Here is a 144,179-nt window from a genome sequence, read left to right as displayed (position 1 = left end):
AGGATACGAAAGACCTGTATGCAGAAAATTATAAGACACTGATGAAAGAAATTAAAGATGATACAAATAGATGGAGAGATATACCATGTTCTTGGATGGGAAGAATCAACATTGTGAAAATGACTCTACTACCCAAAGCAATCTACAGATTCAATGCAATCCCTATTAAACTACCACTGGCATTTTTCACAGAACTAGAACAAAAAATTTCGCAATTTGTATGGAAACACAAAAGACCCCGAATAGCCAAAGCAATTTTGAGAACGAAAAAAGGAGCTGGAGGAATCAGGCTCCCTGACTTCAGACTATACTACAAAGCAACAGTAATCAAGACAGTATGGTACTGGCACAAAAACAGAAAGATAGATCAGTGGAACAGGATAGAAAGCCCAGAGATAAACCCATGCACATATGGACACCTTATCTTTGATAAAGGAGGCAGGAATGTACAGTGGAGAAAGGACAGCCTCTTCAATAAATGGTGCTGGGAAAACTGGACAGGTACATGTAAAAGTATGAGATTAGATCACTCCCTAACACCATACACAAAAATAAGCTCAAAATGGATTAAAGACCTAAATGTAAGGCCAGAAACTTTCAAACTCTTAGAGGAAAACATAGGAAGAACACTCTATGACATAAATCACAGCAAGATCCTTTCTGACCCACCTCCTAGAGTAATGGAAATAAAAACAAAAATAAACAAATGGGACCTAATGAAACTTCAAAGCTTTTGCACAGCAAAGGAAACCATAATCAAGACCAAAAGACAACCCTCAGAATGGGAGAAAACATTTGCAAATGAAGCAACTGACAAAGGATTAATCTCCAAAATTTACAAGCAGCTCATGCAGCTCAATAACAAAAAAACAAACAACCCCATCCAAAAATGGGCAGAAGACCTAAACAGACATTTCTCCAAAGAAGATATACAGAATGCCAACAAACACATGAAAGAATGCTCAACCTCATTAATCATTAGAGAAATGCAAATCAAAACTACAATGAGATATCATCTCACACCAGTCAGAATGGCCATCATCAAAAAATCTAGAAACAATAAATGCTGGAGAGGGTGTGGAGAAAAGGGGACACTCTTGCACTGCTGGTGGGAATGTGAATTGGTTCAGCCACTATGGAGAACAGTATGGAGGTTCCTTAAAAAACTACAAATAGAATTACCATATGACCCAGCAATCCCACTACTGGGCATATACCCTGAGAAAACCAAAATTCAAAAGGAGTCATGTACCAAAATGTTCATTGCAGCTCTATTTACAATAGCCCGGAGATGGAAAGAACCTAAGCGCCCATCATCGGACGAATGGATAAAGAAGATGTGGCACATATACACAATGGAATATTACTCAGCCTTAAAAAGAAATGAAATTGAGATATTTGTAATGAGATGGATAGACCTAGAGTCTGTCATACAGAGTGAAGTAAGTCAGAAAAACAAAGACAAATACCGTATGCTAACACATATATATGGAATTTGAGGGGAAAAAATGTCATGAAGAACCTAGGGATAAGACAGGAATGGAGGCGCAGACCTACTGGAGAGCGGACTTGGGGATATGGGGAGGGGGAAGGGTGAGTTTTGACAGGGCGAGAGAGAGTCATGGACATATACACACTAACAAACGTGGTGGGGTGGATAGCTGGGGGGGAAGCAGCCGCAAGGCACAGGGATATTAGCTCGGGGCTTTGGGACAGCCTGGAGGGGTGGGAGGGGGAGAGTGGGAGGGAGGGAGATGCAGGAGGGAAGACACATGGGAGCACATGTATATGTATAGCTGATTCACTTTGTTATAAATCAGAAACTAACACACCATTGTAAAGCAATTATACCCCAATAAAGATGTTAAAAAAAAAAAAAAAAAAAAAAAGAGGAAAGGGAAACCCATATATATATATATATATATATATATATATATATTTTTTTTTTTTTTGCAGTACATGGGCCTCTCACTGTTGTGGCCTCTCCCGTTGCGGAGCACAGGCTCCGGACGCGCAAGCTCAGCGGCCATGGTTCACGGGCCCAGCCACTCCACGGCATGTGGGATCTTCCCGGACCGGGGCAAGAACCCGTGTCCCCTGCATCGGCAGGTGGACTCTCAACCACTGCGCCACCAGGGAAGCCCTTATATATATATTATATACCCATAATGAGTTAACTTCTTCCACATACAGGGACTTATTTAAACATCACATCTGGGACAGTGTGTACTATTTACTACACTTTCAAATAAAGAAACTGAGGCTATATTTGTTTAATTAGCTTGCCCTCAGTCACAATAAAAATAAGTAGTAGAGATGGGATTTGAACCTGTGTCTGTTTGGCCCCAGAGCCCTTGTCCCTCCCCTCAATCCTCATTCCACACAATCAACTACATAAACTCACTCTCAAAGGTGCAAGATCTGTGCTCCTCATCACATGTCTAAGGATTGTAGGCATATTTATTTCCTTTGGCATAACCTGCCTTTACTTTTTCATTTTCTGGCATTTTCTTTTTGTCTTTTTTTTTTTTTTTAATACATTTATTTATTTATTTATTTATGGCTGCGTTGGGTCCTCTTTGCTGTGTGCCGGGTTTCTCTAGTTGCAGTAGGCGGAGGCTACTCTTCGTTTCGGTGCGTGGGCTTCTCATTGCAGTGGCTTCTCTTGTTGTGGAGCACGGGCTCTGGCATGGGGGCTTCAGTAGTTGTGGCACGTGGGCCCAGTAGATGTGGCTCATGGGCTCTAGAGTGCAGACTCAGTAGTTGTGGTGCACAGGCTTAGTTGCTCCACGGCATGTGGGAAATTCCTGGACCAGGGATCGAACCCGTGTCCCCTGCATTGGCAGGCAGATTCTTAACCACTGCACCACCAGGGAAGCCCCTAATTCAAATTATTATTAGGAACTAAATTACCAGGATACTTTCGAGTTAACATATTAATTTCTAAATTCTCATTCCTTAGCTTGTGCTTTAGACAAGTGATATTGAGGGAAAAAAAACACTGTAAGTGTTAAATAATTAATTATTTGATTCATAGAATTAGATAATCTTAAATCTCATCTTACTGAATGTCTCAACTGGTAGGAAAGGATGAGGATTTTTCAAAATACACATGCCTCCAGCACAGGAAACCATAAACAAGACGAAAAGACAACCCTCAGAATGGGAGAAAATATTTGCAAACAAAGCAACTGATAAAGGATAAATCTCCAAAATATACAAGCAGCTCATGCAGATCAATATCAAAAAAACAACCCAATCCAAAAATGGGCAGAAGATCTAAACAGACATTTCTCCAAAGAAGATATACAGATTGCCAACAAACACATGAAGGATGCTCAACATCACTAATCATTAGAGAAATACAAATTAAAACTACAATGAGGTATCACCTCACACGGGTCAGAAAGGCCATCATCAAAAAATCTACAAACAGTGAATGCTGACGAGGGTGTGGAGAAAAGGGAACCCTCTTGCACTGTTGGTGGGAATGTAAATTGATACAGCCACTATGGGAACCGTATGGAGGTTCCTTAAAAAACTAAAAACAGAACTACCATATGACCCAGCAATCCCACTACTGGGCATATACCCTGAGAAAACCATAATTCAAAAAGAGTCATGTGCCACAATGTTCATTACAGCTCTATTTACAATAGCCAGGACTTGGAAGCAACCTAAGTGTCCATCAACCGATGAATGGATAAAGAGGATGTGACACATATATACAATGGAATATTACTCAGCCATAAAAAGAAACAAAACTGAGTTATTTGTAGCGAGGTGGATAGACCTAGAGTCTGTCATATGAGTGAAGTAAGTCAGAAGGAGAAAAACAAATACCGTATGCTAACACACATATATGGAATCTAAAAAAAAAAATGGTTCTGATGAACCTAGGGGCAGGACAGGAATAAAGATGCAGACATAGAGAATGGACTTGAGGACACGGGGAGGGGGAAGGGTAAGCTGGGACGAAGTGAGAGAGTAGCATGGACATATATACACTACCAAATGTAAAATAGATAGCTAGTGGGAAGCAGTTGCATCGCACAGGGAGATCAACTTGGTGCTTTGTGACCACCTAGAGGGTTGGGATAGGGAGGTTGGGAAGGAGATGCAAGAGGGAGGGGATATGGGGATATATGTATACATATAGCTGATTCACTTTGTTATATAGCAGCAACTAACACAACATTGTAAAGCAATTATACTCCAATAAAAATGTTAAAAAAAATAAAATACACATGCCTCCACAGATTCAGTTCCTGGAATTTACAACTAAGGCAGAACATTAGAATAATCTGAGGAGCATTACAAAAATAGTGGTGCCTGGAGACCCAACTCTAATTTGGGCCAGAGTGAGTCTTTTTGAGGCTTGCCTACCATAAAACCAAATAGAGCTGTAGTCAGAAAGTTCTGGGAACGGAAAATGATTTATTGACAAGAAACTAGTATAGAAAAAACAGTAGACAATTACCTTCATGGTTATTGAGTGCTAGGAAACCACAGGGTCTGTCATGGTTCATATTAAACTATCATTTTCAATAGGAAACCTCCTTTAATGAGGAAAGATTATCAGGAAGGAAGATGAGAATAATATATACAAGGTAATATTGCAAACATCTGCTCTTAAACTGGAACATCTATTAGCAAAATAAGAAATCTGACTATCTAGCTGAGATCTTGAGGCTGATATAGATTCTAATATCTTGAGTGTAACTAACCCCTTGAAATGTGTCAAGGAATAAATTTAATTATGGGCCTTAGAGAACTGGGCCCAAGTATTTTCACTGAGTCTGTTGAAGCAATGGTTGGTGTCACTCTGGTCTATTCTTTCTTCCTCCAGTGGCCCTTTTAGTTATAAATGGAATGTACTGGCAAGTACTCCTCCACTGGGCCCACAAGGACCCTCCAAAGAGGATTTAACCCTGCTCAACAAATCTAATCTTAACCTGGATCTCAGATGTGGTCTCCCTGACCCTTGAGAGCTAGATTAAACTGACCCAACTCTCCTAATTCCATGACCAGCAAGGGTTCAGAGCCCTTTGTAAGGTTTTTGCATAGTCTAGGAGCTTACATCTTATAGTCTCTTCTCCATCCTGGGCTTCTGCCTCCTTTGTTCCATTTTCTACTCTGAGCAGGTCAAACTATTCACGAAAATCAGTCCTTCCATTGGTTTGCATACAAACCCCCACTCATACCTGTAGATTTTATTTAAGAGTTGGGGTTATGGGGGAGAGATTACATCACATAGCACACATTAAACAACTTTTAGGGCTTCCCTGGTGGCACAGTGGTTGAGAATCTGCCTGCCAATGCAGGGGACACGGGTTCAAGCCCTGGTCTGGGAAGATCCCACATGCCGCGGAGCAACTAGGCCCGTGAGCCACAACCACTGAGCCTGCGCGTCTGGAGCTTGTGCTCTGCAACAAGAGAGGCCGCGACAGTGAGAGGCCCGTGCACTGCGATGAAGAGTGGCCCCTGCTCGCCGCAACTAGAGAAAGCCCACGCACAGAAACAAAGACCCAAAACAGCCATAAATAAATAAATAATTGGGAAAAAAAAAACCCCAACTTTTAGAAGCCAATTTAGATATTCTTGTTTTAAAAAGTCTTTTTGGTGGCCCTCCCCATTTCCTGATTCAGGGTACTCCTCCTCTCCTGGCCATTCTGCCCACGCAGAACCCAGTCTCATATCTTCCCCCACATTCCCTCTTTTTCCTCTCCCATTACAATCAACTGTTTTCTCATGTCCTAGTGCCACTCCATCTTCTCCAGATAAACAAATTCCTCTCTTTGACTGAGGTAGCAAGGCTGGTCCTGTTAGCCTGGCCTTCAACTGACACACATGCTTTTTGCGTCCCATCTTCTACTCCAAGCAGTTTTGAGGCATTTTTCCCTCCTTAAGTTTCCTCTCTTAGAAATTTGGGTGCCAGTTGTTAGTTGAATATTTTCCCCACCTTATTACAAACTTTCCCCAGGATTAGAGGTGGGCCTGGAACAAACAGGATAGACTTGCTTTCCTCATCCATGCCAGCTCAGCTACCAGACTGCTTCTTCAGAACCCTCTGTGCTTGCTCTACTGTGAACTACGGACAAGAGGGAGGAAAGGGAAGGAACAGATGCGGTAGGGCTGTTAAGAAAGGCACTCAGGGGAAGTCAGTGCTTGTGACTTGAGAAAGAAAAAAGTAAAACTACAAAAAAGCATCAGAAAGGATGGTGCTCCCCCTGCTGCATGCGACCCCCTTTCTTTCCCTCTCACTTCTTTCTCAAGCAGGATTTGTGGTCCTGAAATTTGCAATCTGGTGCCCTTGGGTTCGGGTGGGTTCTAGTCTGATCTTTACTTTCATTAAAATGTTGATATTTTGTTCATCATGACTTTTTTCATATTAATTTTTAAAATAACAACTTTATTAAAAAATAATTCACATACCATAAAATTCATCCTTTTAGAGTGTACAATTCAGTGGTTTTTCAGTATATTTACATTTGTGTAACCAACATCACTATCTAATTTTAGAACATGTTCACCACCCAAAGCATTCATTTTAATTTTTAAAATATTACTTCGAATATTATTTATCTTGATTACTGAGGTTTTTGACCCCCTCCTTAAATTCTGCCCAAGGTGACCAAGGAAAGCACTTCATTCATCTGACCCTAGTCTTGGCCCTGCTAGGCTCCACTGATAGATGAAATTTGGGGCATCTCTTATCTTTAGTGACTCTACTGGACAGAGGTACTCGTCAGCGTAGCAGGCAAAGGTAAAAGCATCTGTTGAGGAAGGAAATGGGAGTCATGTTCACGGACTGCTTGCTCTGGACCATGCGTTTAGTATATGCATACTACTTAATTTTTATAACTATACACAGTAGTCATTACCGTACTATTTTACAGATGGGGAAGCTGAGACTCAGAGAGTTTGAGAAACTCGCCCAGGGTCACACAGTTAAAGATGGAGCCAAGATTTTCAGAGAGATCTATTTGATTCTAGATTATGAGTTCTTTCCCGTTGTTCTTCTTTTTGATCAGTAAGCAGAATAAACATGAGATCAAAGAAGGCAGAGAGGAAATAACAGATAAATTCAAGGGGTTCAGAAAATTATTTTCTGTAAGGTCTGTTTTGGGAAGGCAAAAAGGGTGGGATAGTTCCTATTTCTTCTAAGAAATAGGTTTCCTAAGCACACAGCTTCATAATTTGGGAAGACCAATGTTTGTCTTCTTAGGACAAAGGTTGATGCAGAAAAATGCTTTCTACACCACCTGATATTTTTAGTCCATTATCCATTATGAATGTGTATTTCACAATTCTTATAAAGGTCATGATTGTTCATCTTCCAGTTTTCACTGAAACTCATGTAGCATGTTTATTATTTCCCCAAGTCCCACATTATGTTGTAGCAGATCTTCATCTTTTTCTAATTAATTTCATAAAGAATGCTTATTTAGTTCAGATGCTATGTTCATGCTTGTACAGATGGAGCTAAATAAAGATAGACCCACCTACAAAAGGTTAAAGTCTTAAATGGGTGGTTCAGAGAACCTCAAGCTGGCAAAAAATACGATCATAATGCCGTTTCACACTGAGCAGGATTCTAACCCTTTCTGGGTCTTAGATTGCTCTTCTCTAAAATGAGAGGACTACACCAGAGAAGTATTTCTCAATTAGAGGAAAAAACAGTAACATCCAAGTTATCTAAGGAGCACTGAACCACTCTCTCATCTCCACTCTCAATCAAGGTCTAAGATTCTGTTAGTTATCACCCCCTCCCCCATTATCCTAAATGAGAACCACTTGCTAGCATACCTCTGATCTAAACATTCTTCGGGTCTACAAATTTCCAGGACAGAGGTGAATAAAATATTAATACTGTATATAAACAAAGAGGCTGGTATGTAGCCTCAGAGATGTGGCTTAGACCCAGGGATGCTAAGAGGGTGAACACACAAAACCTCAGTGTGGGGAACTTCCTTGGTGGTCCAGTGGTTAAGAATCCGCCTTCCAATGCAGGGGATGCGGGTCTGATCCCTGGTCAGGGAACTAAGATCCCACAGGCCATGGGGCAACTAAACCCGCGTGCCGCAACTACTGAGCCCACAAGCCACAACTAGAGAGAAGCCCGTGTGCTGCAAATAAGAGCCTGCACACCGCAATGAAAGATCCCGCATGCTGCTACTACGACCCGATGCAACCAAATAAATAAATAAATATTAAAAGAAAAACCCTCAAGGTGAACATTCTTGGGTAAACCCTTTTCTCCTGAGTTCCAAGAGAGCACGTTGAAGGCCATGCCCAGGGCATAACTGAGGAAGCACTGTGTTGGAATCTCACTGCCCACTTGTGTCTCAGGCATGACTAACCCAAAGGGCGGGGACTGAAGGTCTTCTTTCATTCACATTCAACCTGCTCTGAGCCAGAACTCAGTGTATCTTCCTGGTACCTGGCGACAATGGAAACAGGATAAGCAGGTCAGACAGAAAAACTGCCTAATGGTGACTTGGCGTTCCTTCTTGTAGGGTCTTACTGTTACATAGGACCTACAGCACACACCTACTAACCATACATACACATGTGTCATAAACATGTGTACACTGGTCTATATGCCAACACAGTAGAGTGCCATCCAGTACATATACTCTGTCCTGATACACACACACACACACAAACACACACACACACGCACCCTTCCCTTACACTTGTCCAAACATAAACATATAACCTGTCCATACACAAATAACTTACAAAAACATATCCTACGCATAAGTAAGCATAAGTGTCCCAAAGGTAGCTTCCTCTTTCTCTCTCCCTCTCTCTTTCTCTCTCTCTCTCTCTCTCTCACACACACACACACACACACACACACACACACTACATCCAATCCCACACCTCTAAATATCCTGTCACGTACATCCACATACTTTGTCCCTACCACTTTACCCCACACCATACATTTGGCTACCACCAACCATTTTTCCGTACACACACAAACATGCTCACAATCAGTCCATTCACACTGACTTTTTCCTCTTTTATGTTATACAGTTAGGGGCCCACACCATACTCACCTCCACCCTCATACAGACCTTAACCACATATACATCTACAACCTTTGCTCTACCATCCTATCCATATCACATACTTGGCTTCCACCTATCATCCTTATTTTTGCATGCACACACACACACACACACACACACACACACACAGAGCCTCTACCCAGCCTTCACATCTGAAACACACATCCCGAGCCATCCCATACTCCCTATCCTGGCCCCAGGGACATCACATAGCTTGCCCCCGCTCTCCTTTAACTCTTTCTCTCCCTCCTCCTGACCCCACTGCCCACCAGCACCAGAGGCACTGCTCAGATATGCACAGTAACTCTATCCCAAATATCCTGTCCTTTCCCTCACACATTACAACATTAAAAGAATTGGGAGATATATAAGGATTCCAGGGTTATTGGGGTGAATGGTTATGCTTACTACACCTACAGTTACTTTTTTCTTTCATGTTGAGGGACTAGTTTGGGATTCCATTAGTGACTGTAATTTTGGGTAACACATAACATTTCCCCAGTGGACATGTAGTCAGTTACCACACATTTTCAATTATTACACTGTGATCTTTTTGAAAAAGGCCAAGGAAAGCCTGGACACATATAGACACAGAAACACATAAATCAAAGATAAACTGAAAAATTAAGGGCTTTTTACTTGCCATTGACAGGAACTGCTTCCTTATCTTTATGCCCTACAAGATCTGAAACCAAAAGTAGTTGGCACATCATTAATATGTGCATGCAACCGTTATGCCTGCTAGGTCTCAGAAGAGGATTCAGGAACATAGGCAACTTTCAAGCTTGAAAAAAAAAGTGTGTGTGGAGAGAGTGCATTAGCATCCTTGAATTAGAAGTAGTTAGAAGTAGTCTAATAATTAATTCTCACTGCAGTCCAGAAATTCTGTCTGTGGCAGCAGCTCCTTACCAGGTGAGAATTCGGCTTCCTCCTGAACAGTTGAGCAGCTCTTGACTTCTCAACACTACCACTTTGACCTCTGATAGTAGGGAATTTGGGGCCGTGTTGAAGTAAAAACGATTTTCCTAAATGTTAACACTGTTGGCCATAGTCCTCCCCTCTGGAGTAAAATAGAACGCTCTGTTCCATCTAATCTAGCAAACAGTCTGTAGGGAATTTATTCTTTAACTCATTCAACAAATATTTATTGAACTCCACTGGGTGCCATGCACTATAGTAGCATGGGGAAATAATGGTGAGAAAATGAGTCACAATCTCTGTTGTAAAATCTAATAAGCATGACTTCTCTGGGAGTACTTGGCAATGAAATTATGAAAAAGAACCGGAATAAACGTAAAGAATTAGTAATGTGACTTGGGAAAGACAGGTGATTGTTCAGTTAAACTCAGGATCCGCTAGTCATTCCTGCCCTCTTGATGAAATGGGAACTAGAGAGAGGAGGTGGAAATCGCAGGAGCCAGAATCTGACATTAGACAAATCCAGGAGACAGTTTTGGTTCCAGAAAATAAAACTGAAGAGATGCCAATGGACTCCAAGGAGGTTAGATGGTAGGCATATCTTGAATGTCTGGGGCAGCCCAGGATCTATGCGTGCCCATGATGCTAGGCTTCCAAGATAAAATACAGGACATTCAAACAAATTTGAATTTCAGCTAGATAACAAATAAAACTTTTAGCATAAGTATCTGTCATGCAATACTTGGAACATATACTAAAAAACGATCCATTGTTTATCTAAAATTCTAATATAACTGGACATCTTGTATTTTTATTTGCCAAATCTGGCAACTTTACATGATGCCACTGATAGGTGAAGAAGACAAGGTTCTCCAGTTTGTGTAACTGGCCTTTCAATGGGCTAGTAAACAGAAAGTAAATGGAGCCAAACTGAAGAAGCCAGGAACCTCATAGATTTCCATTGGGTAGAAAGAGACAGAAGGAGGAGGTCAGAAACAAGGGATTGGCAAGTGATAACAAAGCTACAGCCAATGACCTAGGGCTCATTTCTTGTTGCCAACCAAAATCTACCTCAGGTCATATGCATATCTTAATTTAACATTTGGGGCAGCTAAAAATGAGGTGGAAAGGAGCCAGAAGCTATAGCCCCTCTTAACTGTGCTAATAGCATTTTTTGCCTGAGTTCCAGTTCACTTTAGGATTAATCTGTAATCTGAAAGTTTATTCTTTTCTAGCTATTGGTGTAGCTGACATTGTTTGTTTGCTAGATCATTTTCATAGCAAAACTTCCTTTTGGAAAACTCCAACTGGTCTAAGAAGAAAAGAATGTCTTCTATACCCAACACTGGCTACATAATTTGTGAGGCTCAGTGAAAAATAAAAACGCAGGTGCCCTTGTTCAAAATTGTTGTGAATTTCAAGTGGGAGACATTAAACCAAGCATGGGGTCCTTCTAAGTGTAGATCATACATCCACGAAGGCAACACTTTCCATACCTTAATCGTGATAGAGAAAACCTGTATACTTATAGCTAGGGACAGTTATGGAAGAAATTTGGACTCATTTTAGAACTCACAGGGATAAAATAAACTGGGCAGAGACAGGGGACACAGGTAGGACAGACTGACCTTGGAATGGGTGAACTCATCTAGCAGGTCTCCTCCTCCTTGTTTCCTTCCAAGTTTTTTGGGTTTTTCTTTTTTCAACACTTTCATCTGACATGATTTATTTATAGACCCTCTTAGTTTTATTACCTCTCACTGTCCTTCCCTCTTCATCTACCTCTTTTCTGCCTCCCCATAGAAAATCATGTTTCACATATGGCCAGACAACACACAGTAGAGGAAGACAATTCCTCTCTTTGATCTGGAACCTACTTTCAATCACAGTCTAATAATATGTTAGCCTTTTCAACAGCTGCTTCATGCTTTGGACTTATATTAAGCTAAGATTCAATTAAAACCTTTCAATCTAATCCACATGACCCAATCTAAGTCAGGACCTGAGTTTCTAAAAATTCCCTTTAAATTTAACATGTCAGATTTTATATCTGCCTGATTTAAATTTCAGTTTGTTGGTTTCATATAGCATTTCAGCCAACTGAGATCACTTTGGAAATTGATTCTATCATCTACGGTCTTAGCTGCCCTTCCTGGCTTTGATCCACCTGTAGATTTGGCAATTCTACTATCCATGTCTTCATACACATCTCTGTTTAAAATGCCAGACAGGACAGGGCCAAAGACAGACAGGATCCTCCACAAGAGGCTTGTTCCGGAGTGACACAGAGACAATAATACCATTCCTCTAGGTATGGTTCTGTCAAGCATGGGAGGAAGTATGTGAGGAATCGTAAGAGGAGGTAATTTGACGTTCCTTGAGAAGTGAGCAGTCTGAAGAGTTATTTGAAATATTTTCTAAGGGGAAGTGTTAGAAACCCAAGTATCACCAGCAGAAAAATTTAGATGCACAAAGAGATAGCTGTAGGCATAAGACAAATTAAGAAGGGAAAAAAATAGGGACACAAAAGAAAAACAGATTGGGCAAAAAGGAAGGATGAGGATCAAAAGGAAGGATGCAGAGAGATCAAGAGGGAAAGATGGAGAGAGACCTCAGTGATATCAGTTTTAAAAGTCATGTGACCTTGTTTTAAGATTTATCACTTCCTGCCTCTGCATGCAAAATGAGGCTAATAGCCAGTCCCTAAATAACCTCACCTCTCTGGTGAGTATAATAATTGGACTTATGGACCACATCAGATAAAAGTCAGGATTTCCTGCACCTAATCCAAACTGACGTGGAACTATTTGAGGTTTGGATTCTACTTGATACAAGTGGTCATATTCCTCTCTTAAGAAAAATGGAATTAACAACCTTCTGAGTTGAATGAAATACTGCCAGGAAAATCAGCTGAGAATAATTGAGAAATTATTCCCGTGACTCTACTCCTATTAATAACCACTGCCCTCAGTGAAAGTTAAAGGGATGAAAAATTTCCTTTGACTTTCCTCTCCTGTATTTGGTAGTAAGGCACTTCTGATTAAATGATATAGAATCATATTTTATTCTTGTCAGTTTTTTAAGGATTCTGCCAAGAAGAGGATTAAAATTAAGAGCTAATTTTATTTTTACTGCAACGCCATCATCAGAATAGGTGAGGAGGACTCCACTTTATCCACATTCACATATGCTCAGCCATGCCACCCGTTTCCAACTTCATGTGCTCTCACTCTTCCATGGTGTGGCCCACGATGTCCTCCTGTTTGGAATGCCTTTTCTCCTTTACCTGCTTGGCTAATTGCTTCTCATCTTTTAAAGGATGAGTTCAAGCATCACCTCCCTAGAAATATTTCCTAATCATTCAGTTGAGTTAAGGAATATAGATGTCCTACCTGGGCTCCTGGATGTAGTAACAAAGTCTCTCTTTTCTCTACTAGACAGAGTATTAAGGCAGGAACTGATTATTGTTCAACACTAAATCCTCAATAATTAATATAGGGCGTGGAACATTGTGGGTGCTCAGTAAATGTTTATATAAAAGGAGGAGAGGGAAGAAGAGAAGAGAGGAAGAAGAAAGGGAAGGAGATAGGAATAGATGATAAAATCTCATCCTATGGAATGGCTTTTATAGTACAGTACCTGAAAAGAGTAGGTGACCTTTAAAAGACTCTTCTAGTCTTAGCATTCTAGCCTGTGTTTTCATTGACAGGTTTTCATCTATCTGAATTCTGTGCGATGACCTATGATTCAAAGAGGAGACAGATGACCACTTGGCAGCGCTGCCCTGAAGATAGTCAAGTGCACTGATGAACGTCATCCTCAAGGAAATCTTCAAGTTTCTGATGAATGTTCAAGTGCACTTTGTGATGGTATTGATGATATTGATAACCAGTGTGTTACAGTGTAAAAAGAATATGTTGATTAGTTTCAAGCAATAGAAGATAAATTTTAAATACGTAATGAAGTAGTTGAGGCTGAGAGAACAATTATCCATCAAAGAAATAAAGCACAACTTTATCTGAGTGAATCTGGAATATAATAAACTTCTGAGGAGCAGTTTCAACCAGAGGCCAAAGACATGCTACCCAAGAGCTCATCAGCATTTCTCAGCCTCTGCTTCTTTCTACCCTAAATGTAGCACATACTATGTTAGCAGATGTACTCCAAAGGGGAGGTTGACACATCTGTACATTAGTGCATATTAGTGCATTCTGACTCCCAGAGAAATAGTAAAGTTATTTTTTATCAAGAGTTTTGGGAGCCTTTCTTCTAATAAATATGGCTGCACATTGCCCCTAAGTGATTCCTTAATTATAGAAAAATATAAAATTCCCAACAAGGACCCAGAGTCACACTGTCATTTCCTGCTCTGTCATAAGACTAGGTAATTTTTTTCTGGATTCCATTTCTGGAGATTGAGATGAAATTCAGAGTTGTAACATGTGGGTTTTCAATACCACTGAAATATCTTTAAAATCAATGCATTAATATGCCAAAAACTTAAAAGCCCTTTGGAGGAGAAAACACTATGAAAAGAAATACTCAGGGACCACCCCCTCCGTCCAAGTTCATGCACAGTTACATGCCTTTGATGTATCAGAGTAAGGAAGAAATTTGAATGTCTCGGACTGACCTCTCTCCTAAAGATACTACATGTTTGCATCTCCAAACTTCCTACTTTACATTTATACTGGAATAGCCCATCAAACTGTGAATTTAAAAAACTAAATTCTCAGTTCCTAAAAATATTTCCCCTTTTCTGACTTACTTCTATCAATGGTGTCCCTGAAGAAATGCTCAAAGAGGATGTTTCCCAGGTGAAGCAAAGGCCTAGTGAACAAGGACCTACCTACCTGGTCTAGAAGCTTCTGAGATGCAAGTAGAGAGGGAGACAATAATGACACTGAGAGTTAACTGATGGAGTAAGGCCCATGAGGAGGTGCAGAGGGATAAAATTCACAGCACAGGTAGCTTCAGCTTTAGATTAGCTTTTGATCAGAGGATTAGCTTTAGACCAGGGGAAGGAGGAAAGGATGTGAACAGATGAAGGTAATTTTGCATACTGGAGATGAGGAACAGAACCTTAAGTAATTACTCTTTAATTCTTTTTATTTTCTCTGTAAGGTAGCAAATGAGGCCATCTTGTAAGAGTGAAGAAATAGGGTGGGACACAGAAGCAGTAGAGGTTTGAAAAGAATAGAGAAGTCTGAAATAACTGCTATGTGGAAACAGAAAAGAGAGCTGACCAGTGATGTGTCATGGAAGTCCCAGCTGTTTTTCCAGGTAGGTTAGGTAAAAGGTTAAGGGGACAAAAGAAAAGACACTTCTGTCAACACCGTCATTGATCTGAAGGGCTAAGAATTTAGGTTGGATAGGAAAGAGACAAATAGACTGGAAGAAAATGGAAGAATCAAGTACTGGGAGGTCTTGTTAGGACCAAAGAGGTCTAGAAGGAGCAAGGCATGAGAGAAATGGAAGATTGAAGCCACAGAATAAGATACTAGAGTTCAAGATTCTGGAGGTAGAGTAGTTTGAGGCAATTGATGAGATCCAAGATTTGTTTGTGAATGGGGGTGACTAAAGTTACATGGAGGTAATGGGGTTGAGAAGGTCAAGAAGCTGTTGGATAGGTCATCCATATGGACATTGTGGTCACCCATGGTGATTGTGGGACTGGAGGTGGATCGGGGTCACAGGTAAATGTGGGGAAGGGACACAAGAAATATGGTAGTTTGAGTCACAGAAGGGAGCTGTGATATAGGGAGCCTGAAATTCAACAGAGGAAAATTATTTACTTGAGGTTATAGGAGCAATGGTCCGTAAATGACATTGGGATGTAAGAATGCTGCTCTTTCTTCTGGGTCTTGTGGTAGATGGAGTATGGAAAGGGCAGTAGGGGAAATAGTGTCCTTAGGGGAGAACCTATGTCATTTACAATAGGAGGAGAATGTCAAAGATGTAGAGGACTTTGGTTATTACAGTCCAGGGGTGGGAGTGAGGGGAAAGTGGGAAGCTGATCTTGGAAGTGGGAGTAGAGTATGAAAGACCACATCCTCCAGGGAACTTTTCCCCTTATTCCCCTTATCCCTCATTCTCTGCACTTCTAAAAATGAATGTCTTCAAGTACAGAAACTGAATGGCATTCCTCAGCATTCAGATTGTCTGAGTCATTGTAGAATGCTTCCTTCCAAGTATCCTCCTAGATTCTGATGAGGTTACATACTGCCCTGAGTTCAGACTTCGTGAATATCCAAGCTTTCCTTAGCTGGCCCAGCAAGTTGAGAATGATCAAGGGTAGGTAGTCAGTGCACGCTCTGACTGAAAGAAGCCTTAGTAATCCCAACGTGTCCTGATTCCTGCTTTTTTTTTTTTTAATGGCAGGGTAAATGCCAGAGGAACACTTACCAGCAGATTCTCTGCTGTATCCTTTCTAAGGACTCAGGCCTTCAGCACCAAAAGCAAGCACTCTTAGGATTCAGGCACGAGCTCATAGCCAGGGGTGGCTCTTTTGCCTTTTCTTCTGCAAAATACTCTCCATCAGGTACTCCAAGTCCAGGTGAAGCCATTTGGTCCCTGACACAAGTTGCATATACTGTTCACAGCAGCAGACTGAAGTAAAGGCCATGAGCTAGAAATTCCAGAAGATGGTTGGGCCATGACCATCAAACTAACAATGCCAAGATGGCTGGTGACCAGGAATTCACAGACATTCTGACATTAGTGGGCTTAGATGTCCCAGCTGGCAGAGAGGGGAACTTGAGCTCTCTTATATGATCAGGCAGGAGATCTATAGGCAGAAAACTGCCTTTCACGTTGAATATCTTCTATTTGCTTTTATGGTCTTTCCTACCAGTTACAATGGTCTGTCTCAAGATAAGGTTTCTTATCTTGAGGACCTGAGGCTGGGTGTATCTCAGAACCAGATGGTGCAAGTTCTAGGTACTGGCTCCTCTCCACCTACCCTGTTGTACTGCAGTTAACTGGGCCATTCTCAGCTTTGTTCTAGGATATGACAACCTATCATGTGGAGAAAAGATCATTATTAATAATAATAGACATTTATGAGAACTTATTATGTACCAGACACTTTATGTATATAAATAGACTCATTTAATCACCTCAATAACCTAATCAGGTTGGCCTTATTGGCCCCATTTTTTAGATAAGGAAACAGAATTTAACTATACCCAAGATCACAAAGCCAGTAAGTAAGCAGTTGACTCATTCTTCAAAATCAAACAGTCTGAATATGGAGGCCTTGCTCTTAACCAGTACGTTATACCAACTTGCTTATTTTATAAAGATAGAGAAAACATACAGATGACCAACCGACTCCTGAAAGGATGCTCAACATCCCTAATCATTAGAGAAATGCAAACCAAAACCACAATGAGATATCATCTCACACCTGTCAGAATGGCCATCATCAAAAATACCACAAATAACAAATGTTGGAGAGGGTGTGGAGGAAAGAGAACCCTTGCACACTGTTGGTGGGAATGTAAATTGGTGCAGCCACTGTGGAAAACAGTATGGAGGTTCCTCAAACAACTAAAAAAGAACTGTCATATGGTCCAACAATTCCACTCCTGGGTATATATCTGAAGAAAATAAAAACACTCATTCGAAAAGATATATGCACCCCAGTGTTCATAGCAACGTTATCTACAATAGCCAAGACATGGAAGCAACCTAAGTGTCCATCAACAGATGAATGGATAAAGAAGATGTGGAATACATACATATATATATAAAATGGATACTGCTCAGCCACAAAAAGAATGAAATTTTGCCATTTGTATCAACATGGACAAACCTGGAGGGGATTATGCTTAGTGAAATAAGTCAGACAGCGAAAGACTAATACTGAATGTTATCGCTTATATGTGGAATCTAAAAAATAAAACAAACTAGTGAGTATAACAAAAAAGAAACACACTCACATGTATAGCAAACAAACTAGTGGTTACTGGTGGGGAGAGGGAAGTGGGGAGGGGCAAGACAGGCTTAGGGGATTAAGAGGTACAAAATACTATGTGTAAAATAAAGGGTAGGACTTCCCTGGTGCCCCAATGGTTAAGACTCCACTCTTCCAATGCAGGGGGCACAGGTTCAATCCCTGGTCGGGGAACTAAGATCCCACATGCTATGCGGCGTGGCCAAAAAAAGGGGTATATTTTACAGCACAGAGATTATAGCCAATGCCAATGTTTTATAATAACTATAAATGGAGTACAATCTTTTAAAAATTGTGAATCACTATGTTGTGCACCTGAAATTTATATAATATTGCAAATCAACTATACCTCAAAAAAAGAGGTAGGGACAGTGTGTGGCTGCTGCAGATCGTACATTTCACTAAAAGAGAACTCTCCACAGATGGAATGGGTGCCTAAGTGAGGGGGTAAAATTCCTCAAGCAGTGGCTCGGTATCAGGGACACCACAATAGGGCTTCAAATCATGGATGGATGGTAGGAGACAGTCAATTTAACAGAGTGCTGAGGCTGAAACTTAGGTGAACCTTCCAATGCCATCTGAGTGGACCCATTGGACGCTAAGCTCTTCCATCACACACATGTAGGATTATCACATCCAACAAAACCGGGGACACCCATCACTTCAGAGAGAACAATATGCTCTTTCATTCTAATGAGACATCTCTTCCGATGAAATGCATACTGAAAAAATCGCAGGGGTGAGATTTCGAGCCACGAATAACCCAGTGCATACCTGTTTCATGCCTGAATTTGTGTCATTAGCCAGTCAACCCAGGGTACAAAATTGTTAATTGTCTTTACTGACAAGTGCACCTGGTGGGGGGCAGGGAGGATAGAGGGGAAGGAGAGGAAAGGAAGTGATCATGTATCAGCCAGGTCCAGTGCTACCTGCTTTTTAGACAAAATTTCATTGAATCCTCACAGAAACTCCATTACATAAACATTATTATCTCCACCTTACAGATTAGGACACTGGGAATCAGTCACATAACTAATAAGGGGTGGAACCGGGACTTCAAAGCTGCTGGGTTTTTACTGTAGCATTCTGCATACTCATGTACAGGTGGGAGAGATGGCAACTTCCACAAGGCCTTAATGAACAAAAGGAGAAGCTGAAGCTGAAGTCAGTATAAGTAATGTTTGGTATGCCGAGAGCTATTATATCCCTGATTCACTCGGCTTGAACTGAATACGTAGAGAAGCCAGGGCTCTGTGCCTGTCAACCATATCTTCCCTCTTGTCCTAGATGCAGGCTCCGCAGAGCTTGCTGCCAGTTCACCTTTCTGCTTCCAACCTCTGGAAGCCAAACTGGGTATAACCGCAGCCTGACAGAACTAAATAAAGACCCAATCCTCTTATTGTACAGACCAAGAGACTGAAGCCCAGAGAGAGGTAAGGACTTATTCAAGAGCAGGCAAGAGTTAGCATCAAAGCCACGACTGGAACCTGGACCTTTATTCCGGACAGGTTTTTTAGGTAACAACAAGGCTGGCCCTGGAAAATTAGCGATTCTATGCCACATCTCCTTAAATCCTGTGTTCAAGTCTAATTGTATCTTTCTGGGGATTTACCATATGAAAATGTCAGTGAGGATGAAGAGGATACATTGTATTTACGTTCAGGAGACATATTTATTTGGGAGATAAACATCAATAGGACTAATGTGAAGAGTGACTGGGTAGAAACCAAGGGATCCATTATGAAGTCCAAACCCCAAGTAAGCAATGTATCAGGACCTTCAGAAAAACCCTGGCCCTCGGTTGTTTCAAAGAAGGGGACCAGGTGTGGATGGACAGTGATATTCACTCTGTACCTTGCTCTGTAAAGCCCGTGCTTTTCCACACAGTCTGTGTTCCCATTCTGGTTTATAACTCCCTGACCTTCCCATCCGAAGATTACAATCAGAGTACATGGATCTGCTTCTCTGGGGAGAATGAGAAAAATGTGCCCATCCTCTGGGTCCCTAGCCTCATGTCTCAGTGAGCAGAACACGGGCTAGATTTCTGCCCTGACTTACCTTCTCCAGGCACTCCTCTACATAGCCCAAGTTGCACAATCATACTGGGCAGTGGCTCTTTCTGTCCCTCCCCCAAAGAGCCCATCTGTGTACTTACAATTGCCCACAGAACCTTACCAACCAAGTGTGGGTGTAGGACAGGGTGTTAGGCTGATGCAACTCTGATGGGAATTACTCAGTTTTAACTGAACTCTGTTCTACTTATTGCTGAGTTACGAGTCTGACAAAAACCCACTTCAGCTCCTGATGTTGGGATTTTTTAGACTTTTCCTAAGTTGGAAGTTGGCATATGTTTCTTAGCACCTTCTTATTGAAGTAGTATCTGGCACACATAGCTCATATGATGTCTGGTGAGTGAAGGAAAGAAAATGGGAAGAAGGAAAAGAGGGAGGGAGGGAAGAGCAGGGATGGAGAATCTTCCGTGACAAAGATCATGTCTATGTGATGAAGAATATAGAATTCCCAGATCAACCTTGGGCCATGCTGTATCCAGATGGCTGATGCATGATTAGTTGGGTCGAATGGTATGTCTAGGTGACAATGACCTGCACATGTCTCTCCCCCTACCCCCAGTCTGCAGGTCTGCAATTGCCAGACAAAGCTTAGTGGACGTGTTCGGCTCCAGAGAGAGACAGGAGCACATCACTTAATAATACGCTTTCTGTGCATGATACTTCGTTTGACTAGTTAGCACTTACGGCTTCCTGAAAGGTGGGTTCCTCCCAAACACCGTGGGTTGCTCTCAACCACAGCATCAACTACTGAATGGAGAGAATTTCTAGAGTCAGGGTTACCAGAGCTGATGATGAGATACCTGGAAAAACCCTTTGGGGGGCAGAATGATATGCTGAGAGAGTACAGAGGAGAGACTCTTTATAGCAGGGAGAAGCCATGCCAAGGGGGCTCAGCCCTGAGGGAAATGGGCAGTGGCATTGTTGACATGCCATTCTGGGGAAATCAGGGTGTTCACTCTTCACAAAGAAAGCTCCAGTGCTTTGCCTTATGGAATGATGAAATGAGTTCTTGCTCATCTCATCATTGGCACTATGATGAACATTATTTGCAGTAATAACACCAACGTCAGCACGTAGTTATTGGGTGCCTACTCTATAAAACTGTCAGCAGGATCTCTGGGCTTAGCTTCTGAAAGCCTTGCTCTTCTTTAAAACCCTTATACAGAGAGCCTTAAGATTAGTAATATTGTCAATATTAGATTAGTAATATTGTCAATTTAAGATTTAGAGATTAGGGCTTCCCTGGTGGTGCACTGGTTGAGAGTCCGCCTGCTGATGCAGGGGGCACGGGTTTGTGCCCCGGTCCAGGAAGATCCCACATGCCGCAGAGCGGCTGGGCCCGTGAGCCATGGCCGCTGAGCCTGTGCTCCGCAACGGGAGAGGCCACAACAGTGAGAGGCCCGCGTACCGCAAAAAAAAAAAAAAAAAAAGAATCATCAACATAAATCATCTATACTCTTTATTGGTAATTGTATGGGTAGAGATGTAAATGTCACATTTCAGAAGTTGTTTTTCTTTTGTTTGTTTTAATTTATTTGGCTGTGCCGTGTCTTAGTTGCAGCATGCAGGATCTTCATTTTGGCACGCAGGATCTTGTTTTTTTTTTGTTCTTTTAGTTGCGGTATGAGGAATCTTTAGTTGTGGCATGCAGGATCTAGTTCCCTGACCACGGATTGAACCCAGGCCCCTGGCATTGAGAGCGTGGAGTCTTAGCCACTGGACCACCAGGAAAGTGTCGCATTTCAGAAGTTTTTGACAAAAGGAAACCATGTAAGGGTCAGTCTCTTTCAACAAGTGCCAGTTCACAAGAAATAAATGTTTCTGATGTTGTACAGACATTTAGATACCTCTCCATGAATGTCCATCTAGTTAAATAAAATCTTAACTAGATTTTAACTCAGGATGCTGAAAGGAAATGCAAATTAACTTCATCATCTTCATAATAAATATTAGGTCTTTGCCATTCTTATAATGTCTCCTTTGGCTTCTGTGAATCCTACCGGGCTCTCTGCTTCCAAACTTCTCCATGTTTATAGAACACAGGTCATAAAAACGGGAACTATTTTTCCCAAGCAGAAAGAAGCACACCATCTTCTTAAAGTTAATGGGCACCCATGTGACTGTCCCGTATCATGTGATATCAGAATGGCTAATTACTCACTGGCCTCAGACAATGTTCTCCTAGCACTAATTTGTGTCATCTGAAGGCTCACAGGGTATCCAACACAGGAGGAACATTATGTGCCGGCACCCTGCTGGTGCCTGTGCACCCCTGATCTCACCTATTTCCACAACAACCCTAAGAGTATTTTACACCTGAAGAAACTTAATATTAGAGTTTAAGAACCTTCCTCCTATGACCACATAGCTATAAAGTGACAGAACCAGGACTCAGACTCAGATCTCTATGACACCAAGCCCAGAATTTTCCTGAGATGATATATGAAAAGTATTCAGAACAGTCTCTGATTCACAGCAAGTTCCATTTAATATTGGCAATTCTTTAAGTCATTATGAGCCATTCCAGTGTTTCTCAAAAGAGCACTCCCTCTTTCTTCTGAAAATGATTCCCATTTGCCAATCACGGGGAAATGGTTGAATATGACCTTCTTCCCAGATCTCATTCATACCAAGAACTTGAGAACAGATATTGTCCAATTTATAAGTAAGGACATGCTATTTCCCACTTTAAAAGCCAGTTTTTAGAAGTCGTTTGAGATTATATCTTCCTCCTATATTTTGCCCTCCCTCTGACCTTTCCATCAGATGGGAAATTGCTGACATTTTCTTGAAGTCCCCAGGGGACACTGGGCCGGCTGTCATAGGTTCACCTCTTTCTTTAACTTTATGAAGACATGATCACATCTTGTGACTTGTGTGGTGTGTGCCTCTAAAGCATTTAGCTCAGATACACAAATTTATGAATAAGGCAGACTTGTTCGCTCTTTGCTTGGGGGAGATACGAAAAGCCATGTGAGCGGCACATAGGAAAGACTCAAGTGCTTTCACCACAAAAAAGACACGATAATTATGGGACATGATAGTTGTGTTAGCTACCGCCCCAGTGATAATCACATTGCATTATATAAGTGTATCAATCAACATGCTGTATACCTTAAACATACAAAATGTTAGATGTCAGTTGTACCTCAATTAAAAGAAGAATCAGGAGGACTTTATTGATCTATAAGCTACTCTGCATAAAACTTCAATTTCTAATTAACATTCTAACACTGCTGATTTTTTACACACCAGAAAGGGGGCATAGAGTTCCTCCTCTGAAAGAAAATATGAAATACAGACTTATCTTTTACATAAATGGTGTACCTCTCCAGCAGCCATACTGATAGCCACTCTGGAGTTCCCCCAAAACTACACCTGTTTTGCTGCTAAGTGTAGCTAGCCAATAAAGTTCAAGTATGTGTGAAACTAGTTTAATTTTTATGTTGAATTCCGCTCATATTCTAATGGATAAGAATGAAAAAAAGTAGCTGGGGTTATAGGAGAAGCCATTAGGAAACTCTAAGGAAATGAGGACAGAAAATGAGAAAGCAGATGCAGGGAGAGAAACTCTCCAGAACTCCCTTTTCCTCCACTTGTAAAATCTTGAGTATGTTTACACAAAATGTAGTTTATAATTAGGGTGACAATACTCCCTGGTTTGCCTGGGATAGCCTCCATTTGTTCTTGCTGCCCTGGCATGATTATTAGTTTTCTTCTTTAATTCTTAGAAGTATCAGGTTTAGAGAATAAATTATATGGTCACTTTATTTATAATCTAATCTCCAAAGTTCTGGTTTCATGCCTATATAGTATTTTTCAACTATCAAGGATTAGATTTCAGCAAGTCAAAATTTTTATTTATGTTTAACCCTCCTTACACACAAGTGAGTATAGAAATGTTGGCACCATTCAAAGAAGGTTGACAGACATTCCAGAATTAGCTGAATTAACAGAAGTTAAATAGCTTTAGCAGAACTTTTGAGCTCATGTACTGTCTTTTAATACAAAAGGGTTTGTTTTCTTAGATTGTCATATGAAATCCAAAGTCAGATTCTGTACAGGGTTATTTAGAACTGCCTTTATTTTTTTTGGTCATGCCTTCTGCCTTCACACCTGACTGGTTGAGGTAGGATGGTATAAGAGTGGGGAACAGTTCTATTCTGTAAAATAGATATGTCTGCTGGGATAGAGCAGTATTGGATCAAAGCCCAGCCAGACACCATAGCTCAGAAACAAAAAAAAAGTAAGTAGTAGTAGACAGACCACTTCAACATCCTTATTGTACCAGATCTACCTGCCTGGCATCAGCTCATTATTGTTAGGTAGTCCTCACAAGACAGTTAGTTAAATCTTTCAGCATTCACGCTTTAACTTAAGGTACTTTTACCAAACAGCCAGATCAAATTACTTTTGACTAAGAGGAACCTCTGTACATATCAAAACTCATGGGGTGGGCTTCCCTGGTGGCGCAGTGGTTGAGAGTCTGCCTGCCGATGCAGGGGACACGGGTTCGTGCCCTGGTCGGGGAGGATGCCACATGCCGCGGAGCGGTAAGCCCGTGGGCCATGGCCGCTGAGCCTGCGCGTCCAGAGCCTGTGCTCTGCAATGGGAGAGGCCACAACAGTGAGAGGCCCGCGTACCGCAAAAAAAAAAAAAAGAAAGAAAGGGAGAGAGAGAGAGAGACGAAGAGAGGAAGGAAGGAAGAAAGGGAGGTAAGAAAGGAAAATGACAGTAATTCACAGGAAAGCGGAGCCCTCTGGAGGCTGAAATTTCAGTTTAGCGTTTTATTGGGACTGTAGTCTATAATCACAATTAATAAAGTAAAAACCAACAGGAAGATAATAGAAAAAAATATCTCATTTGTAATAACAACGTATAAAACACAATTAAATTTAGTATGTAACATGAAATGCATATAGTATATAAACACATAAATCATTAGGTAGTACTTATATGGTACCTACTATGTGCTACATACTATTTTAGGTACTTTATGTATATTAACCCATTTCATCTTCACAATAAGTCTAGGAGGCACTATTATTATTGTTCCCATATTACAGGAGGGAAAAATGAGGCACAGAAAGGTGAATGAATAGGTTACAGGATTAGTTAATGGCACAGCTGAGTTTGGAACCCAGGTGGTCTGATTCTTGCATACATGCTCTAAAGCACTATGCTCTACTAAAGGGTTCATGCATATACACACAGCTATGCAAAAATTGTAAAATTACAAAAGTAATGGGAGAAATGAGAGAAGGCTTGAGTAAATGGAAAACCATATCAGGGTTTCTGATTTTGAAGATTCAAAATCAGACGTATTAAATATGTCAATTCTCCAAATTAATCTGTAACGTTTATTCCATCTAAATCAGAATCCCAGTTTTTTTAAAAATGTGGAACCTTGACAAAAACTTTTCATATGCTGATTTTTTTTCATATGCTGATTTTTTTTCATATGCTGATTTTTAAGAGGGTAGCCAGGAATATTTCTTTTAAAGAAGAGTAGTAAATGAGATTGCCAGCCAGAAGTTAAAACTTTAATAATTAAAACAATATAAATAAATAAATAAAAACAGCTGAGGAGTAAACCATCAACAGAAAAAATGACAGATCTAGAAAGTTGATATATTTATACATATATGAGAATTTAGCTTATGGGAGTATGTAATTTAAAGTCAGAAGGGTGAATCAATAAATAACTCACTAAACTACATAAGAAAAATATTAAATTACAAACCTATGTTATGCCATACACACAAACACATAAACACACACACACACACACACGCACACACACACATAATCCCAGAGATTCTAAACATAAAGGATGACATGATTAAAACAGAAGAAAACATACCTGAATCTTTGGAATGGAGGTGGCCTTTCTAACCATGACCCTAAAAGCAGAAACAGTAAGAAAGAGAATGATAAATTTGGCTACATAAAAATGAAAAACAAAAATTGAAAAATTACTCTCCCATTTTCTTCCTACTCACTGATTTTAAATAACATAAAAAAACTCGTTTGTTAAAGGTGTGTGGCACTGGTGTTTTTAACTGGATAATACAGACTTCAACCTAATGTTGCCTAAGATATTTTATCAGAATGGGAGGGTTTGTTTTTCCTTCTGCCTAAATGAACAATAAATACCATGTATGGGGATGAGTCACATCCTGAAGTGCTCTTATTCCTGGTGGCCAATAAATCTCTCATGATTCTCAAACTGAAAGAATATGTTCTTAACAGACATTTACTCATTCATTCAGAACATATTCAATAACTACTCAGACCAAGGTAAAGTGCTAGAATATATGGGGGGGAACCAAACTCAGAAGCTATAGGTAGTGTAGTACAAAGAGCACTTAACTGGAGACATAACTCTTGGGCTAGAGCTTAGAACAATTTTGCTCTTTCGTAGGTCTCTTGATCTCTCTGAGCCTCAGTTCCCTTATCTTTCGTAAAGTATAATCACACCTTGGAGAATTGCTATGAAGATTAGAATCAAACATTTATTGAGCTCTTACTCTTTGCCAGGTTCTTAGCATGTATAAAAGAGTTTTTGTAAAATTCTACACAAAAGTATGTTATTATTACATAACAAGTTCCCTGCTCTAAAGGAGGGCAAAAAGCATACATACGATTAATAATAACAAAGTCTGAAAGTGAGGAAAGCTCCACCAGGGGGATAAAAGGAAAGAAGGAAGGAAGGAAGGGGGAAGGAAGGGGTAAAGGAAGGAAGGAAGGAAGGAGGGAGGGAGGGAAGGAAGGGAAGAAGGAAGAAGAAGGAAGGGAGGGAGGAAGGAAGAGGGGAGGAGGAAGGAGGGAGGAAGAAGGAAGAAGGAAGGAAGGAAGGAAGGAAGGGAGGATCAGACAAGATTAGAGAATTCATCTGGGAAGTTTGAGCTGGGCTTGAAAGGTGGGTGTGTATTTGGACCTTTAGAGTTGTATGAGAAGGATAACATAGACAGAGGGTATGATACAAGTGAGAGCAAATAGAAGAAAAGAAAGCAAAGAGAATATGAAGAAAACAACAGCACTTTAACAAGAGTGTGGGGTAGATGAAGGTCAGCAGTAACTGGAAAAAGTCTGGAGCCAGATCACAAAGAACCCTGAAGGCCCAACTAAGGAGCTTAGACTTTATTCCTTAGGGAATGAAGAGTTCAGTAAAATGTATGACTTTGTTATAAGACTGCCATGGATTTGAAACCTGGCTCTGCACTTCCTAGCCATATAGTTTTGACGCCACCTAACCTCTCTAAGCCTCAGTTTCTCTTCTATATGATGGAGATACTACTAACTTGGGTCAAGTTCCAAGCACAGCACCTTGTAAATAGAAGATGCTTGATATGGCATAGTTATTATGTATAAGCATTGGTTGACTACTGAAGGACTCTGATGAAAATAGTGGACATAATCTAAATTCTACAGCACTATGCAGACTACATTAGCGGCTTAGGAGAACAGTTAGGAGAAAATTATAGCAGTCTAGGAGTCCTAGGGGATACAGAAAAGTTAAAAAGTAGAAGGATCAAAATAAGTTTTAGAGAATATTTTAGGATAGAATATAATTAAGCAGACTTTGGACACAGTGAAAATACAGTACAGCAGAGAGAATGACGATGTACACGAGAAGAAACAAGCTATGAACTAAAGTCTGGAGGAGGTGAGTGGGGATGAGATAAAGAATCCAAGAGAAGGGACTTCCCTGGTGGCACAGTGGTTAAGAATCTGCCTGCCAATGCAGGGGACCCGGGTTCAATCCCTGGTCTGGGAAGATCCCACATTCTGTGGAGCAACTAAGCTGGTGCGCCGCAACTACTGAGCCTGTGCTCTAGAGCCTGTGAACCACAACTACTGAGTCCACATGCCGTAATTACTGAAGCCCACGCACCTAGAGCCCATTCTCCACAATAAGAGAAGCCACCACAATGAGAAGCCTGCGCACTGCAATGAAAAGTAGCCCCTGCTCACCACAAGTAGAGAAAGCCCGCGCAGAGCAACGAAGACCAAACACAGCCAAAAATAAATAAAATTAAAAGAAAAAGACTTGATGCTGAACTGTCTCATTCTAATAAAATATTATTCATCAAAAATCTCAGTAGTTGAGAGTCCGCCTGCGGATGCAGGGGACACGGGTTCGTGCCCCGGTCCGGGAGGATCCCACATGCCATGCAGCGGCTGGGCCCATGAGCCATGGACGCTGAGCCTGCGCGTCCGGAGCCTGTGCTCTGCAACGGGAGAGGCCACAACAGTGAGAGGCCCGCGTACCGCAAAAAAAAAAAAAAAAAAAAAAAAATTTAAATTAAAAAATAATAATATAAATAAATAAGAATCCAAGGGGAATAGTACTCTTTGCCTGATTTCTTATCTGTTTTTATTCTGTGATACAGAATGCATTTTTGTAGGTAGCATAATTTGGGGAATAAGGTAGGGCATAAGTATTGAACGAAAATAGTCTTGAAAAGAAAGAGAAATACTTATCCATAGAAAGAAGACAGTAAGAAAATGCCAAATGAGGATACATAGGCATTTTGAGACAAAAAGAGAAAAGTGAAGGAACACAACTTCTCATTCAAGAAGAATGTGAAGCCATCTGCAAGGAATGCGGTAGGTTTTATATATGAGACTAGAAAACTGTGGAAATAGTTTAGTCTTTAGTTAGTTAATATCAGGATTTCTCAACCATGGCACTATTGATGTTTTGGGCTGGATAATTCAATCTTTTTTAGGGAAGATGTGGGGTTTTCCTCTCCTTTTTAGAATGTTTAGCAGCATCCTGGACTCTACCTATTAGATGGCAGTGGCAGCCTTTCCCCCAGGTGCAACAACCAAAAATGTCTGCAGACATACTTACATGCCCCCTGGGAGACAAAAATACCTCCATTTGAGAACCACTCATCTAGGTGTTGCTGGAATATGATAAGGGGCCTAAAGATACAGACATTGTCTTGTTTGAAGCTATTTCTCACATCTAGGACATTGTTGGCACATACTGACTCTCCAGATAGATAGACAGATAGATAGATCGATAGGTAGATAGATAGGAAGAAAATGAAGGCAAATAATGATTGATAATTGGCATTGAAGGACTAGATGAAGTTGCATAGCATGTATTTGTAGTGGAACCAATGAGACTGATTTTACAGCTAATATTTTCTCCCAAAATTACGGAGGTTCCAGGTCCAGAAGAGGTGAGAGAAACCAGAAAGCTAGAAGTCAAAAGAGGAAAGTATTTAAAGGAGAAGATCAAATAGTGTTAGTTGTTTTTGCTTCCAGCTATTTTTCTTTTTGTTCTTTTTTTTCCTGTAAAAGACAATACAAGTAGTTTAACTTCCTATTAACTTTGTACATACTGAGCACATAGTAGTTGTTAAAAAATTATTTGTTAAATTAATTTATATTCTAAAGTACAAGATTGGGTCTAAATTCAAAATATGAAGTGGTCTGAAAGGGAAGTTGAGAAATAGGATAGAGATAGGTTAAAAAGTAGACCTTAATTACATCCTTTGTTACTAAAAAACAAAACAAAACCTAGTTGGAATAAATAATACAAAAATTGAATATTTGTTAGTTCTGGATGGTGGGAATATCTATGAAATATCAAATAAATAGAAAAATAAGGAAAAATAAAATAGAATAAAATATGAAGTGGTGAGAATTGCTGTTTACAATTCAAATCTTTTAATATATGGGAAAAGCACTCCCTCAGTTTTTCATATAATTATTTTTCCTGCATTTGGAAATGTAGCTATTAACGTAATATCCTCTTCCCAAATTTAGTTTAATCTCCTCCATTTAAAAAATATAAAGCATAAATACAATCAAGGATGCCTCAAACAATATTAAGACTTCTTTTGGAGAGAAAAACAGAAGTAATAGTTTTCCCACCTTTTATAAGTATGATATTGGCTACCTTAGATATTTGTGACATTTGTTATAACTAATTATAGTTTGAATTTGCAAATTTAGACCGTAGGAAGTTATTTATTTTATGTTGGTTCATTTTTCATTAGGTACATAGTAGTACTGTTACTGCTTTTGTGGTTCAAACAGCTAGATTTCCTATAGTTGTGGTTACTCTGGTGAAATATCTAAATGAGTTACCTAATCAATTATTCTTCTGTATCTCTACAACTTATTTGTTAAAATAATACAGCATTTTTTCCTTTTATACTCCCACAACTCTCATGACATTAATTTTCTGAGGGAATAACTAGTTATTTATGTGAATGTCTTCTTTTCCCTGACACAGTGACACAGTAGAATCATCTGCTCTCCCCCAACTAGCATGGTTCCTCCATATAATATATGCTTAAAAATAATTGATGGAGGGTTTCCCTGGTGGCGCAGTGGTTGAGAGTCCGCCTGCCAATGCAGGGGACATGGGTTCGTGCCCCGGTCCGGGAAGATCCCACATGCTGCGGAGCAGCTAGGTCCGTGAGCCACGGCCGCTGAGCCTGCGCGTCCAGAGCCTGTGCTCCGCAACAGGAGAGGCCACAACAGTGAGAGGCCCACGTACTGCAAAAAATAAAATAATAAATAAATAAATAAATAAAAATAATTGATGGATAAATCAGTGACTGAACAATTACACCTCACTGGTTGAAGTCAGAAGACTTGTGTTCTAGACCTACCTATGTAATTTTGGGCAAATCGCTTAACCTCACTGGACCAAGAAGTATTGTAACTGAGCAGGACCTTATGGGGCCTTCCCAGGACAGAATTCTCCCCCATATCCTCTGCTTTAACTCCTCTCTGAAGTACCTACATAACAGTATCTGATGCATATTTCCTGAGTTGTTTTACAGATGGTAAAACCACCACCAAATGGAAGAAATTAACTACTTGATGATCATAAGCACGTAGCCCCCAGACCTACTGGCGCCTAAGGATTGATAATATTGGCACCTGTCACATGCCCTGTTACCTCACTATCAACCAGTCAGAGAATTGTGCATGAGCTGATCACATACCCTGGGATGTCCCTCCCTCACCTTGTCTTTTAAAATGCCTTGCTGAAACCCATTGGGGGAGTTCTGGCTTTTTGGAGCACTAGCTGTCTTGAACTCCTTCCTTGGTGCCCTGCAGTAAATGCTGCACCTTCCTTTACCACAACCTGGTGTCAGAAGATTGGCTTTACTGCATAAGGGTGAGTGGACCCAAGTTTGGTTTGGTAATAATATGAAAGGTGTTAGGGTAAATGTTACCCAGGGAAATGTTAAAGTGTAGAGCTGGCTTTTTCATTTTTCCTAAGGAAATGGACACTCAAGCATAACTGTTTATTTCAGCCTGTGTTTTCTTTGGTGGGTACAGAGTCAAATATAAGCATGGATAAAGTTTTCATCCTGGCCAGAAACTTCACTTATGTGAATTTTCAATGCGTGTGAAAGATTTGATAAACATGTGAGGTGTGAGATGGCTCATAATTAGAAAAATGTTGAGGGGTTGGACATGTGGAACAGAGAAAAGTGATAGTGTTTATAGAGACAAATGTTGCAAAAATAAGCTACAATAACATTTGGCTTCTTTATGTAAAAAAAAAGTAAACTCCATGAATATGAAATGTTAGGTTTCTCTTCTATACTTGAGAAAATTTCTTTACATGCTGATGCTACCACAGCTCTTTTCTAGCACTATTATCTAGGTTAATTAGATTAAATATGTTGTGCTAAAATGTTTGCTCTCAATCTATTTATGTGAAATAGTCCCTTACTGGTCAAAAGACAGTATGTGAGGCTACACCCATAAATTAGCAAACAAGATAATAAGCTACTTATGCAACACATTTGTGCAATATTATTTCATTTTATATATCCAGATTTTCTCCATTATCAGTTTCAGACTAATCTGCAATTCTGTTTCAAGATGATTATCTGCCATATTCATGCCATGTTCCCTTTGGCTGATGTGTGTGTGTGTGTGTGTGTGTGTGTGTGTGTGTGTGTGTGTAATATTTCATACACATTAGTGCTCTTGCAAAAACATCAAAAACCTAAAAATACCAAAAAAAATTTTTTTGATAGCTATTATTTCAAAGTGACCTAGTGCCAGATTTTAAGTAAATTAAATATTCATTTCAGAGCTTATTCTAGATAAAGCATTGTGATAGTTACAAAGTATATAATTAAGACATGGTCCATGGTCTACCATCTCAGGAAGACTGCAGTCTAGTGGGGGAAGCAGACACAAACAAAACAATTATAATGCAAAGCATGAAAATTTCCCAAAGTGGGATGTTGACAAAAACTCTAAGAGTGCTGAAAAGGTAACAACTAATTCTAAAAGTATCAGTGGGAGGAGGAAACATTTGAACTGAACCTTATAGAATAAATAGGGTTTCAACATGTGATCAGAAAACAAAATAAAACAGCAGGAACAAAGACTTGGAAGTGGGAGGGCCTGGGAGATGTTCAGAGAATGGTCAGTGGTTCAGGGTTCCAAAGTAAATGGGGTTGAGTGAGTAGTTGTTCCTTGGTAAGGATTTCGGATTTTATCCTGTATGTGAGAGAAAGATGAAAGAATGTGCAACAGAATGATATTCTCAGTTAGTTGTTTTAGAAATATCATCCTGGCAGCAGTGTATAGAATTGTCTGAAGAGATGAAAAACAACCTCAGACAAGTATTTGTGAGCTTCCTAAAGGTAAAGATTTGTTTTCCTTATTTTTGCATCGTCAGTGCTTCGTATTGTGCCTGGCACAAAGTATGTTCTCAAAAACATTGAACATTATTACTATGGCCTCGACAGCACAGCATGTGAATATAACAATGAAGCTTAACATCATCACGGGAGATTTCCCCAAATGTGTGGAATTAATCTGGATAGAAAGGGAGCTTTCCCCTCTTCTTTTATGACTCCTCAACTTAGTTATATTCAAGTGTATCTAAACATTTATTTCCACCTAGATTCAAAATAATAATGGTGCAAATAATGGTGAATTAAAACTTATGGGGAAAAGTAATTGTCCTAAGATTCTCTTTAAATGCAAAATTTTAGAAATTATGCAGAAACATTACTGAGAAAAAATATAGATGATTTAGATATGATAAAATTCACTGTAGATATATAAAGAAAACTTTTAGAAATTTCCAAAGATAAGCAAGGAGAAAATATTCGCAAAACATATAGCAGACCAAGAACAAATATTCCTTTTAAAGAGTGTATGGCCTAGCTAAAAGCATGGATTCTGAACCAGACTGTCTGGGTTTGCAATTCTGTCTCATACTTTCTAGCTTAACACTACTTAAATTAGATACTTAAATTCTCAATGTCCCAGTTTTCTTATCTGTAAACTGGGGTTTGTAATATGGTATCTAGTTTACAAAGAGTGGCAAAGTGTTTATAATAGTGTTTGTCACATAGTAAATGCTCAATAAAAGTTAGCTGTTTTTAAATTATTATTCTTAATGTGGCAGACACTTACTATGTATGTCCCCCAGGTCTGTTCTCTCCTTACTATTTTAGTAATAGAATCTCCAAGTTGTAACTATGCACATGACTGTCCAGAATAAAACCTGAATCTTCTAATCTTTATTACAGAGAGGACTGACCATGTGACTAGGGCCTGGCCAATGAGCGGTAAGCAGAAGTATCATGTGGAAGCTTACCGGAACCTTCCTTAAGAGACAGCTAGATACTTACCAGATTCTCAAAATTAAATAGAATGAAATTGATCAGGGTCAGTGAGAATGTAGAGCAATAGGAACTCTCAAACGTTGCTGGTGGGAATGTAAACTGGTATAATCATTTTGGAAAACAATTTGGCATTCTTGAATTAAATGTAAAAATATGCACATTTCTCAATAATCAAGAAATTCATTCCGAAATTTATATTCTAGAGAATGGTATATGCGTACTAAGATACATGTACAAGGATATTGACAGCAGCATTATTTGTAATTGCCCAAAACTAATAATCCAAAGATCCATCAATAACAGAATGGATAAACGAGTTGACGTATATTTATACGAAGGGAGTAATTCAACAATGAAATTGAATTAACATATATACGTACAACAACATCCACTGAATGGAAGAAGCAAGAACCAAACTAACACAAACAGTAGGATTCAAAAATATGCAAAACTATATCATTTATAAATGCATACTTGGGTGAAACTTTAAAGAAAAGCAAGGCAATGATTATCATAGAGTCAGGATTACAGTAATCTCTAGATCTAGGAGGAGACTTCCTCTAGGGAGAGTTATGATTAGAAAAGGAAACGGAGAGCTTCTGAAATTCTTGGAATGCTGTTTCTGAGTAGAGTTTGCATGGATGTTTCTTTAAAATAATTTTTAAACTATACGTTGTCTTATGGACTTTTCTACATGCACATTGTATTTCACAATTTTAATTACAGATTATATAAAGGAACATTTTGCTCTTGGTCTCTCCTCTTTTTCATTCCTTCCTCCATCCTGATGCCTGAAATATAGATACTGTCACCTGAGACCATGAATACAAGGATCACAACCTAGAAATATCAGAGTAATGCCTGGAAGGTAAGTCTCTGAGGACTTTGTGAGGACAGCTGCCATATCAGTTTTGAAGCTTTTACCTCTATGCTTCATTTACATGAAAGAGAAATAAATTTTATATTATTTTGGATATTCTGCTTTTTACACAGCCAAACTTGAAATTGACTAATGTACCTATACTCAAGATCTTCAAAAAGACAACCTACTCAATAGAAAAACTGCCTGATCACACACATACACACACGCACACACGCGCACACACACACACACACAAATTCCTGGGCAATTAGTTCCTGGAAGAAGAAATCCAAAGGGCTCATAAACTTCTAAAAAGTGCTTAATCTCAGCAGCAATCAGAGAAATGCAAATTAAAACAAGATAGTATTTTTCATGTATCAGATCAGAAAAAATATTTAAAGAGCAATATATTCATTTCTGTTGAGTCTTCAGGAAAATGGTTCCTCTCAGGCACTGTTAACATAAAATGCATAAATTTGGGGGAGGTAAATTGGTAATATCTATTAAATCTGAAATGCTCTCACTTATGTGAGTCAGCAAAACAACACAAATATATACCATAGAAATAACAGCAATAATATTCAAGACCATATGTCCAAGAATTCTTACTGCAGTATTATTTTCAAGGTAAAAAACTGGAAACAATCTGTTAAAATCCATCAGTAGTAGAAAGTTTGGATAAATTATGGCACATCCTTACTATGAAATATGTGGCTGTTTAAAAATGAGTTAAATCTGTATGTCTTGATCTGGAAGGTTGTTCAGGATGTATTGTTTAGTGAGGGAAATAAGTAACCCATTTTTATATAATTGGCCAAACTATTTTGTGTATGCATACCTGTATAAATTTGTATGAACATGCAGGAAGTGTGAAAAGATACACCCCAGATTGTTAACATCATCTACCTGGGAGTTGGGGTGTAACAGAGATTACTTTTTCTGTATCCATCTTGGGATGGTTTTACTGTTACTTTTGTAATTTTTGCAAAATTAAATTAAAATTGGTTTAAAAAAAGGTACACATCCAAGAACACAGAATAATTAATGTACTTCAATGCCAGATGAACACCTTTACAACTGATTCTTGCTAAACATAAAATCCGTATCGCTGTAACAAACTGCACAAACCTCTACAACGTAGAATGAAGTAGGTAACTTACTGTGGCTTAACCACTGAGTTTCATAATTAGTATTTCGTTAATAATTAACTTGAAAGAAACCCATGTGTTAGTAAAATAAATAAGTCTATGTTACTTCTTGCAATCCTCTGGGAAGGAATCAAAGGCCAAGCTATGTCAGGAAGGCAGGAGTTAGGAAACGGAAAGAAAGGGACAAGTCTCCTTCCTTCTCGGGTGGATCTAGGGACTCCTAAATGAGTCTGCCGGTGAAAGGGCGGCTGTGATCAAGGTATACAATTTGCATTTCCCCAGTCTAACTCGTTCTTTTCCTGCCCCTCCTCGAAGGTTCTTCTGCTAAGGCATGACCATCACCTAGCCAGACATGTCTGGAGTCACGTTTGCCTCCTCCCTTTTGCTTTCCTTTGCCCCTGAATCTGGTTGCTAAATCCTCTCATCTGCCCCCTGGCTCGCCTCTGCCCTTGTTCTCATCTGGTCCCTCCGCGTTCGGCGCAGCCACACCAAAGAATTTCAGACTCCTGTGGCCGTCGCGACTTTTCACACCGGCTCCTCAGAGCTTCCCGCCACCATCCCCACGGTCACTGTCCATCCTGTGCCACGAAGGTTTGCTCACCCGTGAGAACCTCGGCGCTGACCACATCACGTGCTCGGGCCGTCTCCTGCCTGGGCGACCCAGGATGTGGGCCGCCGCAGACGGAAGTGCCCTCATCCCGAGGGGCGGGGCAAGACGGCGTGGTGGGGCGACGCCAGGCCCGGCTGGCCAATGAAAGCACTGAGCTCACGGTCAGAGGTCACGTGTCCAGTGGGCGGGAATTTTCTCCTGGGAAGAGCGGGAGGACGCGATTTCACCTCTGGTAAAGACTCTGAGAGGCTGGAGGGAGGAGGGAGGTAAGGTGTTCTTGAGCTGAGGGGAAGAAAAGGTCGGGCTGGGTCTAGAGTATGGCAGCTCCGAAATCTGTAGAAAACAGATTTGTGAGGCCCGGCTGATGTGGTTCTGTGGGGACAAGACCCCAGAACCAGCGCCCACCTAACCTAATTGGGCAAGAATAGAGGGTGTGAAGGGAAGAGAAAGGCCAATAGGATTTCTAGCCACTAATTAGGTTGCATAGATTAAACAACCTGAGAATATCCGTGAACCTTACCTCCTCTGCGACTTGACAGTGGTCAAAGTGTGGTTTTTGTGCAAGGAAGTGAGGAAGGGAAGAAATCTCCCGATGCCTGGGGTTGGTGGAAGGAGATGGGAAGCCTGCAATCCACACTCACCTCTGTGTGATCTTAAGTAATCTTGGGAATAATATTCCATTTTCTATTTGTACGCTGTAAATAGATACAATCTTTATTGTATCTATTCTGCCTCAGTAAAGCTGGGTGGAAAAAGTCTTGGGAAACCTGACTTCTCTAGCATTGTGCATAAGAGCCTGACCTAATGATTAGTATGCATTTCTTTTTTTTTTTTTTTTTTTTTTTTTTTTTGCGGTACGCGGGCCTCTCACTGTTGTGGCCTCTCCCGTTGTGGAGCCCAGGCTCCGGACGCGCAGCCCCAGTGGCCATGGCTCACGGGCCCAGCCGCTCCACGGCATGTGGGATCTTCCCGGACCGGGGCACGAACCCGCGTCCCCTGCATCGGCAGGCGGACCCCCAACCACTGCGCCACCAGGGAAGCCCTAGTATGCATTTCTGTTCTGACCCAACAGAGTCCTGTCAGGAGGTAGCACAGGAGCAATAAAATTTTTAGGAATATGTAAGGAAAACTATTTCAGGAATTGCTGCAATTCAGAAGTTGATTGTTTTAAGATACCTTCTCTCTAACCATGATTTTGCTTGTTTTCCCCCCTTGTCTTGGATTTTAGAAGTAAGGTCAGTTTCTCTCTCTTCATGTCCACCCACCGCTATGAGATGGATTCAAATATCTGTAATGCAATGAAATACAGCTGACAGATGAAAGAAATTTTATGAATGTATATGATATCCGGTATCTTATTTAAGTACTCCACATTTAGCATGAATTTAAATGATTAACTTCAATACAACAGTAATTATTGTTTAATGTAGTTGATGAGAGTGATGAATCCAAAGCTGATAGAATATTAGGCTTCACAAGAAAGGAAAATTTAAGATAAACGCTGGCAATAAACTGAATGAATATACTAGGTAGAGTTGGTTGATTTTTAACTTTTTCTACTATCGGGCACATTCACATAATTTTTCCTGAAAGTGCAATATCAAGAAGTAGAAATTCTAGAATCAATATTTGCTTCAAAGATCAGTGATACTCTGTATGGAAAAGGTATGGAAGTACAATGATTGGAAATATTTCCAGAGAAGTAGTCACCAGTTAGAAGATGCTTATGTTGGCATTAAGTAAGAGTGAAAGAGGGCACCAACGCTATGTGTTCCCGACATTTGTTGATATCACAGAATCTAACAACATTAAAAAGTTTTCATATAACTTATTGGGTTTGTTTTCATTGGAATGCTGATTATAATATCCAGAATGTCTTCTGATTCATTAGTGAAATAAAATAATTGTGCTCTCTATTAAGAAGTCTGCACTTAGATTTTTAACCCAGTAATTGAGTAGTTAAGAATGTTCACTTGACGATAACTGAAAATAGGAACAGATTCGTAGCCAATTAACGTAAATGAGATCTTCAGTTCTTCTGGAGAGCAGTTTTACTATTTGGAAATAGGTAAACCTCAAACAGATTTTAAATGATAATGAAACTAAGGCAAGCCCATTTGGATTAAAATGTATATTTTATTCACTGAAAGCTTACTGACAAACTACTACTGTATGAAAACTTCTAGTTTATATCTGAATTCCCAAAAACATTTTAAATGATTGATCAAAATGCTAAGAACTTTCTGATAAACTGGACTGTGTCCTAGAGTAAATATTCTAAGCTGTAATTCCTCTGATTCTCACGTAAATGAGAACCATTTTGGACTCATTCAGCATTCAAAATTTATTGAGACAATCTGGGACTAGCAGATGCAAACTATTATATATAGGATGGATAAACAACAAGGTCCTATTGTATTGCACAGGGAGCTATATTCAGTATCCTGTGATAAACCATAATGGAAAAGAAAAAAAAATTTACTTCATTAGGTGAATTTGTTGATTTACTAATAATGACCCAATGACCTAAAAATAATATACTATAGTTGCTTTATTCCAAATGAGCTAGTAGGGAATTCTAACTCAGGCTTTTTATTTTCTAAGAGAGTGGAATTTTCCAAATCCTACTCCACTGAGCACAGTTTTGCCCTTTTTCGAGACCACTTAGGAAATACAGTTATCCTGAGAAAATCACTATCAGTCTTGTGAACCCCAGCCTCTTTTGCAACAAAATGATTACATTAAATATATTGCAATCCACCAGCTAGGAGTTGTATGGATAAAATAGTATGAAAAATATATGAACAATTTTATACCAATATATATTATTTTCATATTAGATTTAAATCACAGTAATAAATGTTATTTTCATAGTTAAATTTTTATCATTCAGAGCCTTTTTTAAAATGAATGAACCAATGGTTTGTGATTAAGAATGGTTTTCTGCTCCTGGCTTTGCTGTTTTACCAACATTTACTTTTAATTTTTATATTTCCGGACGTTGAAATTTGTACTGCTTCCAAAGAAAGAAGACATGTTTCCAGCATTCAAATATTGCTCAATAGACTATTCATATGAGGTAGAGTATTACTGGATCACTACCTGTTTACTAAAAATTATGATATAAAAGTGTTATCTACATTCACTCTATGATTATGATTATTTTTCAGTAGTCCTTAGAGTAATCCTTAGTCTAATTACTTTGAAATTCATTTAAAATTACTTTCCACTTTTAATATACCTTAAAAATGCTACTTTCGGAAGGAAATTATTGACAATTTAACATGAATTTGAAGCTGTCAGCAGGATAAAATATAGAAACTCTTGACAAGTTTGGACTGCTTTTATGAATGATCTTGAGTGATCTTGAGAGGAGTGGGGAAAAAGCAATCCCAGTTATCTTTATGATAAAATGACAGTAACAGTATGTATTGGCCACTTACTATGGGCCAGATACTTCACTCTTTTGATGGATTATATCATTTGATCACTTGCTCTTTTGATGGATTATGTCATTTTGATGATCATAACTACTCCATGAGGAAGATACTATTATCTTATCAGGTTTTACAGTTTTACAGGTTAGAAAAATGGTGTCTAGAGAAGTTAAATAGCTTGTACAAAGCTGAAATTCAAACCAGGCACATCGTTAAGAAACTAATTAAGGACTTCCCTGGCAGTCTAGTGTTTAAGACTCTGCGCACCCAATACAGGGGACATGGGTTCGATCCTAGTGGGGGAACTAAGATATCGCATGTCACGCAGCAAAAAAAAAAAAGAAAGAAAGAAAAAAGAAACTAATTAGAATAGTTGTCACACAACAGTTCATAGTTCTTATGATCTTAATTAACAAGTTAAATTTTGGTTTTCTTTATAACCTTGACTCCCATCTATCAGGAAAAAAATTGCTCCACTATAACTAAAACTGTGTTATATTTTATAGGAAATAAAAAAGGTATATAGGTATCTTCAGGTTTTCTTATTCCCTCATAACCGAGGAAGGCAAATGTATCATTATAACACATATATGGTAGGGAATCAGAGGTCATTGTTACACAAATATTTATGAATGTATTACCCACTTGCAAAATTAGTCTATACTCAAACATCCTCACACTTTTATCCTCACCAATGGTATCTTAGTTTCTTGCTGGTATCTTAGTTTCTTGCCATGATACAATACAAATATACTAATCAATGGCAAATCTTGCAAAAGATACTGCGTTTTGTAAAGTTCGTGAAAACAGTGTTGAAGAACCACTCAAGTAACAGGTAAAGCTATTATCAGACGAAGATTTTACAAAATTAGACCAGATTACAGACAAGAGAAAGAGAATGGTTTGAATATCAAAGGAGTCAGAGATGCCTTGGGAAAATTTGATTAAATCCTCAAATATTTTCTAGAAATATTTATGATCAAAGGTGAAGTAATGACTAGTATCATGCATATCGTCATATAATACGGTTTTGAGGGAAATTATGACAAAAAAATCAGTTTTAAATATAAGCTAACTATGAACAAAATTTCATTAAATATAAATTTTAATTTTTATAACTTTATTTCATTTTTTTAGACAAAGTTCTAATCAAGCTTTTCTTTCCTTTTTACTATGAATCTTTGATCCTCATTTTATATAAATTACTTTAACTGAGCTTTTCTTTGTACCATTTATTCTTAGATAATGAAGACCTCTTATTTAATATGTTATTATACCTTCAGCAAACATAAAACTCTTGGGAAGTAATGCAAGAAACTATTATTTGTCCAAATACATAGAATAATGAATTCTGTGGGAAGTTGAGAGTCACTGAGGGACGGCTTCATAGAGGAAATATTGCTTAAGATGAGCCTTGAAAGATGAATAGAGTTTTGATAGCTAGAGAAGAGTATCAGGGCATTTTTCAGAGGCACAGTGTAGACCACAGTGTTGATGAGGAAGTGACCACTAAATGTTAACGGGGTGGTAATTGATCTTTTTAAAGACTACAGTTAGTATTAAAGAGTAATGGGAAATAAAGCAGGAAACTAAAGGCAGACCCAAGTATAGAGAATTTTGATTTATAAGCTTACTTAACTGATTTAACATCCTTTTAAGGTTTAATTATTAGATTTTTTAAAAAATTAGTAACATATTTGCTGGATGTCACAAGTGAAACTGTGCAAAGATGTAGAAAACAAAAGTTAAGATAGCCATATTATACTGTTAAGTGAAAAACAGCACATTGCTAAATGGTATATAAATGATGTGATCCCATTTTTTTTGTCACACACACACACACACACACACACATTTTAGCCTAATCTAGAAAAGAAAGTATCTAGGAAAATACACCAAACTATTACTGATATGACTAGGGACCTTGACTTTCTCAGTTATGTGGTTCTGTGTTAGATATTTTATAGTAAGCATGTATTACCTTTAAATAAAAATAATATAAATTTGAGAGAATTTTAATATTCTGAAAATTGACAGATAAGTATTTTAAACCCACTATATATTAAAAGATTTTATAATCTTTCTTACATAGAATGTAGTTAGAAAGAAGTTTTGCAGAGATGCTTTATTGCTTCGAATCCCTTCATGTTTCTATCAAGATGAAAATTATCCTGCAGGAATTACTGATAATAAATTTAGGAGGCCATGGACAAGAGGTATGTTTTATTTTTATTTTTAAAAAATCTATTTTTAAAAGTATTTCAGAGTTTAGCATAATAAATTATTAAGAAAATGCAGTGATTTTCTCATTATATAAAAGTGTATTCATATCAGAATTCCAAGAAGTTTACAAATTAATATTTTTATGACAGAATTTAGGTGACAAAGTAAGGAGTTGGAAAGTTTATACTAGATATGAATAGAATAAATAAAAGATATGTAGGTGATGAAGTCTTAAAATATTCTAACATTGTAACATTTGTTGTACTATAATAGGATCTTGTTCAACTGTAGGAAGGCTACTTTAAGTTGTAATAATACACTGAATATAAAACTATTTTTAAATGTATATGTACAAAATACCGTCTTTTGCTTTTATCACGTCATAGACTTAAGAAAGACTAGCCTCCCTGGAGGATACAAGTCAGTTAACGACATTTATTTACGCTGTATTCTGTATAGGCACCGTTACAGGTGCTAAGAACACAGTTACTAATAAGACATAGAAATAGTCCCTGCCTTCAGTGGGTTTTCAGACAGGTAAGGAGGATGCAACAATAAAACCATTAAATATGTAAACTAATATTTGATATTGATAAATGTGTAGAGAAGATACATAGTGTAATGTTACATGAAATTTCAGGAGTAGGGAATGCTATTTCCTAAGATGGTTAGGGTAGGACTACGATGAAGAGGTGGACATTTGAGTTGAGATCTGAGTAATAAGACGGCAGCAGCCATAAAAAGATATAGGGGAGAAGCCTTTCAAGCAAATGCAAAGTTCCTGACTCAGGAATAAACTTGATGTGTGTGAGGACCAGAAAATTAGGCCATCGTGACTACTTAATGAAAAAGGGGAGATCTGATAAGTAGGCAGATTCTGAAAGATATGAGGCTTTGAAGGCCATAAGATGGAGTTTGTTTGTTTGTTTTTTTATATTATGGCTGATATGGTAAGTCATTGGACAGTTTTAAGAAAAAGTGGCATAACCTGATTTTTGCATTAGAAAAACCATTCTGGTAGTTTGGAGGTTGGAAGGGGTAGGGATTGGGAGGCAAGGGTAGAGGCGAGAAAATCAATCAGGAAGCTACTATATGGTTCAGAATCTAGACTACTAGGTGAATCTATACTCTACATAAAAGATGGTACCTTAGACTAGGCTTATAGTAATAAAGATGTGAGAAGTCGTTGAGATTGGGATTATTTTAGAGGTCCAGCCAACAGTGAGAGGGTTAAAAAAAAATAGAAGAATAAAGAGTTTCTTCTAGGTTTTTAACCTGAGCAACTGGTGGATGGCAGTGCTATTTCCTAAGATGGGGAAAGGCTTGTGGGGAAGCCAATTCGTGGCTGGAGTCAATAGCTCTGCTTTGGCCAGGTTAAAATGCCTATTAGGCATCTAAGTGGAGACATCAAGAGGCAATTGGTTATATTAATCTTGAGCACAGCTGGAGTTTCAAATTGGGGTCATTGATACGTAGACTGCACATTAATTTGTAGAACTGTATGAAGTCACTGAGAGCATGAGTATAGATAGAGCAGAGAATCTAGGACAAAGCGGTAGAACACTCCAACCATTAAAAGGCTGATATAGAAGGTGAGACCAGCTAAGAAGACAAGTGAGGTAGAAAAACCAGAAGAGTGTGGTGTTGTAGAAGTCTAAAGGAGAAAGTGTTTCAAGAAGGAAGAAGTGGTCAAAAGCATTGGTCCCTGTTAAAGTGTCAAGTAAGATGAGAATTGTGTGTTGACCATTAGCTTAACTAAATGTAGATCATTGATGACCTTGGTAAGAGCAGTTCCACTGGAATATTGTGTATGAAAGCCTGATCAGAGTATGTTGAGAAGAGAATGGGAAGTGGGATGTGAGATGGTAGTTATAAACAGCTCTTTTGAAGAATTTTGCTGTGATGGTAAATAGAAAAATAGAGGTGCATTAGCTGAAGGGAGAAATGGGGTAAAGAGTTTATTTTTTTAGATGTGCGAATTAAAAAAATATATATGTGATAAGGAAAGAGACTATAAAATGTTTGTCTGCCAATGGAAATAATCTTGGTAAAAAGAAAGAAAATGATGATGCAGGAAATAAAAAGGATAACTTAGTAAAAGAGGATAGTATCAAGAGCACAATGGGAGGAGTTGGTATTAGAAGCCAGGATGGTTCTTCCACTATGATAGGATAGGAAGGCAGGGTTTGTAGGTACTTATGGTAGTGAGATGTTAGAATTGGTGGTAGAAGATGAGGTCGTTCTTTTCTATTTATACTAACTTTTTGTGTGGAGGCAAGGACATAGAGAGTGGGTAGGGGGATGAGTGTCAAAAATTTGAGGGGGGGGGAGTGTCAAATAGTTGTCCTGAAGAATGAGAAAGTCAATTTTATTAAGAAGATATTAAGATGAATTACCATTATCATCTGTCAATGTTGGATGCCCATTTAAAAGTTATGGTCAAAATCTCAAGTGAGCTTATTCAGAATGGCTGGTTTTTTTTTTTCCCAAATAATTTTCAGCTGTTCTAGTGTACATATACAAAGTGAAGAGTAGGGGGTTTCCTAAGTTGGTATAGGGAAAGAGAGGCAAGGGAATTAAGAGTCTTTGTAAGGGAGTGATTATGAGACTGGCCGTGGAACCTAAGCTGTATGAGAAAGGAAGTGAGGACATGAGGGAGATTGAATATATTGTAAAAATGGAAGGGTCAGTGGATTGAAGGTCTCAGTCAGGTTGGAAATAAAGTAAAGAGTAGCTTTCATCACATGCTTCTCTAAAACTATAGAAGGAAAAAAATGAGTTAATTATTTTTCCTAATTCTTTTCCTTTTCTTCTTTTTAAAAATAACAATAACACCAAAATTTATTAGGCATTTACACCATGTCAGGCACCATTCTAAGCAATTTACATGTCTTATCACATTTAATCTTTACAACACTATGAAAAGGCCATTATTGTTCCTAATTTGTAGATAAGGAAACTGAGGTAGAAAGAGGTTAAGAGATTTACCCAAGATCATACAGTTAATAAAGTAGCAGTATAAGTATCTAGGCAGGATGATTCCAGAACCTGTATCCTTAACCACTAAACGTTTATATTTTCAGTGAAGCACAGACTCAGATGTTCAGTTATTTGTTCAAGGTAACAAGAATAGTAAGAGCTAACTCTTAGGTAGAATACAGGTCCTTTGCCTCTTCACTCAGTTGCTGCTTCTGACACTAGCATATGACGTGGTCCCTCTCCTTAAGGAACGGAGGGTCTAATTTGGGAGACAAGCTATAGATACAAATAAAATTTTAAACTATGACTGTATATGATTAAGCACTGAAGTGAGTGCCACTGACAATATTATGGCCCTTCAAGGGGAATGTATCAGAGTGAGCTGGAATGGTAAATAAAGCCTTTATGAGAAGTTACATGAGCTGTTGAACAGGATTATCTGGGATGGTAGTGCTGTATAAGCAAAAGAGAGGCTGTAAAAACGAGAATACTCTGTTCAGGTGATATTGTTCTGACTGTGGTAGAGCGGGTTTTTGTTTTTTGTTTTTTTTTAGTAGGTGTTGTAATAATGAGAATGGTTATTTAAGTATTTGGAATCTGGTATAACTTGAAAAAATTACATTTGTGAACAAATAAAGATAACACCATAATGTAAAAGGTGAATGTTTGGCTTCCTTGTATTAAGTTTAAAAGAAAATTCCAGAAGCTAACGTTTACCATTCTCCTTTCTAGTTTCAGCTGTTTCAGTTAGGGAAATGACAGAAATCTCACTCTTGGATCAACGGAAAGCAAGTCTCTTTGTGGAGGAGTTCCCTGCGAAGTATGTATCCTTAATCCCAAATTTCCCCTTTACGTCTAGAAGATGAATAGTAAATTCTCCAGACACCTAAGAGAGAAGATCCTTTCCTTTACATCCTCACAGGTTTTCTTCTTTTATCCAAAAAACAAGCCCTAGTCTGAACCACAAAGGAGGGGGTAATCGAAATTATTTACAGCCTCTTTTTTATCTTTCCCTCATTTATCACATATTAACAGTTTTCTATGCATTTGTATTGCAAAAGACAGAAATAAAGCCAAGACACTATTATGCTTTTAACAATAAGTAAACTTTTGGTGGAAAGTGTCTATAAAAAATCCTTTATATTAAAGTCAGTCTTTTTATCCCTGTAGTAGAAATGCAGATTATGGCTATTTTCTAACATACTTTGTCAAAACGTTATTTATTATTAGTTCAGTCATTCATCAGATATTTATTGGATACTATTCTGTATGCTGGATACAGGATAAAAAATGAATAAGATACAGTCTCTACTCTCAAAGAACACAAGAAAATAGGGAATAGAGATTTATAAATAAATAATTACAATAGAATGTGGGAAGTACAATGCCAGAGATAGGAACACAGAGCATAATATGAGGAAGAACATCTAACCCATTCTATGATGTTCAGGTAGACATAAAGTAGAGATTTTAGTGCAAATGTAAATAATTTACTCTGCTGCTTCACTTCATGCAAAGAGTACTGATCAGACCCAGGAAGGATTTAGTTATTGTTCAGATTTCCAGTTTTAGTAATTTAAGTTTTCCTCAGTTACTCTTGAAAGAAACAAATAACCAACTTAAATGTGTCCAGCCTCTAAATACAGAGAAGCCCAATTTACTATTTCTGTCATCTAGGAATTTAAAAATCAGATTAGGAAGATAATATATGAGCAGAAAAAATTAACAATGTTAAGAATTAGATGATAATATAAAATGACCATCAAAAGGTCTATCACAAGGTATAAGGTCACTACAAAGTATCTATCACATGATTAAACTCTAGAGCAGGGAGGAAGCAGAAAAGTATAGTAAAAAGAGCTCTGCACTATGAGATAAAAGATATGGACTTGATTTGAAAAGTCAAGTACTGACTCCTCAACAAGTCATTTTCTCTCTCTGATCCTCACTTTCTGTATCAGTATAATGATGATGAGTCAGTGTTTCTCAAACTTTAATGTACATATGAATCACTGAGGATCTTATTAAAAATGGAGATTCTGATTCAGTCAGTCTGTGTTGGGACCTAGATTCTGCACTTCTGATATGCTCTTAAGTGTGCTGATGCTGCTGGTCCAGGAGCCTACTTTCAGTTACAAGATACAAGATGCTCTCTAAAATTTCTTTTCACCCTAAGAGTTAGATTGGTAGGGCTGTGCCTTTATAAGCAGGAGAGATCAGCTTCACAAAGATGTTGGAACTGAGCTTGAGCTGGACAAAGAAGGATAAACTAAGTTGAGAGAAAGCATTTCAGGCAAAGGAAACAGCCCGTCTGAATAGAAGCAAAAATGTGCAATAATTACTCAACAAAGGCAATGATCAGGCTCAAACAAAGGATTCCTGTATGAGAGAAATGCGAGGCCCTGAAGGAATGGGCACCCCATCATATCCGACCCTCCATTTTGCAGTACCAAGATCACGTCCATGGCAAAGAAGGTGGAATCTGTGGCACCACGTAGAATAAAATTTATATTTCTCTGCCTCCCTGTAGCCACGTGACTGAGCTTTTCCCAAAGCATATAATCAAAAGACGCTTATGCAATTTCTAAAGAATGTCCTTAAAAGGAAATGGTGTGTCTTTCTCCTCACTTGTCTCCTTCCTGATGTTATGATAGATTACAGATGTAACAATTGGTTCCAGCAACCACCTCGGAGTATACAGGATAAGAACTAAATCTAGGAATGGCAGAGTGGAACAAAAGAAGCCTCAGCCCCTGATGAATTGTGAAACTGTCTCACTAGCCATGACCTTCTAGCCTCGAGACTTTGTGTGTGTTTTAGCCATCACTTATTTCAAGTTTGTCTCATGAAGTGAAATTTAATTTTTAATAGCCTTTACTTTTTAGATCAGTTTTTGGTTCACAGCAAAATTGAGCAGAAGGTTTAGAAATTTCCCACATCAAAATTTAATTTTAAATTCGGGAGCTTTGTTACCTAATGGAAATTAAGAATAAACATTCTGATCATTAGCACTACCTAGATTTCCTAAACCTTGCTTTTCCTCTCTTTCTCACCTCTGTTTCTTCCTCCTGTTTTGTTACTTCTTAATATTGATTCTAAGACCTCAGTTTTTTTACTCTTATTAATTTGTTGGTACACTGTTTTAACATATATAAGCATTTTCTGTCATGTGTCCTGAAAAACCTTATGTTCTTCAAAACTGCACACTAAAAATAACAGGGCGTACAGAAAATTAGCTTCTGTAGTCACAGCTATGCAACTTGCAACAGAGCACTAATAAAAATAATAACTATTCTAATTTGTTTTAAAAAAGACCACTTGAAAAGACACGTTAAATTCCTAACAAATAAATACATATTAGGGTAAATATAGAAATTTGAAAAAAATGAAAATATCTTAATGGGCAGGCTAAAGGAGGAGTTGAGGCTACTGAATTATGGAGACAAGGGCAAAATGCAAAAAGATCATGGAGAACCATGCAGTAAGCTTCCTAGCTTCTAGGACAGAGCTCATGGCCAACTAGAGCAAGAGGAAGAACATATAACAACATTCTCTATTCCTCTGTGGCTTGCTGCATTCAGATGAATGCAGTTGAATACAGGACATTGCACATATATTTAGTTCATGTACACCTCATAATAACTATGTGAGATGGGTATTACAATCCCAACATTATATGTAAGAAACTAAGACTCAGATTAAGTCAATTGCCCACAGACATGTAGCTAGTCAATAGTTGGAGTGAAGATTCAAACCCTCAAACCCTAGTCTTTATGACTTCACACCCTATACTCTGGTTTGGTTTATATAACATCTTTATTGAGATAAAATTCATATCCATATAACTCCCATTTAAAATGTCCAACTCTGGGACTTCCCTAGTGGTCCAATGTTTTAACACTTTGCCCTCCAATGCAGGGGGTGCAGGTTCGATCCCTGGTTGGGCAGCTAAGATCCCATGTGCCTTGCAGCCAAAAAAACAAAACATAGAAGAGAAGCAATATTGTAACAAATTCAATAAAGACTTAAAAAATGGTCCACATCAAAAAAATCTTTAAAAATTTTTTTAAAAAATAAAGTGTCCAGCTCAACAGTTTTTAGTATATTCACAGGGTTGTACAACCATCACTACAATCAATTTTAGAGCATTTTCATCAACACAAAAGAAATTCTGTACCTATTAGCAATTACTCCCTATTCTTTCCCTCTTACCCTGGACAGACAACCACTAGTCTTCTTTCTGCCTCTCCAGATTTGCCTATTCTGTACATTTCTTTTAAATGGAATCTAACTAAAATCATACACCAATTCCAGTGGGGGCGGGGGGGGGGGGCAGTGGTAGTGATTTCCCCACACCATGAAGCAATGCTCTAACACCAGCTGGGTGTCTTACAGTTCAACTCAATTCTGACACTATCAACCTGGAGATAGCATCAGATCCCACAGGATAAGGGTTTAGTTCTATAAGACTGCCCCCGCACCCCACACTTTAGATGCCGTTTGCAAGGTTATCACCTGTGCTTCTGACTGACCATCTATAGATTGGAGGTTCCAACAACCCCCTCTTTGGGTTCAATCAACTTGCTAGATAGACTCAGAATTACAGTAACATTTTACTTACTGGATTACCAGTTTACTACAAAAGGGAACAGTCAGATAAAAGAGATACATAGGGTAAGGCATGGGGAAAGGGCATGGAGCTTCCATACTCTCTCCCATCACCCCACTTTCCCAGCACCTCCATGTGTTCACCAACCTGGAAGCTCTCTTAACCCTGTCCTTTTGGGTCTTTAGGAAGGCTTCATTACATAGGCATGATTGATTACATCACTGGTCATTGGCAGTTGATTCAACCTCCAGCCCCTCTCCCCTTCTTGGAGGTCAGAGGGGTAGAACTGAAAGTTCCAATCTTCTACTCACATGATTGTTTCTTGTGGCAACCAGTCCCTATCCTTAGGTGCTTTCCAAAAGTCACCTTATTCACATAACCAAAGATAACTTTATCGCTCTCATCACTTAGGAAATTCCAATGGCTTTAGGAGATCTGTGCCAGAAATGGATATGAAGACCAAATATATATCTCATGTTATAAATCACAGTATCATACATACAATATATGATCTTTTGTGACTGACTTCTTTCACTTAGCATAATGTTTTTAAGTTTCATCTATTTGGTAGTATGTATCAACACTTTTTTTTGGCCACGTGGCATGAGGGATCTTAGTTCCCTGACCAGGGATCAAACCCTTGCCCCCTGCAGTGGAAGCGTGGAGTCCTAACTACTGGACTGCCAGGGAATTCCCAGCACTTCATTTTTTATGACCAAATAATATTCCATTTTATGGATATACCACATTTTATTTATCCATTCATCAATTGATGGATATTTTTTTCCCCTTTCTGGCTATTATGAGTAATGCTGCTATAAACATTTGTTGACAAGTTTTTGTGCAGACATATGATTTTATTTCTCTAATGGTGGAATTGCTGGATCATATGGTAACTTTGTGTTTAACTGTTTGAGGAATTGCCAGACTGTTTTCCAAGCAGCTATATCATTTTACATTCCCACCAGCAGTATATGAAGTTACAATTTATTTACATCTTGTCAATACTTGTTATCATCTGTCTTTTTGATTATAGACATCCTGGTAGGTGGCTCATTGCATGTCATTGTAGTTTTGATTTGCATTTCCCTGATGGCTAATGACGTTGAGCATCTTTTCATGTAGTTATTGGCTTTTAGTATATCTTCCTTGCAGAAATGTCTATTCAAGTCCTTTGCCATTTTTAAATTGTGTTATGTGCCTTTTTATTATTGAGTTTTAAGAGTTCTTTATGTATTCTAGATACAAGTCCCTTATTAGATATGTGATTTGCAAATATTTTCTCCTGTGGATTATCTTTTCACTTCCTTGGTGGTATCCTTTGAAGCACAAAATTTTTAGATTTTGATGCAGTTCGATTTATCTGCTTTTTCTTTTGTTATTTGTGCTTTTGGTGTCATATCTAAGAAGCCTTTACCTAAATCAAAATCACAAGGATTTACTCCTATATTTTCTTCTAAGAGTTTGCCTGTGATATATATTTTTAAAGGCATAAATCAGATCGTGAAATGTGTCAGTTATTGGTGGTTTATCCATTTCATCAGTGGTACTCAGTTCCAGTCACCCTGACCTTTCTGCTTTTCTTAGACTATGCCAACCTTGCTCCCCTATTTTAAGCCTCTGTATGGCTTACTCCCTACCATTATTCAGGTATCTGTAGCTCCTCAGAAAGCCATTTACTAACTACACTCTCTAAAATATACCTTTTGTCAACCCTCTGGCTGTTACTTGATGTTCTAATATCTCTTTTCATTTCACTCATAACAGTTTTTCACCACCTGACATTATGTTATTTACTTATTTATATATTTGTCTATTGTCCCATTAGCAGGTAAACTTCACGAGCACAAGAACTTTGTTTTGTTCACCATTCCACTCCCAGTGCCTAAAGAAGTGTTAGCACATTGTAGACACTCAATAAATATTTCATTTAAGTTGAGGAATTAGTGAACTGCAGTGGATGAATTTACTCAAAAAGAATGACATGGAAAGACAATATAGACTGGAAGCCTGGGAAACAGCACCACAAGTTAGGCAGAGGGAGTGGCACCAATGAACAAAGAATAGATAATATTGGACAAGGAGGAGATCCAGGAAATACTGGTCTTTACAGTTCACTTATATCTAGGGAAAGAGAATTGATGGGGTTTTCTCAAAACTATAGTACAAAGGATTTTTATAAAGTACTGACTCTGTCAGTAATATTTATTTTTTTAAAAAGCAGTTATCTAAGCACTAAATTTAGAAGTCTATAAAGATCCACATAGGAATCAGTGTTCTTATGAGTAATATGGACCTTGGTGAGTTGAAATATTTTTTCTTGTACGTTGTATTTTCTTAAAGAGTAAAGCAGAAACTTTAGAGATTTTTCTATATATGATTTGGGTATGACATGTTCATTATTTTTCTCTAATTACATTGGGGAATTATATTGATTTTGGTTCTTTCGGTCTGTACAGAGAATTATTAAGGCTAAAATATTTTAGGATATCATAAAAAATGTATATCAGAACGTGTAGCTAAAGTGCCAATAATATATTTATCTGTTGCAAAAATCAGTGGAAAGATCTCTTGTAAGTCCAAATACCCCAATGATATAGACAATGGCAGATATACCTGGATCAATCAGGAAACAGGCAAGGTACAGGCAGGGTGTCAAGGGAGCCAAAAAAACAGTTCCCAGGACTAACAACAGCTGGAAGTTGTTACCACCCTAAGCTTGAAGGAGCAGTAGCCAAAACAGTAAGAACTGCAGCTATGGGAGAGAGGCTGTCTGATAAAAGATATAACTGTTGGTAGAAGAATGCAGCCACTTCTCCAAACTGTGGCCCAGGAGGGAAAGATTTGGAAAGAATAATATTTCAACCTGTTTGTTTTCCCACCTTTGATCTCCTGCCAGTGCTTCCACTGGTTGAACGCAACCAGAAGACAGAGCAAGGGAGCCTAGTTGGTTCACAGAGATCAGTCTCCGAGGTTGTAGAACAGAATGTAAAAGGTTGGATAATGACATGGAAAAGCAGACATTCAATATCCAGCACAAGGGCATTTTGGCAATGCGTGGCAAAGTCTAAAAATCTATGTATCTTTAACCTCATCATTTCCATTTTTAGGAACTACATTTTGAGAAAATGATTAGACAAGTGCACAAAGATATTCCTTGCATTGCTGCTCATAATAGCAAACAATTACAAGTTTACATTTCCAATACTAGGGAACTGGTTGAATAAATTATTATTTACCAATACAATGGGTTCTTGTTTATCCACTCAAAAATGAAATGAATGTACATTGATTGACGTATAAATGTGCTCATGCTTCATTGTTTAGCAGAAGAAGAACAGGTTACAGAATACTATGTACTTGAATCCACTTTTATTTTAAAATATTCCAAAATAATTGAGAAAATACAAAATTTTAAAATTCATCTCTTGAATGGTGGAGCTATGGGTAATTTTTCTCTGGATCTGTTGGAATTTGATAATTTTCTACAGTGAACATATACTACTTGTTAATAAAGATGTTTTAAAATAGGACATACACAAAATCAGTAATTTTCTAATGTCACAGGAAAACAGTTACAGGAATGGTGACCGAGCTTAGCTGTGAATTTGAGGAAATTGTTCCAAGTTCAAACCCAGACTCCCAAACTGAAGTAGAAGAAGCCAGCTTATATAACCATAAGGACTACAATGAATTCTTTACACTTGTCAACTGCTTAGAAAAATGTCCATTACTTCAAGGACAGAAGCAAGGTAAAACATTTGTTATTTCCATTGTTATAAAACATTTCTTACTAATATACAAATTTTCATTTCGGTGATTTTTTTTATTGGATTTTAAAATTTTTTATTTTGCTAAGGGTATTCACCCACAAAATTGTAATTCTGAGTTTCACATTAGTGAAATATTTTCTTTCATATTAATCCCCTTTTTGTAAATGTAGTTGTTTTTGGAGTTTAAGTGTGCTGAGCTTGAGAATAGCCTCAGAGGTTTGATCATAGGTTGCTCACAACATATTACTATAATGATATTAGCATCTATGTACAGATCTGATGACACAGCAGTCTGGTGTAACATTAAAGTAGTAGATTATTAAGTGAGAGTTATATTTTATTTTCCCAAATATGCTAAACATTTTCAGTCTTATCTAATTTATATGAAACCATAATTCAAAGTAGAGATAGAAAAGTTGCAGAATTAGGTCAAGAAATTCACTCTGTTTTTACAAATTTACAGTAAGTAATAATTAAAGATACATTTAATCCAAACTATATTCCAAATCTCTCATCTTACTAGAGGGTGATAAATTTTTCCAACTGTGTAAAAACTTGCTGAGAACTACCTTTCTTGTATGTGTAACAACCTATTCCCTTTTTATATTGAAAAACTTATGTCTCCATTATATAATTGCTAATATCATTTAAGATATGCTTTAGCTTGAACATGAAAAATAATTTGGTTCTTTTAGTACTGTTTTTATGTAGATACATAAATGGTGTATAAAATTTTTAGTGCTGGCAAATATGTGTGTGATATAGAGAGAGTTAAATCCCTCTTATAATTTGAGAAGATAGAGATTGCATTAAAGACTAAACTTGAGAGCATGCTATAATAGGAAGAGCCTGAATTTGGAGTCAGAAGATTTGATCATAGTCTAAATCTACTCTTAAAAAGTGGTACAATTTTGACAGTTATTAAAAAGTTTATGGTTTTCAATTTTCTTCTATAATTTCTTTCTTTTAGTTCATTCTTTTAATCTCTTATAAACAATTTTGTGGGGATCAAATTATATATACATATATGTAAAGATATGATTTGTAAAAAATAACAGGCTACCCAACCACAGCTGTTATTATATTAATGTGGCAAGCTAGAAACATCTATTGGCAAATTTCATAATCTGTCATCAGCTAGAACCAGAAGCTTCTTTAACTATTATACACTGAATGAAAATATGCTTGAGTTTCCCAAATACATATGAATTGTCCATATCCTATATCTCCTTAAGGGTCCTGTGTCATTTGACGTCACTTTATAAATTTAAATTTGCAATTCCATTTATTTTCCTTGCAGTTATATTGATTGCTACCAGATTTATAGATACTTTGGTCTCACTGTCTAAATTTAAAGGAATGTATTATACTTTGAGATTCAATTGATACTGTAAATTTGCTCTGTCTTATAAGAAATATAGTTATTACTAAATTATAAGTTAATTCCAAACATATTTCTTTAAGACATAAAAACAGTGGGTATTTTTTTATTATTTGTTGGTTTGTTCATATGTACTAATTTTTCTATAATATTCACATATTATTTGTCAATAACTGTAACCATTTTTATGAATATCCTTTTAGACATCCCAGGAATATATAAATAAATACAAATTTTTAAAAATTGTACATGTACATAGTTTAGAGAGTCAAATAGTTATTCAATGTTTATAATAAAAAGCAGCAGCCCCCTAGCTTCATCAACCACCCACATGTATTTTAGCTTTATAAAGGTATAACTGACAAATAAAATTGTAATGTATTTAAAGTGTACAATGTAATGATTTGATATACGTATACATTATGAGAGGATTCCCACCATCAAGTTAATTAACACATCCATCACCTCACATATTTACCTTATTTTTTCTTCTTTTTTTTTTTGGTGGGAACACTTCAGTTCTACTCTCTTAGCAAATTTAAATGCTACAGTATTATCACCTATAATCACCATGTTATACATTAGATCCTCAGACCTTATTTACTTATAACTGCAAGTGTGTATCCTTTACCAACCTCTCTCTATTTCCCCCACACCCCAGTTCCAGCCCCTGGCAACCACCATTCTACTCTCTGTTTCCATGAGTTTGGCTTTTTATTTTTTAATTTAAAAAATTTTTTAGATTCTGTATATAAGTGATACCATGTGGTAGTTTTGGTTGTTCTCTAACTTATTTCACTTAGCATAATGCCCTCCAGTTTCATTCATGTTGCAAATGGAAGGATTTCCTTTTTCAAGGCTGAACAATATTCCCTCTGTGTGCGTGTGTGTGTGTGTGTGTGTGTGTATCACATTTTCTTTACCCATTCATCTCTCAACAGATACTTAGGTTGTTGGCTATTGTGAATAATGCTGCAGTGAACGTGGGAAGACTCTCTTTGAGATAGTGATTTCATTAGACATCTGTTTCTCCCTTTACAACATTTATATCTTTTTTGGTATTACTATGCTGGCTAGGATCTCCAGTACATTGTTCAATAGAAGCAGTAATAGTTGCCATCCTTGTCTTGTTTGGATAGTAAAGGAAATACTTTGTTTCACCATTAAAAATGATGTAAATATTATTTCAATGTTTACATCATTTTCAATGGCAAAACGTTAGAAAAACTTACATACTTTATTGGGTTGAGGAAGCTTCTTCTATTCCGAGTTTGCTAAGAGCTTTTGATCATGAATGAGGACTGAATTTTATCAGTCCTCATTCATTTAAAATTTTATTAATGAATTTTATGTTTTCCTACATCTTAAGTATATAGAATGTCCCTTTACTAAAAACTTATAATTCTATAATCTAAACAAAATTGTTTTACTATTGTGATCTTATTGTATATGCCTTATAGTATTTTTAAATGTTAACAGTATTTTGGGAACATTTCACCATATATTTAAGTTTTCTTCCAAATCATGGCTTTTAATGACTGCAGCTTTTAATCTTATTCATGTATTATAGATTTCCCAATTAATGTTGTTTTTAATTTAAAGTAGGTTCCTAAATGTATTGTTGACCTGAAATAAATAGATAGCCAGATATTTCTCCTGCAAAGATGGGTTTATTTGGGATCAGCAGAGAATTACAATTCCAGGTCTGCAACCATGGTGAGCCACATGTAAGTCCTTGCCCAGCAACAGGGGAACTCTTTTATAGATGGGAAAAGGAAGTTGGGAGGGCTATAGTAAACAAAGAGTCTATGGCTTTTCATTGGCTGAGTCCTTGCCAGGAAAGAAGAGGCGTCTTCCTTCTGTTGGGCTCTGCTATCATAGCAGAGCATGAGAGCTTCCCCTGATCATCTCCCAACTCTATTTAATGAGGTTTCTGTTTCTTAATTTTTTGCATTATGTTTCCACTTCCAATTATTTCCTTAGAGTGAATTTCTGGAAATGAAATTATTGATGTAAGCATTTTTTGGCTATATGTCCACTAGCATGGTATGAGAATACCCTATTCATGCCAGCCTTATCATCATTACTATTGATGTTGTAATACATTTATCCAATGTGATGGGCAAAAAATTATATTTTTACTTGCATTTTTAAAATTACTGGTGTTTAGTGTTCATTTGCATATTTTTATGTTGTGAGATGATTCTCTTCTTTGTCTCTTTTTCTATTCTTATATTTTATCTTTATGTATCAAAGATATCAATAGCCCCAAATATATTTAATTTGAACCTGACCAGTCCTGTCAGTGTTTCCTTTATGATTTCTTTCATTGTTTTTAATACTGAGAAAATTCTTCCTTGGATTAAATAAATATTTATTCATATTTTTTTGAGGTTTTCTTCAAGATTTTAGCATATGTTTAAAAGTAAAAATAAAAAATTTTTTTCCTAAATGTTTTGGCAGTTGTCCCAATATTGTTTATGGAATACTCTTTCCTTTCCCCACTGATTAGAAATGCCAGTTACATCATATGCCAAATCCTCATCCACATTACTGTTTGTTTCTGGATTTTCTATTATGTTCTATTGATTTACCTATTACTGTGTCAATATCATACAGTTTTAACTATTTAATACACTAGTGTAACATGTATTAATAGTCTCCTCATTTTTTTCCTACTCTCACGTCTATATTCTTCCAGACTTACTTTGTAATCAGTTTTCCAAGTTCCAAGACAGACCACTTGAGATATCGAAATGTTATTGGTACCTTTTAGAATTTTTACCATAGTTAGTCTTTTTAGCCAGGAAAACGGTTTATCTTGCCTTTTCTTCAAGTTTATTGATTGATTGATTGATTGATAATGCTCCTCAGTAACATTTTATGGTTTCCTCCATATACTTTCTGCACATTTTTGTTTATTCCTCAATATTTGCATATTTGTGGCCATCATGAACGAGTTTTTCCATTAATTTTTGACTAGGTTTATATATATATATTTGAAAACCATTGATTTTATAATTTTTATCAGACACTTTAGTGAACTCAGTTGTTTCATTTCGTTATCTTGGGTTTTCTAAGTAGACAAAAGTATCTTCTGCAAAGAATAACCCTACCTTCTTTCCTGTCAGTAGACCTGTTTCCTTCTGCTTTTTTTCGTAGTTAACTAGCCAAAATTTTGTTTCCTCATGACAATTTAACACTCCTCTACAATAGAGGAAAACAGTCTCCTCATATCTGTGTTGGTACATATACTAGTGGTAATAAGGTAAGAAATCCAGGGTATGCTGGATTTCTTAGAATATAAGGAAGTAATACCCCTGGTAAAACCTTTGATAGTTATAAAGAACATTAGTTGTGGTGTGATGCTGCCCTCAAGTGGCTCCACCACAGAAAAAGGTGGTTACAATGTTCATTGCAGCACTATTTACAATAGCCAGGAGATGGAAGCAAACTTAGTGTCCATTGACAGATGAATGGATAAAGATGTGGCACATATATACAGTGGAATATTACTCAGCCATAAAGAGAACTTGAGTTATTTGTAGTGAGGTGGATGGACCTAGAGTCTGTCATACAGAGTGAAGTAAGTCAGAAAGAGAAAAACAAATACCATATACTAACACATACATATGGAATCTAAAAAGAAAAAAAAATGGTTCTGAAGAACCTAGGAGCAGGGCAGGAATAAAGACGCAGACGTAGAGAACGGACTTGAGGACACGGGGAGGGGGAAGGGTAAGCTGGGACGAAGTGAGAGAGTGGCATGGACATATATACACTACCAAATGTAAAATAGATAGCTAGTGGGAAGCAGCCACATAGCACAGGGAGATCAGCTCAGTGCTTTGTGTCTACCTAGAGGGGTGGGAAAGGGAGGGTGGGAGGGAGACACAAGAGGGAGGGGATATGGGGATATATGTATACATATAGCTGATTCACTTTGTGATACAGCAGAAACTAACACACAGTTGTAAAGCAATTATACTCCAATAAAGACATTTTTTAAAAAAAAAGGTGGTTAGAAAACAAGACCTCATAACTGATATGAGGCATCCTCATGGGCTCCCAGAAATACCAAGATGAGCCTGTAGGAAGGAAAGATGGCTAGAGGGGCTGTGTTTGAAAGTGGAAGGTGGAGATGGAGATATAAATGAATGCTGTTTGGGTTTTTACTGTTAACATGACTTCATTAGTACTTACAGAATGGATTTACGAACAAACCGTCTTTAAATCGTCTCAGCTAAACCCTGCTTAGACATGAAACTGATTTTGGCTAGCTTTCTGCTGTGTATCATGCTTGGGAAGCTCTTGGCCACAGGATTGTCAAGAACTTAACAGGTTCCAATAAACAGATAAACAATCTCTTAGGAGGCTAGTTTACACAACAAGTTCTCTTTTGGTATTTTAAGTTAGCACTAGGCAAAGAGATGGTCCCTGCCTCTCTACTCTACACCACATATTTATTAAGCACATGTATACCAGTGATGTAGCTGGTCATGGGAGACATCACTTCATGCTATCCTTCTCTCATACCATTCTAAAATTACATAACTGAAAGGCCACTGCCCAAAACAAGAGACCATTGCTTCCCCTTCGAGGTGGCTTTCGCTTTGGGGAGCTTGGTTTTCTGAGTAGTTCCTCATCTGAGTTTATATTTTCCTCTTTCTTTTTCCACTCAGAGATTATTGAGGAATGGGAGTAGGTTTTATGTTCCCTCCTGGGCCTAGAAACTGCTAAAGCACTGACACTGTTAGCTAAGATTCTAAAGTGGCCCAAACATGATAGGGTGGGGATAGAGAGGAGAAACCTATTCCAACAATTAACTGTTAGCAGTCGTGTTTCCTAATATGTAAGCTGTGTCACACTTCTCTAGTAGATACTTCACTACACAGCTTCCATCGTAATTAATTTTATAACAAACATGTTTGAACAACCTTAGCGTGCTAGAACCAGAGTTGACCTCATTTATAGGCTTTTTAGACCATCTCCATTCCCTACATGTCAGTCTCTGGGGATGAATTGGAGACCTTAAGAGATAAAATCTTACAGAGAAGAAAACACTAGGGTCAGCAAGAGTCAAATGCTTTTATTTCTTTACAATCTTGCTGAGGCTAACCCTGGCTATTTTGAGGCATAAGACCACAAGGTGTTTTCCTCCATTGATTAATTTTGTTGGAAAAAAATATGAGCCTTTACAACTCTTTCAGGACATTTGGTTACTACTCAGTGTACTAAATAATGTTACATTTTATTGAGCTTCTGCCTATGTACCAGTACTATGCTACATGATTTATTTGCACAGTACAGTGAAGAACTAGAGAATTTAAAATGTGTTTGACTGTTATGTATAAAATAAGCTATAACAATATATTGTACAACACAGGGAATATAGCCAATATTTTATAATAACTATAAATAGAGTATAACCTTTAAAAATTATGAACCCCTATATTGTACACCTGTAACATATAATATTGTACATCATCTATACTTTAAATAAATAAATAAATAAATTTTAAAAATGCGTTTGAAAACCCCGACTGTATCAATGGCTGACTACAGTAACTATCTAGATCCTTTTGTATAACTTTTAGATTTCTTCTTCTTCCTTTATATTTCTTATTTATTTTCAGATTTGTATATTGATGAAGAAATAATTTTTGTAAATAATTTGATGACCTATAGAAGTCAGCTACCAACTTCGCATACTCTGTTGAGTAGGCTAAAACTATTTTTGGTAAAGGATCCCCTGTTGGATTTCAAAGGACAGATGTTCACAGAAGCTGATTTTTTCAGGTACTTAGTTGCCCAGTGTTGTGAATATTTTTAAGAGAAGAAAATATTCTTTGTATGCTCACAAGTCTAGATGTTATCAATCATAGTATTTTATCATTGTTTACCTCAACTCTAATTTTAATCACTATGTATTTTGATTAACTACATTTGGTATGTACCTTGCTTTTAGTAAACACTAATTTAATGTTTTATTTTTTTGTTAAGGGAGTGTTTCTCTATTCAAGGAGATATGAAAGATTTTGTGGAAGATTTTTACATGGATAAAGAGAACTTTTGTCAGGAGAAGCTAGAAGATACAGTAGGTTTAAATGAAGCTGTAATATTTGCTTTCAGTAATTTTTAAATAAAAGTTAGTAAATCACACTTTTACAAGATGTAGTAATATACATTGGCCATTTACTATTGTCAAGTTAAAAAGACTTGATAACGGATTGAGCGTGTATCAATTAAAGAGTCAAATTTACTTCAGAGACAGTGGTCTAAACCTTGGCTACACATTGGAAGTACTTGATAAATTTTAATAAAATTCTGAAGCCTGGATCCTACTCAGATATATTCTGATTTAATTGGTCTGGTGTACAGCCTAGGTATAGGGAATTTTTTAATTTTAATCAATATACCTGGTATAGGACATTAAGTGTTCATATATATATTGGTCTTAAGGCGTTTAAAGGTTTTTTTTAATTTTTACTAAAAACTTTAACACACATGGTAAAATAATTAATTCACCTATTAGCCCCTTTTCTCCAGTCTCCCTCTTCCTCCCCTGTTAATTCTGAGAGTTATGCACATATAGTCTCACTTGTTGAAGAATCCAGTTCTGTAGGAATGAAAGAGAAATAAATTCTGTGGAATGCAGTAAAGATCCATTCCATTCCATCTGCTCTTTTTACTTCTCCATTCACCAGCTCTCATTTGCTGCAGTGATTGTTTTTTTTTTTTTTTTTTTTTTTTTTGCAGTGATTGTTTTTAATTTAGAATTTTGAAAATTTGTTATTAACATAAAAGAAGATACTTCTGCATCTAGGGATATTGTATGTCACTAATGTAATCGGTGGCCATGAAGGATATTACTCAGAGAGAACATTGCTTGTAATATATTTTTTTGGCTGCTACATTTACTTTTTAAATAAAATGTATGCAGAGCATTAAAGTTTTTGAGTGTGGGTTTAGTTTAAAATTTGGTACACCAATTAAGCAAATGTATCTATTTATGAACTCAGAAATATTTATTTGGAAAACCTCACTAAAAACTAGTTTTACCTATATGTTATTTCAGGCATCAATTTTGCCTGAGTGTGAATTCTTAATATCTGCAAGCCTCAAACAAGAAGTTGATATTCCATCACTCTCAGAACTGAAGGAGTCATTAAACTTAATGCCAGAAATGATAAATTATGTAGATGAAAATGAAAAGCTTTTCAGAAGAGGTGAGAGTTAAATTTTAAATCTATTACTTGTTAGAACTACTTAATAATGTTTGTTATAAAAATTCTTGTTCATTAAACTTCTTTCTGAACCTTGAGATTTTTAAAGTGTCCTGTAAGTTTGCACAACGAAATCTCAAAATTATTGATAAGACACTTTTGTCATTGTCTCCTCTTTATACACTTGCAAGCTTAAAATGTCTCTGAAATTAATTTAACCATTTCAAGATAATTATAAAAATAGAGCTAAAACACATATGACGGTATTAATTTTTTTGAGTTATTTTCTTATACTTAGTGACAAAGCACTAACAACTTCTATGCTGACTTTAGAAGCTCAAAGTAAGGTTATGATTCATGGAATCAGATGACTGGGAGAGTCATAACCTAGAATTTACATGGTTTCTTCCCAGTTAGACTAGTAAATATTGTCGAAGTCTTTTAATATAATTTGAGCCCAAATATTTAACTGTCCTCTCATACATTCCAGTTGAAATAATTGAAGATAAATAATATTAGGGAGGAGTGAAGGGGGATTTGTGATATCCATTGAGAATAGGGATGATTGCCATCAACAGACTTGAAGGAATTCTTGCGGACAAGAGTAAATCGGGATTACTGATGAGCCTACAAGTCAGGCAAGGTAATGAAAAGCCAACCTAAGTAAATAGATCAAATTTATACCAGAACTTGAAAATCTAGCAGAGCTCAAAACTGCAGGTGGCCCATGGGCTATGCATGGTAATGGAAAAGGACAGGTGAATGTACTGAATGACTGTGGTGCTACACTCCCAGCCTTCACTTGGCCCTGATGGTGTACTAAATGACTCCTCAGAATCATTGCCACTGAAGGATGAACAAGACTACAGAAAAACTAATATCATAGTACTTTTGCTGGTAGTAGGCTTTTTCCTTTTTTTTTTTTCCCAGATCTTACTATCAAGCATGGAATTTACATTGAGGATATAAAATGCAGCTCCACAGAAATTTTGGCCATTCAAAGTCAATGTGAATCAGAGTACAAGGAACCAGGTAGAAATTTTGAATAAATCATGGAGCTTATCAGGGGATACCTATATATGATGTAAAAGTTCAATACATTCACATATAAAGTCTACTATGAGACAGTTTTCATGTATAAAATTTGATTATTGCAAGCCAAGTTGTTCTTTTATCTACCCCTTTACATTTGTTACTATCATTAACATCCTTCTAGCATCAAAAGAGGAGATTTACAAAGATTGAGGAAGAGGAATAGAGGAAATAGCATTAATATTAAAAATAGAAATCTTGTAATTTTATAGCTCAGTTAAAAAGAACTTTATATTTTACCTCAGTATTAGCAGTCTTGCTGACCCTTGTTATACTTTTGTAAATTTAACTTTTTAATCCCCAAAGCAATCCCATCATTATTGTTACTATCACTATCCTGCCAAATTTGGAATCTCAGAATCATCTCTTGTTCCAGTGTAATGCCAGATTGTATTGCTCCCTAACTATGTTGATGATGCTGTTATTTAGTTACATTTATATCTGATCATATTAATCATCTATTTGGAAGTATACTGCTTTATTTATGAAAGTGACAGAAACACACTGACTACTTATGATAAATGAGGATTCGTTTTTCAAGCCCACCCTATAAAAGATACAACTCTGTGCTAGGCCACCTAGACTCCATACTTTTTAAGGTGAAAAATTACTGTCTATTAATACTATTTGTTTAACATCACCAGTATTTAGTATGGAGATAAAAATAGTACTACCTCTTAAGTACTGACAACATAAGTTGTCAGAATTGAAAACATTGTTACACATAAAGTCTTAGAATTTATCTTATATAGTAAACAATAAAGTTTAGTTGCCAATGTATTTTTTAAAAATCACTAGTATATAGTTGAGACACCATGTGGTATATGTGTAATCCTTTATATAGATGGAAATTTAAAACTGTTATTTTGTGTTTCAAACAACCCAAATTTCTTTTGATTGAAAATTTCTGTTGTAACACAATGATCAAACATAATAGTTGCTTACAAAAAGTTATGAATTAATACATAATTTTATTCAATGTTTATGTAACATGATTTTTAAAATTTTTATATATTCTAGTAGAGTTAGAAATGCCATTAACTCATCTACACCTAACAAACCAATGTTCTTCAGTGAATTCATTATGTGCAGAACTTCAGAAATTTCCATCTTCTCCTGCTTGTAAAATGTAAGTAAAGATTAAATCTAGAACTCAAATTGAAATTCAGAAGAAGCAATCTTTAATTAAATCTCTCCATATAAAGTCAATTTCCCAGATAGCTCTGTGAAAAAAAAATGTGAGAGATTAAATGGTGTTCATAGTAAGCAACTGAAGGGAATATATGAATTTTTCATACATAATTGTGATGTACATAATTGTTTTTATATGCATAGAATATCTTTAGAAGGGCACACAAAAATCAGGTACTGTTGGTTGAGCCCAGAAGGGAACTGGGTAACCTGGCAATATCGGAGGTAGTAAGTGATCAAGCTAGGCTCTTTTATACTTTTAGTATTTCGAATGTGAATATATTACCATTAAATATAAACAACTTGAAAATTTTAATTTTAAATTTAAAATTTAAACAATCTGCTTAGAACATTGCCAGTGGATGCTTACCAATGACACTGCCTCTACTGTCACTCACTACCATGAAATACAGTGTAGCAGTATATTGGTTTGTTAGGGCTGCCATAACAAATACCGTGGACTGGCTGGCTTAAACAACAGAAACTTATTTCTTCACAGTCTAGAGGCTGGAAGTGCAAGATCAAGGTATCAGCAGGATTGGATTCTTTCTGAGGCCTCTCTCCTTGGCTTGTAGATAGCTGTCTTCTCCCTTTGTCTTTTTTTTTTAAAAAAAAACTTGCTCTTTAATTAATTAATTTATTTATTTTTGGCTGTGTTGGGTCTTCATTTCTGTGCAAGGGCTTTCTCTAGGTTGCGGCAAGCAGGGGCCACTCTTCATTGTGGTGCACGGGCCTCTCACTATCGCGGCTTCTCTTGTGGAGCATGGGCTCTAGGCGCACAGGCTTCAGTAGTTGTGGCGCATGGGCTTAGTTGCTCCGCGGCATGTGGGATCTGCCCAGACCAGGGCTTGAACCCGTGTCCCCTGCATTGGCAGGCAGATTCTCAACCACTGTGCCACGAGGGAAGCCCCTCCCTTTGTCTTCATGTGGTCTTTCCTCCATGCACGTCTATGCCCTAATCCCCTCTTCTTAAAAGGATACCAGTTATTTGGATTAGAGCCCACCCTAATCATCCCATTTTAACTTAATTACCTCTTTAAAGGCCCTAGCTCCAAATACAGTCATTCTAAGGTACAGAGAGTTAGGGCTTCAACATATGAATTTTGAGGAGGACAAATTCAGCCCATAATAAGTAGTTAAGAGCCCTGAACTAGAGCCAGATTGCCTGGCTGTATCATTAACTAGCTCTGTGATCTTCATTGCCCTGTGCCTCAGTTTCCTTATCTGTAATATTGGGATAATAATTGTACATACCTCATAGGGTTGTTTTGAGGTCTTCCAAAAGATTTGTCACACCTCTCTGACCAGGAAGAGCCAAGGATAAGAGAGCAGTGTGTTCAGTGGTTGAACAATAGATTTGGCTTTCAACTTACTTCCCTAGGAGTACCAGAGATCACATCCCCTCTCTAACAGAGGACATCCACTGACCTTCTTTACCTGTGTCAATGTGGTACTGGTGTTGGGGAAACGAGATACGTAGAACCAAATAGCCACAAATCCGTTCAGTACAGCCCAGGATGGTCTGTAATCTTCTCAGAATTTATACTGCAGGGTTGGATCATTGTATTCTAGTTTGAGCCAAAATTGCATAGCTTAATAGCCCAGCATCTTTGTCCTCTGAGTCTGAGATAGCTTTGACTGCTATCTTATACCATACAGCATACCTGTAATTTAATGTTTTTTATGTTAGATTAGTCTGCCATCCTGGAATAAAGTCACCTCATTCCCCTACTTCTTATGCTAGTTACACAACTAAGAACATAACCAGTACAACCCCCTTCTTCCCCACTGTAGTCCTAGAACTTAGTATGTCCTAAAATAACACATTTTAAGGAAAATTACAGGAACATCTCCAAGTCTCTAATAAATTATTCCCAGAGTGGACACTGTGTGCTGGGTTTTGAGTTCTTAGCTGCGATTGGCTGATCTGCCAGAGGAGAATGCTCTTGGATTGCTGGAAGCAACTGGAGCATCTCATCACTAGCTGCTCAGGCTTCTGTTAATGGTCTCAGGAAGGTGTCACAGCATAAGATGAAGGAGCCTGACATTGAGGGCCCCAATTATCTTCATCTTCTGGCAAAGAGGTATTTCCTTTGGGGGGTAAATTTGTGCTATACAGAACTCTACCATGAACTAGAACTGCCCATATCAGATATGAACTCTAAAAAAATAGCATGGGATGAGTACAGAAACTATCTATAATTGGTTTAAATATTTGTAATCCCTTTGTTAAGGTGCAAGACGTTTATTTGCAGGACCTATACTTCTTTTTTTATGTGCTCTTTTACTCTTTTTTTTACTCCATATACCCTAATCCATCTGTTAAGGCAGATTGGCAGTTAGAAACAAAAACTAGCTGAAATTAGTATAATCTTGAATTTCAATCTTATATTGAAAGTATTTACTTAAACTGCAGTAAACTCTTTAATCACACAAGTCATATACCTACTTATTGTTATAATTCAAATATCTAATGAGAATTTATGAAACTTGTCTTATCTGTGTATTATGATTTGCCAAAGTTAGAACAAAAAGACTTTTTTTTGGTGTTTTAAATAGCAGTGTTATTTTATTTTTTAACATCTTCATTGGAGTATAATTGCTTTACAATGATGTGTTAGTTTCTGCTTTATAACAAAGTGAATCAGCTATACATATACATATATCCCCATATCTCTTCTCTCTTGCTTCTCCCTCACTCCCACCCTCCTTATCCCATCCCTCTAGGTGGTCACAAAGTACCGAGCTGATCTCCCTGTGCTATGCGGCTGCTTCCCACTAGCTATCGGTTTTACATTTGGTAGTGTATATATGTACATGTGTGGAGAAAAGGGAACCCTCTTGCACTGTTGGTGGGAATATAAATTGATACAGCCACTATGGAGAACATTATGGAGGTTCCTTAAAAAACTAAAAATAGAACTACCATATGACCCAGCAATCCCACTACTGGGCATATACCCTGAGAAACCCATAATTCAAAAAGAGTCATGTCTATTTACAATAGCCAGGACATGGAAGCAACCTAAGTGTCCATCGACAGATGAATGGATAAAGAAGATGTGCATATATATACAATCGAATATTACTCAGCCATAAAAAAAACAAAATTGAGTTATTTGTAGTGAGGTGGATGAACCTAGAGTCTGTCATACAGAGTGAAGTAAGTCAGAAAGAGAAAGACAAATACCATATGCTAACACATATATATGGAATCTAAAAAAAAAAATGGTCATAAGAACCTAGGGGCAAGATGGGAATAAGGACGCAGACGTACTAGAGAATGGACTTGAGGATACGGGGAGGGGGAAGGGTAAGCTGCGACAAAGTGAGAGAGTGGCATGGACATATATACACTACCAAACATAAAATAGATAGCTAGTGGGAAGCAGCCACATAGCACAGGGAGATCAGCTCAGTGCTTTGTGACTACCTACAGGGGTGGGATAGGGAGTGTGGGAGAGAGGGATATGGGGACATATGTATATGTATAACTGATTCACTTTGTTATAAAGCAGAAACTAACACACTATTGTAAAGCAATCATGCTCCAATAAAGATGTTTTAAAAAAAAAGAGTCATGTACCACAATGTTCATTGCAGCACTATTTACAATAGCCAGGACATGAAAACAACATGTGTCCATTGACAGATGAATGGATAAAGAAGATGTGACATATATATATACACAATGGAATATTACTCAGCCATAAAAAGAAACGAACAAAAAGACTTCTAACACTTGTTCAAAGCGTTACACTTGTTCAAAGCGTTATGCTCCTTAAAAGCCTATGCTCATTCTCTGTCTAGCTGTGACCGGCTGAGGCAGCATAGGGACGGCATAGGGACAGTAGCCTTGCCTGGCTACTGCAGCACTAGGGTGTCAGTTGGTCCCGCCCAGAACACTTCAGTTCTGCCCTGTAAGGATATATTTAATAACTGATTGTTGTGTCCCTTTAATACAAGAAAATGGAAGCTGAACAGCCAGAGGAAACCTTTCCCAACACCGGAACCAATGGCAAATTTGGTAAACGCCTTGCTGAAGATATGGAAGACGAACAAGCTTTTAAAAGATCTAGAAACACTGATGAGAGGGTTGAATTACGCATTCTGCTTCAGAGCAAGAATCCTGGGGAAGTGATTGGAAAAGGAGGCAAGAATATTAAGGCTCTCCGTACAGACTACAATGCCAGTGTTTCAGTCCCAGACAGCAGTGGCCCTGAGCGCATATTGAGTATCAGTGCTGATATTGAAACAATTGGAGAAATTCTGAAGAAAATCATCCCTACCTTGGAAGAGGGCCTGCATTTGCCATCACCCACTGCAACCAGCCAGGTCCCGCTCGAATCTGATGCTGTGGAATGCTTAAATTACCAACACTATAAAGGAAGTGACTTTGACTGCGAATTGAGACTGTTGATCCATCAGAGTCTGGCTGGAGGAATTATTGGGGTCAAAGGTGCTAAAATCAAAGAACTTCAAGAGAACACTCAGACAACAATCAAGCTTTTCCAGGAATGTTGTTCTCATTCCACTGACAGAGTCGTTCTTATTGGAGGAAAACCTGATATGGTTGTAGAGTGCATAAAGATCATCCTTGATCTTATATCAGAGTCTCCCATCAAAGGACGTGCTCAGCCTTATGATCCCAATTTTTACAATGAAACCTATGATTATGGTGGTTTTACAATGATGTTTGATGACTGTTGTGGATGTCCCGTGGGTTTCCCATGTGGGGAAAAGGTAGTTTTGACAGAATGCCTCCTGGTCGGTGTGGGCGTCCCATGCCTCCATCCAGAAGAGATTATGATGATAGGAGCCCTCGCCGAGGACCTCCTCCACCTCCTCCTGGACAAGGGGGCCCGGGTGGTGGCAGAGCTTGGAATCTTCTTCTTCCTCCACCACCACCACCTAGAGAAGGAGATCTAATGGCCTATGACAGAAGAGGGAGACCTGGAGACCGTTATGATGGCGTGGTTGGTTTCAGTGCTGATGAAACCTGGGACTCTGCAGTAGATACATGGAGCCCATCAGAGTGGCAGATGGCTTATGAACCACAGGGTGGCTCTGGATGTGATTTTTCCTATGCTGGGGGTCGTGGCTCATATGGTGATCTTGGTGGACCTATTATTACTACACAAGTAACTGTTCCCAAAGATCTGGCTGGATCTATTATTGGCAAAGGTAGTCAGTGGATTAAACAAACCCGTCATGGGTCAGGAGCTTTGATCAAAATTGATGAGCCTTTAGAAGAGTCCGAAGATCGGATCATTACCATTACAGGAACACGGGCCCAGATACAGAATGCACAGGATTTGCTGCAGAACAGTGTGAAGCAGTATTCTGGAAAGTTTTTCTAAGACTAGTGAAGAACTGAAGGAGTCCTGCTTTTTTTTTTTATCTGCTTTTGTTTAAAAAGCCAACATTCCTCTGCTTCATAGGTGTTCTGCATTTGAGGTGTAGTGAAATCTTTGCTGTTCACCAGATGTAATGTTTCAGTTCCTTACAAACGGGTGGGGGGGTGGGGGAGGGTGTGCAAAAACCCTGAAATTTTGAAACAGCAGCAGAGTGAGTGAATTTTAAATTTTGCTTATTGGTGGTGGTTTAAAAAAAAAATCCCCCCATGTAATTATTGTGAACACTTTGCTTTGTGGTCACTGTAACATTTGTGGGGTGGGACAGGGAGGAAAAGTAGCAATAGTCCATATGTCCCTGGCATCTAGTCAGAGCAGTATGCAGAATGTAATGCTCTTTTGTAAGACACGTTTTATGATTTTTAAAATAAATTTAGTGAACCTAAAAAATAAATAAATAAATAAATAGATTATCCAAAGGTTCCAGGGCCATTTGAAACAACTTAAAGGAATTGTCTCATCACTGGCGAAATGTAAATAGTTTCCATTGGTTCATGAATACAAAAACTTAAAAATCCCTATTTAAAAAATAGATTTACACCTCAACTGTGAAACTAAAAACAAAGAGAAAAAGTGTTTTAAAAAAAACAGAAAGGAAAAATAATATGTAATGTTATTATACTCTTAACTTGCTTTTATGGCCCTAATTACTTTTATTTCAGAAGACAACATTTTGGCTGGAGGTATGCCCAGTTAACAAATATTCTGAGTTCCTGCTACATGTAAAACTCTATGCTAGATTTTATGGTGCTAAAAAGAAAAGTCTGTGTGGCATTACGTCTTTATTTCCACACTGATTACTGAATCGTGAATATATTTCTATACATGAACAAAGAAGATATCAAATTCAGACATATCTTCAGAAAGCTCCATTAAGAATGAGAATAGGGACTTCTCTGGCGGTCCAGTGGGTAAGACTCCACGCTTCCACTGCAGGGGGCACGGATTCAATCCCTGGTTGGAGAGCTAAGATAGCTTTATGCTACGCAGTGCAGCCAAAAAAAAAAAGGAATGAGAATATTTGTCTATATTATTGTCTTCTGCTGAACATGGCTTGCCTAAATATTTTCTCTTCCTTTCACTTTAAAATAATCGCCTACAATATGAGGTGTCTAGTTGTCAAAGAGACCTTGGTAAGGTTGAAGAATTGTCTAGATTCTCAAATATTGCCACCACATGCCAGATTTTTTGATTATGTGGGTAAATTGGATGGTTTAGACGTAAGACTTAGTTGTCTGCTACTACTCAGAACTGTCAATTTAACTAGCAGTACCTACAATAAGCATGCTCATGTATGCTCCATATGAACAGAGAAACAAAATACAATTCTCACTTAGGAGGGAGTGGGAGGTTTGGGGCATAGATTAAAGGGTTTGTGAATTAATGGTCTCTTCCCTACCAAGGCTAATAACTTCATACCTACTAATAAGCAGTATTTACTGATTTACACTGCTTGTCGTACATACTTCCTTCTCTCCTCAGCACCCAAAACACACAAACAGACAGACATCACTCACTCACACACAAGACTGAAGGACTTGAACTAAACTTTAGGACCTGTCACTTCCTGAGAAGATAGAGCAGACAGAACTTTTTCATAGTTCTGATCCTCAGCCAGTAGAAGCTCCAGAAATTCTGTTTAGAATGGACTTGGTGGGGACAGCGATTTTATAAAAATTTGTGTTGAAGCTACCATTTTGTATGGTAAGCAAGATAATTTTATGTAAATCGCATTTTTATTTTGGGTGGCTTATAGTGTTGGTGCTAGCATGGTTTACGGAAGGAAATGCTAAAACCCTCCCAAGTCAGCCCCCTCTGGCTCCAGCTTCCACTGAAGGAAATGGAAGGAAGTAGAAGTAAGTTACAGGAAAGCAGGAGCAGTTAGGGAGCTGACAAACTGACAAACCTTCATAGGGTAGGAGGAAGTAAGCATTTGAAATTTGGTCTGTGGAACTCTCTACTTCAGTTTACACATTTATAAAATAAAGTTCATTTTTTAAAAATAAATTTATTTATTTTATTTTTGGCTGCATTGGGTCTTTGTTGCTGCACGCGGGCTTTCTCTAGTTGTGATGAGCAGGGGCTACTCCTCATCGCAGTGCGTGGGCTTCTCATTGCGGTGGTTCTCTTGTTGCGGAGCACAGCCTCTAGGCGCGCAGGCTTCAGTAGTTGTGGCGCGTGGGCTCAGTAGTTGTGGCATATGGACTTAGTTGCTCCGCGGCATGTGGGATCTTCCTGGACCAGGGCTAGAATCCGTGTCCCCTGCATTGGCAGGCAGATTCTTAACCACTGCGCCACTAGGGAAGCCCTAAAATAGAGTTCATTTTTGACATGCTTTTGAGTGTAGAAAATACTTAGAAAAATACTTTTCTTGAAATTTTATTATGCAAAAAGACAATATAATTAATAAATTAAACTTTAACTCTTCTTTTTCAGTAGTTTGCTTATTGCTGAAGAATCAGCTAACAAATACTGTATGGTGTGGCAATCAGAAAGCTGCAGAAGCTCTTTGAATCCATTTTTGTTTAGAGGTAAAGGTTAATTGATTTTGAATGCTAAATAGAAAGTATAGATAAAAGGTACAATCAGTAGAAATGTATTGTCAGTATTATTATTATTGAAAATACTGTCATTATAAAAAGCACCATTCCAAAATTAGGATTTCAAAATTTATAATCCTAATTTTGGGTTAAGGCTTGTAATGCAGTTAATAATATTAAGTAGTTGTGCTACTTCAGTTCCTCCATACAATATTCTGTGTCCCTACTTAGGCTAAAAAGTAATGAAGCAGAAAGTTCTGTGTCAAAATATTTAAAATGATAGTCATCATAAAAATCTGATAAAATATATCATCTTGTTTAGGCTCATTATAATGAATTGGAATTTCTGATTTAATAAATCTTATGTTAACTCTTCAAAATATTGTCGAATGTATTAATTTAGTGATTACTAAAATGGTCAAACAAAATAATAGTTCCATCTCCTAAATAGTAGAATAATTTTAACTTCATGATATTTCCGTAAGTTGAAATAAACCTTTATGTAACTTCTATTGCTATAATATTTTGGACTTTTACAAATATTAGCATCTTGAAGATGAAATACTAGACATAACTTTATTTTAGTTTTTTTCTAATTTGTAAAAATCTATTTTGTAAGAAATTTCCAGTGTGGTTCTGTTTATTGTGTTTTTTTATCTTTTTTGCCCTGTGGACTGTTTCTCACTATTTGTTTTTTGGTTTGTTGTGGTTTTTTAAGTGCCAAGAACTGGAGAGCCCAACAGTCTATATTCAGTTGTAGATTTTAAAAAGATATTTTCTATTGAAGAAGAAAGGCTTGTGGTTAATCCTGAAAATGCAGAGTGGTGGAAACAAGCAGGACTAAATCTGATAATGACAGAAACTTTGGAACATCTAAGTACATATCTGTATCATAATCTATCTTCTGATGATAGTAAACTGGAGACATTTTTGCCTACCAATGTGCTTCAATTAAAATGTAAGTATGTAATAGTAAATATCACTTGTGTAAACATTTCCAGAATGAGATGTTAGATACTGGCTTTCCGCTAGGTTATTGGGAAAATAAAACTAAATTCCAACATTAAATATAGCTCTGGCTCCGCCAGAATTTATAACTTCGACCTTCACTAAGCCTCATTTTCTTCCTTGAAAAAATGAGGAAGTTTGACTAGCTAATCATTAAATCTCTTTCTGTCCTAAAATTCTATAGTCTCAGCTTTAAATGTCTAGCCATTTTCAATTAGTGTCTTTGTTTTCTTTTATAAATGATTAATTTCTAGCCCATTTTCTGTTTACATCAGCCTAGATACAAACCAGCACTGTTATTTTTCAGCCTGACAGCTGAGCTTTAAGTGTTCAATCATATCTAGTAATCTCTCTTCAACAATAGAAAATCTTCCTTTGTTACCAAAAAGTTTACTCATTAAGGGTTTTTTACTTGTATAAGTTAAGAAGACAAAAATGTCTTTTGAGTTAATTTTTTTTCTTCTTCTAGGAACTTTATGTTCTCCCAAGTTCTTTGAGCATATTTATGATTATTACCTTGAACTCTTTATTGGGTAGATTGCTTATCTTCACTTCACTTAGTTCTTCTTCTGGGGTTTTATCTTGTTCCTTCATTTGGAGCATAGTCCTCTGTCCCCTCATTTTGCCTGATTCACAGTTTTTATTTCTATATGTGTGGTAGGTTGGGTATGTTTCCCAGTCTTGTAGAAGTGGTCTTTTGTAGGAGATGTCGTATGTGTCCCAGCAGCACACTCCCCTCTGGCCACCAGAGATATATGCACTAGGGGTGCCTCTTATGTGGGCTGTCTAGGCACTTCTGTTGTGGCAGACTGACTAATGTGAGTGGTCTGATAGGCGTGGCTGGCCCCTTGTCCAGTTGGTTGTGAAGCCCTGCCCTTGTGTGGAGGCTGCAGGCTACTAGTGGGCAGGGCTGGGTCACAAGGTGGCTGGAGCTCTGGGGGCCCCCGGGGCTACTGCTGGCCCACTCATGGGCAAAGCCAGGTCCCAGGATGGCTGGTTATAGACCTGGGGGTCACAGATCTAGTGTCAGCCTGCTGGTAGGTGGGGTTGGTTTTTGACACCTCAGGGACCTGGGGTGTCCTGAAGCTGATGTCTGCCAGCTGGTGGGTGGGGTCAGACCCTGAGGTGGCTGGCTGAGGGGCCAAGGTGTCCCAGAGCTGACATTAGCCTACTGGGGGCTGGCAGTGGGACTCAAGGGATCCAGGGCTAGTGCCCACCCACTGATAGGTGGAGACAGGTGCTGGGGTCTCTGGCTGCAGGGTCCTGGGGTGTCATAGCTGGTATTGGCCTGCTGGTGGGCAGGGCTGAGGCCTAGGAGATTCTGGGGCTGTTGTCCAGCCACTGGTGGGCAGGAATGGGTCCTGGGCCTTCTGGTGGGCAGGACCAGGTCCCAGGGTGGCTAGGGGTTCAGGGGTGCCTGCTGGTGGGTGGGGCTGTGTCCCCACGCAGCTAGCTGGTTGACCTGAGGCGTCCCAGTACTAGTCGACAGGCTGATGGGTGGGGCCAGTCCCAGTGCTAATAAGCTAGAGGGAGGATTCCAAAATGGCACTTGCCATCACCAGAATCCTCATGGCAGAATGAGCTCCCAAAAAATGGCTACTGCCAATTTCTGTGTCCCCGGAGTGAGCTCCAATTGCCGCTGGCCTTTTTGGAAATCTCTCCAAGATCAGCTGGTGGGTCTGATCCAGGCTCCTTTCAAAGTACTGCTTCTGCCCTGGGTCTCAGGGTGAGTGAGATTTTGTGTGCCTCCTTTGAGAGTGGAGACTCTTTCCTACAGCTCTCCTGCTCTCCCCAAATTAAGCCCTTGTGGTCTTCAAAGTCAAATGTTCTGGGGGCTCGTCCTCCTGGTGCATGACCCCAGCCATGAAAGCCTATGTGGGGCTCGGACCCCTTACTCTTTGGAGAGAACCTCTGCAATTAACCTCTGTAATTATCCTCCCATTTGTGGGTCACCCACCCGGCGGGGGGGTATGGGTGTCGACTATATTCTGTCTCCACCCCTCCTCTCTGTCTCGTTGTGGTTTCTTCTTTATATCTTTAGTTGTAGAAGATCTTTTTCTTCTAGTCTTCAGGTCTTTCTCATCAATAGTTGCCCTGCAAATAGTTGTACTAATTTTGGTGTGCCCATGGGTGGAGGTGAGCTCAGGGTGTTCCTGCTCCACCATCTTGGCCACTCCCCCTCCTCTTTTGAGTTATTTTGGTTGCTATGTATGCCATTATAGTAAATGGAACATACTTAGACTCAATTATACCTTTTTGAAATATGTATTGTTTTCAATACGTATTGTTTTAAAATCAGTTTGTGCAATAGTTAATAAATTTAGCTTTTAAATGAGCTGGGGAAGTTTACTTTTATTTTATTACAGAGTAAATAATATATTTAAAAGTGAATTTTAGGGACTTTCCTGGTGGTGCAGTGGTTAAGAATCCGCCTGCCAATGCAGGAGACACAGGTTCGAGCCCTGGTCCGGGAAGATCCCACATGCCGCAGAGCAACTAAGCCCGTGCACCACAACTACTGAGTCCACATGCCACAACTACTGAAGCCCACGTGCCTAGAGCCTGTGCTTCACAACGAGAGAAGCCACCACAATGAGAAGCTCGTGCACCACAACGAAGAGTAGCCCCCACTTGCCGCAACTAGAGAAAGCCCACGCACAGCAACAAAGACCCAATGCAGCCAAAAATAAATAAGTAAATAAAATTTTTTTAAGAAGTGAATTTTAGACATTACTGTGTACATTGGAAGACTGCTCTAAGGAAATAGGAATTGGGGTGAGAATTGTTATCAAGGGATGTTTCAAAGACAGAAGACAGAGGGCTTTGGATGTGGTAGAAAAGAGGGTAGATAAACTGACTATGTCAAGCAAATGCACACCAGTCTATCCTAAGACCCAGATGGTTACCCATGGTAGAAGAAGAATTTTAAAAGAGATGAGGTCAGATTGTGAGACAAAGAAAAGAGAGAAGATGATTTTATGGAGTCTTCCAATATCCTTAATAATGTATTAAATCTATAAAATTATGTATAATCTTTATTATGATATATAACTATATTGAGGTTAAAATGAAACATATAACTCATCTTGTTAGCTAGTAGAATTATGAATCCCGAAGTTTCATCCTGAAGTTTAAAAAGCAATAACTTTATCAGGAGCCCATGGCCACGTTGTCAGGATAGGGGTGGTTAAAGAGAGTAGTAGAGGAAAATAATCAGAAAAGTGAAATAGTAAACAGTTCCTATTTACCTACTAAACACTCCAGAATATCTCTAGAAAATATCTTGGAGGTTGCAAATTGGTAGCACTCAGATCCTGTTCAGCCCACGTACTGTTGACCCATATGGTATTTTAATTAGTTACCAGCATTTAAAATTTGGAGGGTTGTACGAAACTGATCTGTATTTTGAAATTGTCTTTAAAATTCCAAAAATCAGATTCTCACATGGCAACAACTGGTTAGGGCTGGTAGTAGCTCACCATTTAGACAGACCATGCACCCTCCAGTTCACCGTAGTTCCCAGCACTCACAAATTGAGGCCAGGTATTGGTTGGTATTTAGCATTACTCTTGCACTTTTGTCTTATATTTATAATAGTTAAGAGAAAAGTAGAATGTTTCTGATACCAGTATCTCTAATAAAAGCAAAAGCAAAAAAATTTATAGACCACATTTTGGAAGAAAAAAACAAAATCTATCTTCCCAAAGATTATGATTTAAGCACTGGCCCTGTACTTCACTCATTTACATATTTAGCTGGCCTATAAGGCACTTACGTTTTTTTCAAATAAACTTTGAAGTATAATTTACATATAATAAAATGCACTTGTTCTAACTGTACAGTTTAATGAATTTTGACACATGTATTTTTATACCATGAAACTATCACCACCATTAAGATACAAAATATTTCTATCATCAGGAAGTTCCCTTGTGCTCCATTGCATTCTATAGTGATTCTCCTCCTATCCCACCCTTCTCCCCTACCAACCTTCACCCCTGACTTAAAGTAACCACTGGTCTACTTTCTGTCACTATATATTAGTTTCCCTTGTTCTGGAATTTCATTTATGGAATCATACAGTATGAACTCTTTTGTGTCTGCCTTCTACTCAGAATAACATTTTTGAGATTCACTCATGATGTTGTGTGTATCTATAGTTCATTTCTTTTTTATTACTGAGGAATTTTTCATTATATGGATGTACCGAGGTTTGTTTATCAACTCTCCTGGATTTTTTTCTAGGTTTTTACTGTTATGAATAAAACTGCTATGAATATTCTTGTAGAAGTCTTTTTGTGGACATTTGTTATCATTTCTCTTCAGTGAATATCTAGGAGTATAACTGTTAGGTTTTATGGTAGGTGTATGTTTAACTCTTTAAGAAACTACTTTTTTCCAAAGTGGTTGCTCTGTTTTACATTTACACCAGCAATGTGTGAGGGTTTCAGTTACTCTATATCCTTGCCAACTCTTGGCATTGAAAATCTTAAATTTTAGCCCTTTTGATGGGTATGTTGTGGTATCTCATTGTGGTTTTAATTTGTATTTTCCTGATAATTAATGACGATGACCATCTTTTTACAAGCTCATTGGCTATATTTATACCTTCTTTTAAAAAATATATAATAGCTTTACGGACATGTAATTCACATACCGTATAATTCACCCATTAAAAGTATATACCTCTCGGGCTTCCCTGGTGGCGCAGTGGTTGAGAGTCCGCCTGCCGATGCAGGGGACACGGGTTCGTGCCCCGGTCCGGGAAGATCCCACATGCCGCGGAGCAACTGGGCCCGTGTGCCATGGCCGCTGAGCCTGCACGTCCGGAGCCTGTGCTCTACAATGGGAGAGGCCACAACAGTGTGAGGCCCACGTACTGCAAAAAAAAAAAAAAAAAGTATATACCTCTCTGTGAATACACTAAAAACCATTGAATTACCATTCAAAGTTAGTATATTCACAGAGAGGTATAATCATCACCACAATCAATTTTAGGAGATTTTAATCCTCCCCCAAAAGGAATCTTGTACCCATTAGCAGTCACTCCCATTCTGTCTATAGATTTGTCTGTTCTGTATGTGCCATAGAAATGGAATCATACAATATGTGGTCTTTCGTGACTGCTTTCATTTAGCATGTTTTCAAGATTCATCCATATTGCAGCATGTGCATATCTTATATGAAGTATTGATCAAATATTTTGTCAAATTTTTAATTGACTTTCTTTTAAAATATTATAACAGTTCTTCAAATATTTTGGATACAGTCTTTTTTTTTTTTTACGGTACGCGGGCCTCTCACAGTTGTGGCCTCTCCCATTGCGGAGCACAGGCTCCGGGCGCTCAGGCCCAGCGGCCATGGCTCATGGGCCCAGCCGCTCCAGGGCATGTGGGATCCTCCCGGACCGGGACACCAACCCTTGTCCCCTGCAACAGCAGGCGGACTCTCAACCACTGCGCCACCAGGGAAGCCCGATACAGTCTTTTTTAAAGTATATGTATTACAAGTATTTTCTTCTGGTCTGTGGCTTGCTTTGTATGTAAGTTTTTGACCCTTAGAATAACTGTAGGTATGATAGCTCCAAGGCTATGACTTGTTGTTAGACTATTGACAACAGTCTGGAAATATTTCTTTGCTCAGTAACCTTAGCTCCAGTAATAGGAAAAAGAGGTGCTGAATTTTTATCCTTTAAAAATTTATTTTATTCAGACGAAAAATTGATTTTAAAAGCAGTAAACAAAGTACTCGTAAGGATCAAATTATATTAATAAGAACCCAGAACTAAAGGTTATCTTAATACCCTAGTAGAACATTCATTTAGGCATGAAAGTCATTGGATGTTTTCATTTTCTGTTTTCAGCATGGCTAGAACATAAAAGTTGTTCCTCGCCTATTAAACTTATTGAGATATCTACAAATGATCATTTATCACCTTCACAAAAGACTCCACCTCTGTCAAAAGCAGTAACAGACTCGTATTTTTCTGATGAATATGTTGCTGTTGAAAGACCACGAAAAGAAGAAAAGCCAAAGATTGACCTAGAACTAGGTTATAGAATAATCCGAACTAAAGAAAATAAAGATTACTTGGAACTTGACAGCACAGTACCATCTACTGAATCATCTTCCTCTTCCAAAATTGAAGAAGCATCTTTTAAACATGGTAAAAAACAGGAGAATAATTTGGACCTTTTGAATGACTTTATTATGCTGCGAAATAAGTATAAGACTTGCACCTCAAAGGCTGAAGTCACAGACGATGATGGAAAAGACGGTGAGTAATTTAATATTTTGGTGTAGGTATGATAGCTTCAAGGACTAAATGTATAATTTATTATAGAAGGTAAAGAAATAAAGCTCTTCAGATAAAACATTATTCTTCAAAGAAAATGTCATTGATTCATGACACATTATATACGGAGATAGATATGGGATATACAGATATAGATGTAGATATGTATTTTCCAAAAAGTTTAAAAGTGCATTTGAACTTTTAAGAAAAGCCACTATTTGTAAAAACTCATTTTCTACAACTTGGTCATACAGATTCATAACATTTCTAACTTTTGCTGATCATTCTGCCATTCTTTTTTCTCTTTTAGCTCACAGTTCTACCTCCATATTTTAACTTGTATTTTAATGTGTACTTAAGAAACTTTTGCCTGTTTGATTGCCTATTACTCTTTTTAACTTTATCAAAGAGTTTCTGTTTGAGTTGTAACTGTTTTACATTCATCACTTATAAACATATCAAAGTAGTATAATGCGTCATATCATTTCACTTCTGGTAAAAAAAAAAAATTCTAGTATTCTAGAATGTGTTTGACACAGCTTACCCAAATGAAATAAGTACAAAGATATTTATTTGTGAGAGTTAGAGTATACCTAGGTCTTACTGTCCTATGTATTGATACTGTTAATGTATACAAGGTCTTGCCCCTGAATAAACTGTAAAATAAGACAAGAAGTAAAATATATACCAGAAATTAGTTTGAGAGTCCAATGAGCTTGCTAACTAAACACCAGAATTGGGCAGAGTACCTACCCAGACCCAGACTATGCTGGACTGGGCCAGGATTCCCCATGGTTGGGGAGCTGCTTGGGAAAAAGTTATGACATAGAAAAGCAGAAAAGAATGCTTGTTCTTTGTTTGCAGCATGATATGACAGTCTTTTATAGATCTATATAAAGTTATATTACTTTGTCCATCAGTGCATTTTCACAATGAAAAATTCAACAAAAATTCAGAAAAGTATTTAAAGATCTCAGAATTTTGTGACCCTTTATGTTTATATATATTTGTCATAAAGTTTCTTTTTGTGTAATTGTTTGACCGCATTATAACTTACCTTGTTAGGTGACAATTCTATATGTAACAGATCTTTCTAACCAATTTGCACCATAATTCAGAGTATAATTTATACATGAAAGAATGAGCAAAATATAAAGAATTATCTTATGAATGTGATGCATAAATAGGAATTTTTTAAAGTTTTGTTTTTTTCAGGTTTGTGAATGTTTTCAGATTCTATTCACATTTGAGGCCAGAAAACAACAAAAAAAAGGAAACCAATCCAAAATTAGCACTGACACCCTTTTCTGGTTTTCATACTTGTGATGATGTCTTGTAACAAGGTATATTGGCAACAGAAAGTGAGAGAAAGAAACAAGAAAGGAGACAAAGATAAAAAGAGTATTTTCTTATTTTAAAAGTTAGCCATTAATTAAACAATTAAAGGAATACTGATGTTAGGTGGGAATGCTCTGTACTCCTGATTTTTTCTCTATAGTATTATGTTCCTGGCCTCTTTGCCCTTTAATGTGTTCTCCCCAGAGGCACTGGAATTAATTATCTGTATTGTAAATTTGAAAAAGAATAAATTGGACATAAGCTTGTAGGAATGAGCTGCCTCACAAGTAACAGGCATTCTCCTCTGCTTCTCTATGTCATGAATCTTTCCCAAGCAGTTCCCCAATAGTGCAGAATCCTGGCCCAGTACAGTATAGTCTGGGGCAGGGTAGGTAACTCTAATTCTGTTGTTTAATTAAAAAGCTCTTTTGACTCTCAAACTAAGCTCCTTTCTCCAATTTAGTTTTTATTAGTAACAGAGGTAATATTTTGATACATATTTTACTTCTTGTTGATACAGGGGTGAGAAAGAATGCTACAACTTATTAGGCCCCCTCAAAAACTCTAATAATTTGCAGTATTTAATCATAGCTATTTAAATTATTTATAGTTAATAAAAAGTATACTTCAAAATAATAAAAAGCTAGTTTAGGATATTTTACTCTTTTTTTTCACTGTGTATTGAAAGCTCATATATTCAAACGTTTCAAGATGGCAATGTTTTTCTAAAATTATCTTGTAATCATATTATTAATGGATAACATTGCAATCTAGTTAATATAACTCTAATCATAAATAAATGATATATATATATATATATATTTAATCCTCTACAATACTTACAAACGAAGGAAGAAAACTACAGTTATTGAACCTTGTGTGCCAGGCACTAAATCACATATCAGAGATAAATATGATAACGTTACTGACCATGAGAAGCTTACAGTGGACCAGACATGCAGATAATTTCCATACAACATTGTCAGTGCCAAGAGACTATGCCGAGTGCTGAGGAAACAAAAAGGAGAGGCACTTTGCTGACCTGCAAGTAGAGTGGGCAGTTTTTTTGGGTTTTTTGGCGGTACGCGGGCCTCTCACTGCTGTGGCCTCTCCCGTTGCGGAGTACAGGCTCCGGATGCGCAGGCTCAGCGGCCATGGTTCATGGTCCCAGCCGCTCCGTGGCATGTGGGATCTTCCCAGACCGAGGCACGAACCCGCGTCCCCTGCATCGGCAGGCAGACTCTCAACCACTGCGCCACCAGGGAAGCCCCAAGTGGGCAGTTTTATAAGGCTTCCTGTAGAAAATGCCTGGGAGCTAAAGGGTAAGTAGTAAGAAATGATCTTATTAAGAAATGATGGAGACAGGTAGGGTTTGGGGCATAGGAGAGAATTAGTAACAGAGGAAGGGTCTGTGGACAGTCACAGAGAAATGATGTAGAGCAGTATGTGCCCTTTAGGTATCAGGAATCATCCTTGGTATTTATAACACCTTATAACAATATTCGAAATAGGTATATTAATCAATATTTTACATATGAGGAAACTGAGGCTAGTGTCAGAACTGGGATTGAAACACTGATCTGATGCCAAAGTTCCTTCCTTTATTACCATTCAGCTTCCTATCCAGCACTGTAAGTCCATTGACCTGAATAGTTGCTCAATTTAATACTGATGCATTTCAAAGAATTTTTACAATTATGATCATATTACAAGAGAGCATTTTAATCAACATTAAGTTTCCCTGAACAATGCAAATTAATATTTTTATTAGAACTTCAAGACAAAGAAGAACATTCTTTAACTCTTCAAGAAGAAAATCCTATTGTTTGTACTAATGAAACACTAGAGAAAGCAAATCAGGAAAGGAGAGCAGATAATGTCATTGAAATTCAAGCATCAGGTATGCATTATGCTTTTTAAATACATTCAAATTAAGTAAATTTGAAAGCCCTTTCCTGGGAATCTATGACACACCTTATTTTCCATGTAATTTTCTTCACTTGTTTCAGATATTTCTTCATTCCAGTCCTACTTTCAGGTTATTTCCAAACCTGGAGTGCCTGTTTGTGAACCTTATTCACTGCCTCTGCCCCTCCCTCCCCATCGCCCTATTCCAGTCCACTAAGTGTTATTTCTTCCTTCATTTAAACTGCTGCTTCCCTACATGCATCAGAGAACAGCAAACTGCAACTCCTCACTCAGACTTCTCTTCCCAGCCTGGAAAAATGAACTGTTGATGGTTGCCCTCTGTGTTCTCTTACCCACCATCAGAGTGGTGTAAATAAGTTATTATTGATTCCTATACCAATTAAAATTATTTGTTCTGCTATAAAGAAAAATATTCTTTTCATTGACCCCTTAAGAACATCATGCTCACTATTAAAATCAATAAGGAAATATGACACTGGTTCTTGAACATCATTTCATTCTTTTGGCTAAATTTCATTTATGACCTTTAGATGACAATGCAGATCTTTAAATATTGATATTCTAGTGAAAACTAAAAACAATTTGTCATTGTTATAAATGTGTTCATCTTAAGGTTGTAAGCTAATAGTGGAGGGAGAAGAAAAAAATTGTGATTCTCTTCCTCATACTTGCCTTGCCAAATTAGTCACTGAATAAATCATTTCTAATACACAAGATAACCATAAAATTATATTAATTCTACAGAGGGTTTTTTTTGTTGTGTTTTTACTAGTTTATTTAGAATAAATATCCTAAAATAAGCCTCTATAGAATCTAATGATTTTTAACTCAGAAAAGTATTTGGATAGAGTTCAGGTTTCCATGAAGTAACATGTATGATTGATTTGTCAAAAAGAACATACCATCCTTATAAAACCACTGCCTTTAATGCTTTTATTTTTGCAGATAGCCAGTGCCAAGCATACTGTCTCCTAGAAGCAGCAGCTTCTCCTATCTTAAAAAAACTTGTATGCCTCTGTACTCTTCCTGCTGCTAACTGGAAATTTGACACTGTCATTTTTGACCAAACAAGGTTCCTCTTAAAACAACAAGAAAAAGTAATAAGTGATGCTATTCACCAAGGTGAGTACAAATAAAAGTCACATTATTTTAAAGGATATAAATTTATGGATTATTAGAAAATGCAGAAATTAGTCATAGATGGAGGCATAACTGTAATTCAGCATATGACACCCACAGACCAATGCTGGAAAATCAGCTAAGCAAGGATAAAAAGGTAAGAAATACAAGTGTCGCCTGCTTTTCATGTTTGCTTTATGTCACTTTGATTTTATGAAGACCTACATTAATATCTGTTTTCACGAACTGAAATAAATCAAAGAGGATTTTCGTTTTTATGAAAAAAGGTATTTGCTTCTTTACTCCATTTCAGCTTACAAAAGGTTTCATAGGAACTCTCTATTTTCAGATAGTGGGGGAAACCTGTATCATCTGGCATTGCGTCTCAGTAAAGCTCCTAGTTGACATATATATTACTTGACAGATTCCTATTGCAGAAACCAAATCCCTATTACTGTTAGCATCTGAACCACTTAGGTCCCCCCCAAATAGGTGGGGGGAGGTCAAAACGTAAATTGATTAAAGTCAATCCTGGACTTTTGCTTCTGGCCAAAATGGAGTAACAGGGATTGAATTTACCCTCCTTCCAGAAATAACAACAAACAAACAAAAAGACAAAATAGATGAAACCAGTTTTTAAGATCCTAGACATCAGGCAACGAAGCACAATGATTCCTGAGAGATGGGAGACAAGTGAGGTGAGCCCTACCATTGCCCTAGCTTACTGCCTTGAAAGAAATGCCAGGCCATGGCACAGGGAGAGGTACCAGAGGCAGAGCTCAGTGGACAATCTAAGTTGAAGAAGCAGAGCTAAGAGTCCAGGGAGACCAAGGCAACTAAAGTTCAAAGGATAGAAGGTTAGGGGCTTCCCTGGTGGCACAGTGGTTAAGAATCTGCCTGCCAATGCAGGGGACATGGGTTTGAGCCCTGGTCTGGGAAGATCCCACTTGCCGTGGAACAACTAAGCCCGTGTGCCACAACTACTGAGCCTGAGCTCTAGAGCCTGCAAGCCACAACTACTGTGCCCACGAGCCACAACTACTGAGCCCGCGTGCTACAACTAATGAAGCCTGTGCACCTAGAGCCCGTGCTCTGCAATAAGGAAAGCCACTGCGATGAGAAGCCTGCACACCGCACTGAAGAGTAGCCCCTGCTCGCCACAACCAGAGAAAGCCCACACACAGCAATGAAGACCCAATGCAGCTAAAAATAAATAAATTTTTTAAAAAAGATAGAAGGTTAGAGAGCAGAGAGCTTCACAAGGAGAGTCCTAGAAATTTGCAGAGAGTCTCCCTGAAGTATTCAGCAGAGTACTGATCCAAGAGTATATGTGAGGACAATAGCCAAAACATAGAAACTGAATGCCCACTGACAGATGAATGCCCACTGACAGATGCCCACTGACAGATGAATGGATAAAGAAGATGTGGTACATATATACAATCGAATACTACTCAGCCATAAAAAACGAATGAAATAACGCCATTTGCAGCAACATGGATGGACCTAGAGATTATCATACTAAGTAAAGTAAGTCAGACAGAGAAAGATAAACACCATATGATATCACTTATATGTAGAATCTAAAAGATAACACAAATGAACTTATCTATGAAACAGAAACAGACTCACAGACATAGAGAACAGTCTTGTGGCTGCCAAGGGGATGGGATGGGGGAAGGATGGATTAGGAATTTGGGATTAGCAGATGCAAACTATAATATAGAGAATGGGTAAACAACAAGGTCCTAGTGTATAGCACAGGAAACTATATTCAATATCCTGTGATAAACCATAATGGAAAAGAATATGGAAAAAAAAAAAGAACAGCCATCTCAAAAAAAATAAATGTATATGTGAGGAACTAACCTACAAGAGGTTGGGAAACAAACCATCTGAAAGGATTGGAGGGAATAGTACTCTGAATTCACACGGGGCAGGAAATAATGTCTGTTCCCACCAGCCAGACTAGAAAAATTCATAGTTCATGGAGTATTGATCACCATACTTAGAGAAGTCTTGTCTCAGTAGTAGGGAATAATTATCCCTAGATTTAGCACTGCTCTGGACCTGCCTAAAAAAATCATAAAAGCAAGACTCAAAGTTATCAAACTATTTCCAAGGAACTTAACTGCATCCCAGAACAAAGCTTAAGACTATTTATATGAATACAGAAATATTTAGCACTAACAAGGTAAAATTCACCATGTTTGACATCTGATCAAAGATTGTCAAGCATAACAAGAGACAGGAAAACACAGCCCATAAGGAGAATAATCAATCAAAACAAACTCAGAGCTGACAAAGATGTTAGAATTGTCAGAGAGGACACTGAAACTTATTATAACTGTATTCCATACATTCAATAAGCTAGAGACATAAAAGAGATGCAAATCGTAGTTTTAGAGAATAAACTACAATGTATGAGATAAAAAATACACTGGATGGAGTTAATGGCAGATTAAATATTGCAGAAGAAAAGACTAGCTAACTTGTAAGCATAGCAATAGAAACTATCTAAAATAAAACCCAGGTGGATAAAAGAATAAAAAAGAAGGAAAGAAAAGAGCATAGTGGGCTGTGAAACAACTTCAAATAGCCTTATATACTAGCATTAGAGTTCTCAAAGGAGAGGCAAAAGGGGGTAAACAGATAAAATATTTGAAGAAATAATGACTGAAATCTTGCCAAACTCAGGGAAAACTACAAACCCACAGATCCAAGAAACTCAATGAACCCTAAGCACAAGAAGCATAATAAAGCTACACCAAGGCATATTATAATCAAGTTGCTCAAAACCAGTGATAAAGAGAAAATTGTAGGAGCAGCCAGAAGGAAAAAAATATATGCTGCAAAAGAGAAACAATGACAAGGTTGACGTCAAATTTCTTGTCAGAAATAGTGCAAGTGATGCTGAGCATTCTTTCATGTGTTAGAAGAAATGCAAATCGAAACTACAATGAGATATCATCTCACACCGGTCAGAATGGCCATCATTAAAAAATCTAGAAACAATAAATGCTGGAGAAGGTGTGGAGAAAAGGGAACACTCTTGCACTGCTGGTGGGAATGTGAATTGGTACAGCCACTATGGAGAACAGTATGGAGGTTCCTTAAAAAACTACAAATAGAACTACCATATGACCTAGCAATCCCACTACTGGGCATATACCCTGAGAAAACCATAATTCAAAAAGAGTCATGTACCAGAATGTTCATTGCAGCACTATTTACAATAGCCAGGAGATGGAAGCAATCCATCAACAGATGAGTGGATAAAGAAGATGTGGCACATATATACAATGGAATATTACTCAGCCATAAAAAGAAATGAAACTGAGTTATTTGTAGTGAGGTGGATGGACCTAGAGTCTGTCATACAGAGTGAAGTAAGTCAGAAAGAGAAAGAGAAATAGTGTATGCTAACACATATATATGGAATCTAAGGGAAAAAAAGGTCATGAAGAACCTAGGGGTAAGACGGGAATAAAGACACAGACCTACTAGAGAATGGACTTGAGGATATGGGGAGGGGGAAGGGTAAGCTGTGACGAAGTGAGAGAGTGGCATGGACATATATACACTACCAAATGTAAAATAGATAGCTAGTGGGAAGCAGCCGCATAGCACAGGGAGATCAGCTCGGTGCTTTGTGACCACCTAGAGGGGTGGGATAGGGAGGGTGGGAGGGAGGGAGACACAAGAGGGAAGAGATATGGGAACATAGGTATATGTATAACTGATTCACTTTGTTATAAAGCAGAAACTAACACACCATTGTAAAGCAATTATACTCCAATAAAGATGTTTAAAAAAATAAAAAATAAATAAATAGTGCAAGTGAAAAGAAGGTGGAATAACATCTTTAAAATACCTGAAAGAAAAAACCACCAACCTATTCTGTACTAGGCAAAAATACATTACAAAAACAAAGGGGAAATAGAGGTGTTTTCAGATATACAAAAGCTGAAAGAATTCATCGGCTGCGGATCTGCACTGTAAGAAATGTTCTCCTAAAGACAGAGGAAAATGATACCAAATTTGGTTTCTCTGCTCTCTTCTTTTCCCTTCCTGGTCATGATTGACTTGTTTACACAAGTCCTTCCAGGGGCTGGAGGTGCTACCCATAACTGGTTTTTCTGTTGCTCCTTGATTCCCAGTGACCACTGATTATTTGCTTTGATCTTCATTGCTTAAATCAATAGTTTTCATACTTTTTTTTTAACATCTTTATTGGAGTATAATTGCTTTACAATGGTGTGTTAGTTTCTGCTTTATAATAAATTAGGCCTGGAATCCGGTCTTCGTGGCCCCACTTTTGCATGCAGTAAAATCCAATCTATCAACTTCAATAAGCTTGGAACTACATGGAACGTATTAATTAGATAATTGTCTTGTCCCTATAAGTACCTCTTTTGTTTGAGTCATATCTTTGGACAAATATTCCCAGGTGTCTACCTCCATTTCAATGTATTGCTTTACGTTATGATCCTCCACCTTTATCTAAACCAGTTGGCAAGTTATGAGTTTAATTTTCTTATTGTTTCATAACTGGGAATCATTGTCCTTCTTCCCACCAAGAGTAGAAATAATTGAACATTCTTTGGAAGCAGCAAAGTATGAACTCTGAGGTCAGCTCTAGGGGTTGGAATGCCAGCTCCATCATTTATGCACAAATTGACCTTGGGCAGTTACCTAACCTCGTTAAGACTGTTTTCTCATCCATAAAATCAAGATCATAGTAAACTTGTCTGATAGGGTTATTGTTAGAGATTCAATGAAATAAACAGATTATATACAGCTTGGCACATAGTAAGCACTCAGTAATAAATGTTATCTATTATTGTTAAGCATTCTGATATATATTCTAAAATTCTAATGTATATTCTGTCTTTAAATATGTTTTTGCTTACCTAGGTAAAAATGTTGAAAGAGAAATGACATTCAAGTATGCTGCCCTCTTACACCTTTTGGTAACAATTAGAGATGTCCTTTTAACATGTAGCTTGGACACAGCATTGGGTTGGTGTGAAAATTTTTTATTTCCCCTTTTCTTCCTATTGAAATATTTTGTCTGAAATAATGTTTACTTTTCTGAAAAAGATGCACTTTGTAAGAAATTATGTAGTTTTTTTCCTGCATTAAACATTATATATATAGACATAATTATCATGGAATATATATTTTATTCTCCTTATATTCATTAAAAGAAATTTTCTGTAACAACAATCATCACCTAGAAAAATAGGGGTAAGATTCTCTATTCTAGGCCTGAATTACAGACTCCTAATGGCCTTAAGGGATTTGACTGTGTAATCATTATTATGCACTGCATTTTTTTAAACATCTTTATTGGAGTATAATTGCTTTACAGTGGTGTGTTAGTTTCTGCTGTATAACAAAGTGAATCAGCTATACATATACATATATCCCCATATCTCTTCTCTCTTGCGTCTCCCTCCCACCCTCCCTATCCCACCGTTCTAGGTGGTCACAAAGCACCGAGCTGATCTCCCTGTGCTATGTGGCTGCTTCCCACTAGCTATCTATTTTACATTTGGTAGTATATATATGTCCATGCCACTCTCTCACTTCGTCCCAGCTTACCCTTCCCCCTCCCCATGTCCTCAAGTCCATTCTCTACATCTGCGTCTTTATTCCTGTCCTGCCCCTAGGTTCATCAGAACCATTTTTTTTTTCAGATTCCATATATATGTGTTAGCATGCTGTATTTGTTTTTCTCTTTCTGACTTACTTCACTCTGTGTGACAGTCTCTAGGTCCATCTACCTTGCTACAAATAACTCAATTTCGTTTCTTTTTATTATGCACTGCTTTTTAATGTAAGATGACACTTTGACATATACATTTTAGGTCCTCGTTGAATATCTGTGTCTTTGAATCTTTGCTAGATGCAATATAGCTATATAGCAAGATCTTCTGCAATTTCTTTTTTAGTTGTGCATGTAAGTTAGGATGTGAATTACTTGAGTATTAAAAATCAAACTATTTTGAATGTATTGAAATTTTTAAAGATTTTGGAAATTTTTTCTAAACTATTAAAATCCTTAAAGTATCTGTCTTACTACATTACTGTTTTAGGCCCCTTATTGCAGATTGTTTAGAATTGTTTAGTAATGGTATCTTTTTAGGATTATGTTTTATAATTTAAAGTTTCTAGAACCGATTATATACAAAGTGAAAATATTTTTTCTCTGATCTGTGACGGAGACATTTTTTCTTATCTGTGACTCAGACAAATATTATTTCTCTAATCCAAGGTTTGGATAAGTACTGGGCAGCAGCGCGTTACAACTGTACTCCCTCTACATCACTGGGAATTGTAATACTTGGCCAAGTATTATATTAGTATTATCTGGCCAGGTATTGTAACTAAGTTACAGCTACCTTTAGAAAGCCCAACATGGTGCTTTTCCTTTCTTCTCCAATTAAAGCATTTGAGTGCTGATGCTGGATCAAGTTGTCTTGTCTCCATTCCCAGACAACTATAGCCCTAGTTTACAGTATCTGTAGCTAGTATAATGGTGTAGTGTCACATGCTTCTGTTCAGTCACCTGTCTTCATTATAATTTTCAGCTGCCATAGAAGATTGTCAGTCCTACCAACAACTAAACTAACTATAAAAGCATAATAGTAAGGCAGAATGTCAGAATCTAGAATATTTGGACTTCCAGGGAGAGTACAGTTGTGACTCACTCGTGCTCAATACTTATCAAAATCTTGCATTAGAGAAATAATATTTATGGAGGATTGCTTAAAGTATATTCACCTTTAAGTACTCTATATTTTACCCTAGGATTAAGTGAGACCATTGAGAGCTATATACTTGAACTGAATTGTTTCTGTTCCTCAAAGAAATGCTTTTACTAAATCAAACTTTGGCATTACTATTTGGCTACCTTGAGGAATACTTATAAAAGTAAAATCCTTGTTGGAAAACATAACTTCTTAAACCCTAGGTACCAAGCCATAATGAGTAACCTTGCTGCCTTGGACACTTTTAGTAGAAGGCTTTCTCACTCCTCTAAACTTCTCAAAATCAAAGAGCAAGTTAGGTTGTCCTCCTTTCTTTCTCTGTGAATAGTGACAGAGGAAGAAAGGTCCATGTGGGTCTGACTGCCTACCCTGGACCCAGAATTCTGTATTTTCTCCCAGCTTCCAATTTGCTTCTTCTCCCAAACTAGCAAGGTAATTAGTTTCAAGGTTAAAAGTATAGAGTTTCACTTCTAGGCTTTAACCCAGAAATAAATTCAGTATTGTGTAATGGGTACTGTAGTAGAGATACATAGTAATGGCACAAAGGATGGTGACTGTTACCCTTTCAAGCTGAATTTTCTTTTAAATAAGTAGGAGTTCGCCAAGTAAAGAAAATATGAAAGGGTATTGTAGGCAGAATTAAGAGCCCAGAAGAATGACTTAGTGGGTGTATGACAAACAGTTCCGTGTGGCTAAATTGAGGAGTACAAGGTGGAAAGCAAAGAGAGCTAAGCCTGAAGAAGTAAGAAAGAGCCAAATCATGAAAAGCCTTTTAAGCTACACAAAAGAGTTCAGTCACTACTCTGTAAATGATAGGGAGCCACTGAAACAGGGAAGCTACTGGATTAGGTTTGTCCTTCAGAAGGTTACGTCTAATGGCAGTATGGAGAATCAGTGGGAAGTTTGGAGATTAGTAAGCAGAAAGAACATAAGTCAGTCTCTAAATTGCCCATCATTCTAGCTGTACTAATATAAAATTATAATTAATATGTACATAGTATAAAAATATGAACATTAACTTTTTGATTTATTATTGTATTTATTGTCCAGATATTCATTGAATACCTGATCTACATAAGTTACTCTACCAGGTGCTCTACTTCAGTAATTCACAAAATTCACTGTGCAGTAGAATCACTGGGAGAAGTTTTACACATAGGAATCCCTGGGACTCAATCTAGATTTCTTGAATTTGAACCTTCAAGGATAGGTCTCAGGATTCTGTGTTTAAAATTGCTTTTAGTGAGTCTGAATTTAGGCACTGCTGTTTTAGCAGCTACATAAATTAATTATGCTTAAATATCATGGATTATGAGAGCTTATAGACTAATGAGGTTGTTAAGTTGTATACATAAATAACTAGAAATCAAGTGCAAAGCTGTATCGATAGCATACCAAGAAAATCTCAGTGAAATGCATTACCACAGGACTTGCATGTAAGTGTAGATTCTAGGGTTTAGGAAGACGGCAATAGCATTTAACAAGCCAGAAGGCAGGAAAGGATGAGAAATATTCAGAGAATATGTAGAGTATATCCAGTTATATTGGTATTATGTAGCTTAAAAATAGACATTTGCTACATATTTCTCAGCTACACTTAAATTTAAGGTTTTCATTAGTTTCTGTCTTTGCTCAAAATCAGAAAAGTAGTAAAGGGAAATTTAACTGTCTCTGCTCTGACCCTTATTTCCTTTTAGGTTTTTACCATGCAGTTTCTAAAAGAACAAAAAGACATGCATTTTTTCCCACTTTTGTTTTTAACAGGATATTTGTCAAATGCAAAAGATATCTACAAAAGTATTTTAGGCTCCTATTTGGATGACATTTGGCGACAACTGGAGATTGTACAGTTTATTAGGGAAAAAAAGCCTGAAACCAGCTACAAGATACAAGAATTGCAATGTCAGATACTAAATTGGATGCAAAGTGGACAGCAAATTAAGGTAAGTACTGAAATAAAGCAGATAACAGCAATCAGCTTATATAAGAATTGGATGTAAGATAAATTTTTGCATTTAATTTGAAATTATGAAATAGTGTAGTATATACTATTTTGTCCCTCGACAGTTTTCTCCTTAAGTAAGTTAACAGGACAGAATCAGACCCAGAGAAAGGATCATTGGCATCATTATTTATATGTCTTGAATTTTTTTAATACTTTAATTTTTATTATACATAGGTTTCTGTAGATTAATCCTTTAAATCTCAAAAATTTTGTTTTCTACTTGTAAGTTCATGAACACATACCAACAATAGAACTACAATAATTAATTTTTAGATATTGAGCCAGAATCTCATCTTATATAATTCTAAAAAAAAAGCACTTGTTTATTTCTTGGATTATGTTGGAAATTTTTTGCCCATTCTACATCAAGCATTGAACAAAGTTTGCATAAGTAAAGATTTAAGAGAAAATACTTTAAAAAATATTTTCAAGCAGAAAAGCATCTCAAAATCTTTACACTAAATCTGGAAACAAATTTGGCCTTTTTCTTCATTTTCCTCTGTCCCTGCTGGGGATATTCTTATCCCCAACTCTATGGTTACTTGGGTAACTTGCCTGTCATTAAAACAAATTAAATCAGTCAGTAAGAAATTTAAAATTGGGGAGTGATGTCAGCATCATGGCAGGAAGAGATGCTCTCTCGGCTCTCCCCTTCAATCTGCAACCAGGAAAACATCCACAACTCAACAAAGGGGCCTTTGCCTAACACCAGGACACTGGAGAGTTCCATCCATCTGTACCTGTAAAGATAGGTGGAATGAAACCCATAGAAGAGGCAGAACTGGAGGATCAGCATAGGCAGTGCCTGCAATTTTGGACCCTGGGCTGTAGCAGCTGAACCCCAGTCCAGAGAACCCAGTAGCAGCAAGGGCGGCATCCCACATAACCCCGGCCTCCCACTTGCACTGGTACCCACAGCCACAGATAGCTGGAGCAGCCGTGGCACGAGGCCTGTGACCCTGTCCCTCCAGCTCAGAGCCACCCACAGCTCTGGCGCCCCACCCTCCATCAGCAGTGGGTGAGCCCAGAAACCCAAGAGCACCAGAAAAGGAACGGCACACATGACCCCAATTCCTCCTCCCGGCCTTCCTGCTCTTCCTGCAGTGGCAGAGCCTGTGACTCAGGGATCCCAAATGAGACCACCATCCTAGTACTCAGGCAGTGACATCAATAACACCAGAAACAGCAAGGCACCAACAACCCCAGAGGCACAAGCAGTGACAACAAATGCTTTGCATGACCTCTCTGACATAGACACGGAGGGTAGAAAGTGCCAATACTCAAACACAACCAGAGGCAGCGCAGGTAAGAGAAAACAATGTGCTATAGTGCCACCTACTGGAAAGTAAGAGAAAGGCTTCTATTTACAATGGAGAAAAGACAGCCTCTTCAGTAAGTGGTGCTGGGAAAACTGGACAGCTATATGCTAAAGAATGAAACTAGAACATTTCCTAACACCATACACAAAAATAAATTCAAAATGGATTAAAGACCTAAATGTAAGGCCGGATACTGTAAAACTCTTAGAGGAAAACATAGGCAGAACACTCTTTGACATAAATCTCAGCAAGATCTTTTTTGATCCACCTCCTAGACTAATGAAAATAAAAACAAAAATAAACAAATGGGATCTAATTAAACTTAAAAGCTTTTACACAGCAAAGGAAACCATAAACAAAACAAAAAGACCACCCTTAAAATGGGAGAAAATATTTGCAAATGAAGCAGCCGACAAGAGATTAATCTCCAAAATATACAAATAGCTCATGCAACTCAATATCAAAAAAACAAACAACCCAATCAAAAAATGAGCAGAAGATATAAATAGACATTTCTCCAAAGAAGACATACAGATAGCCAAAAAGCACATGAAAAGATGTTCAACATCACTAATTAGGGACTTCCCTGGTAGTCCAGTGGTAAAGAATCCACCTTACAATGCAAGGGACACAGGTTCAAAGCCTGGTCAGGGAACTAAGATCCCACATGCTGCGGGGCAGCTAAGCCCGTGTGCCACAACTACTGAGCTCACACGACTCAACTAGAGAGCCTGCAGGCCCCAAATTACAGACCCCACGCACTCTGGAACCCGTGGGCCACAACTTGAGAAGAGAAAACTAGCGAGAAGCCCATGCGCTGCAACGAAGAGCCCGAAGTGCCGCAACTAAGACCCAATGCAGCCAAAAATAAAAAAATAAATAATAAATAAGTATTTTAAAAATTCACTAATTATTAGAGAAATGCAGATCAAAACTACAATGAGGTATCACCTCACACGGGTCAGAATGGCCATGATCAAAAGATCTACAGGGCGGGCTTCCCTGGCGGTGCAGTGGTTGAGAGTCTGCCTGCCGATGCAGGGGACACGGGTTCGTGCCCCGGTCCGGGAGGATCCCGCGTGCCGCGGAGCGGCTGGGCCCGTGAGCCATGGCCGCTGAGCCTGTGCGTCCGGAGCCTGTGCTCCACAATGGGAGAGGCCACAACAGTGAGAGGCCCGCGTACCGCAAAAAACAAAAAAAACAAAAAAAACAAAAAAAAACAAAACAAAAAAAAGATCTACAGGGCTTCCCTGGTGGCGCAGTGGTTGAGAGTCCGCCTGCCAATGCAGGGGACACAGGTTCGTGCCCCGGTCCGGGTAGATGCCGCGGAGCGGCTAGGCCCGTGAGCCATGGCCGCTAAGCCTGTGCGTCCGGAGCCTGTGCTCTGCAAAGAGAGAGGCCACAACAGTGAGAGGCCCGTGTACCCGCCCCCCCCCCAAAAAAAAAAGATCTACAAACAGTAAATGCTGGAGAGGGTGTGGAGAAAAGGGAACCCTCCTACACTGTTGGTGGGAATGTAAAGGGGTACAGCCAGTATGGAGAACAGTATGGAGGTTCCTTAAAAAACTAAAAATAGAACTACCATACAACCCAGCAATCCCACTCCTGGGCATATACCCAGAGAAAACCATAATTCGAAAAGATACATGCACCCCAGTGTTCATTGCAACGCTATTTACAGTAGCTAGGACATGGAAGCAACCTAAATGTCCATCAACAGAGGAATAGATAAAGAAGATGTGGCACATATATACAATGGAATATTACTCATCCATAAAAAAGAACAAAATAATGCCATTTGTAGCAACATGGACGGACCTAGAGATTGTCGTTCTGAATGAAGTAAGTCAAACACAGAAAGACAAATATATGATACCACTTATATGTGGAATCTAAAAAAAATGGTATAAATGAACTTAGTTACAAAACAGAAATAGAGTCACAGATGTAGAAAACAAACATGGTTAACAGGGGGTAAGGGAGGAGGGATAAATTGGAAGATTGGGATTGACATATACTCACTACTATATATAAAATAGGCAACTAATAATAACCTACTGTATAGCACAGGGAGCTCTACTCAATATGCTGTGATGGCCTATATGGGAAAAGAATCTAAAAAAAGAATGGATATATGTATATGTATAACTGATTCACTTTGCTGTATAACTGAAGCTAATACAGCATTGTAAATCAAGTATACCTCAATGAAAATTTAAAAAAGAAAGAAAGGAATAGAAAAGATGGTATGGAACTTGGAGCATGGCCAGGCCAGGAGTGTGATTTCTCTGGAATCCTCTGCCCCAGTCCCAGAGGCTGCATTAGGTTTAATGCAGAAAAATGACTGACAAATTACTAGGTCACTGAGTGTGAAATTTATATTTTTTGCTTCTTGCTTTCACCCATCCAATAATTGTATCGACCTAAACAGTAAAGATATTGCTATTGTCTTCTTTATTGCAGCACCTCTGAAAAGGGAACTGCTGTGTCTCAGTAGATTTTTTTTGCTGGATAACTCTTTTCCTTGTGATAAATAAATCTCCTAACAGGGTCTTACGTTTTTTTAGAAAAAGAGAACGGCTTCTAGTTTATAACTTGTTGGTTCATTGAAATCAAGTAGAAAAAATTATTTTTACCTAAAGAAGAAAGGTGTTCGCTACTTCAGATGTGTCAGCTGAGGAACAACTTATCCAGCACCATGAAGAACCACAGCAACACTGTATCACAAAAACAAAATGACAATTCATTAGAAATCAAACTTAAAGTCATGGAATATTGCAATCTAACTGATAGAGAATTCAAAATAGCTCTCATGAAGAAACAACAAGCTACAAGAAAACTCAGAAAGGCAGTTCAATGAGCTCAGGAATAAAATTAATGAACAGAAGGAATACTTTACCAAAGAGACTGAAAATAAAAAAGAACCAAACAGAAATTCTGAAGCTGAAGAGCTCAATAAATGAGATTGAGAATTCATTAGAAAGCACTGGAAATAGAGAAGACCATATGGAAGAAAGAATTATTGAGCTCAAATTTAGAAATCTAGAGATGGTACAGGTAGAAGAGGAAAAAGAATTAAGATATAAAAAAGGGGGAAATTTTATGAGCGTTATCTGACTCTTTTAGGAAGGGCAACATTAGGGTAATGGTTATCCCGGAAGAAGAAGAAACAGAGAAGGTAGCAGAGAGTTTATTTAAAGAAATAACAGCTGAGGACTTCGCAAACCTGGGGGAGGAACTGGACATACAAGTCTATGAAGCTACAAGAACACCTAATCACCTCAATGCAAAAAGATCTTCTTCAAGACACTGTCAAAAGTCAATGAAAGGGCTTCCCTGGTGGTGCAGTGGTTGAGAGTCCGCCTGCCGATGCAGGGGACGCAGGTTCGTGCCCCGGTCCAGGAAGATCCCACATGCCGCGGAGCAGCTAGGCCCGTGAGCCATGGCTGCTGAGCCTGCGCGTCTGGAGCCTGTGCTTCGCAACGGGAGAGGCCACAGCAGTGAGAGACCCGCGTACCGAAAAAAAAAAAAGTCAATGAAAAAGAATTTTAAATGCAGTCAGTGAAAAAAGGATGCAACCTACAAAGGAATCCCTATTAGCAGATTTCTCAGCAGAAACTCAACAGGCCAGGAGGGAGTGGAATGACATTCTCAAAATACTGAAAGATAAAAACTGTCATCCAAGAATACTCTAGCCAACAAAGTTATCATTCAGATACAAAGGAGAAATAAGGGCTTTCCCAGACAAACAAAAGCTGAGGGATTTTTATCAACACTAGACCTGCCTTATAAGAAATGTTGAAAGGAGCTCTGCTGCCAGAAAAAAAAGGCAAAAGTACACAAAACTTTAAGGTGATAAATAGATGAACAGAATCAGAAAATTGCAACTCTGTATCAGAATAGGTTTTTAAATACTTTATTACAACATAAAAGTTAAAGGGAGAAATATCGGGAAAAAAACAATAGCCACTTCAATTTGATAACAAATGTAATATAAAAAGGGATAATTTGAGACAAGAAAAACATAAAAGGGGAAGAGGAAAAGAAAGGAACCCATATAGGCAAATGAAGATAAGACGCTATCAGCAGAAAAAGGACTACTTTATCTATGATACATTTCACACAAACCTCTTGGTAACCACCAAGCATAAATCTAAAACAGAGACACAAAACATAAAAAAAGAGGAAACTGAGAAAAACATCATAGAAAACTACCAAACCAAAATGGCAGACAGAAACACAGGAAAAGGAAACAATGGAGATATAGAACAACAAGAAAACAAAATATAGAATGGCAGTACTCAGTACTCATCTATCAATAATCACCCTAAGTGTAATTGGATTGGATTCACCAATCAAAAGACACAAAGTGACTGGATGGATTAAAAAACAAGAGCCAACTATATGCTGCCTCTGGGAGACTCGCTTCAGCTCTAAAGACAAACATAGGCTCAAAGTGAAGTGATAGAAGATGATACTCCAAACAAACGACAGCCAAAAGAAAGCAGATGTAGCCATACTCATATCAGACAAAATACACGTTAAGCCAAAAAGGTAACAAGAGACAAGAAAGGACATTATATTCTGATGAAGGGGATAATTAATCAAAAAGACATAATAGTAAAACAAACAACAAAAAGAGACATAATAGTAATATCTATGCATCTAACATAGGAGCACCAAAATATATAAAGCAATTATTAACAGACCTAAAGGGAGAAATTGATGCAGCACAATAATAGGAGGTGACTTTAACACCCCACTTACATTAATAGATAGATCATCCAGACAGAAAGTCAACAAGGAAACAGTGGTCTTAAATGAAACATTAAACTGGATGGATTTGATAGATTGGTATAGGACATTCCATCCAAATGCAACAAAATACACGTTCTTCTCAAGCACACATGGAACTTTCTCAGGGGTAAACTGTATGTTGGGACACAAAACAAGTCTCAATAAATTTAAGAAGATTGAAATCATATCAAGCATCTTTTCCGACCACAACACTATGAGACTATAAGAAGATAGCTGAAAATATCACAGATATGTGGAGACTGAACAACATGCTACTGAGCAACTATTGGGTCAATGAAGAAATCAAAGGAGAATTTTTAAAATACCTTAAGACAAATGAAAATGAAAATACGATATACCAAAATCTATGGGATGCAGCAAAAGCAGTACTAAGAGGGAAGTTTATATCAATACAAGCCTATCTCAAGAAAGTCTCAAATAAATCATCTAACCTTACACCTAAAGGAACTAGAAAAAAAAAATGAAGCCCAAAGTCAATAGAAGGAAGGAAATAATAAAGATGAGAGCAAAAATAAATAAAATAGAGACTAAAAAGACAATAGAAGAGATCAGCGAAACTAAGAGTTGGTTCTTTGAAAAGGTAAACAAAAATGACAAACTAACTAGACTCACTAAGAAAAAAAAGAGAAGGCTCTGATAAATAAAATTAGAAAATAAAGGAGAAAAATAACAATGGATACCACAAAAATACAAAGATTGTAAGAGAATATTCTGACAAAGTGGACAACCTAGAAGAAATGAAGAAATTCTTAGAATCATGTAACCTTCCAAGACTGAATTATGAAGAAATGGAAAAATTGAATAGACCAATTTCTAGTAAAGAGATTAAAACAGTAATGAAAAAAAACCTCCTAAAAAACAAAAGCCCAGAATCAGATGGCTTCACAAGTGAATTCTACCGAACATTCAAAGAAGAATTAATATCCATCCTTCTCAAACTCTTCCAAAATATTGAAGAGGAGGGAGCACTTTCTAACTCATTTTACAAGGCCAGCATTACCCTGATACCAAGTCCAGACAAAAACAATACAAAAAAATATACATTACTGACCAATATCTCTGATGAATATAGATGCAAAAATCCTGAACAAAATATTAGCAAACCAAATACAATACATTAAAACGTTCATATAGCATTATCAAGTAGGATTTATTCCAGGGATGCAAAGATGGTTCAATATTCTCAAACCACCTTAGCAAAATGAAAGATAAAAAACATGGTCATCTCAATAGATGCAGAAAAAGCATTTGACTAGATGCAACACCTATTTATGATAAAAAAAAAAAAACTCTCAGTGAAATGGGTGTAGAAGGAGTGTATCTCAGCATGATAGAGGCCGTATATGACAAACCCACAGCTAACATCATACTCAATGGTGAAAAGCTGAAAACTGTCCCTCTAAAATCAGGAACAAGACAAGGATGCCCACTCTCACCACTATTATTCAATATAGTATTAGAAATTATAGCCAGAGCAATTAGGTAGAAAAAGAAATAAAATGCATCCAAATTGGAAAGGAAAAAGTAAAACTGTCACTGTTGCTACATGATTTTACGTGTAGAAAACCCTAAAGACTCCACCAAAAAACTATGAGAAATAACAAAACAAATACAGTAAAGTTGCAGGGTACAAAATCAACATATAAAAATCTATTGTGGGCTTCCCTGGTGGCACAGTGGTTGAGAGTCCACCTGCTGATGCAGGGGACATGGGTTCGTGCCCCGGTCCGGGAAGATCCCACATGCCGCAGAGCGGCTAGGCCTGTGAGCCATGGCCGCTGAGCCTGCGCGTCCAGAGCCTGCACTTTGCAACGGGAGAGGCCACAAAAGTGAGAGGCCAGCGTAGCGCAAAAAAAAAAAAAATCTATTGCATTTCTATATGCTAAAAATGAGCTAGCAGAAAGAGAAATTAAGAAAACAATCCCATTTACAATCACAACAAAAAGAACAAAAAATACCTAGGAATAAATTTAACCAAGGAGGTGAAAAACCTGTACACTGAAAACTATAAGATGTTGAAGGAAATGAAAGATGCAAATAAATGGAAAGATATTCCATGCTCATGGATTGGAAGAATTAACATTGTTGAAATGTCCATATTACCTAAAACAATCTACGTATTCGATGCAATCCCTATCAAAATCCCAAGGACATTTTTCCACAGAAATAGAACAAAAAATCCTAAAATTTATATGGAACCACAAAAGACCATAACTAGCCAAAGCAATCCTGAGAAAAAAGAACAAAGCTGGAGGCACCACAGTCCCTGATTTCAAACTACATTACAAAGCTATAGTAATCAAAAGAGCATGGTATTGGCAGAAAAACAGATACATAGATCAGTGGAACAGAATTGAGAGCCCAGAAATAAACCCACACATATATGGACAATTAATTTACAACAAAGGAACAAAGAAGAAACAATAGAGAAAGGATAGTCTCTTCAATAAATGGTGTTGGGAAAACTGGACAGCCACATACAAAAAAAAGAAGTAGACCACTGTCTCACACCATACACATAAATCAACTCAAAGTGGATTAAGGATTGGAATGTAAGACCTGAAACGATAAAACATAGACAGTATACTCTTTGACATCAGTCTGAGCAATATCTTTCTGGTTATGTCTCCTCAGGCAAGGGAAACAAAAGCAAAAATAAACAAATGGGACTACATCAAACTAAAAAGCTTCTGCACAGCAAAGAAAATCATCATCAAAATGAAGAGACAACTTATTAAATAGAAGATATTTGCAAATTATTATATTCAATAAGGTGTTAATATCCAAAATATATAAAGAACTCATACTACTCAACAACAACTACAAAAAAATTTAAAAATGGGCAGAGGAGCTTCATAGACATTTTCCCAAAAAAGACATACAGATGGCCAGTAGGCACATGAAGAGATGTTCAACATCACTAATTGTTAGGGAAATGCAAATCAAAACCACAATGAGATATCACATCACTAATAAATATTGGTGAGGATTTGGAGAAAAGGGAACCCTCATACACTGTTGTTGGGAACATAAGTTGGTGCAGCCACTATGGAAAACAGTATAGAGATGCCTCAAAAAATTAAGAATGGAACTCCCATATGAACCATCTACCCCACTTCTGGGTATTTGACCGAAGAATACAAAAACGCTAGTTTGAAAAGATACACCCTTATGTTCATGCAGCATTATTTACAATAGCCAAGATACGGAAACAACCTATGGTTGATTTGTTATCTCCACCCTGCACACCCCCAAAACTGTAATGGTAAGTAGGAAAGTATAGCAGCAAATCATTGGTTTTCTCCAGCAATTCAAACCTGCCTGGGTTAAATTTAACACTTACAGTACAGGCAGAGACAACTTATATATAGTCACCTATATTGGAATTCTTGAGGAATACTAAGAATGCCCTACTCCAAAATACTTTCCTCATTAATATTTGATCTTACCAGAATTTATTCCTTTGTGTTCAAGCACTGATATCTTCTGCAACACAAATATTTACTTTGCCACCTTATTGTCATTAGTTTCATGTAACCAATTAAGTTTGTTATTTTTGTCACTGTAGTAAAAGAATATGAAAAAGAATAATCATTCAGATATACATGTATATGAAATTCTTATTTTTGAACAGGTGCTGATTATAATAAGAATGGATTCAGATGGTGAAAAACATTTACTCATTAAAATCCTTAACAAAATAGAAGGTAGGGAGTTTTAAATTATGCTTCATTTGATAACAAATGCTTGAATATATAAAAATGTACTGATCTAACCAAGTTTTTAATTAAGATATGATTAACACACCATAAAATTCATACTTTAAAAATATATAGGGCTTCCCTGGTGGCGCAGTGGTTGAGAGTCTGCCTGCTGATGCAGGGGACACGGGTTCGTGCCCCGGTCCGGGAGGATCCCACATGCCGCGGAGCTGCTGGGCCCGTGAGCCATGGCCGCTGAGCCTGCGCGTCCGGAGCCTGTGCTCCGCGGCGGGAGAGGCCACAACGGTGAGAGGCCCGCGTACCGCAAAAAAAAATAAAATAAAAATAAATAAAAATAAAAAAATAAAAATATATAATTCAGTGGGATCTAATCAGTTTTTAAATCAATGTGGACTATATTAGTCTGCAATATAAATATACTATAATGTACTTATATGTACATTATCATTACTGTTAATTATTATTACCAATTGACACCTTTTATTGTCTACTAATCGCTAATATTATGGACTACTTACAACTCTATGAATAGGTTTTATTAAGTCAGTTTTTACAAATGAAGAAACTAAAATTCAAAGTGATGTATCACGCCAAAATCACAGGTAGTAAGTGAGGGAATCAGGATTTGAACCTAAGTCTCTTTTGTTCCAGGGTCATTTTTCAACTCTTCTACCCACTACTGCCCCCTCTGCCAACCCTTTCCACCTTGTGCTGTGGAACCCATTGCTAAGATGTAAACTTTTCTCCTTCTTCATCTCCTTGTCTTAAGTGAAACCCAACTTTCCCTAGATGATAATGCTTCCCCTGTATCCCTTTCATATAGAAGCTGATAATTTTCTCTCTCTATGTATAGGGATGAGAAGGCCATTTCTTGCTTTCCATTATCCTTTCCAAAACTTTATTCCTTCATCCTTTGGCTATGCCATATTGCCATGTCATTCTCTACTACCCCACAATCATCCATGGACAGTTTTGCACCTGATTCATGGTACTCTCTTTATTCCTGGTCCTGCCATTATCCTAGGTGTCTTTAATGTGAATGACTCATTCAATAGCCTGACCTTTTAGTTTCGTTGGCCTTCACAACAAATATGATATTCACTCCTTCACTTTGCTATCGACCTTGTGATAATACAGAACTGTCCTGCCTCTAAACTTTAAACTCTGATACATTGTTCTCTGTCTACAGCTACATCTAGCTCTTTCATGATCTTCAGCATTCTAGAGATTGATAAATTGTCAACTCCTTTTTTCATTTTTTTCTCCTTCCAGAATTGGGGATGGCCATCACTTTAATCAGTCTTGTTCTTCTATTGTATTGATACCTTCCATTTAAACTTCAACCCTCAATCGATCAAGATTTAATCTCTCTATTCCTACACCTGAGCTGCTGGGCATTACTGGAGAAAATCAGATAGATTGGTACCACTACAAAGGTTCTCTGAACTTATAAGGGCTTTTAATAATTCTTAACAATCTTTCTATATGTTCTTAGTTCCCATTCCTATCATACTAATGGCTGTACCATAAACCCGTACCATGCCACTCGTCCCCTCATTTTGAGAAGGGAATTATGCCTTCTAACATCCTTTAGTCCAGTAATAATCCTCCTCAGTTTCATCTTCCCCACCATCTACAAACTTATATTTATTTCTTCTATTGTTTTATCTTTCCTCCTTTCTCTACAGAGGAGGTGAATCTCCACCCTTTGAGAACCAATCTATCACTTGTGCTGTGGATCCCATCTCTTCATGCAGTCTCAAACAGTTTGTTCCATCAGTTATTTCCCAGCCAGCCTTCTTCTCTAATGACTCTTTCTCTTAATCTTTAAGCCTTCCAGTCTTAAAAATATAAAATAAAATATCACCCTCAACCTGTGTCAACCTTTATTTATTCTCTTCCCTCTATGAACTGCATCTTTTGTCATCTCCCAAAATATTTCTTGGCTCTAACCCTACCAAACTATTTATCTTGCTGTCTCCTATCTCCATGCCTTTACCCTTCCTGTTCCTGCTATCATAATGCTCTTCTCTCTTCTTTAGGAAGCTAACTCCTACACATCCTTTAAAAATTAGTTAAAACATTTGTTTAGGAAACCTTGATTTAAATACTTTCCCTCTCTACTCTCAGGGTATTATGTGCATCCTTCTAAGACACTTCTTACCATCCTGGGGTATAATAACTGATTATCTTGTCTGTTTTCCTCACTAAAATTTCAGCTTCTGGAAGGTAATGACCATGCCCTGATTTGTATCTCCAGCACCCACAAAAATGCCTGGAACATGGAAGGCACATCATAAAGATTTATTGAATAAATGAATAAGCTAATGAATACCTCCCTATATATCCTACTTAGACTAAGACTAGTGAGAAAGATTTAACTGAAATATGCAAGTATGTGACAAATATCTGCTACTCTGTGAAGTTAGTAAACTATTAAAACATATCAATAGTAATGTGAGAATGGAAAGCTCTTTTAAGCAGAGCCTTATACAGTGCTATTTCTTGACAATGTTATCATGTGCTAGAGTCCAAATCTTCAAGCTTGGATCTTATTATTTCGTTCAGTTTTCCAGTCCTGGGAAGATAAATTCATATTTACCAAATCACAAGATCCTTACTAGTACCAAAATGCTAGAGCAATACTTAACAATTGAGGAGCTGAAGCTGCCACAGTTGTCTAGACAATCAGGGTAACTGGAAACTTTTTTTTTTTTTAATTGGGGTATAGTTGCAATGTTGTGTTAGTTTCTGCTGTATTGCAAAGTGAATCAGCTATATGTATACATATATCCTCTCTTTTTTGGATTTCCTTCCCATTTAGGTCACCAAAGAGCACTGAGTAGAGTTCCCTGTGCTATACAGCAGGTTCTCATTAGTTACCTATTTTATACATAGTAGTGTATATTGCGCTGACCAATGTTAGCATTATAAAACAAAGGGGGATATATGTATATGTATAACTGATTGCTGTACACCTGAAACTAACACAACATTGTAAATCAGCTATACTCCAATAAAAATTCTAAAAAATAAATTTTAAAATATTAATAAGACAAAGGGATGTGGATAACCAAAGGTATATTTTTGTGAAGAAGCTGAGGAAATATTCCTGCCCCCAGAAAAGAATACTTAAACCTACTTAATGAGACACATTTTCCTTTGATGTCATGTAAGATATAGTGGCAAATTATTGCTGTATATATATTGGTTCTTATGTAGGCTTCATGCTGAACATTCCTATTTCTCTTGACATTTGGGATTATATCATTACTACTCTTATTGTTTTGTTTCAACAAGGTCTGCTGACACAAAAATATTGACTCTCTATACTGAAAAATGTTTTTACTCTGTTTGTAACTGGCAACTATCCTCTGTATCTAGAAGCTAGGCCTTTTCTTTGTGTCTAGTGTTAGAAAATAAAGATGTGGTTCCATCGTTCCACGTGTTTGAAAGATCCCAGTAATGTGCTCAGCAAGTAATCTGCTTTGGGATCAAAGCTAGTACAAACCACTTAAGGAGATTAGGTTTTAAATAATATGACCTCATAAATTATAAAAGAGAAATACTACTAACTCCATTCTTATTATCACCAAAACTACTGTCATATCAAGTAAACATGAAATTATTAAACATTACTCTGCCATTATTACATCACACTTTTGGGAACTCTACAGCTGACAAAAGTTCACTAATAGAGTATAGAATTTATTTTTACTAGAATTAGCTACTCTTAAATCAATTATGTGTACCAAAAATAAACTGTATATGTGGGTATAATAAAATTTTTAAGTTTATTATATTTGGTTTAAAATATAACATAAATAATATAAGTAATTTAAATTATAATTGAGAAGCAGGAGTGAATCTATGAAACAGGTAGTGTCCAGGAAGTCTTCTTTTTCTTATACAGCAAGGAGAAAGGAAAAAAAAATTCCTACTGCACTGAAATGTATAGTCTCTTGCTGTTTAGTTATGTACTTAAATTTTTGGCTAGAAAAAAGGTAAAATCTACCGTAATTTTTAGCAAAATAAAATGAACTGCACAGAATTGGTGAGTATTTAGTTATTTTAACATTAAGTTTTTGATCTATTTTATTATTTTACATAATAAATTCAGAATTTCCAGGCTTATATACACCCAACATACATACACACCAGAAACAGTGCCCATGGCTCAAACTTTCTGATTCCCTAGACTTAGAAAAATAATCCTTGTTCACAGATCTTTAATTCATTTCTATGGTAGTGAAATATATGACACACCTAAAAATATATATGAACAAAATATTGAAAAAAACTTTTTGTATTACTCTTTTTTCCAACAGGTTTGACACTGACTGTCTTACATTCGAACAAAAAAGATTTTCTGGAATCCAAAGGTGTTTTAAATGGGTAAAAACATATTTGTTCATCTCTGGGGAGGAGACATACCAGTTCCATGGGAAAAGTGCAGTTTCTCCTAGAACTTAACTTTTTAAAGTTTTTTTTAGCCTATTTTAAAAATTTTATTTATTTACTTATTTGTCTGCGTCAGCTCTTTTGTGGTGGAATACAATAGTAGTTGCAGCACATGGGATCTTCATTGTGACATGCGGGTCTTTTCGTTGAGGCGTGTGGACTTCTCTAGTTGCAGTATGTGAGCATCAGAGCGCACAAGCTCAGTAGTTGCGGCGCACAGCCTTAATTGCCCTGCGGCATGTGGGATCCTAGTTCCCCAACCAGGGATTGAACCGATGTCCCCTGCATTGGAAGGCAGATTCTTAACCACTGGACCACCAGGGAAGTCCCAAAAAAGGTTTAATAAAACCTGAAATTAATCAATGTCTCCACTCTCTTCCTGAAAAATGCTTTAACTAAGTTTATTGCCTTGTGTATTATGTATTATTGTCGTCCAGAATTTTAGTTCAATCTTTCTTTAATATCTCCATTTTATCATTGTTATTGTTAGTGTCAGTACAAGTAGTACCTATTTAGACTTACACTTGTTTCTAACCAGTGTTTTTGCTCAGCATTGTTTCTTATATTTTCTTCATTCCTTTTGAGTTTCCTTCTTCTTGTAGTACATCACTTAGAAATTCTTTCAGTGAGAGCCTGCTAATAATAAAGTTAGTGTTGGCTTGTCTAAAAATGTTTTCATTTTGCCTTATTTTATGTAGAAATTATTTCTAGATAGAAAGCAGCAGTAGAGAATTTTAATTATAGTAAATTCTATGTTATATGAAATTCGAAGATGGGAAAGATAAACTTAACGATATTTAAGTACCCATCTTTTTGTTGTTAAATCACTTATGAAGCCCATTGAGGAAAAAAAAGCCATTTCAAAGTCATCAGGAAGGGACTTCCCTGGTGGCACAGTGGTTAAGAATCCGCCTATCAATGTAGGGGGCACGGGTTCAAGCTCTGGTCTGGGAAGATCCCACATGCCGCGGAGCAACTAAGCCTGTGCCCCACAACTACTGAGCCTGTGCTCTAGAGCCCGGGTGCCACACCTACTGAAGCCTGTGCACCTAGAGCCCATGCACCACAACAAGAGGAGCCACCGCAATGAGAAGCCCACGCACTGCAACGAAGAGTAGCCTCCACTCGTCACAACTGGAAAAAGCCCACACGCAGCGATGAAGACCCAATACAGCCAAAATAAATAAATAATAAATAAATAAATAAAAAACAAAGTAATCAGGTAATATTCTACTATATAGATTCTGAAAGATTAAAATCTCATATTTATAAGAAAATGAGGTTGATTTCTCATGGTGATTTGTGTATTACTGATAAGACTCAGGTAATAAAATAGGGTCCCTCATATACACACTAACAAACGTAGTAAGGTAGATAGCTGGGGGGAAGCAGCCGCAAGGCACAGGGATATTAGCTCGGTGCTTTGTGACAGCCTGGAAGGGTGGGATGGGGAGAGTGGGAGGGAGGGAGACGCAAGAGGGAAGACATATGGGAACATATGTATATGTATAGCTGATTCACTTTGTTGTAAAGCAGAAACTAACACACCATTGTAAAGCAATTATACCCCAATAAAGATGTTTAAAAAAATAAATAAATAAATAAAAATAAAGGTAACTCTCCAACTTCAAAAAAAAAAAAAAAAAAAAAATAGGGTCCCTTGCATATGAGGATGTGAAATAGTCCACAGTTTTTTTATATCCTGGTTTGTTTGTTTTTTTTAAGTATGACCATCAAAAAGAAAGATAAAAAGAGATTAGCACAATTGGAAAACAAGTCAACAGAAAATATGCCAGTGTCCTTCCAAGATAAGTAGGCATAGATTAGAGAAGAATAAAATAGCCAAAACAGTCATCTTTTAGCATTCCAAGTGTATAATGACACAAGACTAATTCTATTTTCTTGGCTTTCTTTTGTCTTCAGTACAAGTTTCTGTGCAGTTGTACACAATCAATATATTGGAGCAGATTTCCCCTGGAGTAATTTCTCTTTTGTGGTGGAATACAATTTTGTAGAAAACTCTTGTTGGGCTGAACATTGTGAAAAATTGAATATTCCTTACTTGGCCTTTAAAGTGATTCTTCCAGACACAGTTTTAAAGAGTAAGGATATAAACTAAAATTCCTTTTTTGTTCCATTAGCATGAAAATTTGCTGCTTTCTATTTCTGATCTATGGAAAGAGAATAAACTATAGCATTAGAAGACTTGAGTTCAAGCTCTAACCTCACCACCAATTGTGTGACCTTGAGCAAGACCTTTAACTATCTCTTGCCTCTTTCGTAAAATAGCCTTTACTGATTCTATTTGTCTTCATCCGTTTAGCTTCTAAATTTTACTTATAATAGCACAATTAAATTATAATTATATCTAATCTTAACTGACTTCTATGCAACAATATTTTTATTGAATTTTAGGGAAAAATATGTCATAGTATGTTGACTGACACAGAGAACTTTTAATACACAACAAAAAATTACGCACAAATGCTTGGCAAAGAGTCTAAACCACTTTGCATAGCATTTGGTTTCTTTGTATTTCTCAGTAACGCTTCACATGACTAAGGTTGTGAGTTCTCAGATCCATTAAATTAAAAGTCCTGTATATTTTTAGTCCCAGTGCATCTCTCATTCAAAACTTGCCATAAGTCACTTTCCATCCACCTCAAGTATGAGTAGGAAGTTTGAATTCTGAGACATTCCAACTCAATTCTAAAAATACAACCATAATTATTACTTTGGAATCTTTGATACAGAGATTTAAGCATTAACTTCATTAAATAATTAAAACATGGGTTCAAGAAAGGATAAAAGGTAAACATTCATCTTTAAACTGAATTTATTCAACCAATTCCTTATTTGGGTCATTTATAATGCTTCAATTTTCTACTATTATACCACAAGATTTATAGTAGTTTATATATCTTATATATCTTTATGTACTTGTTGTAAGAAGTAAAACTTCCAGGGTAAAATGAATTGCTGGTTCAAAGGTATACACACATTTATATATTGCCAATAGCTTTCCAGAAATTCTATCCCAATTTATATTTACATGGAAAGTGTGAGAGAATCCTTTCCCTCATATTTTTACTACAAGTAGGTATTATTAATCTTTTAAATTTTTGAAAGGATTAGAGGCAAATAATATTTTATAGTTGTGTTATTGCATTTCTTTGATTATCCATACCATTTCATAAGTGAATTGATCTTGTATAGCCATTCTTTTATAAATGGCCAGTTTATGTCCTTTGTCCACTTATTTGTTGAGGTATATGATCTTTTTCCTATTGATCTGTAGCATTCCCTATGGATTATTGTGCATAATTTTAAATTTTGATGTAAATCAGTATATATATTTACACAGGAAATGTCCAATATGTACTAATTGAATAAAGCAGATATTAACATTCAGGTAGAGTATGATCCTGTTTTTTCTTTTCCTTATTTTTTCAAGTGAATGTACATGTGTAAGTATAGACAAGCAAACATACAGAAGAAAGTGTGGAAGTATGTGTTAAACTCTGTTTTTAGTATATAGTAGTTTTAATAAATTCTATTAACTATTATTTCTAGGAGTAGAATAACATGATTTTAATTTTATTCTTCAGACCTTTCTTTATTCTGAATTCATATTTTTACAATGAATATGTTTTATTTTTAAACTACTCCTTAAGCATACACCTGTTATTCTCATGTTTAGTAAAAAGAGAAAGAACCGAGGGATGAGAAAAAAGAAATATTTATAAATTTTTTCATATTTAGGAAGCACCTTGCTGGATAGTTTTGGTGGTTTTCTTTTGGAAATTCAGATTCCATATGTGTTTTTTGCATCTGAAGGACTTCTTAATACTCCAGAAATACTTCAGTTGTTAGAAACCAAGTAAGTTATTGACTTCATAACTTAGGAAAGATGTATATACCCTAATTGGCTAAATATTATGCTATATATGTGGCACTATTTCTTTCTGATTCAAGCCTGGAATTATATCACATAGGAATAGTTTTCCATAGAGTTTATGTCAACTTATACTTCTCTCCCTATAGTACACCATCATAATTATTGAATATTGTCTTTTTTTGGTTATATATCAATTTTGTGGAGAAAAATAGTTAATTATTATTTCAATTCATTTTTAATTGCATTTCTTTTGTTACCAGCAAATATGAGGATTTTATGTGGGGGGGTTTTCTGTGAATTACATGGTCATGTTTTTGGGTCATTGATATTATTGAGAATGAGTATTCTTATTTAGAGGACTTTAAATACTGACTAGGAAGCAAGATTATGAAGTTCTAAATGAATTATCAAGTTTTTAGACCTTTAGTTCTAACATCATACCAACACGGAGCATTTTTAAATGATCTAAAACACTATCATAGCATACAAGTTGTCACAGGAAGGTTAGACATTGGGCTATATATCAAGGAAGGGTAATTATGCTGTGACCTTCATTAAAATGCAGATCTATTTTCCATACTTTTGTTTTTATATCTTAAGGCTGTGGGGCATTCACAGAAAACTGTGAGCTTATAAAAGATAGTTTAAATCTAGGCAACTTTTCAGGAGAAAAAAGCAAATTCTGATAAATGCAGAATGTTTTAGTCTCATAACACAATGTTTTAATTTCATGAATTATTTCTTACAGAACCAGAATAAATTGGTCAAGACATTTATAATAGGGGAATTCCCTGGCAGTCCAGTGGTTAGGACTCCACACTCTCACTGCCGGGGGCCCAGGTTCAGTCCCTGGTGGGGGAACTAAAATCCCACAAGCCACGTGGGTGCGGGCAAAAAAAAACAAACCCAAAAAACAAACAAACAAAAGAAAGACATTTATAATAGTATCATGTACAATAATATTTAGCAAAATACCTAAGGCAACACATATCTCAACTAATTTGTCATAAACAGAATAATTCATAACTTCATTCCTCAAATTTCTTAAGTAGAATAAATTGAGGTATGAAACTTGAACAGTAGTTCAAATAATTTAATATGGAGGAGGACAATACAGTTTTTCTTAAAGAATTTTTCTTAGCCATCTGTCACCCCAAAATATTATATTTTACAGGTATAATATCACATTGGTGGAGAGATGCTGCAGTGAGTCATTGAAACTCTTTGGAGGTACAGAGCATTATGTAGTGGTGACAATTGATGAGGACACCACCATAATTTTGCAGGTAAAACTATACAATAAAAAATATAAATCAAATATATTAAAATACATGTGTAACCATGTAATCTATTAGCTTTAGAGAGCTTAACTATAATCTACTCATGATTTCTTCCAAAACTTTGCAAATGGGCCATAAGTGCTAAAATCATCACCATGGAAAATGGCTATTACCAAGCTTTTTCAATGCCTTGTAATTTTTAACGTACTTTAAGAAGATAGAGCAAATATAGTATCTTTAATGTTATGTATTGACCTTTTTTAAATACATTTATAGAATAATTATAGTGTTGAAAACTTTAAAAATCAAATTCTAGCCACTGTGTTTCTTAAAAGGAGGTAACATATTAATCTGTAATTGGTAATACGGGATTTCCTCTAAAGTAAGTGGGGATTGCCTATAAATTAGTCAGTTTTTAAAAAGAGAGAGAAAATCTCTTCAAAAATCCATATATTTTAGAATTTAAGATGTATGAATCTCCCTGATATGTTTGCTTGATTGGAGTACAAATTACAAAGAAATTAATTGAATAGTGTGGGAGTGGAGAGCAGAAAGCAGTTTGATGGTATGGAGTATAAATTAATGGCACGTATTATGGTAAAGTAGAAGTCTGATTTGATAAGCAAATGTTAATACTATAAGAATTATATGACAGAAACAAAAAAGCTCTGTTAGAAAGATTCTTATGGAATATTGTATCTTGCATATTTAAGGTTATTAAATAACAGTTATTTGTGGGAGGGAAATCCTGTTTGGGAAAACTGTTTTAATCCATGCTTACATAACTTACTGTTAGAATAAAATACTTCTTGAATTATTCACTCTATCAAAAATTAATATTGTTAAAGGAAAAAAGAGGTTCTAGATCCTTAGAAAGACATGCCTATAAGTCCATTAACTGCTGATTTTTCATCTTCCTTAAGTAAGCATTAAGTGCAGATTATCCCATGGGTTTTTGTCCTTAAGAGTAGCCAGATCCCTGTCTACAAAGAACTGCCCAGATAGGAGCACTCTGTAGACTGCTTGCTTCATGTCTAGGACTTTGGGAGATTCATGAACCCCCCTTGCTGAGTCTATCATTAACCGTTTTACAACTACTGTAGCTTTTCCCCTACTACTTCCAGTGTGACTTTAATTTTTCCATAAAATGGGAACCCATACCCATGCTTCTTCTCAAGTTATAATTTATATATCATAGATTCTAGAAATATGGCAACAATAATTTTGTAACAACTGGTCAACCTAGTGAATCTTTTTATTTTATTTATTTTCTGGTAGGACCTAGAAGAATTAAACTGTGAGAAGGCATCAGACAATATCATTATGAGACTGATGGCATTATCATTCCAGTACAGCTATTGTTGGATAATTTTATATGCCAAAAAACCATTAAACTCAGAGTAAGTAAACACGTCTCCATCCAAAGTCACATATATATCTTTTAAGTTATTCCATCTTCTTCTTTGAATAAAAGTAGGTATGTAAATTTTCCTTTTGCTCATCTAGTTTGCTTTAAGTAAGGGATTCTCAAGGTGAAGGCATGCCCATAGGAAAACAAATCAGAATTTTGGAGATGATATATTTCCCCTGGACAGTCAGTGCAAATCATGCTCCCCACCTCTGCCTCACTAAGAATTGCTGCTGTGAGTGTTTCATTTTTTATTAATTTTTAATTCTGGACTCGTCTGTTAAAAAATGTCATTCTTAAATCACTTCTCTCTAAAATTTTATTAGATATACCAACTAACTAGCATCTTACTATACTTTCTTTCATTGATGTGCTTAACTGAAAATTTGCCCCCCAAATCCAGGCCAAGACACTGGCTCAAATTATCATTACATGTCTCTCCTTTCTCTCATTCTAAATTTTATGAACGTACTGCTTTCACTTTCTCCTTTTATTTTTTGCAATCTGGCTTTTCTCTCTATCTCTATTCTGATCTCTATCTCTCAGATGTCACTCATCATTTGTGACTTTCTTATGATCATATCCAAAAATATTTTTATCTTTCACTGCTCTGAAGTATTTAAGACTATTGTCAGTGCTTTCTGCCTTGAAACTCTTCAGTTCCATGGCTCCTCAATGTTTTTGATCTTCTACCTCTCTACTTCTTGTCTTTACCTCTTCTTCTTCCTTGTCCCAGTCTCCAGATAGATATGAAATCTCTTTTTTTCTTCTGTTTTGTCCATTAAAAATCTTATCCTCTCCCCTAGCTTCAATTGTCATCTTTCTGCATATAATTATTATATTTCTATCTGCAGCTGCAGTCTCTCTTTGAATTTCCTGACCTAATATCTCTAATTTTCTATATAATATTTACACTCTGATATTCCACCGGCTCTCAAAGTTAACATAGTATGAGTTCATTTTATTCACTATTCCCTCCAAAACTGTATCTCCTCTTTTCTGCCCTTTAGCTATTTATGACCATTGCCTTTCTTTTAGTCATCAAGACTGGAAAACAAATCCTATAGATTCAACCACTGGACTTTCATCTCTCCCCTCGCTCCATTTATGTTACCAACATCTTAGTTCAGTTTCTCATTATTTTATGTGGACTATTATGACAAATGGTTTTCACACCTCCAGATGACTCTCAACATTACTCTTCATAATCTATCATACACTCAATTAATATTCCTAAAACTAGTCTCTTATTATTTCACTCTGATAAAACACCTTTACTGACTTCCCCGTTATTTACTGAATATATACAGACTACTCACCCTAATATTCAAAGTCTTCGGCATATAATCCTAACCTATATTTTCAGGCTTACTTTTCACTGCTTTCCATTTCAATCAAAAGTTCTGCTCATTGGCTTGCAAACATCCTCCTTGCTTTCCTACTTCCACTTTTGCTCATACAGTTCTCTTCTTCCTACGATATTCCTTCCTTCCTCCAGCTATTCCATCTGGTGAAATTGTGCCTATTTTTCAGGACCTATCTACTTTTTCTATTCAACGTTTCTTCAGTATCTCCCACTCTTGCATATAAACAGATATTTAGTTGTAACCTTTCCAACCTTCCAACTCCTTAGCTCCCTGTTTTTTCCTCATCTTTGATACTATCGTATTTTGTTTTGTATTATCACTTTGGGGCACTTGCCCTATAGCAATGACCACATTGCTTTCACTTGATAGATGCTTGGCAAATACTCTGATTGAATGAATGAATCTTTCCAACTAAATTGCACACTAGTCTTATTCACTTTTTTGCTCTCTACGATACTGCATTACACATACCACATCATAGTAGAAGTTTCAAAAATATTCTTTAGTTATTAGATAAGGTACAGATATCTTATCTTATTTAACATTACATTATCTGTGTGATTTTTTTCCTTTATTGACTTTCTTGTTTGACTCCATTTTTGTTTATCTTACTGTACCAAGCTCTTTGTATAAAATTATTATCATGTCAGGATAAGTGTAAGTTAGAATGTAAGAATACAAACAACTTGGTTCTTATTCCTTCCTCTATTAACAATAACCTCTAGTAGTCACTTAACATAGTTTTCCTTTCTACCAGAACTGAAAAATTAAAATAATTATTCAGTTCTAACAGGGGGATGGGAAAGCTGGGACAAAGTGAGAGAGTAGCACTGACATATATACACTACCAAATGTAAAATTGATGGCTAGTGGGAAGCTGCTGCATAGCACAGGGAGATCAGCTCGATGCTTTGTGACCACCTAGAGGGGTGGGATAGGGAGGGTGGGAGGGAGGCTCAAGAGGGAGGGGATATGGGGATATATGTATACTTATAGCTGATTCACTTTGTTGTACAACAGAAACTAACACAACATTGTAAAGCAATTATACTCCAGTAAAGATATTTTTAAAGATTATTCAGGTCTAAAATCTTCATTTTGAAGATTAATAAAGGCTGTAAAGCATTTTAAGCTTTATCAAGAACTTGGAAGTATTCTGGATAAATAATTGATGTGAAATTTTTTAAAGTTATTTTTAGATTGGTATCCACCTAGAGGTACAATTGAAGTACAAGAGATAATAAGAGGAGGTTTACACTTATTTTTATCCAGATGTTCATGAAAAAAATTAATTATGTAACACTCTGAGATTGTTTTGTGTTCAGGATAGAATTATCATTTATTCACAATAATATATTATTATAAAATGTAATTCTTTTCAGACTTCTAGGTATCTCAGTTTCATATTTTTAGATCATTGGAACATTTTTAAAGTATCTTAATCAACTGACCAAATGAGGAGAATTGAAAATACAAAATAAAATTTTTTAATTACTTTAGTAGTTCATGCCATTAGTTCCTGTTTGAGGAAATGTGTCAGGAGTCCCCAAGACAACCCCAAGTTGATGATTTGTTAGGAGTATTCACAGCGCTGAAAATATTCTTGTACTCAAAGCAAATTCAGCAAAGGGAGAAAGGGCATGGATCAAAGTCCAGAGGAAACTAGGAGGAAGCTTCCAAGAGTCTTCTACTAGGAGAGTCACACAGAACATGCTTAACTTCCCCAGCAACGAGTTGTGATAACGTTTGTAAAATGTTGTCTACCAGGGAAACTCACCAGACACTCAGTGCCCAGGGCTTTTATTAAGAGCTAGTCACGAATCAAAACTCTAGATTCCAAAAAGAAAGCAGGTGTTCAATAGAAACCACATCGTTTGAACGAACAGTTTAGGCACAGTGTGTCTCTCTTATCAGCCACTCTTTTGAAAAGAGCTTACCTGAGAAAGAAGCCAACAGAGGAAGGAAGAGCAAAGAGATTAAGAGAGCCATTGTCTCAATGACATTGTTTGAGTCCCTGGGTCCAAAAATGTCTTCTCCTGGACCCCTTAGTAATATAAGCCAATAAATTTCTTTTTCGTTGCTTGGAGTACTTAAAGTGGATAAAGATAGTAGGAATATCCACCCACAGCTCGAGTCACATCTGATGTGCTTAATAACTACAGACAGGGAAATAGCAGTGTTTTTTAAAATTACTGAGATATAACTGAGTTATAAGATTGTGTAAGTTCGAGGAGTACACTCTGTTGATTTGATACATTTATATACTGTAATATAATTACCACCTTAGTGTTAGTTAACACCTCTATCACGTCATATAATGATCATTTAAAAGAGTGTTTTTTCTAACAGTTCAGGGAAAAGACCCAGGGAGGATTCTAGTTATCCTGGTTCTGGTCATATGTTCATATCTGAACCTGATACCTTGGCCAGGTAGTTGGCTAGGCTTCAGTCACATAGCCATCCCTGGGGCTAGTAAAGGGATGAGTTAAACTTTTCTACACACACACACACACACACACACACACACACTCAGCATCTCCTAGATTTAACGGTACTATTGAAGAATGGCAGTGGAACTGTTCTTACAAAAGAGTGCTGAGTGGACAAAAAAAAAGAGTCTGCCACACAAGCATTGTTTTAGCCAGGTTATTCTAAAAACTTTATAAAACGTGAAAAATAAAATGAATTTTAATAAGTATAGTCAAACATCAAATGAGTAGAATATAATAATATAATTTTTTTTAGGTACTATCTTACAGAAAAGACACTTCATCACCTAGCTTTGATTTATGCAGCTTTGGTTTCATCTGGGCTAAAATCAGAAGAACTGGATGTAAAGGTATTCTTTTTCTATATGTTTGTTTGTATTTTTCATAAGCCAAAATTTATGAAATCTGAAACTCAACTGCCCAGTGAGAAGAAACATTAAATGGGTAAACTAAAAAACACTTAAAAGCCATATAAAGAACAGTTTCAAATTAACAAATATTCTTTCCACTTAAATTTCGGCTCTAAAAGCCTTTAATGAATTTAAATTCATATTTTATCTCTTCATTACTACTTAGATTTTTTGAAACAGGTCAGGATATGAATAAAAATAAATATCCCTTGATCAAAAATGTTCACTTGTGAGAGACATACTGTTTTTATCTGTTGTAAAATGGAAATCTTATGACATATGAATAGAGCAATATCTTGGTGATCTCTAATCAGTCTCCTTTATTGGCTTTTTTTCAATGTCCCACTCTGAAGTTTATATATTTCCCCAAAATTCAGGACTCAGTCCTCTACTATTATCACTTTATATTCTTTCCTTGATAAACTCAGACATTCCCACAAATTTAGCTTTCATCTTTAAGAAAATCTTTAAAATTTTTCTAACTTTTCTTAAGGTCTGCACCTATATTCTAGAATTCTTCTGGAAATCCCCACATGAATATCCCACAGGTACCTCAAATTCTGCATATCCAAAACACAACTTCTCATCCTCCCCCAAACTTGATGTTGACCTAAAACAAGTAGACTGCCAGTTATTTATGCAGCAAAAATGGGTTTATACGGGATCAACAAAGAATTGCAACTCAGGGCCTGCAACCATGGCAAGCCATATGCAAGTCTGGGCACAGTAAGGTGAGGTGAAATCTTTTAAAGAGGGGAAAAGGAAGTTGGGAGGGTTATAGTAAACAAAGAGTCCATTGGAGGAGTTGAGAGTTCGACATATAGTGGCTTTTCATTGGCTGAGTTGTGACAGCCTCTTATTGGGTGAGCTCTTGCTAGGAAAGAAGAGGAAGTCTTTCTTCCTATTGAATTGTACTATCATGGTAGGGCATGAGAGCTCCTCCTGCTGGTCTCCCAACTCTATTTTAATTAAAGTTTCTGTTAGTTTTTTACACCTAGTTTATGGCATCACTATTCTAATCTAATCAGTAGCTAAATCTTCCTTTTAACTCTGCAGTGTCTCTAGAGTATGCCTCTCCTTTCTACCCCCATTGCTATTTCCCTAAATTCAGGCCTTCACCTCTCACTTGGCATTCTAAGGTAACTTTCTAATTAATTTCTTTACTTCTACTCTTTTCCCACTCCCATGCATCATGTATATTGACACCAATTACATTTCTGAAATACAGCTGTGAATATTTCACTCCCTAGACTGTAAGCATACAAGAAAGGGAACATGCTTTTCATTTTTGTCTTCCTAGCACCAAGCACAGAGCCTACATAGTAGCCTCTTGATAAATACTTGTTGTTGAATTGAATTTTTGTGCTCAAAAGACCTTCTGTAGCTTCCTACTTCATCAAAATAGAGTTAACCTCAGGTGGATTCAAACTCCTCCATGATTTGACCCCTAGTAATCCTTCCTTTAACATCATTCTACTCACCTTTTCCTGAATATGCCCCCACCTCTCAGCCATCTGATTCTGTCCTGTCTTCCCCCAGAAATACTATTCCCCATCCCCTTACTGCCAGACTTCATAGTTCTGACTTTTTCTACCCAGCTCAAATACCACCTCCTTTAAAAAATTTGCACCAGTTATACTCTCTCAAGATGAATCTCTCCTCCCATCCTCCTAATAATGCTTTATACCTTTATTATAATATGAGGTGTTTGTTCATATATCCTCCACCCTGGATGGTGAGAACTAGGCCCTTTTCTTTGTAAAAGCTATAACATCTAGCACAGTGTTTTGTACACAGTAAAAATATTCAGCAAACATCTACTAAATAGAATGAAAGCAGTGAAAGCAGAACCTGTTAAGAAAATCAACAAATGATCTATTTGAAATAGAATCCAGATAATTTTGATCCTGTGATGCATGTTAAACATAGAAGTAAAATTCTTAGAAAAGTTATCTAAATAAATATAAATTTGTCTCATTTATTCATTCAAGTGAGGTTTTACCACTTAATCAGCCTCTTTTCTCTTCAGCTAATAGAAAGCAGTCATATACAAAATATGCTTTAGAAAATCATTTTAAAAATCTATACATGGGGTATCTGATACCAGAAAGTTACCCTATTCAGGTACAGTGACATGATCCACAGAGGACATGTTCCAAGCAAGGCATTTGGAGATGAAATAGGAGGTACTGCTCAGGCACAATCCATTCCAAATGAAATGGAATGGATTGTTTGTTCCCACCTGGATCTAACTACTCCAAAAGCTTTTCAAGTTCACATGATAATCTTAAAAGTATGTCCACTTTTCCATGGAATTTGAGAAACAAGATGATTAATTTGCTCTAATTCTTGTATCAATGTATCACCAATACTCAAGTCTCCCATTCCCCTAACTTGATGACCTTATGACATTAAAGGGGGTTCCCTAGACTCGTATTATTTTAGAATACATTTAGTAATATGGTTTTTGGCCTCTTAGGCCAAAAAAATCCATCAGGTTGGATTATTCTTTTATTTCCAAGCATCTGGAGAGCCTAGCCATAAAGGGAATATTAAGAAATTTAAGTACATTTTCTTAAACTAAAAGAAAATACAGCTAGTAGTGTCATGCCATATTTTACTCTAATATAAAAAAAATTCTATAAATTTCTTATGAATTCTCTTTGCAGAAAAATGCATAGATACACACATATGTAAATTTTTGAAAACAATGTTAGCAGGGTTTCTTGAATCTCCCAAAGTCTAGCCATGAGCTAGACTTACCCTTAAGTTAAGGTAATATTCATTACCATTATAAAATTATGCCCTTTAAAATAAAAATTATATTTAAATAAAAGTCTCAAATCGTCTCTAAACATCTAAAACTTTTAATAAAATAAATTTGGAATCAAACAGTGTATTTCTGTGTACTCTATATATTTCATATAAAAAGAAAATCCTTCTTTAGCATGCATATACCCCCAGGTATATGCTAGCAGTTTCGTATTTGTTATTCTTGTGGAAGAAAAAAAATGTCATAATTATTTTGTGAGGTTTGTACAGTCTTTGTTTCTTAAATTTCCACTACGGGACAGAATATTCATATTTTTAAGATGTGATTGTTTAGGGCAGTGTTCTCTATCCACATTAAACTGCTAACCCATGAACTATCTTTCCTTCAACCAAAGCCAAAAGACGAAGAAGAAGATAAAAACAGAAATGAAAGGGGAAGGAAAAGGCTGGCATTTCAGAAGAGGGAAGGGCATGGAGGAAAACACAAGAGACAGACAGGAAGTAGGACATATTAAGAAATTCTTTTTAGAGTTAAGTTTAACACACTCACACATCACACATTTTTGGCAGGGGTATCTTACCATCAAATAAGCCAAGATTGGATGAACAATTCCAAGAATACTCTAAATCAGGACATATTCTTCTTTTTGAATACAGCATCAAATTAATCTGTAAATATCCTTATTTTTCAACTTTGTTTTTGAAAAATCTTGCACTATTGTTTAATTCTTATTTTTATTTGAGAACTATTTAAGTTTAACCTAGAAAAAGCAAAATATTAATTATTGCTAGTGACATCCAAATTGCTTTTTTTCTAATACAGATGAAATAAAACACCAAATATGTTTAAAAGACTTTATTAATAAATGCCAAATGGAAGTGAAGAATAACAATTTAGTTCCAAAAATTAGAAAATACAAGGATATCATATTTAAAGAAGGAAAGTAAATTGTTTATCCTCACAAATAAAACATCCTGGATTTCACATAGATAAATTAGTAAATTATATCTAAAATAGTGTACAAAGATTAGAATCTTCTGGAGTTTTTTTTCTCCTAATTGCAAACAATTTTTGAGTGATATATTTTGTTTCCTAGTATTTCCTATAATCTAACGTAAAAAATATATTTTAGCTTCTAATTGCCCCAGGAGTGGAAGAGACTGCACTGCTAATTCGACAAATTGCTGACCACAATTTAATGAACTCGAAGAGGGATCCTCATGAATGGTTGGATAAATCCTGGCTTGAAATCTCACCATCTAAGGTTTATTTCCTAATATATAAATTAGATATTTGCAAAGCAAATATAAATACATGTACTTGAATTCTTTTTCTGGTAGCATTTTCTTGTTCTATCATGCTTGCCTGAATATATGTAACAATAGCCATAATGCACAGCATTTATTTAGACAGTTTTCCAGAATTATGAGTATTTTTCAATCTCATAGAACTGTTTTTTTATAAATTTATTTACTTTTGGCTGTGTTGGGTCTTCGTTGCTGCATGTGGGCTTTCTCTAGTTGCAGCGAGCGGGGGCCACTCTTTGTTGTGGCACACAGGCTTCTCATTGCAGTGGCTTCTCTTTGTTGCGGAGCATGGGCTCTAGGCACGCGGGCTTCAGTAGTTGTGGCTCGCAGGCTTAGTTGCTCCGTGGCATGTGGGATCTTCCCAGACCAGGGCTCAAACCCCTGTCCCCTGCATTGGCAGGCGGATTCTTCCAAGAACCTTTATTTGGTCACAGTGAAATCTGATTTCAATATAATTTTCAAATGTCACAAAATAGTCTTTCCCCCCCCCCAACCATTTAAAAATGTAAAAACCGTCCTTAGCTCTTGGCCTGTTAAAAGGTAAACAGGTACATTAAAATCTTGAAGTTGATTTGAGGGCAGGCGGATTCTTAACCACTGCAGTACCAGGGAAGTCCCTCATAGAACTATTTTAATGGGATCTTTTATAATGAACTTTCAAATCTAACTTATTATAAGGTGATCTAATGGCTTCAATGTCTAATATTTTTAAAATATAATAATTTTTCTAATTCCTACATTTCAGCATTCAAGAATAGTAGGTATATTATGAGAATAGCAAAATTCTATCATTCTGTGATTTGTCAGTAACTCAATTATATAATTGAAAGTAGAGTTATGAAATAGTTATTAGTTAATTTTTAGAAATTCCTTTTGTTTAAGCATAAATATTTCCAGGCTTTCATACCAACCTAGTGTTTCTGTTACCTTTATTTTCAATATATTCAAATCCTGAAGCCATGAGAAAAGAATAATGAAGATCATTATGTACTAACTTGGAGTGACCTTCAAAATATATTAAGTGAAACATGAAAGTTGCAGTGCAGAGCATGCAGTACACTACCATTTGTGTAAAACAAGGGGAAATTAATATTTATATGTATTTGTTTGTAAATGAACAAAATATCTCTGGAAGGATACCAAGAAATTATAACATTGATTATCTCTAGAGAGAACTGAGGTAATGGAGTAGGAATGGGACTTTTCACTGTATACCTTTTAGTGCCTTTTGAATTTTACCTACGGAAAAAATAAAATTATAAAACAAATAAATAAAATAGTCATATATATTAAATCACAGGACTTTTACATGCCTAACAGAACATAATACTATCAAGTATGGGTATAATTAATTATGACATATATGTATGTATGTGCAATTTCCTTCCTACAAAGCCATGTCCAATCTACTCACGTCTGTCATTTGATAAACTAAAAGAGGGTGCAAAAAGCCAGTGTAACCCAGAAAAAAAAAAGAAAGAAATTTGGCAATAAAGATGGCTGCTACATTTCTAGACATTTATGAGATCTCTCTGAAAATGTATATTTTTAGACTGTCAGGGTCAGTTCTGGTTGATAGTAATTCTTCCTGTACCTTTCACAATAAGCCTTTCCTGAAATTATAACATCTGTTAGATATCATAAACATGGTTCATTTAACCAAACCATGATAGTATATGGTCTACAAAGGGAGAGCTAAAGAAATCTTGAGCTATATAACTACGTCCCCTAAAACAGCAGTCCCCAACCTTTTTGGCACCAGGGGCCGGTTTCGTGGAAGACAATTTTTCCACGGACTGGGGTGGGGCGGAATGGTTCAGGCAGTCATGCGAGCGATGGGGAGCGGCAGATGAAGAAGCTTCGCTCGCTGGCCCTCTGCCACCTCCTGCTGTGTGGGCGGGGGGCTGGGGAACCCTGCCCTGAAAGGTAGAAGAGCTGTCATTAGATAAAACGATTGTCATTTGAAGGAAATGGACTGTAATGAGTCTCTCTGGATGAGTGATTAGACTGAATGAACTTTAAGAGCCTTCCCAATTCTGGGTGTATGAATCTTTACTGACAAACAAGTTTCCTTCCTCCTGGCCATACTTTTTCCCCCAAGCATCTCAAATTGAGTGGTAGGTGCAATGCAACAACAAAAATTTTAATCTGCTGGAGTGAGTAGAGTAAGAAAAAAACACTGGCTGATTATTCCTTACACTTTTTTCTAGGAAGAAATGTACTTACTTGATTTTCCAAGTGTTAATCCATTGGTGGCTCAGCTCATGTTAAATAAAGGACCTTCACTGAACTGGATACTATTAGCAACTCTTTGTCAACTTCAGGAACTCCTACCTGAAGTTCCAGAAAAAGTGTTAAAGGTTAGCTATTTGAGATCCATATTCTTCTATGAATTTATTTCCTTTGCATTTGAGTATCTATTTTTACCATAAGGGTTTTCAAAATGAAGTTATCCAAGTTTGTTTTGGACTTCACAGAGCAAAGAAATTATTTACTTAAACTAAATTTCATACAGAATTCTCATTGGTCGTCAGTCACATTATATATTTTAAAACTATCTTATATAGATAATTCTGTACAGATCATTTATCACACTTCAAATCATTTTGAAGTGTTATACTGCCCACAGATATTCAATTACACACTCTATTCATATGTGTTTACATTATCTCTTCCAAATAATCCTGAAGCCCTTCTTTATAGTAGTAGCTAAAGAGAACTTTAGCCTTATCAGTAAGTTTCTTTAATTTTTATGAAGGAAATGGTATTCACGTAAATTGTGTAACTAAAAATTTTATTTTAAGTGATTAGAAAATAGATGCAAATTACAATGTTTTTCTTTTAATGGAGCCTAATTAAGTTATGTTCTCACTACATGGATCAATATCATACCTTTGGATGGACTACTCATTTATATTTTTCCTTATTTCCACTTAGATAAGTGTCATCACTTATATTTACTTGACTGATGTTTATGTTGTATTTTTATTATATTAATTAATTTTTAAAATTTTTTTAGCATTTTTGTGACATCACTTCCTTATTCAAGATTAGTCCTTCTGTAACAAAATCACCTCAAATTTCATCACCTCAGGAAAATAGGAATCAAACTAGTGCCTTTACTTCTCAGACTTCAGCTTCTGGCTCTTCAGATTCTGTCATTCAAGAACATAATGAATATTACCAATATTCAGACTTAGGAGAGACAGTGCACGAAGACACAAACGCCACTTCAGATTATAACTCTTCCCTTATGAAACTAAAAGAAATGCCATGCATTTTACCACCTGTGACTTCTTACAATCAGACCAGCTACTGGAAAGAGTCCAGTTGTAACCCTAACATAATGCAGAATAATTCTTTCCTGACTAATACAGAAGCAAGGAATGTATCTGGTAGTTCCTTTCTGAACCAGAATGATTCAGGGTCAGATGTCTTTTCTTTGGGTCTAACAGCAATGAATTGTGAAACCATGATATCACCAATTGACACTCAGAAGAGAGTTACCCCTAACTTTATAAATTATCAGAAAAAGGAAACACATGAAGCAAAAGGACCTACAAATAAAGAATTGTCTGCCCCTGTCTTTTCACTAGAGGGTTCTCAATCTCCTCTTCATTGGAACTTTAAAAGAAATGTATGGCAACAACAGAATCACTCATTCAACTTACAATATGGTGCAGAGCAGAATACATGTGACAAATGGTCCTCTCAGAAAGATAATTTATTCACTAATCAGCAAAAATGTCTATCGGATGAGTTAGAAGGCCTCATATGTGAAAGTTCAAATGCTGAGACTAAAAAGACTTTCTGGAAAGAATTACCATCCGTCCCCAGTTTGGATTTATTTTGTGCTTCTGATTCTAATGTAAGTCAAAAAGAATTCAACAGTCTTTATTTCTGCCAAAGAGCTGGAAAATGTTTAGGACAGAAAAGGCACTCTGTATCTTCATCTAACTCAGGAGACAAGAAATCATTAACAGGTAATACTGTCTATAGTTGATAAAACTACTCTCTAGTGTAATTTTAAAAGATGACTCATCTCCAAGTTAAAAAAAATTTTTGTTTTAATTACTACACTTAAGAATCTTCAATAACTTTGGCATCAAAGAAAATCAAAATTCTAATTATAGACTTTTAAGAAAATAAAGGCAAAGAAAATATGTCAAATTCTCATAGCTTTAGATGAACTAAGCATTTAACTTAAGAAGTTACAAGTAAAAACATGGAACAAATCTAAGTCAAGCAGAAGACTAAAATTAACAAAGATTAAATAAAGAAATTAGTGAATTAGAAAAGTAGCCTCTTTGTCAAGCAGGGATATTTAATGAGCTAACATTTATTAAGAACTTATTATATTTCCTTTATGTGGATTTAATTTTGACAGTCCTATTAAATAGATACTACTATTGGCTATCTATTTTACAATTGATGTTTCTGAACATTTAGTCATATCAATTTTTTAAAAGAACAATTTTATTTTCTCACTTCTGGTAATTATACCTTTTATTTCTGTGTTATTTCTTATTGCCTTGGCCTAAGCATTTAGAACAAAATCTTAAGTTCTGATGGTCATACAAAGGTGGCCTTACTATGATGGGGAGAAAACAAAAAGAAAGGAGAAGCTGGAAGCTTCAAAACTCCTCTTTTGGGCTTCCCTGGTGGCGCAGTGGTTGAGAGTCGGCCTGCCGATGCAGGGGACACGGGTTCGTGCCCTGGCCCGGGAAGATCCCACATGCCGCGGAGCGGCTGGGCTCATGAGCCATGGCCACTGAGCCTGTGCGTCCGGAGGCTGTGCTCTGCAGCGGGAGAGGCCACAACAGTGAGAGGCCCGCGTACCGCAAAAAAAAAAAAAAAAAAAACCTCCTCTTTTGCCCAGGCCATTTTGTGAGGCCAAAAGGGGCCCAGAAAATCTTATATTCTTTGTTTTATTAAAAGAGGAACACTCAAATGATATAAGTCCCAGACTCACAAAACTTGGACTTGGTCCCATTTAATAGTCATAATTTGTTTTGTTCCTGATTTTAAGGGAAAATATTCTATCCCTAGTTTTGTAAGAACTTTTGTGAGGAACAGATGCTGAATTTTATTCAAACTCTTTTTGGTCCCTATTGGGGAAAATCAAACATGTTCTCTCTGTTGACATTAATGTAAATGTTTACAGGCTTACCAATAATCATTTTTGTCATTTCTGTGATAAACCTAATTGGCTTTTTTAAAAAATATCTTTATTGGAGTATAATTGCTTTATAATGTTGTGTTAAAGTTTCTGCTGTACAACAAAGTGAATCAGCTGTATGTATACATATATCACCATATCCCCCTAATTGGCTTTTAAGGAATGATTTTTTAAAATATGCTATTAAATATGGTTGCTAATATTTATTTGATTTTCATATCTACATTCATAATGAAATTAATTTATTGTGCTCTATTTGTACTCTGTAACAGTCTGACATGAAGGTGATTCTGGCTTCATAAATGAACTGGCTGAAAATTTCATCTTTTTTCCACCCTGGAACAAATTAAGCATGTGAATTACTGTATATTTTTTTAACATAGGGCATCCCAATGTATGAGATAACCCAATTTTTCAATAAAAAGATCTCAGAAATTATTTTTTAATAAATTTTAGTATTTAAGGTTTTAGGGATATAGATGGAATAGTCAATGTCTACCTATATTTTAATTCATTAATTTAGTTATAAATATATTTTAAAATCATATATCATATAAATAATGTTGGTTTAAAAATATTGCTTTTTTCCACTTTGCAATTATTTTTATAACTTAATTCAAACAGTTAACAAGAATCTTTTTTTTTTTTGCGGTACACGGGCCTCTCCCGTTGCGGAGCACAGGCTCCGGACGCGCAGGCTCAGCGGCTATGGCTCACGGGCCCAGCCACTCCGCGGCATGTGGGATCTTCCTGCACCAGGGCACGAACCCGCATCCCTTGCATCAGCAGGCGGCTCTCAACCACGGCGCCACCAGGGGAGCCCTGCATTCCCTTTCGAATTTGCTTATAAAGGCATCCAACTCTTGCCATTGAGATTATATGGCCAGGAATAATTACTACTGTTTTAAACATTTTAGCCTCCCTTTTTATTGATTTAATGAATCAATATCCATAAGTATCCAAATCTAGAATATTTCAGGCTAATGTGTCATATATAATACAATCATAAAAGATGAGTCTATACATGATCACTACCTATCATATATCAGAGCTCAGGATAAATTTCACAACATTACAGATATGCATTAAGAAACAGGCTTAATGAAGGAAAACTTAAAAGCAAGAGCCTTAAATCCAGGGAGATTTAATTGTACAAGGCATGAGCATACAAATACAAATACATGTATCTAACACTAATCAGTATTGGGCCTTTAAGAACAAGCACATATATGCTAAAAAATGTAATTTTTAATAATTATTTTATCTCAGTTTGGAAATTTTAACACTTTGTAAATAGATGATGAAGAGACAGGATCCACTTGAACAGCTGGAAAAAAAATACTTATATGTATTATTATCAGCAATAAAATGGTTTTCCTTTTTCTCCTTTTAACAGATTTCACGTGCTCACAACTACCACCATTCAAAAAACGACGTCTAGTGTATGAAAAAGTCCCTGGTAGACGTGATGGACAAACTCGTCTGAGGTTTTTTTAAGAAACGATAGTGCTGCATGCCACATTTCTTTCTTTTTTATGATAAACTAGTAATAAAATGATTTAGGTTTGCTCATATATCAATGGAAATGCACTTGTTCTTTGATGTTCTCGGTGTTTCTACATTAAATTTTTGTAATATATATCTTGCCTTATAGTTTATATCTTTGTAAGTATTCTAATTAACATAATATTTTTATAAGATCCAAATAGCTCCCAGATTCACTGAAACATGAAAAGCCTTTTTTGTTTTTTAAGAGAAATAGAAAACCTTGCCAATGTATATCAAAGGGTTGTTTGTTGTCTCCTGAAGGGCCTGCTGCCTCCACCTTTCCTCCAGCAAAAAGCCTTTGAAATGAGCCTCCATCTCAGTCTGACCCTCTGAGTCCAGAAGTGAAGATCACCACAGTCAACCCTCCACCACCAAGAAAGTTAAAACCTAGGGCAAAATTGAAGTTAAAGAACTTCCAATTTAAATGCTGTCTTCGTAAACAAAATTTTCAAACAAACCACTGAGAGAAAATATTTGCAACCCACATGACAGAAAAAGGGCACACATTCCTAATATACAAAGAATTCCTACAAATTGATAGGAAAAAAGACAACCTAATAGAAAAATGGGCAAAATATATGAAGAGATATTTCACAGAAGAAACAAAAATAGCCAATAAACATTTGAAACAATATGCATCATTATTTATTAGGCAAATGCAAATTAAAACAATAAATTACTGCTTTTTCACGTATCAGATCAGCAAAATTTTTGAGAATTCCAGTGTCAGCATATGGGAGAAAGAACGCTTTCCTGTATTGTTGGTACAACATTTGGGGAGGAGAGTTGGTATATTTTTACATGGATGATTGTAGGTTTCTAATTACTATAGTATTTGTATTCCATTGAATACATTTAAAAGAAAGATGTAATAATTTTATTTTAAAATGTCAATATTTCTAATAAAATTTTATTCTTTGGAACTATTCAAAGTTCTGATGAAACTTTTACATGTCAACTCTAAAATGGAGGTACATGGATTTGGGACATCTTTTTTGCAAAAATGTTTGAAGACCACAAGCATTCTCTCTCTCCTGGCTTCTGAAATTATCACCGTTACTACCAAAATTGACCTCTACCTTTTTAGACCCAAAGGACATTCAGACATCACCTCACTTGATTTCTCTTCAGTGTTTGATACTGTTAATCATGTCCTCCTTTTTGAAACTGGCTTGACTTTAAACCAACTCTCTTACTCTTTTATTACACTTTTATTTATAGGATGTTTGGTTTTGCTTGGGTGTGTGGAGGGTGGAGACTTCAAAGAGAAACTATTTCTGGAAATTTTATTGGAATTTCTGTTGTGCTTTCTTAAAGTTTTGGCAGGATTTCTCCTAAACTAAGGTAAGGCTGTCTTACCAGTTTGCGGATCTCCTTGATCCCATCTTTTTAAAAAAAAAAAAACTTTTAAAAAAAATTTATTTACTTATTTATTTATTTTTGGCTGCATGGGGTCTTCATTGCTGCACCTGGGCTTTCTCTAGTTGCAGCGAGCAGGGGCTATTCTTTGTTGTGGTGCGCAGGCTTCTCATTGCAGTGTCTTCTTTTGTTGTGGAGCATGGGCTCTAGGCATGCAGGCTTCAGTAGTTGTGGCACTCAGGCCCAGTAGTTGTGGCACACAGGCTTAGTTGCTCTGCAGCATGTGGGATCTTCCTGGACTAGGGGTGGAACCCGTGTCCCCTGCATTGGCAGGCAGATTCTTAACCACTGCGCCACCAGGGAAGTCCCTTGATCCCATCTTTAATCAGCTTGCAGAGGAGAGGGGTTTCTTTATAGGCCCTAGACTGGGGCAAGCTTAGGCCAAGCTATCAACACCCACACCCCTGCTTCCTCACCAAATAGAGTGAAAGCGTCTGAGTCCTCCTGCCTGTATTTCTCAACGATGCTCGGTGTTTAAGGACACATTCATTCTGCCTGGGTCTGGAGCAGCCTCTAGTGCTGTTGCCCATCAGAGGTATTACTGGGAGGCAAGTCTTGTGTTTGTAGCCTGGGAAAAGAGGATAAAGTAAATGAGTTCTGCTTCAGCAGAGCACTCCCAGGGAGCGACTGTCACATGACCGATTGGGTTGGTCCATAGGAGAAGCCTGAAGGGTTTGGATAGGTCCTTGTTAGGGGGTCAGAATTGTCAGTCCAGCCTCCAAGATCCTCTCCCAAACACCATATCACATGGAATTATTTAGAATAGGCCCAGCTTCCCAGGTTGGCTCTTGCCATGGAAACTTCGATTATCTGAGAGCGTTTCCCCATGAGGTTTTTCATGTTCTAAGGGGAGTTACTTGCCCTTAGATCTATGACTGGTAGCTGTGATGCTCACCTTTGAGGGCTTTTGAGTGGCCTTACCCCCAAGTTCCTAGGCCCAGCCCAAACACTATAAGACTCATCAGAACATCAGCTGTCCCTTCCAGTTGTGGGTGGACATAAGATACTCCTTCCCTCGTCAGTGAGACTCAGCATACAACTGGGGATCAACACCAGGGTGTCCCACACCTTGCCTCTCACAGTAAGAGCCCGGTTACTCTCCCCAAATAACAAGCCTGCCCTAAAGCAAAGTATCCAACAATTTTAATAAATGGAGTAGCCTAGGTTGGAGGGGATGGGGAGTGCAAACTGTAGCAATCCAAAATGAAAGCTGAAAAAAATACGTTTTCTGTCTTTTGCTTTTGTATTTGGTTTATCAGTTTTACCGTACAAGAATTTTAAATTCCATACTTAATTAAATTATTTATTTAAATTGCTTATTTAAATTTAATTTGATCATCAAGTATACACATCTTCTCTTTTTTGATTTCTGAGTTTCCTGCCTTGCTTACGAAGCCCTTTTTTACCCTGAAGTTACATAACTATTCTCCTAATTTTTCTTCTAATGCTTTTTTATCACCTTTCTTTAACCTATGGAATTTTTTTTGCATAGTATAATACAGGGCCAATTTTATTTCCTTCCAAATGCATAGCCAATAATGCCAGCACTATTTGTTAAATTAACTATACTTTCCACTGCATAGAAAAAAAAAGTCAGGTCTACTTCCGAACTATTATGATCCATCCAATCATCTATTTGTCTAGTCCTATACTACAATAATATTGTTTATTTTGAATTTTTTGTTTTGAATATTTTGTTTTCTTAAGTCATATTGTTCTGATTCAGCAGCTTCAAAGTAAGTTAGTATCTGGTAAGGCAAGTTTCACCCTCCCACGTTTCATACACACACACGCACGATTTTGTTTTATTTATTTTATTTTTTATTTTTGGCTGTATTGGGTCTTCATTGCTGCATGCGGACTTTCTCTAGCTGCAGCAAACGGGGGCTACTCTTCGCTGTGGTGCATGTGCTTCTCATTGCGGTGGCTTCTCTTGTTGCAGAGCACAGGCTCTAGGCCCGCTGGCTTCAGTAGTTGTGGTGCATGGGCTCAGTAGTTGTGGCTCACGGGCTCCAGAGCGCAGGCTCAGTAGCTGTGGCGCATGGGCCTAGCTGCTCTGTGGCATGTGGGATCTTCCTGGACCAGGGCTCAAACCTGTGTCCCCTGCATTGACAGGCAGATTTTTAACCACTGCACCACCAGGGAAGTCCACACGCACAGTTTTAAAAGCTATTCTTGGACACTTGATTTTCCATATAAACTTCTAGATATTTTAACCAGTTTCCCTTAAAAAATAAAATAGGAATTCCATTAAATTTATAGAAATTCTAGTAAGATTGCATTTTAATGAAATTGTCCTAATATCCTGAAATTTATTTGGACCCTGTTCTATAAACATCAGTAAAATCTTTTATGATTCTTGCACTTTTGTTAAATGTATTTTCAAGTATTTTTTATAGTTTTGTCATTAAAGTGGAAATGGGATAGTTTCCATTTCTATTTTTTAAAATTATAGTTGATTTACAAAGTTGTGCCCATTTCCATTTTTAATGAGCTATTGTCAGTGTAGAAAATGCTTTTTATTTTTCTATATATACTTTGTATCCAGCCAGCCTCCCAAATTGTAATATTACAAATTCAAGTATTTCTTTTACTAAACTGAGTTTTCAAAGTGTAAAATTATATAATCCATAAATACAGATATTATTTCTTCTTAAATGTTTATGCCAGCAAGTCATTTGATGAAATCGAATAGCTGTTCTGAATAAAAACTAAGTGAATTAGTGAAATAAGAGAAGGAAATTAAAGATGACAAAGACAGTTTACTAAAATCAACAGCAAATTTCATATTACATGGTGAAATGTGGAAGCATCCAGCATATTAGGAACAAACAAAATACTTTTTATCACCACTATTATTCGGCACTACTTTGGAAGTCTTAGCTAATGCAGTAAGATGAAAAAATGAAATGATGTAAACATTCTCTCCTTTAAACCCTTCATGTAATGAATGACATTGATAGATTTGCTTATGTTGAATTAGCTTTGTAAGGTTGTATCTTCTCTTGATAAACTACAGAACTTGACTTGCTTATATTTAAGACGTATCTATACTCGTAAGTGAGATGTCTATAGTTTTCTTGTACTATCTTACCAAGTTTTTGCCAAATGGAAAGTGAAATCAAGAGATTTTTTTTGACACATAAAAAGCTCTACATAATTAATGTATACAACTTAATGAATTTGGAGATATGTATACACCTATGAAACCACTAACATAATCTATGCCATAAACTTACCCATCACCTCCCAAAGTTTCCTCCTGCCTTATTATTTTTTGTCATAAGAACAATTAACATAAAATCTACCCTCTTACCAAATTTTAAAGTACCCAGTACAGCAGTGTTAACTACAGGCACTGTGCTGAACAGCACGTTTCTAAGATATACTCATCTTTTATAGCTGAAAATTTGTTTTTTGTTTTTGTTTTTCGTTTTATTTGTCAGTTGCGGCACGCGGGATCCTCGTTGCGGCAACGCGGGATCTTCGTCGCGGCATGCCGGATCTTTTAGCTGCAGCATGCAGGAACGTTTTAGTTGTGGCATGCAGGCTCTTAGTTGCAGCATGCGGGATCCCTGATCAGGGATCGAACCCGGGCCCCCTACATTGGAAACATGGAGTCTTAACCACTGGACCACCAGGGAAGTCCCGAAAATTTATTTTTTAATGGAGATTTTTTTTTAATGCTTTTTGTTGTTAAGATGGAGAATGGAACATGTTTAAATGCTGATAAAAGGATGCAGTAGAGAAGCTGAAGATAAAGGAGAAAAGGGCTAACTGATGGTGTGACATTTCAGAGGTGAAACGGATCCACAGAATAAGAGGGTTAGAAAAACGACACCTGAATTTTGACCGAATGGAAGGGATTCAGATCACTTAGATTTGGAAGTTTAGTGGCCGGAAGTAAAAGAAGTTCCATCTTATGACTTCTACATTCTCTACTATAATACTACTTATGTTCAAATATATTCTCATTTATTTATTTATGGATTTATACATAGCTATTTCAAAGAGCAAATGTTGCCAGTAATTGAGATATTTCTGCACGTTATACATATATCTATTTTTCACAAAATTCTGTGAGGGCTTGTAAACAAAAATTTCACCTCCCACTTCCAGCACTCAATCTCACAAGCAAACAAAATCTATGAAGCCTTAAAACAAAATCAGACACAAAATGTTGCTGTCATTAGCAGAAATTAAGCAGAAATTTTATTTCCAAGCTCTTCAAAGATTATAACAAACACATATAAAGTATTCTTTTAAGTGTCCCAAATTAAATCAAAGGCACATCATCAAAGTAAAACACTTGTGACATTGAGAATTCATTTAGGTTGTAATATTTTCACATCACTTTTTTTTTAATCATTTGCAATATTCTGTAGATCACATTTAAACATTGTTTTAAAGACATGAAATAATTTAGTAATTTTTAAAAGTAAAACCACCATTATAAAATAGAGAAACTTAAGAAGACAAAGATCAAATCTGCTTCATATACACGATGGGGCAATCTAATACACAACACAACATTAATCCTTTCAAACAAGTTTGCTAAGAAACAGCTCCCATATTTAGTGTTAAAAATAAAACAATCTTCTCATTTAGAAAAATCAAGACATCATTTGATTAATAAAGCCCATTCTTCCCCCAATTTTATACTTGCTTGTCTTCATTTAGAAATTATAAATTCATGAGAAAAGAACAAATTTTGTTATGGTATAAAAATCTTAGTCGGGAACAACAAATTACAAATATTTAATTTTTTTAACAAATAATACTGTTTTCCTTCCCAAAATGTAAACATCTAGTAAATAAAACATATGTAACATTCCAGGTATAGAAACACTAGTAATTCACTTAATGAAAGAGGTGTATTTTGGTATATTTGGTGGTAAGGTTTTTGTTTAAGTATAAAGCACTTCAACAAAGAACCAGGCCATTATTTTTTAAAATCTACTCCTTCACCCAGTTTCCTTGAGTAGAAACTCATAAATTTCCATAGAATTTTGGCTAAAGGACCAGGCCACAGGAAAGGTCCTGTGAAATATCTAGAAGTCATTTGGCTGGAGAAGTGTGTTCTTGAGATTTGGAGGCAGTCATTTATCACTTGGTGCTTGAAAGCATTCCTCAGCGGACTTCTTCCCTATTGGAAAGAGAATTTGGTAGGCTTTCACTTAGTAAAATTATACATAAAATTAACTAGTCATCAGGCTTCCCTGGTGGCGCAGTGGTTGAGAGTCCGCCTGCCAATGCAGGGGACACGGGTTCGTGCCCCGGTCCGGGAAGATCCCACATGCCGCGGAGCGGCTGGGCCCGTGAGCCATGGCCGCTGAGCCTGCGCGTCCGGAGCCTGTGCTCCGCAACGGGAGAGGCCACAACAGTGAGAGGCCCGCGTACCGCAAAAAAAAAAAAAAAAAAAAAATTAACTAGTCATCATTTCATAGGTCACTTTAGGGTTCTCAAAGAAAGTAACATGTTAATACCAGAAAATCCAAACTACACCATTGAATGAGTAGGACCCATGAAAGTGCTCTGTAAAAAGAAAAATGCTATGCCAGCAGAAGACTATTATTTTAATACCATAAATGTGAACATTTTCCATTAAAAGGTACAATAGTACCTGATAGAATGATTACTTCCTTCTTGTTAATGTGAATAATTTCCTTTTCAAGTATATGAAAAAAGACCTAAGATGATTACTTCCTGTATAAACACCCCTTAGAACATGTAATTTGAAATATATTGGCCCCAAAAGACTCTAATAATCTATGCCCTGCCCTGCTCCCCCGCCTCCAAGAAAAACAGTGAAAATGTGAATGAGACCCCATACAACACACTAGAACCCAGGAAATTTATTATAGGCCACCAAAGAGGTATTTTCATTTCAAGAATAAATTTTTAAGGTCCTTTTAACCCTACTCACACTTTCCCCAGTTACTCCATTTCTTCCTCCATTAAAACACAGAAATACATTCTGAAAGCTTCTAGGAAAGAAATCACAGCTGATGATGGGACCAAGTCTCCTCTGGAGAGTCCTTAGTCCCAAGAATAACAAGTCAGTTGATAGCACCAAGCAACAAATCACAACTCCAGGATGGTGTAAGGACAGAGAAGATGGTATTGAGGTCAAGAAATTATTATTGGCCAGCTCAGTTCAAAAGCTCAAGTACGCAAGGATATTAGCATCTCATGAGTTAATGCAAAGAGCATTGAGACTTTTCTAATTAGATGTATTCCACAAGCAGCCGATTAGAGTCATCCTTCAGGGAAAGTTGTGCATTTTGCTGGGTTTATTTTAATTCCCCCAAGAACAGTAGATATTTAAAACTCAGTTGCCCAAGTCCTTTGGGAAGCCCCATGATAATGCCATGGCCCCAAGATGGCCTGGTGTACCATTACTCACCAGTCTTCAGAGTAAAGCACAGGATCTGGGCTCCCGAAAGGGGTTGCTTCCGGCTGGAACACCTACCAGCAGGGCGTCCTTACAGGCATTCTGCATGCAGTACTGTTGAAGCTCTGCTGCCGCCTGAGAGACCTGAAACAAAGGGACAAGAGCTTGACATGCTGCTCACAGCCAGATCCATCCAGCAGTCACTTGAGACTCTGAAAAATGATCATACAACCTGACAAAGGTCATACTTTGTACAACCTCCAAGAGTCTTTTTTGCTGAAAGTTCTAATAATTGAACTCCAAAGAGGAAAGGTTACAATTTCTATAACTTGATTTAGGGTATTTTTGGTTTAGTGGCTTACTCAACAAAGGAAAGATAAAGCCCTATCTTTCATCCATTTAGAATCCTAGTTTTGAGACTGAATTTGAAAGAAATAGCTTATCCTAGTGTGCCCTTTACAAATTTTCACTTATAAAGCATGCATTGATATATCCAGGTCTGCCATGTGAACAGACTATTTTAATGTTTACAAGGCTGGATGGAGCCTTATCTGGTCTGCTCAAAACAAGTGACGAGGTCCCTCCATCATGTTTGTTTTGTTTTGGGGTTTTTTTTTTTTTGCGGTACACGGGCCTCTCACTGCTGTGGCCTCTCCCATTAGCGGAGCACAGGCTCTGGAGGCGCAGGCTCAGCGGCCATGGCTCACGGGCCCAGCCACTCCACGGCACGTGGGATCCTCCCGGACCGGAGCACGAACCCACGTCCCCTGCATCGGCAGGCGGACTCTCAACCACTGTGCCACCAGGGAAGCCCTCCATCGTGTTTTTGAAGCAGAACAGCTTATTGGTTAAGAGTGCAGTCTCTGGACAAGTTACTTAACTTCTCAGTACCTGTTTTCTCATCTGTGAAACGTATTTAGTAACAGTGCCTACCTCCCTGAGTTGATGTAATAATTAAATGAGTTAATGCACGTAAAACACTTAGAATAGTGTTGACACTAGTTAGCAATCATTTGTGGCAGACTGCAGAAACAGTCACAATATTTTGCAGCTCCTACCACCAAGAAGTAAAGTCTTTATCCACCCCTTGAATCTGGGCTGGCCTTGAAACTTACTTTGACCAGGACAATGGCAGAAATAATGGGCAAGTTCCAAGCTTAGGCCTCAAAAGCCTTTGCAGCTACTTCTCTTGCTATGGTTGCAACCGTAAGACCACCATCAAATGAGCCCAAGCTAGCCTACTGGAGGTCTTGTGGAGGAGAACCAGTCAGCCAAACCCCAGCCACCTGCCTACTAACCTCCAGACATATGAGTGAGGCCATCCTAGATCATCCAGCCATCAGCCAACCCTCCATTTGATGGCAGATGCACAGAGAGCCCAGCAAAGACCAACAGAACTATACAGCTGAGCACAGCTTAAACTGTTGATCCAAGAATTGCGAGTTTATAAAGGTTGTTTTAAACCACTAAGTTTTGAAGAAGTGTATTAGGCAGTATTGACACTATATTATTCTACCTTTCTTCTTAGCCTCCATTTGATGGATATTTGTACTTGGAGGCTTTCCTTGCTTTCCATTTCTCTTGTACTGAAAAAGTGTTTTGTATAAAATCTCACCCATATTGTACAAAAATGTTCCAATTGCTGTTCAAGTATTACGACTAATTTGTGTTAATTTTCCAAGCTTCCAAATAACTGAAAAAATCAATTCCTTAGGTGTCAGTTACTATCTAGTTTCTAGAATACTTTAGGAATTTTAGTTTCATTAATGTAATAACAGTTTATATCATATAAACATGTAATATAATGTTGCCAAACTAATGTTTAAGCTTGCCTTTCCCTCAACAGAAGTTCTGACATTTTCATGTTAATTATAATTGGAATTGCTGATTACATATATCTGTTATTAATTCAAAAGAAATTTGGAACCAATTATACTTATTATCTCAGCTTCAGAGGGAACGAGTGAACTCCACACATGATGGGTGGAAAGAGACTGTCTCCCAGGACTCCCAGAGAAATGGGACTAACTGCACCCTAGCCTAAAGAACATGTCAAAAAGTTAAGGTGAGGGATATGCAAAGCAAATGAGAGAAGAGTAAAGTGGTCAGCATTTCTCTAGCACTTTGAAGGGAAAAACTCTGGCCTGGGAGAATACAAGCCCAAACCCTTAGAAGTTGTATCCTCCCAATGGAGGTGGGATAATCCCTACCCAAATCATATGACTTTCCTTGGTTTGAGCCCAGGCTGACCCATCAACTTCTGAGAGACTTCTCCAAAGCAAAGAAGGGGTCCTTGGAAGGATACTGAGCATTGAAGCACTGGGAAGGGGTGCCCTCCATCATATGCTAAGAAACTGGTATTCCGGTTTATTTACCAGTTAGCAAGTCTGTGAAAGAGAAGACGTCTCTGGGTGTGCTGAGAACTTCTATCCATCACTGAGCCCTGAAATGAGTCAAACCAGACCCTGGAAGGTTGTGACTCCCTAAGGTGCTGCCTGAGAAAAGCCCTGCCAAGCACCCCAAACCATACTCCCATGAGGACACCCTGCAAATAAGTTTATTATCTGTGTGACTTTGAGCTATTCACTTGACTTCTCTGTGTCTCAGTTTCACCACCTGTAACTACTTTTTAAATGTAGATAAGAATACCTTCCCCAGCTACTGCACAGGGTAGGCAGGCGTCTGGCTCACAGTTTTTCTTTCCACTTCAGGTCCCCACATCATCTTAAACATTTCCAACAACCCTAGTTTCATTTCCCTGAGCTCCTCTCTTCAAACAACCTTCTCCTCAACAGCAGTAGTTACAGCCAATACCTGTAACTGCTCCACATCTGTAATTTCACACTCCAACATCCTGCCTTCCGATCACAATCTCTCCTGCCCATCCAGGGTGCTTGCTTCCTTTCTCCTCACTACACCTGCTCTTTGACCTCAGGGGGAACATCTCTTCCTTTTTTGTCTGGCCCATCACAGGGAGGCTGGCTCTGTTCCTTCTCCATTCAGCCTGGGTTCAGCCTCTTTCCGGCCAGACGCTCAAATTCCTTGCTCTCCACTCCCATTTCTATCTTTCTGGCAAAACTCCCCCGCTAACCCACTACTTGGATCAACTACCGTTCACCTTGGGCACTCAGATTCCTGGGCAGCCAAATACTGCTGGAGACAAAAAAAAAAAAAAGTAGGACAGTCAATCTCACAGTAGCTGGGTCTTCAGAATCACAAAGTGTCTATGATGGTGCCTGCTAGGGGGTCCTCTCTCATTCCCAACAGCACTCTCTCCCTCATCCTCAGCGCTTGTGACACCGTAAGTTCCCTTTTTTCCTGCCTTAAAAGAAAACTTGGCCTCCTATTTCACAAAGAAAATTGTCATCATACAAGGTATTAAGGCCTTATCTGGAAACATCTATGTTAACACATATCCTTCCTCCTTTCTTCCTGCCTCAGAAGGTGCCCCTCCAACCCCAGACCCCCTTAGACAGACTACCTGTCTCTACCTCCAGTTCTCCTTCTCCATTTGTTTCTCCCCCTCGACCTAAAAATACAGTGTGTTCCTTCCTCTCAACCTCAAAATACAGCTTTTCATTTCCTAAATTAAAAAAAAAAAAAAAAAGGTTTCCTCTTTAAAACCAGGTTTTTTTTTTTTCAAAAAAGTCTTTCTATCCTATTACAAATTAGATTCGGCATCTACTACTACATATGTCACTGAAACCTCTTCTGCATTCCACAGCTCTCTCTCTACCTTGTTTTAGAATCAATTACATCAATTACTCTCTGAAATTATTTTATTTATTGGTTAGTGTGTTTATTGTCTATCTTCCCCCACTAGAATGACGTATTCTCAGTACCTAGAATAGGGCCTGGTACAAAGAAAAGGCACTACTGAGGTCCACAGACTATCGCAGCAGTGTCCATTCATTCACACACACATTCTACAAATAATGCTATATACTAGTTGGTAAACACAATTACACATCAGATGCTTTTTAATCAACTGACTAAACACTGGACACGTTGACTAAGCCTGAGAATTGTGAAAACCCCTCCTTCCTCGCTTCAGTACCCTTGCTTTCCCTTGCTTCCCTTCTCGCGGGCATCTCTTTCGGCGGGTCCCTGGGTTCCACGCTCTGGTCACTTCCTACAGCTTTCACTCCCATACGTTCTCTCAGCCTCATTCTCTGAGCTTCGGCCCAGGTAGCCAAACACCTCCCGGGCATCCCCTCAAAGTCCACGTATCCGAAACTTACGCATCATCTCTCCTCCTTACCGTAGCGAATGGCAACGCCATCCATCCTGTCACCAGGCCAGAAACCCGAGCAGCGCCCTCCTCCCCCCTCAGCCTATCAACCCATCACCGAGGCCCATCCATTCAGTCTCCTCCGCAGCTCTGGACCCCATCCTCCCACACCAGCCAAGCCCGGGGGGGCCACCAGCACGTCGCCTGCATTCCTGGTGTCCTCGCGGCCGTCGGGTACCCCGAGTCATTGTCCCCATCCCTGAAACGTGACTGCGCCAGGGCTCTCGGTCCCGGACCGCCCTCGCGGGGACAGGTGCGTTTCTCCCGGGAGCCGGGGTCCGGGCCCGGCCCTGCGCGGACTCCCACCGCCCGAGGCCGAGCCGCGAGCCTGGTCGGGCGCCGTCCTCAGGGCCGCCCACCGCGTCCGGCCACCCGGCTCGCGCTCAGGCCGGCCCCGCCGCTGTCCGCCCGGGCGCGGCCTCCTCCTCCCAGGCCCGCGGACGGCCGGGCGGTCTCCGCACCCCGAGGCCAGACGCCGGCGCGGGCCTCACCTTGATTCTCTCCACGCCGGCCTCCAGCTTGAGCTGCTCCACCAGGCGCTGCAGGGCGCTTACGCTGGCCCCGGAAGACATGGCGGCGGCCTGAGCTCCGAGCGAGTGAGCGAGCCGGTGGGCGGGCGGAGACGCGAGGCCCCGAGGCCCAGCGCCGCCCCGGGGCGGGGAAGACGCTGCCCCTGCCCCGCCGCCCGCCGGCCGCTCCCGGCCTCGCCCGACAGCCGCTCCCCTCAGTGGCAGACGCAACAGGTAAGCGAAACCTTGGGGTCCCGAGCTGACGGACACCTAACTGCGTTCTAACCAGGGAGGGCGCCTGCGTCTACCCCTGGCCCCCGAGCCGCGTCGCGGGGCCCACACAGGGCGCCCACCTGCACATCGAAGCTTCTAGGAGGAGCAGGAGTGGGTGTGGGGGATGGAAAAGGAGAAGACGCTCTCCTGGAGACTCGGAACTGTGACTGCGTGTGGATGGAGCAAGGTGTGGCGCGAGTGGCAGAAATAAGGGGCCACGTGTGAAGGCTTCGAAGCCCTGCGAGGGAGTTATCCTCGGGTAGGTGAGGACGGGGTTTCCATGCAACAGAAACAGGTTTCTGCGTTAGCCTGTGACTGTGTGACGGGAATCCTAGCGGTTGACCCGGCAGGGTCAGTAAAGTAAGAAGGGTAGAATCGCAGGCCCTGACATCTTTGCAGAACATACAGAAGAAAATTAAATTCAGCCCCCCTCACTCCCGTCTCGCCGTTCAACTGTAACCATTGTTTCTCTTGTGCTGCATTTTTTTTTATAGTGGACATTAGTTTGTTTCACAAAACTGGCATCATTACTATATGTAAAACGTGGTTTTTGTTATTTTTTAATTAATTTATTTTATTTTATTGTTTATTTTTGGCTGCGTTGGGTCTTCGTTGCTGCACGCGAGCTTCCTCTAGTTGGGGCGAGCGGGGGCTACTCTTCATTGCGGTACGTGGGCTTCTCATTGTGGTGGCTTCTCTTGTTGCGGAGCACAGGCTCTAGGCGTGTGGGCTTCAGTAGTTGTGGCATGTGGGCTCAGTAGTTGCAGCTCACCGGTTCTAGAGCACAGGCTCAGTAGTTGTGGCACACAGGCTTAGTTGCTCCGCGGCAGGTGGGATCTTCCTGGAGCAAGGCTCGAACCCGTGTCCCCTGCATTGGCAGGCGGATTCTTAACCGCTGAGCCACCAGAGAAGACCCAAACGTGTGGTTTTTGTTGATTTTGTTTTTCACTTAATGTATTATGAATATTTCCTGATTATTCTTGTGCGCCATTGTATTTGTTAGAACCCACTTAAAATGAGTAATGCAAAAGGTAATACACTGGCTTGTGTAACTGAAAAGCCCAAGGACTTTAAAGTAGTAGGTTTAATTGCCCAAATAATAGCAGTAGGACTCTCATTCTCCATCTCTTGGCTCTGCTTTTTCTGAGTGTTGGCCTTGGTTTTTTCAATGGTAAATAGACTCCCTCTAGTGCTGCGAAGGAAAGTTTCATGTTTTTATTGCCCCAGCCTAGGAACCCCAGGAGCAGTAGCACCTCTTTTCTGTCTTTCTAATTGCTGCAGCAAAAATCCCCATAATGGACCTCACTGACCTTATTGAGTCATGTGTCCACCCCTGAACCAGTCGATTTGAAGGCAAGGGTTTGTGTGGTGTTGGAATGCCCGGATTAGCTGCCCCTGGCCGAGAGCAGGTTGTGGGCTGGGGTCAGCCCCACCTCTAGTGGGCCCTGTGGTGTGCCACCCAACTTCCCATTTAGGACCAAGGCATTCGTTGCCCCACCTGCCGGGAGTAGCAGCAGCTAATGCCTCTCAGCTGAGTCCCTCTGGAAACTGCCCTTAGCCCGAGAGCCACCCCTCCCAGGGTCATCTCTCATCCAATGACGGATGTGTGGGATGCATAAGATCTGCACCCCAACCCCCTTGCCTCAAGCTGGCACAACAGTGAAGGATGCTGGCACAACAGTGAAGGATGATGGCAGCTCAGAGCTCCCCCTGGGGCCATCTGAGGCCTTTATGGCAGCTGCCTCACAGTTCGGTGCCTCCCTCTGCCTAATCCCCAGTTCCTGGACTGCCCTACAGGTGTTGATCTTCACACTCCGCAACAGGCTTTCTGCATGAAAATCTCCATCTCAGAGTCTGTTTCTCTGGGGAACCCAAACTAAGACACCCCCCCAAACCATATGGACTGAAAGGGGAAGATCAGTTCCCTAAAGGAAAACCAGGGTGCTGATACTAGAAGGGGGCCAGGGGGAGTCAAAGAAAAGATCTGCTCTTCAGCTATTATTTTTAATGACTGCATGATATTCCATTGTACAACTGGGTCATAATTTATTTACCTATTGCCCTACTAGTTAACACTGTGGTGGCCACCTTAAACATACAGCGTTGTGGATGTGTTTTATTTCCTTATGATGCATTTCTAAAAGTGGAATTGGTGGATCAAAGAATATAAAAGTTTTTAAAACGTTTCCCTTCTTTATCCTCCAGAAGGTGGTAGCAATTGCTATTTCCACCAGAAGGCTGCCTGTTTCTCTGCACCCTCACAGTTCTGTATTGTGGTTCTTTATCCCTACAAACCTAATAGATGAAAAATGGTGTCTTAAGTCTTTTAGATGTCTTAACTGTTGAGGATGCACATTTCTTCTATTCCTTTTGTGAGCTATGTGTTCAATCTTTGAGGTGTTAAAGAGTTTTTCTTATCTCATGACAAGAGCAGATTAGCAAATTTTAAAGCCCTCTCCCGTGGGCTCCCTCACCACAAAGAACGTATATTCTTGTCAAAACATGAAAGTACACGTTAGAAACATGACTAAATTGGTGACAGAATAGAAAAGTTGTGTGTCAGAAAGATGAGGCAAAGAACTCAGCAAAGATATAGACTGGAAGGATCAGGAAAAGCTCATCTTAGATGGTGAGACCTAGACCTTGGAAACATGTGTCCTGCAGATGGCAGAAAGGAAGGGGGAAAGCAGGG

At 37.6% G+C, this 144,179-nt stretch overlaps 2 protein-coding genes and 1 pseudogene across 2 annotated transcripts; 2 read left to right on the top strand and 1 right to left on the bottom strand.

Annotated features, from left to right (window-relative positions):
- The first annotated feature begins 39,321 nt into the window (after positions 1–39,321).
- SHOC1 (shortage in chiasmata 1) lies at positions 39,322–128,550 on the top strand. Its single transcript, XM_065879404.1, has 27 exons — positions 39,322–39,366; positions 41,817–41,940; positions 45,659–45,746; positions 53,103–53,287; positions 60,326–60,488; positions 60,693–60,804; positions 61,768–61,918; positions 62,846–62,947; positions 64,028–64,136; positions 72,049–72,143; positions 72,871–73,110; positions 79,024–79,437; positions 82,574–82,693; positions 83,668–83,844; positions 88,759–88,863; positions 92,382–92,560; positions 102,394–102,466; positions 106,810–106,876; positions 108,866–109,044; positions 110,705–110,822; positions 112,015–112,126; positions 113,399–113,520; positions 117,641–117,734; positions 121,700–121,831; positions 124,085–124,234; positions 124,894–125,857; positions 128,450–128,550. Exons 1-27 carry the CDS (start codon positions 39,322–39,324, stop codon positions 128,548–128,550), a joined length of 4,521 nt encoding a protein of 1,506 aa, XP_065735476.1.
- Positions 68,168–69,558, top strand: LOC136124639 (heterogeneous nuclear ribonucleoprotein K pseudogene; annotated as a pseudogene).
- Positions 128,551–136,432: 7,882 nt separating the features above from the next.
- On the bottom strand, positions 136,433–141,277 carry GNG10 (G protein subunit gamma 10). Its single transcript, XM_065879368.1, has 2 exons — positions 141,197–141,277; positions 136,433–136,558 (listed from the first exon to the last, which is right to left on the bottom strand). Exons 1-2 carry the CDS (start codon positions 141,275–141,277, stop codon positions 136,433–136,435), a joined length of 207 nt encoding a protein of 68 aa, XP_065735440.1.
- Positions 141,278–144,179: the final 2,902 nt, after the last annotated feature.

This window comes from Phocoena phocoena, chromosome 6 (assembly GCF_963924675.1).
Source record: "Phocoena phocoena chromosome 6, mPhoPho1.1, whole genome shotgun sequence".
NCBI lineage: Eukaryota > Metazoa > Chordata > Mammalia > Artiodactyla > Phocoenidae > Phocoena > Phocoena phocoena.
The sequence above is the reverse complement of the archived record's forward strand: the minus strand, read 5'-3'. Positions and strand labels throughout refer to the sequence as shown.

What these genes read in the sequence shown, in the direction of transcription:
- SHOC1 (XM_065879404.1), top strand. Translation starts at nt 39,322, where the DNA reads ATGTTTCCAGCATTCAAATATTGCTCAATAGACTATTCATATGAG. An exon ending in CAATGTGCTTCAATTAAAAT is followed by an intron (nt 73,111 to 79,023) that starts GTAAGTATGTAA and finishes TTCTGTTTTCAG; the next exon opens with CATGGCTAGAACATAAAAGT. An exon ending in AAAAAACCATTAAACTCAGA is followed by an intron (nt 113,521 to 117,640) that starts GTAAGTAAACAC and finishes AATTTTTTTTAG; the next exon opens with GTACTATCTTACAGAAAAGA.
- GNG10 (XM_065879368.1), bottom strand. Translation starts at nt 141,277, where the DNA reads ATGTCTTCCGGGGCCAGCGTAAGCGCCCTGCAGCGCCTGGTGGAGCAG. An exon ending in CCGGCGTGGAGAGAATCAAG is followed by an intron (nt 136,559 to 141,196) that starts GTGAGGCCCGCG and finishes CCTTTGTTTCAG; the next exon opens with GTCTCTCAGGCGGCAGCAGA.